Source organism: Amyelois transitella, chromosome 4, assembly GCF_032362555.1.
Source record: "Amyelois transitella isolate CPQ chromosome 4, ilAmyTran1.1, whole genome shotgun sequence".
Classification (NCBI taxonomy): domain Eukaryota; kingdom Metazoa; phylum Arthropoda; class Insecta; order Lepidoptera; family Pyralidae; genus Amyelois; species Amyelois transitella.
This window is the reverse complement of record NC_083507.1, coordinates 3873810-4014379: the sequence shown is the minus strand read 5'-3', so window position 1 is coordinate 4014379 and position 140570 is coordinate 3873810. Positions and strand designations below refer to the sequence as shown.

Genomic DNA, 140570 nt, shown 5'->3' with positions numbered 1-140570 from the left:
ATTTGCACAAGCTTAATTTATAACTTACTTGAGACTTACAATTAAAATAGTACGTTTTGCCTGTCTATTTCGAAGGTTTATGTACACACACAACATTCTTCTAATGACACCATGCAACTTACTACTAAATATATTTAACTGATATTGAATATTTTTTTTCCGGTGCCGATAATTTAAAATAATGTATCAATAAATCACTAAAACCTCCTTATTACCTAAACATAGCAAACGGGGTGGCTCTTCATTTGTTTAGAAATGTTTTCTTATTTAGATTGAATCCAAAAAAGTATATACAATTATACAACTAGTAGTAGTAACAAAGAATCAAATCGGATCGATATAATAATTCAAATTTCTTATCAGAAAAATTGATTTTTATCGGAACGATTGCGGGGGGGTTGATTTATATTTTATATTTAGATGGTAAATGGTAAATTTTGCCTGCTGATCTGTTCGCGTAAGTTTAACAATACTGTTTATTATTTACTATAGAATTTCCATAAATTTCTTTTTTGGTGCTCCAATACATTTCCTAAGAACCATAATATAAAATTTAAATTTTAGTGTTGTCAACTTAGAAAATTGATTGACGTATTTGAAACTAGTGGCCCTACGCCCTACGTATTTAAAACTATACCCTCTTGATTGAGCCTATATATTGAAATTAAATATTGTTTAACTGTGTTAAAAAGTTACTACACATATTTCTAGGTTCGTTACAGTCAAGAATACTGAAAAACTTTTCCTAACAAAATGAAAAGGTAGGTAAATCCCAATTAAAAATCAAAATTATACGTTACGCTACCATAAACCATGTTTTCACAAGGAATAAAAAATTCAATAATCCTTTTATTATAAGAATAGTAGAAATGCCATGTGTCACGATAAAAATATAGTCAGGGCGACAGCAATCGAACGGAGCGGAGTTCACGTTCGGGCGGCGACCTCCCGAATCTGGGGCGGCCTAAAGTCTGACGCCTTCCTTCGTCATTCTATTTCCACAATGAATTGGGTGTTTGGTCATTTCGCATCACTGGCTTGGAGCGAAAATTATAGGTAAATTGTTGGTTCGGAACTATGGTGTCAGGGAGACAGTCTCTTTCTTTTTGCAATACAAAATTAATTCATTTGTCTTCCTTTTATTACCTTCCCTCTAATAAAGAGGTGTTATGGGTTTTAAATGTGACACGACATTTCAAATTCAGTATACCTCTTTCCGTACCCATACCCCTATAAGTATCCGTATACCGTGTGCTGAAAGCACACAGTATTTAATCCAGTTTGTCTGTCTGTAACACTCACAGCTTATCGAATGAAATCAAACGCTAAACTGCGTGTAGCATATTTGTATGGTTATCAATCCTCTTCTGTCGAAATGCTTTTCATCATATCAACGTTTAATGCAAATCAGACCACCACACATAGCTCTCTTTTTTAGTCTACAAATAATCTTTATTCTAATAAGGAATCGGAAGGCGTCTTTGTTATTTTAACAAACCTAGTTTATTACATATAAAGTGTCACTACTTTTCACTTGAATAAACTTCATTTAGTTCTTATTTTGAATGATCTTGTGGTAAAACATAAAGATAGTGTTATTGGCGCATTTGATTTTGCAGCGGAAACATTGATTTATCCTTTTGTTCTTTCGTTATAGACAAAGGCGTTGACAATTTAGATGCTTTCTGTCTTGTTTGATATATTTTGCCTTTAAAATAAGCCTTCTTGATAAAAAGAAACATAGGTGTATTAATTCTTTAACTGTTAATATAATAGGTACTTATTTAATTCTGTGACATTTGTATTTCAATGTCTTCAAGTGTTAATTGTTGTTAAAGTATTTTCAATGCAATTCTGTTGGTGTTCTGATGAAAATTGCTCAACTCAGCAAAAATTCCTCGGGCTTACATCACGGGCGGGCCACCACACGAGTCTCCGCCATGGGGTCAATGTCCGACGATGGTATATAGGTCAAATGAAGGCGCCTTCTCGCCTGTATTATACCACCCTGATACTTGCTCCGGGAATTTGACTGAACGACTTTATAGATAAAAAAAAACTTGTTTTTCGCAAGAACTGGAATAAAAACAATTTAACTCTTTGTAACGCGATGAACTATTTATACTTCGTTTATCATAACCGGATTTTGCAATAACGAATACTTTATGAATTGCTGACGTATACGGAAAGGGTAAAACATGTCAAAAAAAATATATTTTCAACAGGACGTATCCAGTCAATCCAAATAAGTAAACTAGTTATTTCAATTCTCTGTAATTTCAGTCACCATTCATACTTTTGAATTTGAATAAACTACATTTAGTTCTTATTTGTGTCAATAGATGATTACAATTTATGATTTACATATTCAGCGGTCATAACCTTTACATGGATGCATTACTCCTAATTCAAATGCTTAGCAGCTGCCACGCATGGGAGAACAGTGAACACTTAACCTCATTTGTTGTTTAACTGCATTATAGGCCTACCAAGTGAGGAAGTCTGGTATTCCAACGCATCAGCTTAGTGTTAGATCTCTTTAGATCAGTCGGGTTATAGTGGTGCATAGTGTTCGGCTGCTGCGCTCGGGCAAAAGGGAAAGTGTAGCTTCCTGCTCACATACGGAAGTGTTGGCTACGTAACCACATTTTGTGACGAAGGGTGTAAAAATCTATTGATATACATATATTAGTTCGAAATGCCACATTATTCTTAAAGACCCAACAATTTCATTAAAACTAAAAAAATCTTGCCAAGACCAAGTACAGCGCAATTCATAAATAAACGGATTATATTACATTGTAATGCAAGTAATGGATAATTGGCTGGTATATTTTTACGTTTTGTTGCTTTATCTATTAAATTTAAAAAGAAAATAAAATCGTGTTCGCATCGGAAATATCCCGATACAAAATTTTCCATTTCTCTCGATCGCACTTTCTACGCAAGTAATAAATCTTTTCATACAGATCTATCAAAGCCTAGACCGCTTTCGAGGTACGGGCATGAAAAGCGAAGTCTCATGGTCGGAGGGTCATCGCGCTCATCATCGGCTTTACTTTCGACTTCGACGACGCGTCATGACTCTCACCGGCCGGAAACAAATCATCGCATCTATAACGGTCCTAGACAGCACTTACTGGACTATATTAAACGTTTGTTTTTATGGTATTACGTGACGTGACAAGATCATATTTTGGTAGGATAAATGAGCGTTTGTAAGTCCTTTATGAAATAGTTTCTACTCATGGTTGGGATAGACCTTGGATTGGCACGGTTTTTTAATAAGAGGGTAAAAACCTTATTTATTAACCTATTCATAAATTCCAAAAACTGTGTTACCTACTAAATTGCAATCATAAACAAAGAACCTTGCTCTCGATTTGTAAAATATGATCTTAAAGACAAATATACCCTGACCTATAAAGTCCAAGAGTTCAATTTATATACCGTTAGTAGCTGTACCTGCCCAGTGGGCAATAAATAACAAAGCCAGCTTAAGGCAGTACAATTAGTGCCCACGGAATGGGCAAATGCGCCAACCCAGCGACAATCACAACTGTGATATATGCCCTTTGGGTTGGTTACTGATTAATCCAGAAGTGGCATTTACATGTCTGTGGATCGTGATAAGAGCAACTGAAGGTCCGGATAAGGTTTTTTATTATTTTTATTAACAGCAACAGTAAGCTCCAGGTTTGCTTTGTGATTGGCTGTCAGATTTCTATAAGATTAGCATCAAACCAAAAATCTCTACAGCGACCAATCGGTGTTACACTGATAACCTATAAGGAAACTGGGGTGGTGGTGCTCTAAATTTTGATCCCGTGTTTTAAATTTGTTCAGAAGTTACAATAAAACAAATATAATGGTACACATAGAAGCTAACTAGTTATAGTTACCGGTGTAACAACACCGCTTTGTTGTGTGCGCGGGCGCAGCGCAGCGTGGCTCTTCCGCATTTGACTTGCACTTTCTCCCGCTGCACTCTGAATGCGCACTGCTGAATTATATTGCATTAGGAAATCTAAACTACGTAACGTTGCGGAGAGATCGGATGTTTTCACTCCGCGTTAGTATACAATAGGTTTAGGAACGATGACCTTTTTATTAAATAAAGAAGATCTATTTAAAAAAAATCAGCAAAATTCGTAAAAATCCTTCTTCATGCCTTCGTTATAATTATATCTATGACAAATCTTTATACTTATTGTCGACAGCAATTAACTATTATATTAATTACCCAAAACCTTCTAGTCAATGCTTGTGTATATGGATTTCTAAAAAGAAAATTTTATATATACCCTTACTAAATTTTTATTACTTAAGTACATTTCACAAAATACTAAAATATTAAAATTTCAGATTATAAAAAAACAAATGTCTATAAAACATTTTTGGTACTTATCTTTCTCTTGACGGTCATCACATTTGTATCTTTAGCTCTCAGCCGGGTGGGCGCTTTTGACCATGATCTCGGATTGGGTTAGTTGAGTTTTTTACTCAAAGGTACTCTGGTTTAACCTCTGCTGGATCATGGTTAAACCTGCACTAGATGAAAGTGCTTATTCCCTATTAAGAAATCTATGAGGAAATTGTGGAGTGGTCCTCTTTAAAAGTGCCGGGAACCACACGGCACAAAGACACTTTGTTGGTTTTTAATATTATGCTTAATTGTAATAATAACACTGCGAGAATTCATAGCAAATTATTTAGTTGTCCGTGAGACTAAAGTCATCCGGTAGAATGTTCAGCTGATAAGAAAGTTATTGTTAGTTTTGTATAGAAATTGCATTACCTTTCTCTGGACCGAAGAACAATTATGATCTTGTGTCGATGAGGGGAATGGAATGGATTGTACTAATACCACAAATGTATGAAAGTGAAGTCTGTTTGGCTTTCACAAGTGAATCATACATCGTTTCTCATCAGGAAAATTGATATACTAGTAAAATGCATTATTGTTATGCGTAAATTTAATTCCAAATTAACTATTTCTAATATATTTAATAACTTAATATTATGCTTAATATATCTAAACATAATCTTACTTTAACCAGTAAGACTTTTATGTTATCAATTTCCACAAGTTTTGATGGAAACATGAGAATACTTCTATAATAAGAAATGTCCATCGCATTTTAACAAAAGATAAAAATAGTTTGTAAAAGAAGATACCTAGTAGTAATTTGTAATAATTAATATTATTTTAAAACAAGGAGGCTTTTACTGAAATAAGCAGGACTATTATAACTAACTTCAGAATGTTATATAGATATCTACAATATGTCTTTATATATTTGCTTATATGAGCCTGATATTTTACTTTTTACTTTACTATACACGCTTACTTGATTCGCTTAAGCTGGGAGCTTAAGCGTGTAAACTTTAAGGAAAGATCACTTACCAAACAAATGGTAAAATAAAAAATAGATGACCAAAAGCCACTTTAGGTCATCTCATCCCTTTCTTTTTAGTGCCGTAAAAGGCGATTAAGGATGTAAGCACATGTACGTAGTGCAGCTTTTACCATGGGTTAGGTTCCCCTGCAAAATAAGCACATCTCATCTACGCGGTCAGAGTAATTATGGCTTACTTGTAATCTTTTACCAATTATTAAGTCACCCATTTTCTCTTTTGATTCATTTTTATATTTGTAATTCTTAAACATATTTCTTATTTATGGTTCTACGATTTAGGCCAATATCTTTACATAACTAAAATTAACATGATTGCTTGACACCATTAACTGAGAGAGCATCGTTTGACGTGGGATAAATCAGGACTCAAGTGCTCATTTACCTCTATCAGACTGGGATCCCGGGGATTTTCTCGATAGAAATGGGATGGGTTTAGTTTGAGCCGGCTTAGGTACTGTTAGTTTCGAATGCATTGCGGGTTGCAGAGGAGGGCATGTAATGCATCTCGGCTTTGTCTAATGTGTTATCAAACTCCCTTTTGAGTTTATATATAAAATGTAAATGCTGCGACTGATATTTTAATTCAATTTGACGTTTAGGAGAAAAGTGTTATATTTTTTGAGTTTCAACTTAAACATGCATACAATAATAGTAATAGTGGTATCACACATCACAAGATGTTGGAAGGTCTAAGATAAATGATCGGGGGTTACCCCGAGGTACCTGAGGTCACTCAGGATTCTCCCCGGGCAGAAACTCTGGGAGAATTAACGAATGACGGAAATCCCTATTTACGTTGTAAAGGAACGTAAACGTGTGGTCATGTTTTTTCAAAGCTACAATTCCATAATAACATATTTTAAGGCGGAATTATGCGTAAAAGGTTGTTTTTATCAATACCTCAATGGTCAGAGCAACTCTCGGAGTGAGTAGGTAAGAAACGAATGCAATAACTTAGTGCGTTTAATGTGTCATGGTGTTCCAAATAAAATTTCTAATTATCGACAAAAAGACGCACCAAAGGTCATTTCAATGATCGTCGATGCAACCTGTTGGAAGTATCGGAAATATGGAAAACAACCGCGCCGTGTGGTTTCCGGCACCAATACAAAAAAGAATAGGACCACTCCATCTCTTTCCCATGGATGTCGTAAAAGCCGACTAAGGAGTAGGCTTATAAACTTGGGATTCTGCTTTTAGGCGATGGGCTAGCAACCTGTCACTATTTGAATCTCAATCCTATCTTAAAGCCAAATGGCTGAACGTGGCCTATCAGTCTTTACAAGACTGTAGGCTCTGTCTACCCCGCAAGGGATATAGACGTGATTGTATGTATGTATGTATGTACCGCGTATAATCTGGGTGTTCTAAAAGTTGCCAAAAGATCTAAATATGGGTTCGAATAAAGGTCATTTCACACCTAATGGTTGGAGCAACCCGGAAGAAGCAACGTACGGGACGCGGAGCGATGACACGGCGGCGCAGACGCGCGCGAGACGGTGACGTCACGGGTGCGCCAGCCGCGGGTTCATCGCCACGCTGGCCGGCCAGGTGCGTTCACCGCTCTATTCAGTGTCATATTATTATTTCCCATTTCCCTGATTTTTCATTCTTAATTTTTCAATAAACTCACCACTCCATTAATTCCGTCAATTGATACTTTGGGAAACTCATGCAAGTAGGTATGTCGCAAGTGCATTATATAAGTCTAAGGCTCTATGACCAACACTATTCTACCATTGGTAAAAAGCTTCTGTTACATTCGTTTAAATTTTCACCACGCTTCCGCTATTTTCAGATTTGTACTTATTTCTTTAAAATGCAAAAGAGCGAGATCAATGCGTAATGTAATGCCTTATTTGTTCATTTGTCATCAGTTCTTGAGAAAAAATCTGAAAAAATGGTCCCGTTTACAACAGCTTTGAACCTTCTTTTCACATCTACGATGTACTCACCTACTAGTATATTTATAAAAATATAAATCTCATTATGCAAGCTCCACTCAAACGTAGCTGCATCAAAATAACAAATAAAAATGACGTGGAAAACGTTCAGTTCCAGCATAATAACACGCATTTATCAACGGTCGGTAATTGATTTGAATAATCGTATGGAAAACTGTGCGACACGTTATGTCCGCTAGAGTGAGATAACGCTATATCAGCGAGCTCCGCGCAGCTGTGCTAAGGACGGTCGTTGGCCCCACGATCGTCCGCAAGTGAACTCCGAATCTCGTGTGCGTTTATTTATCGTGCACCTACCTTCAGGCTAACCGCAGTACACGGTCTACATGATTGACTATTTCGTGAAGTGACATCGGCGGGGTTATGTAAATTTCGCAATCAGCAATCCATTTGCAGATGTTACCTTTCTTTCGTATGCTTATCGAGGTTACAAATATTTACTTCTCTCTGGCTAGCGTCTGGTGTTGCAAATGTTGCAGTTTCACCACTTCTTTACTGTGTAGGTAACTGATTTTTTACAGGATGATCTGATGCATATTGTGAAAAACTTAATACAAGTCACGATTTACCTAACTGAGAATATAGTATAAGAGCTACAAAATATCTTACATCAGCGCCTTGGCTCATAGATACCCTTTTCATCTACAAACTTAATCGTGTAGGAAATTTAAACAAATTATAAAATCTTCAAAGGCAGTGCAGCTGATGAGCCATGTGACCTTTCAGCGTTTTCGAGATAGAGACGTTACTATAAATTAGCTATGTGGTTTTTCTAGTGACCATTTGAATAATATTACCCTACCTATCGTAAGGACTATCAATAAGCATACAAAGGGCCATTATTGTTACTTTTATCATTTTATCGTACATGGTCCCCTGCATAATTTTTTATCTTTATTTGCATATGGGTTGATGGAAGAAAGCTATATTTACAGTGCTGCCAATAGTTTTGATTTCAGAATTCACGTGTTGAATGAATTCTTGTTTATTGTCACCTTTTCACTGATCCTAGTAAAGCCACTAACTTAACCTGATACATGTGAATGGAACGCAATAAATTAAAAATTAGGAAAAGTAAACTGTAAAACCTATAAGTTTGCGTGCTTCTGAGGATTCGGCAAAGTTAAGAATTTTACGTTTTCAGGGCAATCTAAATATAGGTATAAACTGTTGGTTTCTTACGCAATAAGAGATATCCTAAATTGGCCCTGGGAAAGGAAATAAATGAGGATTTTTTTTAGTCTGGCAAGAATATACCCTAAAAATTTTCCACCTAAGCGATACGAGCCATTGAGTTATCGAGCTCAGCAAACATAGCAAAATTATATTGTTGATAGAGACAGTCCATAATAATGTACAGAATATACCTATCTGTTCATGTTATGTCGAAATTTAAATACAAACATACACTCCTCAGTTCAATGCTCTACGATCAACTACGATTTAAAATATGCGTCGTCTACTTATGATTGTTGAGTTTATACAATAAAATTCATTGTTCATATGTTCTAAAAGAGAATTCAATAGAATGCTATTTTATTTACAAAGTTGCATATCGTAAATGAGTGTATTTGATCGAAATAGACACGAACCAGGGTTGAGAATATTATAATTTTTCTACAAATATATTTAAACGAAAAATATGTGATAGAAATAAATATTATTCAGCATTATTTATTTGGATAAATATATTTATACTTCGATTTCCTGCTTCTTTTAGTTAATGGTTTGTTGCCTTTTGCTATGTTAAATTTAATAGATCAAATAGAAATAGGTAATATTTCCATAATATAATTTGTATAAATATCATTGAATCATGCCAACCCTGAACTGTCATGGCCACAGGTCGTTGACTTGACATTGGTACCAGTGTGTTTATTAGGTTCGGAATTTAGGTAACGTCAGTGGTGATATCACCATGCCGATTGTTACCCCAGACGGCAACCGTCGCACGTGTTAGTTTTTAATTGAAATAGCACATAAATTTCATTTATTTCTGGGTAACCCACGTTTTATTTTGAAAAAAAGTTAAGAGGATTCAGTTTTGTCTACGGGGCTACTGATTTGGTGCATGCATCCATATAAAATCAACACTAAAAAAATTGTGTAATTAAACGTGATTTCGAATCATATTACCACGATTTGTGGTCACCGAGCAACTGCTGCTAATGCAACGCAAAAATTTTAAATCTGTTAAATATTTGTTTGTTTTTTTAATGGTGGAAACTGTGGCGATACCTCAAGGGCATATCCTCTACAGGCCTCCAGATAATGTTACAAAAAAGTTATGTATTTTTGTCATGATCATAATACCTCCTCAGTTGTCAACTGTGTACGCGCTATAAACATTTCATAACATCGTCGCATTTTCTCATTAGCGTGTAAACAATAAAGTGATTGGTCGTTTATCGCTACATGTGTAGATATGGATGAGGTCCAGGAGTCATTGTCACGTCGCTGTGTGTACAGCGCCCATTGTGCCGTTTGTGTTTACCGGTCTTATCAATAACACTCATTAGGTCGCATCACAGCAAAAGCGATGTAAGTGGCAGAAGAAGGTTGAGGTTGTCCTGTGATATTTAATTTTCACTAAGATCTAGCAAAAAGTTATCTGCGTTAAATGTGCCTTTTGTGTTTCCTATCTCAATAATAATAACACTTGTTAGGCCGCACTACAATAAAAACGAAGTTGTATTATGCACGCGAAGTTTACCTTAGATTTATTATGTCCTATTTATGTGCAAAAATTGGGATGTTTTGTGATGAAAGTGTGTGGTTGTGTTAGTGAAGTGCTACAAAACTTATTTTATGTAAGCAGAATTTTTTTTCACTTTGATTGAATTATAAACATTTTGGTTGACATTAAATAAACTCAGTTCTCAACATTCGGATTCTACGAGTACAAAAAATTACAGTCCCATTATTAAAGTACACCAACTACAAATTTTACCTTCAAAAGGAATAAGCTACAAATTAAATGAATTGTGTAACATAAGATAATGCTTAGATTCCATACAAATTGAAAAATCTCAATCATATAATATATTTAATTTTCTGTAGTCTTTTCATGTGTTTAAATAGATCGTAGTTTTATGATCAAGATATAGTTTGATCATTGTATCGCATATCTATCAGCGTGGCGCTACTTTACCTTGAGCGGGTTCAAGTTCGGACGGGCGACAATGAACTTGGCCGGCCATGACTCATGCATACCGAGCCATCAGTTACGAAACCATAAGCAGTGCATCTGTGCGAATGCAACATGCAACCAACACACCCGACATGATCATTGTACAGTTACTACTGCGACGTGATTTGCAGTTATTTTTCTTCGCCGCCCTTTCAAGTGTAAGAGATTTTCAGGTACGTTTTTAATTTTATGTTTGTTACTAATCTGTATTCTTTATAACTCTTAGCTTCAGAGGCCAGGTACTAAATTTTTCACACTTCTCTATTTTTCGTAAGCAAAGTTAGTTTCAATGGTATTAACAAATTCTAAACAATGAAAGGATATCTGCTTGTCTCTTATATTTAACCTTACACAATGTCTAAATTTATCAACACAGATTCATCTAAAATAACCCATTACATCATAATATATTGCAATAAATTTTTTGACTCGCTACATACCTATTCATATTTCTAATGTGAAATAAAAGACCATCATAAACAATTTATCGTACGATCTTACATATCTTCAACAGACTTAAAGTATGTGTGACTCTGAGGAAGCAGAGACATAATATTATTGTAGCAACAATAATATCTCAGATTATGTTATCAAACAACAGCTCTGCAAGTTCATTACGGCCATGACATTGGATACTCTGGTGACATCACCCTGTCCTGATTTAGTTCTACCAAGGTTTAAAACTATCTTCATGCAAAACTATCATTTAGTGTATTCACTTAGTAGATTCGTCATTACATTTCTGCCAAAATAGGTAGAGACTTCGGGAATCTCATATCGGTATGATTCATGATTTTTCGACAAACGCCTTTTTCCCTATTAATAATCCTTTATGAAAGTAACTCGTATACTTTCATACCTTCACTATTCCTACAGGGTAGCATATTCGCAGCTATGTGATGATCACTTCAGTTTATCTTAAACAAATAATTTTGAACAAATTTAATCTCCGACAAAAACTTTTTATTTTTTATGTCTGCTTTCGAGTACCACCCTATAACACAAGGTCGTAGAAAAAAACACGCTGCGCTTGCTACCATTTATATAAAGACTAGCTTTTACCCACAGCTTCGCCGGCGCGAATTTACCGCCACCTGCGAAGGCAGAACACAGGTTTATTTATTTATTTATTTAAACTATATGCACGTAAAATGTTCAACAGGTTTCTCGCAAATCCCGCGGAACTGTAGTTTTTAGCGGGATGAAGGGTACCCTATGTCCTACTCCGTACTCCACGCTTTTTGTACAAAATTTCATGCAGATGTTATACTGTGACAAGGTAACAACCAAACAAACTATTGATATTATAATTTTAGTATGGATTTATTTGAAGACCGCCTTATCAGTTTAAACAACCCTGATCCCTGCTACATTTTGAAGGCACTTTGATACGAGTATTAGTTTTGTTTTGTAAAAGCAACAGTTATTTTTATTAAGTTTGTTACATATATAAATTTTTTTGAATAGCAGGATTCCCCGAATTTTTTATAGTAATGGAACAACACATTAATATTCTATTATCAAAAAATTTATCCAAGCTTATACTGGAAAAGCCGACAGATACATTTATGAACATTTTAATATTGCATTATTCAAATAAAATCAGATGTTGTAGCCTTCCTTATAGAATACCTGGCGGCTCTATTCTGATCATCATAATTCGAGTTGTTTTGAATACGTTAGCGTAGGTTATAATTATTAAATAAAGAGGATAAAGTACTCTTAATAATTATTCAATTTGAAAATTAAATGAGAGCGTCGGTGTACATGAGAACGCCTATGATCGAACGGTTAAGGTGCCCGGCTAAAATGCGCAAACGTAATGCGTAAGGGATTCAGTTACCTGAATAGTTAGGATTTCTCACGATGTTTTTCCTCACCGTGAGAGCACTGGAACTGTTACCGGATGAAGATTTAGAAACAAGATTTAGAACCATTTTGATCACAAATGAGAATCATTGCCCTTGACTCATTATATGGTCATTATACTAGTTCCGGATATCGATAACATTGTTTAATGAACTGATAGCGAATGAGTACCAACTCATAAGTATCCGGTGTTCCGAGGCATGACCGAAGTTAAAATAAAAGCATTTAAAAAAACTAGCGTCATGTTCAATCACGAATATTTTTAAAAAAGTTAGTCCGCAAAAATGTTTTCTTATGTTATAATGGAACTTACAGATAGAACTTAAATTTTAACTTAAAGATACATAATATTAAATTAATAAAGTTTTTATTAGATACATAATATTAAATTAATAAAGTAAGTAAGATCTCAGCCAAAAGAAAATCAATTCAAAAAATCCTGGCCTAATCAAAAAATATAATTTTCCACCATGAAGTGGTCTGGAATCGAACGCGCAAAGAACTGTGTGGTGTCGTAAGTCAACTAACATGATTAGGTACTTAACTATATGTTTTTTTTTTCAAATAAAGTTCTTTATATACTCTTCTCTCAACTTCGTGTGTGTTTGAAATTATCGCACAGGCATTAGAATAATTTTCTTTAAGTAGTGCTGTAGGTATGCAATGCTATGCGTCTATTATCTGGGGATCGCACACAAAAATTCTACCCGAAGATTGCCGACTGTTCCCGAAGGAATGACAAGCGAACGCTTTCCAAAGGAACGCGGAAAACGCCAGGCACATGTTGAAAATACGAGTGGGCATTGACCCCGACCGCTTCGGCTGAATCCACAGCTGTTGCTGAATCTAGCCCGGTGCATCTCGCGATGCGCTTATTTACTATCGCCTCGTCTACTTTATGTTATGTATTTGACGTCAGACTAATCATATTGAAGATATCATCTTCGAGTGATACACGTCTTGTAGTTATATCAAACAATTTTTTTTAGGTGATGTGCATTTAAGTTACCCTCCCGGTTTATTCTTTGCAATATACTCATGAGTAGGATAGGAAGGACTTTTATGCATAGATTACCTATTTATTTTATCAAAACTGAAAATAATAAAGCAAATGTTGTAGCTTGAGTTAAAGCAAAAGGTTTTCACTTCAAAGGTTTCTAAAGGTTCAAATTTTGTATTCATAACCAGCGTTTTTATTCATTTTCATAGTTCAGAAGACAACATTACCATTGCCTTACATCGTGACTTTAACTGTACGATGCGAACTTATCTCTTGCGGGCTTTTCAGGAAGTCTTGTATGCAGACGGTAGATAATATCGGCAAGGCACTGCCTCTACGATGTTAACATAATACACGGACGCGGTAGCTACTAACTTATTACATAAAACATTTACTACTTATAGATGATGTCTCCGTTAACGTAAAAAACTTTTAGTCAAATCTGAAGTATTAATGGGCGAGATCAACTCAACTCATTTACGAATCCTCTGGATCTTAACAGTAAGACAGTTAGGCACGAAGTTAGTTTACAAACCTACTGGATGACCAGAAATCAAAATTAAACTAAAACAAGACCGTCGTCGGATCTGTCCATTTTCCGCCTGCTCGTCTCCGGGATGTGATTTATCGTACCAAATTTTAAGGCAATTAATTTTAAAATGGAGCGGCGGATGTGTCCCAAGTCTTGACAAATTTATTTTGACATATTTCGTAAAGAAACCGAGTTCTCAAAGTGAAATTGTATTTATCTCCTATCAGGACCTTGCTACTCTAGTAGTAATACGTTAATTTTAATTTATTTATCTTAGAAAACATTTTCAGTGACATTTCAGAACATCAACATCAACACAAGTGATCACGAAAGTAATTTTCAGATATTTTTATCATTATTCATTGTATAGTGTGGGTATAATAAATATTTAAGCTGTTATTGTTTCAAGATCAATTTTCCTTTCCCTTTTTGGCTGTTTCTCAAAATTTAGTTTGTATTTTGTAAAATTTTTGATCCATCATATTCTATCTTGAACATAAAAGGAGTTGCAGTTCTGAGATTGTCATATTTATAGTATTTTTTATTTACGGCTTTGAGATGCAATGGCCTGATGAAAGACCATATCCACTTTATATTAATCCCACTTTCGTCGAGTTGCATCAAAAATAATCTCAAATAAAAAGATACGTAAACATCCCGAATGTTCACTTAGTCACCATTTTAATTTCAGCGTTTCGGATTATACGAGTACTTCATGTGTTTTTCCAAAAACCATCCATGGTAAATATAATCTTATAAATAGGTATACCTGTACCAATGTATAAGATTCGCATTTATAATATTAGTTGGGGTGTTTGTACTACATGCTAGTTTGATCATAAATATGATTGTGGGAGAGCTAACTACTATGTTTTTTGTGAACCTAGTCGATGTTCAAACAAAAAACAAATCTGTGCACAGAATTTGATTTTACTTTTGTCTTACACTTCCGATTTTTTTTTGCCACTTTGACGTTGCACTATTTTAGGTCGTGAACATGTATATGTATATTATAAAAATAATTCTTATGAATAAGAAATCATATTCGTGCAAATTTAGTTAAGTGCAGTTTGGAGAGGTTTGTTTGTTTGTTTGTAATATCTTTATTGCATATAAATTTACACAGTAAATAGTAAAATAGTAAGTACATAGTTATAAAAGAAACAAATATATAATATTATAATTATCAAGTGTAGATTTTTCCTGTCGCTCCAAAGCGCCAATTCCTCTTACTCTTTTCAAATTAGCCAATGCTTTTAATCATTTGATTCCAGTAATGGCTTTACGCCTAATTCACATGAGTGCAGTGATTTGTGTCGCACTCTCATCTCGATTGCATTAGCGCCATATTTACTGCCCAGTGCCCACACGCACGCCCATTCATTCTCATTCATTCACCGTTCCGTTTTGGTTTGTTGATGTTTGATTTTATTAAGAGAAGTATGCTATGAATTTCATACTATAATATTTGAAATGGTAAAGGTGCTTGATTGCTTGTCTACTTTAACCATTGGGAAATAGCGTATTGGCATAAAGACTAAGCGTTTCATCCTGGAAAAAAGTATGATTTCAGTAGGATTTGAGGTAATAGACAAATCTTGAAATCGAAGAAAATCAATAACTATGTCGTAGTTGTGAAAATGTGATCCAAATGTTTGAAAATAAATCTTATTATCATTTTCAAATATTTGATTGTTTTACGACCGATTCTATTACATTATGATTTTATTTTTGTTGTTCTGTGATAACCAAAAGGGAAAATAAAGCTTACCTTATTTAAAGATACGCAATAGTTATAAAACTGAAGATTGTGAAAATCATAATACATTTAAATAAATAAATAAATATATACGGGACAAATTACACTGATTGAGTTAGCCTTGAAGTAAGTTCGAAACTTGTGTTACGAGATACTAACTCAACGATACTATATTTTATAATAAATACTTATATAGATAAACATCCAAGACCCAGGCCAATCAGAAAAAGTTCTTTTCTCATCATGCCCTGGCCGAGATTCGAACCCGGGACCTCTGTTGTCACAGACAAGCGTACTACCGCTGAGCCACAGAGGCCGACTGATTTAGTTCATTTCAGTTACATACCAGTCGAACTTATCACGAAAATAGGAAAAAGTGTGAATAATCCCTTAATCTTAGACGAGTTTCCTTCTAGCTCATTATAAGGTCCACTATGGTAAATTGGAAAAAATATATATCATTATGAAATTGAGTTATTCATGATGAACAATTTTAATTTTGAATACGGCATGCTACGGTGTGCCTGTTAATAAAATATACATGCGAGTCACTGATATATGCCTACTACATCGCATTACATACATACATACATACATCGCATTCATTGTAATTATCGTCAATATACATTCCGCACCACACATAGGGTTTGTTTTGAATATATATTGTGTAATTTCGGTAGTTATCTCATATTTTCTTTGCTCGTTGGTAAAGAGCAACTACACTTATTATCATCATTAAATTTATATTCGTAAATATTTATTAATATTGTTTTGCTATAAAGCTAGTTAACATCAATTTTCAGGAAATTTATAGCAAGTTTGCGATAAGAGCACTATGTTAGTATTTCGGTAGAGCGCACCGGAAAAGGAAGTGCTAAGGAAGGTCATTGAACCGCGCGTTGAGTCAATGTCAGCGGCGGCGAGGCGCGGGTCCAAGATTCGGCAAGAACAAGGGTGCGTTCACTGGTACGGGGTAGCAGGGTGCAACTGTCGCAGGGTAACGACCGCTCCGGGGTCGTCGGCCGGCGCCACGCGGCCGTGCGACCGGGCCATCCGATTGATTGGAGCGGGATGGCACTACCTCTTCGTGCCCTTACGCTTTAACTACCCCCGTTCTTAATAGGGGAAATAACACTTTGTACCGTAACAGATAAGGTGTGATTCAGTTTGAGTCCTTAATCTCGTATGAGGCTATTGGAGACTGGCAGGGTGGAGGTCGCTAACGCACACAGGCGCGTTAAGGGAAGTAGTTTTGCTCAAAATATTGATTTTTCCGCGGGCATTGCGGCCGCGTGGTGTGAAGCGTGCGTGTGTGCGTGCGTGCGTGCGCGCGTGTGCGTGTTCATCTATTTTGGGTAGAGCACGTGGTCGTGGTTGTTACTTGTTGACATGCGTTTTTATTTTTATAGCGGCTTCGCGGCTCGATCACTTAATTAAGTCACAGTTGCTGTTATTTACGAGTACGTTCTTACGCTTAAGTAGTACCGCTAAGAAAGCATTTTGTTTTTATTATAAAAACTGGTGTTACAGAACTTGTATATAAATGTACGGACATACCTAAGCCTATATCTATATTAAGTGTAAGTAGATTCTATGACGGGAAAACTTCGAGAGGAAACCTGCCCATTTAGGCAAATTAATCTCATTCCACAATTCATACTAAGTTAGGTACCTATTTGCTGTTACTAGAGCCGTGTAGTTAAGGGAGAGAAGTAAGAGTCGATTTGTAATATCTAACTCTTCTTGGTCATGATTTAGGTTCTTGAGAGGGCCCATAGGCTCCTATCAAGGAAATACGCAATTGAACAACCGTCAATAACATCATAAAATAACCATGTAGGTAGGTAGGTACGTACTTTACTATTACATGCTCAGGTTATTTAAAGGGTAGGGTTGATGCCGGGTTTCTAAAACACATATTTATTTTACTAAATAAAACGTCTCTTGATAAAAGATCTCACGATTCACCTTAAGAAGTCCTCCCACTTCCATACGTAATGCATGTAGATGCTTGCGTATTTCTATAAGAACGGGTTTTATTCGATAAACACACACTAAAATAATGGTAGCTATAGCTCCCGATGCACACAGGTACGCCTTCTACGCACACACGCGCACAACCTTACCCTTGATTTTGCCAGCTCAAGGTCTCTACCCTCTATCGGGACCTCTCACACCCCTGCAATTTTATATAAAGTTGTCCCACTCTTGTATGCGGACAAAGCCGAAATTGAACGACCGGGAGCCGGGGTCGATGACCTCCAGCAACATACGTATTGGTAAATAAACACTGATGTAAGACTTTATTATGGTATATCCAATTGCCTGATAATATCATAAATTCAATTCGTAATCCTAGGGACGTAATAAGACCACTCCAAGCCTTTTGGTGGAGGTTTTTGACTAAATTAAACAAAATACCAACATTTAAAATCCCTCTTAATGATCAGCGTCATGAGTGGAGTTAATCAGACCTTCTTACCGCTCTACAGCCGAGTAGAGCCCTAGCAGAAAGAGGTCTACCAAACGTAGCATTGTTAAATTTTGTTCATACGGACCTAGGAATCATTCGAGGTCGAGAGGAAAAGCACTAGATACCAAAAGTCACGGATTTTACATATAGAGAAAGACCGAAACAGAGGTGCATAGAAAGCGTAATGGAGTCAACGAGAAGAAAAATCTTTCCGACCCTTTAGTGCTTTTTCCTACGCCTTCCCTTACAATGACGTCGATTACTGTAGTTTATTCTGTATATTGTATGATTTTTTGTTTTCGTATATCTAGATCACCAAATAATTTTCAGACATACGAGTATATTTAACGGTTAATCACAATCGTGCAGATTCAAAGTAGATTTACATGTTAAGGGAGTAGTTCGATTTCACGGTTTTAAAAGAGGCGGGATATTTAACATTGTGATATACTTATTCATGACCTGGGCCTAATCAGAAAGAGATGCTTTTTATTGTGACCTGACAGGGTCCATATCTTGTGATTCAGAGGCCAGCATACTAACGCGGCGTCGCCGTCAATAATTAAGCATATAAGCAATATATCTGTCTTATATGGTCTATCTGTACAGTATCAATTCTATTTTAAATGTATTTTTTGGTAGGACCCTAATTTAAGTCGTTTAATAATTCTGTTTATGGAACTTATGGCGTTCTACTTTATTAATACTACCATCTCAAAGGGCTCAATTTTATCGGCGAGGACCTGTAAGTGGCTTTGTTTTAACTCCATTTATTTACTATTAAATATTTCCTGAAGCTGTTGATCTTCCTTTGTAAATAAAATAAAATATGAATCCTATACAACCTTTTTTAAAGATTAATTATAATGTCATTGACTGTATTTTAATATGTCTACACTTTGATGTATTGAGGAATCATTTATTTCTTTTAATAGTTTGAATGAACTAAGCAATTAAAGCTTATTCTTTCATTGCAAGCAAAGTAAGGCAAAATATACTAGTCTTTCCACCAAGAATATGCAAATTGGTTAGGGCTTAAGATGCAACACGTCGTCGTTTTAGTATTGATTAGGTATAAAATTTATTTTGTTCTCCTAAATGCCTGCTTTGAATAATGGACACATAACAATACATTTTAACACTAAATGAATTTCAAATTAATTGCAAATACGTCCACCTATAACTCGATACCCCAGTCTATTAATGGCAAATCTGTTTTGATAACAAAAACTAATTATAATACAAAACAAACAGCAGAACGGGTATTACGCTTCACAGAGCTTGATTGCATGCAAGCGGGGGGTGGGATGTGCCCGACCTACCCCCCAGGACCTACGGCAACACTGCATCGATGCACCTCCACATCTAGACATCTAGAATTTCAGCACGTCTAGATAGGACGCCCACTCACACTGACGTAACGTATAGACGACAGCCACAGTAAAATACATGTGTTAGTGCCACAGCACGCTCTACGTATAATATTATATTTTGCGATTGTCGGAATATTATTTATATGTTTGGGATGGATGCACCAATTTGTGTGCTGATGAGGGTGGAGGACACTTTGTTGTTCGTGACTCTTGTTGTATTATCTGATACATTGTCGAGTTAATAAATACATTGCAGGATAAAAAGGCTACAACATAACTCTATTGGTTTATGTGAATTATATACCTACACTTATATGCACTGTTTTGTGAAAATAATAAGTTCAATTTCTCCCTACCCACGGCCTACATCAGTAAATAAGTACTTTTTTCAATATTTAATTTTCTGCAAGTAATTTTAATAAATTCATTTGATAGAGGCGTAAATCTAAAGGCGTAGTCATGTGTACTTAATAAGCTATTAGAAAAATAATAAGTGTTATTGGAATTATTTATTTCCAAATTAATTCAAATAAACTAAATACAATTAATGCTATTCTAAAAAACGTATTTGCTTATTATTTTCAGTTTTTGATATGAAGAAGAAACTATCTCGAAATAATATGTTCTTCCTTTCTTATTTGACCTGCATGACGAGGAATGTTAATTGTTTTATTACTCTATTGATTTAAGATAAAGAAAAAAATACCATTCCATCTTTCTACCAACGTCTAATGACAAATGCACCAAACTGGCTGGTGACCTTTCTATGTATTTTATGGCACACATTAATTTAAATCTCAGTCAGTGATGGCAAAATTAGTTTTTACCTCTGTACAATTCTTAAGAATACGCATTCTACAGAACCGACACCAAAGTTGTTGCTTTCGATTAATCGATAAATCTGCTATCTACCATACCATAGATATCTACACATAATGGTGTATAGTCTAGACCTATCCCAACAAATCTGGTGCGGCCACACCGGCGCTAGTGTGCCTAGCTCTCTTGTATGCACTAACTGCACACAGATATAATATTTACGTGAACTTCAACTATGGTCTGGGGAAGAGGGTGGTATTTTATACTACGATATGTTTTGATTCGCGTTCGATGTTTTTTCTTTTTATAATCTTATTAATAAAACGGTGGAATGTAAGTGTTGAATGGAGCACCGAGTTCATCGAATAAGTTTTGTATAAGATTTGTAGTTTGATTAATTTTCTTTTTTATCTTAAACCAAATTTCGATTCACCGTGTCTTAAAAGCGTATTATGTGGATAAGTAGTTGATGGCATTCTTAACTGTGACTGAATAAAAATATATGACTCGACCAATTACAGAACTAATATTATTGAACCATTATTTTTTACTTTCTTATTAAAATATCAAAAAAGTATTGTAATTTGGGATTAAGTATAAAAATTTCTCAATTTGATAAATTGAAAGTAATTTAAGTGTCAATAATCTTTTAAAATAATACTAAAATGACATGTTACACTACATTATAATAATATTAATTAACATGTAATTATTGACATATTAGTGATTTTTTATTACAACTTAACTTAGCTTGCTTACTTACTTAAATGCTACAGCGTTTGAAGTGTCGGTATCTACGAATTTCGTAGCACTCTGCTACGAATACTAGTATTATGCTACGACGCTATTTAGTCTTTGCTACATGTTATTCATTTATTTTGATATTTTAGTCATTTTAATTCGACTTATAAAATATTTATTTCTTGTAAGTAAGTCATCGTACAAAAAAAAATTGTTTGATTAAATGGCAGAATTAAGCTTATGACTTTATTTAACATTCTACTATAAATAAGAGTTCTTGAATATTTATTTCACTGAATTTATTAGAAGTGTATTATTTTTACTAAATCATTTAAAAAATAATGATTTATTTAACATGGTGGATTATGATGAAATACTTCACGAAATAGGACAACGCCATCTGTCGTCGAGCGGCAATACTATGACTGTTTCGCGACAGCTTCGGTAGAGGGCACAAGTATGAATCGTGGATTTAATATACAGCAAAGTCGTTTTAAAAAAATAAAGAAATAATTGCATAGTACTAAGTGTAATTAAATTTTATCTAATAATATTTCCAAATTTAAGTATTTTATCAAAATTAAATTTTAACATTCATTCAATCAATGATTTATTGGTTCTATTTATTTGCACTTCATTAATTCATTAAAAAATGACTATTGTATTGTACCTTTCTGCTTTTGATAAAAGCATATCCTTATTTAACTTCCAACAATATTGAAACGGACCCTCATGCTTATATGTAAAGGTATTTAATAAGCACAGTTTATATAAGATAGTAAGCACAGTTCCGCTGCCATAATATTGTTTTCCGTTCTCCCGAGAATTTTGAAAAAAAATCTCTTATATTGCTTTTCTTTCTATATAGATATATATATTAATATATATTCTTATACTCCTAGGCTACTTATGGAAACTACATGCTAAATTAAATTCTAATCTTTTCTCTCGTTGATATGTCAGTCAGGTACATATGAAAGAGGACACCGATTATTCGACTGACTGACATATTAACCTTTCATATGTACAAATTACTTATTTTATGTTTTAATGTATTTGTCACATTTACGTGCTAGCTAAAAGTTACTCCGATATCTTTTTACAGGTAAACTCGTTTATTTTTACACTGCCAAACCTATATTTCGTTCTAAGAAAAAATGCGCTAGTTGAGTCGTAGGAGACCAAAGATTAGCGACGCACCGAAAGATGACTAATTATTTTTGGGCAGTTTGCCAGAACGCGGACCGAATATAGGGCGACGACTTTGCACCGTCCAAACAATCCTAAAGGTTAACTTGAAGAGCTAAGTTCATATCATATTGTCATAGTCGTTTTATTATAGTAAGATCATTTTATTTTTGCTTCCTTTATTTTTACTTTTACGTAGGTCTGGTACCAAAGAAAATATTACTATGTCATTATACCAGCTCATTCTCTTCCCGCTTATAGTTATAATTAATTATAACCCTAGTATATACTCTCAATTTTATCAATATTCAATGTATACTTTAGAAATAAAAGCTTATATTATTTTGAATATATTTGACTCCCGAGAATTTCAATATATATATACGTTCAGTTATGATTGTGGATGAAGTAAAACAAGTATGCAGGGATCGTGGCAATTCTCTACCTACCCCACTAGGAAAAAGGCGTGATTTTCTGTACATACTCGTATGACAAACATGACAAGTGTAAGTACTTTTAAAGTTTTCAAAAATTTAGTTCTTTACATTGATAAACTGCAGTTTTTGCATTGGCTTGTTTGTTCAATAATTTTCCCATTAACCAAGCAAGCATCAAGTCCTCGCAGTTACCTTGGTACGTTATGATGCTCAGATAAACTAGCAATGGGAGAAGAGAGACACTGCATGAACTCAGGTCGTGAACCTTAATATAAGTACATATCTCCTTTGTTCACGTTCTTAACCATGATTTATAATCATCTATGAATGTAAAAAACTCCTTCACCTCTCTTCATCGAAATTCATCAATCTTTTAACACAAGCTCAACATTTTAAAGCCTGACTTGGGTTGAAGGAAGGATCGGCACCTGCTATTTCCTCGCGGCACGTTATCAGCGGCCGGGATCGTGGACGTGAGGCAACCCGCGACGATCCATCAAGATAACCCAATTTCTATGGGAAGCGTGCGCAAGGGACGTGTGCGCTTGCACTAACGACAATGCAGAACTCACTCTTCATAAAGTCAGCTTAAGCTGTGTTTGCTGTTAAATTAAATTTTGATTGTTGTTGAAATTATTTGTTAATTACTTAGCACTTCGCTGATCTGAAACTCTGTAAGAAAAGACAGGACTTATTCCGTAACTATGGAGCAAATATAAACGGAGCCCATTTTCACTGGATGGCTGTATGATAGAATTGTGATTAAGATATAGTCTCATTTTGCTTATAGCCTAAAAGAATATACATGTTAACTAAAGAAACTGAGGAAAGTCATGATTTTCTTTAAGAAATTATTCTACCATATTATTTATGCGATGATTATTACTTGAAAACAAGACTTCGTACTCCCCGGACTGAAATTAAATTAAATCATGGTAGTGGATTTGACCTTCACAATACATACTGACCAGATTGGCATCAGGGTTGTGCCAAAGTTTTAAATGTAATTTTATTTTCTGAATTGTATCCATTACCTACACGATTTGACATAACTAGTAATATACATACTCTCATACTGCTTCTCCGGTAACTCAACTGTAACGCTTATATTTATTTTTTATTTCAAGTTACAGTAAGTACTACTACGTAAGCACACTATCAGGACCGTTATTGCTTTTTTGTGCAATTAATGTAATTATTCATAAAATTCAATTCGTAGAAACTTAATTAATTACATACTATATGGGAGGTGGATGTCACATCACAATGTGCATTATCTCTCTCTTTAATAAAATAAAACGATATTTTCTATTTTGTAGATATACACTTCATTTTATCAAGAGAATCATCTAAGGTGAATGAGTTTCAAAGGAAATCGATCGTTAGAACTAAATCTGTGTCTTTTTATTTTGTAGGTGGCGTTAAAGTAAATATTGCACACCATGGTGTTGTGCTGAACTTCTCGGCGCAATCAGATAACATTATGTAACTAACACTATCAGTTTCTATTCACACAAAGTTGTCATACACGAGGTAGTTACTGGTGGTATAAGTTGGATGTAATGTTTATAAATGTGCATACATCATGCTTCATTTTCGGAGAGATCAATAAATGAACATATACGGGACAAATTATACAAATTAAGGTAGCGTCGAAGCTTTTTCGAGACATCGTGTTGATCAACTCAGCCAGACGATATTTTATGATAAATGCTTATATAGACGTCTTTGTCTTTCTTTGATCGCATATATGCCCGTATGAGATTTGAAGCAAGTTTTCCGGTCGGCTATCTGCTTTTTTCATAATCAACTCACGCTATATTGACTGAAAAGGTGTAGCTGTCTAATTTTATTATATATTTCCTATAGTTAAGCTGGGCTGTTATGGTTCGTCATCAGCTTTTCCAGATTACAAAATAAATTATATCCTATGTTGGCGAGGCATTAGAGCTATAAAACAAAAAAGTTTCATTCAGATCCGTTCAGTAGTTTCAGAGATTAGAGTGTAAACAAACACACAAGCAGACAGCCTTTTTTTTTCAAATTCATACTCGGTTATTATTTCTTCATCGTAATCAATTGTTTATAATATACACAATGTACAGAATTTTCAATGTTTTTTTAATGTTTTATTATATGTATTGATTGATTTACCTAACCAATTTGGTAGGATAGCGTATCGTCACGATGACGATTTTTATTACACATAATGTGCCGCGTGGTTCCCAGTACTTTAGAATAGGACCACACTCTCTTTCCAATGGATGTCATTAAAGTCGACTAAGGCATAGGCTCATAAACTTGGAATCTTATTTTAGGCGATGCGCTACAACAACCTGTCTCTATTTGAATCTCAATTCTATCATAAAGCCGTATAGCTGAACGTGACATTTCAGGCTTTACGAGACTGTAGGCCCTGCCTACGCTGTAAGGGATAAAGACGTGATTATAGGTTTGTATGTATATAAACACAATTACCCATATCACGTCTTTATTCCATACAGGATAGACAGAGTCGATGGTCACTCTGAAGACCATACTTTTAGCTCGATGTCTTCATAATATAATTAGGATAATTTTTACATTGCAACAACAAACGTAAACGATTTTCTGTAATGCTTGTTAGGCATATTTATGCATTTTATTGATTTAAAAAAAAGAAACAACATAAATACAAACACTGATTCACATTATCGTATTGTCATTATAAAATCGTTTAATAAATTGCGCGCAGTATGCTGATACGTCGGCATCGAAATTTGGGGCTCGGCTATTGAGGCTACTCGAGTTCACGCCGGGTTCTAGGACACACTGTCGCAATGCAAACTGTTTTGGACGCCATTATCTGATATCGAGATACGCGTGTATCAGGTGCTCTGTGTACACTCGCGCGGATTATTGATTCGTCTCCTTTTTCAATATTTTAATTTTAAATAGTTTTCGCCGGCGAATTTTTTTAACGCAAATCCCATAAAAATAAGTTCTCAGTGTCAACCACAACTCTGTATGTACAAACTTTTCAATAAGATTGTTCAATAAGATAAAGCGTAAAGAGGAGACAAATAAAGACACTTTCACACTTAAAAATATTAGTATGAAAGTGTGGATTTATATGGATATATTTGCTTCCAAAAAAGGAAAGGAAAGGCGGCTGACTCATCAATCAACGCCCAACCGGAGCCACTGAACGAATTTGGAGAAATACTTAGGTCATACATCATTGATAATAACGTAAGCGTTGGTTAAGAAAGGAATTTGGGTCTTCACGATAGCAAAGTCCCAGATAAGAGCTATGCAACTAAGCACTTGCAAAAAGGCGATGTTGATGTTCTTATATTAATATACTTGTTTCAAAGAGTACTAATAATAATTACCAGAAAATGATTGAATAATAATAATCAAACCCAATTTTAGGCAGGCGTTGTTAGTAACAAATACTAGTTGTAACAAAAGGACCGTAACCTCATTGGAGAACATTGGCCTAGACAGTTCCTGAATTGGTAAATAACCATTATCAACGCCGATTAAATTATTAATTTCAAGATAAATTCGAACATATTTGGAGTAGGTTATGTATTATTATTTGAAATATGTTTTGTGCGATTGTGACTTGTGGATAATGTAATCACATGTTCTATATTGTTTATAAGATTATTTTCTCGTGTCCTCGTTATTGAATTTTAAGTATAGACAATCCCTTTAGATACTAAAATTAAAGAAAACAGTCTTGAATAGTCTTTTTGTTGAAACATTGAGTTTCAAAATGAATTGCTTCAGCTATTAAACATACATTATTATAAAGACTAAAGAAATGGACTTTTAGTAACCATTTCCTGATATATACATAGTTCGTTTTTTTATATCTTTAATCCGATACAAGCAACATTGTTTCAATGCAAGACGAGTACAGTTGGCATTATTCTCAAGGAGAATAGTGAAAAACTTTCCATTTCTAAGCAAAGACCTTGACTAGTCCACTTGGAGCGTACATTGGTCTAATAAAGAATATTTTGCACTGATATTATCATTTTAATGTAAGATTTTGTTTATAGAAATAAATTTTAATAAATAATTCGATTTAATAAATTAATGTATAACCAAAAGGTTATAAATTGTAGATATAAAGATTATACTCGTGTCGGATATTTAAATAAAATGATATTTCGTTGTGAAATAAATAGTTTAGTGATTGTACGCATTGATTATTACATAAATAAAGGAATAGAATAGTATTTTTCTGCGAATACATACATATGTATTCGCAGAAAAATACTATTCTTTTCCTGCTAAGCGTAACTTTTTGTAGCGAATACATAACATTTAGTGTAATTTCATACATTTTTCAGAACTAATAACACAGTAACGCCAGTACCTAATCCTATCGCGTCGAATAGAAATAGAAAACATATACATGTAGGCGTGAACTGCACTTGTAGTGTAGTTATGTGTGCAATAAATACTTTATGTAGCCCTCTCTTTCCTTCTCGACATTTCACTGATAGCTATGGCCTCGTCTAGTCGCATCTAATGCTGGCATTAGTCTGTTTAGAACACATTAGATCTGCAAGTTACTTGCACCATTATTGCAAAGGGAATTTTTTATGGGATTTCAAACAATTTGTTTTTTACATGTTCATCAACCTATTTTATAAACTTCATTTAATATAACGTCATTCTCACGTGGCTTTTAAGTCTTGTGACCATTTGCTCTGTCAACTCCAAAAGAAAAAAAAGTGATGTAGTTCATTTATTAAATAACATTTTATTCATTTTTTTAAATCTTATCAAAAAGCCGAGATATATAAATTATTATATAAATAATTGATGAACCCCAAAATTTATAGGTTAATTACACGAGATATTAATGTAAATGGTGTGTATAAACAGATGTTTCTTTTTAAATAAGATTTTTACGGTCATTGGCATGGTTAGAGTGCTGCGGAAAACATAAAACTTTATGTCCGCCGTTTAATTTATATTTGTTTTATTTGTTTCAGGTAAGTACCGAGTTTCTCAACGACGGCGCGGTTCGTAAACACATACGCTCCCAATTTTTTTATCCCGGGAAAAACATAATGGTCTTGCTCCAATGTCATCTTAAATTACAAATGCATCGGTTTTTTTTATTTAAATCTTTGCCCTGCTTATTTCAACTCAAATCAAAAGGGATTTCTTTAAAGTCTACGTATACGAATTCGTAGCGCCTCTACGATCGTAGCTTTTACGTGCTACGAATACTAAAGACCTCATTTTTGTCAGATTTGTGATAAAAATAATCATAATAATAGTCTACAATTCTACATACATCATTGTGCCATTACATTATTAAACAGCTTCAATCTAATGCACAACCTTTTGTACTTTAAATGTGAAATTCCTTTACCTAAATATCCTTCGTATTTACATAAATAACTATCAATCTGCAAGAACCTCCACAGTCATTCAACTAGATTTCATATAGCATTTCCCATCTAAAACTCTCATAAAAGGTTAAAGGCACAACCCTTCAAGATCTAATGTTTCTTCTTAAAATAGCCCATCTAATTCAGCGTCAAGTACTGGCTCAAGTGCGCTGGCACACCAAACGCTCCTAATGTCCCTGTAGCGAGTGTTGACTGAGGCGGAGTGTTGACCGGTATGTAGGTTACACTGCGCGAACCGACGATCCCCCCCCCCCCTCCCTCCGCACACCCCCCGCAAGCCCTGTTCAATCCGCACCACGCAAGTACCACGATCCGTGCACTTTTCAACAAGAAATGTCAAATGCACTCTTCATAGAAAAACTTCAGGACTTGACTCCTTTGTTCCTAGATGTTTTGTTGGACAGTGACCTAGTTAAACTCATGATGTTTGTTTCTTAGCTTGCTATCAAAAATTTCCTTTCTTGTTTACTTCTCTGTCTTCAAATACAATTGTATTTAAAATTTTAATCGACATAAGTAATGTGAAAATTAACGCTGTTTATATTTTGGGTCATATAGTGCCAGGAACACCCAAGATAATTTCTTGATATTAAGCCTGAAAAAACTTTAGCTTATGTTTTTGAAAAATTCTTATTTCAAGTGTGTTTTTAGCCTTATACATAAAAAGGTGTCATATTCTGCTGAAAAAATGACGATCAAATGTTATGACGAACATTTACGAGTAGGTACAGTCGTAGGGAGCACTTGTTCGCGCAAACCGCCACCCACCGGCGGACTATTATTGGTTAGGTCTCTGCATTATATTTATATCAGCTGCCCGTGGTCACTGGGGCAAGATCGCTCGCTTCTTTAAACTGGCAATAAAAATCGTCCAAGTTCGAGCACGAGACCGTGGCCTGAGAACGGGCGTTCTAAATTTTCGCGAAAAAGTTCCGCTTCAAGATCACAGCACAGCTATTTTGCGTGATTTATAAATCGATCTGTATATTTACTATGAAAAATTTGCTAAAATTTTCTTCCATATTTAAAAGGTGCTCAGTACTACTTCAAACTTATCATAGAACACTAATGACGGTTGTTACAAGAATACTACATAAAATATCCCAAGGAGTATTAGCGCCAGGCAGGCTTTTTGATTTTGTTTACTTTACACTCGGTATACTGACTCTAGTCAGCAAGCTACCTGACATGCTGTATATGACTTATATGGTGTATAATATCAGCGTTATAATATACATGCATTCATGATTATATCTGATAGATAAACTTTACAAAATAAACTATAGGTATAACTGATAATAAGAAAGGAAATATTTTTTTTGTCATATACTTCACCTCAATTAGGTCTTACTCATTATCGCTTTACCTTCAAAAGATAAGTGTAGACTAAAATAGAGATAAAGTTGTGACCATCAAATTAGGAGATCGTCGACCGACCCTGACTCTGTTTTCAGCACAATCGAACTACTGAAGGATTCTAGCGATAAGTTGACACAGATCTAAGGATATGCTTATTTTTATCATTACGAGGAAAATCCATGCAAATATTATAAAGAGAAAATTATTTCTATATTGCAATAAATAAATAAATATATACGGGACAAATTACACTGATTGAGTTAGCCTCGAAGTAAGTTCGAAACTTGTGTTACGAGATACTAACTCAACGATACTATATTTTATAATAAATACTTATATAGATAAACATCCAAGACCCAGGCCAATCAGAAAAAGTTATTTTTTCATCATGCCCTGACCGGGATTCGAACCCGGGACTTCCGGTGTCACAGACAAGCGTACTACCGCTGAGCCACAGAGGCCGTTAATGAATAAACTCAAGTAATTGCAATGAATAAACTCAAGTCAGTCTACGATGAAGTTTGGCACAAAAATTCTATCTTCAGGATTAACATGAATACTTTTTTAACGAAAATTCGTACAGGAATGAAGCCTAGGCAAAAGGCTTGAAAAAGTACTAGTATTCATATCACCACATTCAGCTGTAAAGCTTAATTTTGGAATTGAATAGGTAGTATACAGAATGAAGAAAAATACTTATCATAATTGACAATGATTCTTAAGACTGATAATTTGTTTTACTTGATAAAGTTTATTTTTAAAGTTTACTTTTGTAAGTAGTAAAAAGCAAGTACTAGATACCAATATGTGAAAACTTTGGTAATTGTGTTTTAGAAATGCATTTAGTATTAACTTTTTTAGTTATAAGCATTGTTAGTTTTCCAAATAATATTAAAAATAATAAATAAAATAAAAGCTCTTCAATTCACATTGTTGAACCTAAGCCTTTTAAGTGCATTTAAAGTTGTGTAGTAACTCTTTGAATGCGTTCCAGTGAAAGTGCGTTTGCGATAACCAAGGTTCCAGCGTTTGCATTGCGTTTCCATAGAACTCGCGGCGTGCGTACTTTCCATTTTAGCCGACTTTAATTAGGATGCCAATTGATAATTCTTGTTAAACTTGGAATTAGGCCAACAGAGTTTACTTATCAGTAGTACAATGATCTCTACTTAATTTAAGATTGCCGTTAACCAAGAACAAACAAAGGTTTACTTTCCGCTACGGGAAATGTTATTGGTATTTTCTAAATGAATCATCTACTTTCACACTTTAAACAAATTCTTCATATTTTTTTTATGACGTCTTGTTTTTCTTCTAATGTTTCTATTATATTTAATCCTTACACAATATAATTTTTAAAAATACTAATCATTTAATATATCTTGAATATTATACGTACAAACATTATAAATCAAATATTATAGTGTACCCGAAACCGACAAGCTTCTATAAAGAGATTTATGAATGTGGATGAAGTGAGGGAAGTATGCAGGGATCGTAGCAAATGAAAAGATGTAGTCTCTGCCTACCCCTCTGGAAAAGCGGCGTGATTTTATGTCTGTTCCAACATTTATTACTAGGTACCTTTGGATATTTTAGTTTTCTAAAATTTAGTTTGCTACATTGATAAACTAATGCCATTTTTGCATAAGCCTGTTTGTTCAAACATTTTTCCACTATTGACTAACACGCATCCAGTCGCTCCCGCGTCTCGTCTCTATTACCTAGAACATATCAGCTTTATTACGTTCCAAGGTCTGACACTGCATGAGGTCAGGTCGTGGACCTTAATGGAAGTTTCTCCTTTGGTCTACGTTCTTAATCATCTACGAAAGAAAATTTTCTTTTTACCTTTTCTTAAGAAATACCAGTTAGCTATATATAGTTATAAATAAACAATCAAAGGTATAAACTTTACCCATTTATAATACTACATATATAGTATATATAGTATAGAAGCACAGATTTATTCAAAGCAAGTAAAAAAAAATAAATATACCAAATACTACCAATACTTACTAGCAATTTGGATCATGACTTTTAAAATATCGTTGTTCTATTAAACAAGATACTGATATTTAAGTCATGTCATGCGACATAGATCTTGATTCTTGAACCCATGTTCTAAGAAACTTTTCATTTTTGTATTGGCATCATACGCGTCCGGAGTCAAAATTATAGTTTGGTCCAATGTAGAGAAGAACAGATAGTTGATGGTTCCAGCTTAATGTCTCCTTACTTTAAGTTTGAATTTGATTTTATTACATTATGTTGACCTGGATTCTGATCTTATTTTATTTTTCACATCATATAAGTCACATTCAAAAAGGTCCAGATCATCAAGAGTTCAGTGGCCGGATTTTTTCAATGAACCTGATGAATTGTTATTATTTTTCCAAAACGTTTTCTTTACATACATTTGCCACTACAATTATGTACCTGTCAAATTTCGTAAGACACACACATATCTTGTGTAGTTTCGGTTATTCGATCAATATTTTTGTACTTACATAGTATTCTTTTTCTATTTCAACATACAGAAGAACCACGTGTATGTTGTAAAGCTCGCTTTCCCACGTGACTTGCGCCAGAAGCCCGCGGTCGGCGGCCGGCCTAGTTTCGAGCTAGGAATAGGCGCCGCCCCCGCCGCGTGCCCCGTACTAGCCAAGTACTAGCTTCGTTAAAGGACACACACAGACGACCGCGCATATGTACGCACACATAAATGTAAACGTGATAATACAAAAAATATTTTGAACAGTTATCGAAATAATTTTGAATTTTCTACACCGGTTTTTTTGCCATTATTCTTAGTGTGTGGTTAATTAATATAAAAATACTTGTTTTTTTTTAATTACCACAATTATGAATAGGTTTTTATTGCTACATAATTGAAAAAGGCCATTAAACAATGTTAAAAAATATATTTTCTTAATTTTCTATAATTATAATTTTAGACGTACGAAATTTAGTCGTATTGAGTAACTCCGTTTCATTTATGACTCACCAAATTGCCATCAAGCGGGTGACCGCATGGACACTTTATAACGTAGCAGTGTAGCATCGGAAAACTGCGCAAGATTACCAAATAATACGCGTGCGGATAGTTAATTCACAGTATGTATATAAAAATGATGTTCAAAAGTCATAAACAAAAATTAAACTTAACGAAGCCGATATTTTCTTAAAGAGGACGTCTTGGTGGTGTGTTAAGTTCTAAAGTGAATCGTAAGAACTGAGATGAATTATTTCATTTCACTTGCCAATGAGTCTTTTAAGGGTTATGTATGCCTGTAAGGGGATAAATAAAGTGGACGATATATAGTGAGAAATATCAAAAACATATTGACTTTTTATAATTAACATTAAAATAGTAGTTCATTCAATCTATAATCTGTTCTGTATGAACATTGTTTTGCGGCAGCCACGATTCTGGATTCACTATATTTTATTTCTGGCGTTTCGTAACTCTATATTTGCGCCCCATGTGGTCTTTTGACTGCCTATGTTCGTTGTATATTTAGGTTAACAGGAGTTTCTGAAACATGCGGTCTGATGTTTATAATTATAGCGATATATTAACTTCTCTAATTAAGATTCTTTGTTTTTTCTTCCTGAGGATGTGGTATGATAACGATAAGGGAACCATCCCCGTTCACATTCTCACCAATCTAGAACTTGGATCGGGTAAGTCAGGTTTTTACTCGAAGCTACTCCCGTCTGATTGCCGCAACCTTTGAAGGAAACCCAACTTATATTGGAATGGTTTTACGATGGGGTAACAGTTACCTGAATGTGCAGTGCAGGTTTCGATATTTTGGCAGCTTATTTATTTTCTTAAACACTGGTTTAATCTATAAAAGTTTCAAAAATGTATTGAAAACCTTTACAAGATAAATAGAAGTAAATACCTAGCTCAAGTAATAAACCGTCAAAGGGTTGTTATCACTAGTTACATCGGAGCCTTTGGTAGGCCTTAAAGCAATAAACAGCGACGCTAACAGAATGAGCCCGTACTGAACTCAAAGAGAACTACATCAACTGTAGAGTTAGATGATTGTTTGATCAATAATTTTAATAAAATACATAGTATGGTTAATACTTTTTTGTAGTTATGATGGTACCATAACATTGGGCATGGGCATAATCAAACAAATATTATTTTAAATGTTTTTGAATATTTTTATTTGTAAGTAAAGTTTCACGCTGCACTAATTTGGAGGACGTCTTGGTGGTGTGTTAAGTTCTAAAGTGAATCGTAAGAACTGAGATGAATTATTTCATTTCACTTGCCAATGAGTCTTTTAAGGGTTATGTATGCCTGTAAGGGGATAAATAAAGTGGACGATATATAGTGAGAAATATCAAAAACATATTGACTTTTTATAATTAACATTAAAATAGTAGTTCATTCAATCTATAATCTGTTCTGTATGAACATTGTTTTGCGGCAGCCACGATTCTGGATTCACTATATTTTATGATGAACGCGTTGCATCACAAATACCTACACGTATAATGCGAGTATGAATTACGACTGCTGGTGCATTTAGGGCTGTCATCGTCATTTAAAAAGATAGATTTATAGTTTATTTTTAGTTTGAAGATAGATTTGATGAGATAGTAATTTTAATTTCGTTCGTATGGTCGAATTATTAACAATATTATTCTAAATGCAGTTGAAAATAATAAGTATATTGTCTTTTTATTTTATTTCTTCCTTAAAATAAAAATAAGTGTTTATTAAAATTTAAAAGATCATGTTAACCTTTAGGCAAGTCAGTTATGTTCCATTTTACTTTCTACCAAATTAATCTGTCAATCCAAAACTGAGATAACTTTCTCCGATTGTGAATAGTTATTGTGTCATGTGATTTATTGCTATATTATTTTTCTACACAAAATTTACATCTTAATGATCGACGTTCATTGGACCTATTATTGCATCTGATTACTATATCAGATGCAATAATAGGTCCACGAACACGAACGCACTAATATCATGAACACGCTTTACTTAATAAAATACAAAACCAACAAAATAATCGATCGTTGATTACCCACACTACTTATTTTTGTTGGAAAATAAGGTAATTTTTAACGCTCTATTTTTATAATTTTTTTTTGTTTCCTTAGGAAGTGTATAGGAGCACTAAGAGCGGATTTCCTGATTTTTTCACAGGAACGAACGTTAACGGATTCTTTTGTTTAACATTGGCAGATTGTCTCTAGTATAATAATATTTATGTCTGCTTATAATATACGGTATAGTATTTTTGTACATGGATTTAAAAATATACTTGTCACGAATTCAGAACTCATGCAAGGTTCAGAATGCGTCCAGCATTTAAAATAAACTTTTTACGTACTTGCTCGCAGAAAACTAAAAATATTATACCGTCTTAATGTTTTATTTATTCTTCATCTTTTAATAATATATATAATAATGTTTTCTAAATGTAGTTATGGGATAAAACTAATAGACCAAATAATTTTTTTTTCATATTTGCACACCCTAACGCACGTTAATGCAGTTCGGAGCAGTCCTTCGGCTCTAATCGTCTATGTGTGCGTTCTGTGACCATATATGCTTACCCTTTGCGTGTAGGAGCGTAGATTTTGTGTGTATATATAACACACACACAGATCGTGCAATGATATTTGCAATTTCCTTTCGACTACATATTGTATGCTTGTGTGCTATTAATTAGTTAGGCAGATGGATGATGAGTTGGGATAAACATTAAATTAGTAACTGGTTTCCGTGTGCAACATATAAAACAAAATCCTTGCCATTTCTCCATTAACTTATTAACCATTGAAAGGATTTTCATGCAATTTCCGCCAATAAAGCGAATTAAAGGCATAGGCGATTAACATATCCGCTCTTTTAATACTCATTTGAATCAGTACGTAATTTTTTTTATTTGGTATTTAGAATAAAGTCTTGTGGATATTTTGTATTTTTAAAATCCTGTTATTTCCCTTTCCGCGTTGAATTCTATGAAATCCCATTTCAGTACCTCTATATATAGGGAACCTACACGCAAAATTTCAAATCTATGGACCCAGCGGTTTTGGTTGTGCGTTAATGCAATTTATTAGTCAGTCAGTGTTCTCTGTAGGTATGTAGGAATAGGAAGAAGAAAATAGAAAATGTATCTTAAAGATCTTTCATTTCATGTTAGACTGCCACTAAATATGTATTTAGTTACTGTTATAGTGAAAAACAAATATTATACAAAAAGGTATAAGAAACCATTTTATTATGAAACGTGAAGCCGACCAAAGTGGAAATTTCCCATTAAATCCCATAAACTTTAAGGGGTTTTAAAATTAGAACAGTCGAAATATCCCGAATGATCCACGTGGTCCGAGATCGGCCCGCATAACCCAGATTTCTCCCATACAGCAGCAGCGATCAATACATGGTGTGACCCGTAAAAAGTCTATAGGGGTACATAGACGAGGTCCTATTCCTCGTGTAACGTGAACTTCGACCTGGGTTTTGGAGGTCATTAACATTTGTGCGGTCGGGTCGCGGATCTGGGTCGGTGCGTTGCCTGCAGCGTTGCTATGACTACGCGCCGCCGCGCCGCCGAAAACGATGCCGACGCCCAGACCCCGCCATTGTTTAGATAAAATTTGAGGTTATTTCTGGCGTTTCGTAACTCTATATTTGCGCCCCATGTGGTCTTTTGACTGCCTATGTTCGTTGTATATTTAGGTTAACAGGAGTTTCTGAAACATGCGGTCTGATGTTTATAATTATAGCGATATATTAACTTCTCTAATTAAGATTCTTTGTTTTTTCTTCCTGAGGATGTGGTATGATAACGATAAGGGAACCATCCCCGTTCACATTCTCACCAATCTAGAACTTGGATCGGGTAAGTCAGGTTTTTACTCGAAGCTACTCCCGTCTGATTGCCGCAACCTTTGAAGGAAACCCAACTTATATTGGAATGGTTTTACCATGGGGTAACAGTTACCTGAATGTGCAGTGCAGGTTTCGATATTTTGGCAGCTTATTTATTTTCTTAAACACTGGTTTAATCTATAAAAGTTTCAAAAATGTATTGAAAACCTTTACAAGATAAATAGAAGTAAATACCTAGCTCAAGTAATAAACCGTCAAAGGGTTGTTATCACTAGTTACATCGGAGCCTTTGGTAGGCCTTAAAGCAATAAACAGCGACGCTAACAGAATGAGCCCGTACTGAACTCAAAGAGAACTACATCAACTGTAGAGTTAGATGATTGTTTGATCAATAATTTTAATAAAATACATAGTATGGTTAATACTTTTTTGTAGTTATGATGGTACCATAACATTGGGCATGGGCATAATCAAACAAATATTATTTTAAATGTTTTTGAATATTTTTATTTGTAAGTAAAGTTTCACGCTGCACTAATTTGAATGAATCTTTAATTTGGGTTCGGTTCTCTTCGTCACTCTTCGCAATAAACGTCCAAAAATATTTATTTCTGACAACTCTATCCAATGCAGCATTGTCACTTGCATGTTTTTGAGATATTTTCTAGCAGAAAACCCTCTGTATAGAGAATGCTTTTAACATTACGTTTGAGTGCTTTTTCTTCAAGACTCAATAAAGTTTCGATTAAGTAAATGAATAATCATTATGTTGTGGCAACACCGCAGTTATCTGAATCTTACTGTACGTTCACGCGCGTGCTTGCGTCACCATCCCGCTGCTAGAGGGACCAGAAAATAGGTCAAATGGGGGCCGATGCCGAACCACTGTCACTGCCATGCTATAACTACAGTTATACAGTATCTTGTCCGTCTTGCCATTACGGAGTCCGGGCGGCACGTGTAAAATAAATGTAATGCGAGCGACCTTCGCCGGTTTTAGACACATTTTAGCAATGGACTATTTTCTTACCATTTTTTGTTTTATTTCCGACTTCATTTACTCAATCAAAAGTAAGAGTTTACATAACTTTGGGTTTATAATGAGTCAACTTTGTAAAACAAGTTTTCCGCGCGTACAAAGTCGCGGGCAACAGCTAGTCAAAAAAGAACTTAAATAAGTAATGTTAACTGCATCTCGTTCCCAGCTTGTCCCAGTTACTTCTATCCATACGTCTCATTTGCAATTTAAATAATTAGTTCCAAGCAAAATTCGTATAAATGGATTGCCTACAATGTATTCGTATCATGTATGTATAATAGAAAAATAATTAGTAATCTATTTTGAGTGCGCTAGAGCTGGCCTTAATTGCCATATGCTATCCCACGAAGCATGCTCTTCTCATGATTAGATTAAAAACCCATATTGGTTGCTCTTTTATTATAATGTTTGTTTAAAATACTATTTGGTTCTTTTTCTTAGTCTGTTATTTGTGTGGAATTATTAAAACCTTTTATTGATATTAAAGAATGAAGATATTGGACTTTTCATTGTTGGTTCAGTTTACAAATGTCAGCCGGATGCTTTATTTCGACATGACCTTAGACCTCTTCTTTGTATATGTGTGAAAAAGAAAGGTTTTTCTTATATTTATTATATCGAACTATTTAAATTTTATCACAAGAAGTGTGGAACAGGCGTGATGATAAACAGGCAACAGGACAAATTAAGTGTCAAATCCTATGCTCGCTCGTAAGTGATATATTAAATCACATCATTGTTCTTTCTACAGTGATTCTCTTCGAAGATGTGGCTAAATATGATTTTTAATGATAAAGCTATGGTAAATATAAACCTATTTCAAAAACATCATGACAATAATATGTTATATCGATGCCAAATAGGGGATACGTTATAAATAATTATTTATTTACCAGTATCGTATAAAAATGCAGTCGACGTAGAATTCTGAGGGCCCCTGACATTGGGCTCTGACCTCAAACCGCCTTTTGGCAGTCGCCTTGCCTTGGCATTGCAGGCCTGCGCTCAACTTGCTCAAAATTTATACAAGTAATTATTGAATGGTGGCCTTTGCCTTCGCTTCTCGTGTATTCTCCGTTCGCGCCGACTATGTATAACTTAAATTTAAATTAAACATTATATATATAGAATTGGCTCGCTGACTATGCTTTGTTTCCTGTTGTTTTTGTGACACGTGATCTCGCTGAAGGATGTAGGTGGAAAATTTTGATACGTATTTGTTCAATCGGTCTTGTGAATGTGACGAGACTCTAATAAAATTCGGAAAACTCAATGATTGGGAAAGGTTAATCATTGAAAGTAACTACCGAGACTTTATTGGGAAAAAATATGGTATTATGTATATTTTAAGGTAACTTTACATTGCCTCGTATTGAAAATGTCCTCTTTTAACTGAAATTTCAACTTTCTAATCCATTCGTTGAATGGTGAAAGTCGAACTAAGACAATGTAATCTGTAAAGACTTAGCCAGTGAACTATCTAATCTGTTTCTTCGAACATAAACGATAACATTGAAAGGGTATGGTAACATTCAAGAGCAAGGGAATATAAAGCATAATAGTTTTGTCTAAAATTTCACATTTAATAATGAAGGCTCGGTTGCATAATTAAAAAAATCTGAGAAGCTATTTAAATTTTACCAAAAAAATAACAGCACCACACCACATCTTACCCATGGATGTCGTAAATGGGAACTAAGAGAAAGGCTAATAAACTTGAGATTTTTCTTGTAAGCGATCGGCTAGCATCCTTTTTACTATTTGAATCACAATTTCATCATTAAACCATAAAGCTGAACCTGGCCTTTCAGTCTTTCTAAGGCTGTTGGATTTATCTACCGTGCAAGAGATAAAAGCGTGATTATATGGTATGTATTTTTATATGACTGTGTGTAATAATTACTGCGCCAATAAAATTCGGAGAGTCTACTTGACCTCTCATAATTCTGTCTATAATAATTTTGACCATAGGAATAACTTAAAATTGTATATAAAATAAAACAAAAATATATATCATCAATCAGGACACTTATTAATTGACTGACATAACAACGTTATATGCCTAGGGATGCACTAAGATAGGTTTTCTCAAAATTAAGATGAATTAATAGAATATTTGTGGCCGCCTTTGATTTCAATACAATTATATGGTTCATCCTGTAAGAGTGAAATTATTAATACGAGCATTAATCGCGCCAAGCACTAGTTATAATTTCTATGATCATTAATCTGAGCAGTTATTTTAATCTTTTTGATTTACATTAAATGAAAGTTCATAATGCTTTTAAATTTGAATATTTGCACACCAGTTACTTTCACGGTTACTAAATCTTGTACAATTTGAGAGCAAATATTAAAAGAGAAATCAATTCATACCAACTGTTGTTAATTTTATCACTACACTTGCGCCTTATCTTATATCTTAATTTTATTTTAATCTTTGGTTTTGCTTTGGCTTTAATTATATCAGTCATTTGGTTTTTTTTTTATATTGAAAATACATAAATATATCCCGGAGGGGTAGGTCTATATTTTACAAGTTTCCTCACGATGTTAACCCTCACTGTAAGAGCATTAGTTAGTATTGAGAATAATGATTTTAATATTTATCTTTACTATTTTGTAATATTTTTTTGAAACACGAGCCTGTCGTGTTCCGTCCCGCAAAAATTATTGTAAAAGAATATTTGCATTTTAAGTTTGATACCTGGATGTCCGAGCGGTATTTGGTGGATGTCAGAAAAACCATAAAAAGTAGTAAATTAAAAATAAACCATCAAAAAATCACCAAATATACTCAGAAAACCCACTGACCTAAAACTCACAAACCAAACTAGATCCATTTTTTACTCTCATATTTCAAATTTCAACGAAATCGTTTCGATATACATATATTAAGAATACCTTGATGTAGTCACTACCTCTCCGAAAAAGATTCGTAGTTTTATTAATGTGTCTTATAGAACCTTTTCCATTAGCTAGTGTGCATTCAAACCTGTAAACAAAAATGTCACTGTGTCATAAATACATAAACATATGTAAATATCGATATTTCATTCTGCAATAGTAAGAAAATGAAATACCTATTTCAGTAGATTAATCCACACCGCCGACTATTGATCACATTTAAATGTCAAACGAACAGGGATGGGAGTGGCTGATATCAGATAGTAGGTAGATACTTCAAATGTTACCTGGTGACAACTAACTACGTATCATTATGCGAAGATGCAAATTCAGAGAGAATGAAGGACCTTTGACGTTTTCAGCACAGAAAATTAGCAATTCTAAATGAAGCATTGGATGCACCCCATGGCTTAGCGGCGCGTGCGCGGTGCCCCAGTTACAACCTGGAGGTCAGGAGTTCGTTCCCCGACACGTATTGATCGGCCCCAACGCCGGAAATGGGACTCCAGTGCAGCGGGCATTGATGGTGTGGATAATACCTCCGGCGATAATTCCAGGGTTGCCATTTTACATTAATATATAATTGTGAGTTTATATTATTGAAGATTTGTTTATATTATTGAATTTGTTATCACACTTGAAAACCTTTTTTTAAACGTATCAACATAACAATAAATAAAAAAAATACATAGAAAAGAAATGAATGGAGGACGCTTCACTTAGCTTCACCAACGAGAGTTAGCTCTTAAATGTAAGGAGAAGTAGTAGAAAACCTGCTCCTAATGGAAACATTTGACAGTGCTTAAGCTCCTGTCAATCGATGGCCTTATTATATTAGAGTTATGGTCACTGACAGTATGTGTTGCTTCCTCGAGTCTTATCTTATAAATTATAAGACTCGAGGAAGCAACACATACACATGACTGACAAAACAAGCTACTATTGCACGTGCTTAAGGTGAGATATATTATAGTAATGACAAGATTTTCAACAAATTAAAACAAAACTAGAAAATACAGACCATGGTATTAGACTAGTAATCCGGTTACACTTGACACTGGCATAAAATAAGTAGGTAAGAAGGAAAAACACGGCAACGTGATTTCTTACAACTAAACGTAGGTAACTTGAAATATCGTTTTTTATGAGTCATTTTAAATTAATGAGGAGTTTATCAATATACACACCTACAAAGAGCTAATAAAATAAATCGCACTATTTATTCATTTAAAATTAATGAAAAAGGGTGATTACTATATCTTCTTTCCAATGGCGTGGCTGCGCACACATAGAAAGCTACATACCAAATGTCACATCTCTTGATCTGGTGGTTTTGCTTGTGCATTGATGAGTCATTCAGTCAGCAAATTCATTTATTTTTCTGAAATAATACTAAAATAATTTTAGAATCAAAATAGGACAAGAGTTAATGAATCTCCGATAGTTTGTTATTATAGTAGTATAAACAGTGTAAACACTGGTATATCGTTATCGGAGGGGTGTTATCATCGCTTTGTAAGTAGGCCTCCTAGGTGGGTCAATGACGGTCGTTCACCGCTGCACCCGCACGTGTTGGCCTCGCATCCCCCTCCTGCCCCTTCCAATCCTTACCCCCCAAATTAACGTAACATCTCGTGCCGTAAACAATTTTGTTGTTATATAATTGCGGTGTCTTGGGATTTTATTTATATAAAGGGTATGAGGGCAGGAAGTAAAATTACTAAGAAATGTAAATAGATTCATTCTATTTAAGCTAATAAAGAAAGAAATAAGATTTATATTTGGTTATCAAGATTCTTATTGTCTACTTACTATACTTATACTTAGTTATTATACAAGTGCTAAGAGCATGAGGTCTGTAATAATAGTTAATTGATAGAGTTGCAGTGGAATAGTTTTTGATATAGCTAGTTATATGGCAGGCACCAGAGAGTCAGTAGTCGTATGGTCTCCGGAAAAATGCGTGCGTGCACAGGTATAAAGTATATCGTGTCAAAATGGCTTTTTCCTGGGTTATGTACTTACATTAGTTTGATTGCTAACAGATACTCTTATGGCGAGGAAAACATTGTGAGGAACTGATGATTGTTGATTGTGGTAATTGTTGCATCTCGTGCTCCTCCCCAGAAAGATGAGGACGCAACCGGGACTATCAGCCGATAATAAAATATGCTCATGTGCGATTGAATAGCTTTTCGGTTAAATTACTAACGACCAAATAACTATATTTTTATCAAATGGGTATTATACATATCATTTTAGTTTATAGTATTTTTTATTATAGATCGTATTCTAGCAGGTTTATATATTTTTTTGCAAAGTAATTGACAGTTTTTTTAAAGTACTTTAATATCTTTTAGTTCTCCAACTCTCTCGAAAAATATCCAAAAATCCTTCTCAACTGAACTAATATGTATGTCAAATTTCAGCGACATCCGCCTAGTGGTTTATTATGACTTTGTAAAAACAGTAGAACCCTCTTACCCTAGTTTAATTACGATTTGAATTAAGGACCATTCTACTTTACTTAATAATGTATTGTTTCACCCAGTATTACAATCGATTTCTTTAAAAGCTTTTACCATATATTCCCTCTCCCTTCTGTATTCTGCCTTTCGCTCAGGACGGGGTTCATGGAAAGAAAGAAACATCTCTAAATGCGTAGGCGTTGCAATATTTAGAGAAAATCCATTTAAGTTAACTAACGAGATATAAATTGAGCGATATAAAAAAACTATACTAAAAGGCCTATTTTAAAGAACACAAAACAAAATATTCTTATTCCAGGAGTATACTTTGTATTGCTTTTAATTAAACGTTTGAAAGTCCACTGCCACGATATTTATCGACAAATATTTTTAGATCAAATACTCGTAATAGTTGTTGAGAGGCGTTCATGGGTTTTTTTGATTTGACATCTGATACGGTTTTTATTTGGCCGTAATATACACCAAAATACAAATCCTGACAAAAGATAAAAAACGTTCATCTGATATACCATAAGGCTCCGTCTTTTATTCTTTAGTCTAATGTACCATGGTTAATTAAGTAATCTACTTAAAAAACAAAAAACGTATATTTTTTCAATGTATTTGGCAACTAAAAGAAAAAAATAATAATAATATACTAACTGTTATACGCGACTTCGCCTGTGAACAATTTTGTCTTTTTATATCTACTTTTTGTGTGTTTTAGCAACACTCACTTGCTATATTCTGGAAGTAAATTTGTTAAAAAGAATTGTGTATTAAATGCTCTTCCAATAAATCGATTCGCCATTCAACGTATTTGTTTTGACGCACGTCGTACCTACGCATATATATACTGTGTGCTACACAGGCATGATATCTAACAGTTTCAATGCCATATTCCCGGAGTTCTCTATATTTATCAGTCTGGCGTCGGCGGCGCGGGGTGCGAGGGCGGGAGGGGCAACACTACCGCGCAGGTACTATAGGTAGGTCAATGACGTTCGTTCACCCAATGCAGGCTTCGCGCACCTAGAAACTAGGGCGGCTATATAACACCCTTGGACAACCATGTACTGCATTTAAACACCCCCTATGTATCGATGTCAGTACTTCTTTTCACGCTCGAGTGTCCACCTTTGATCCTTTTCACCCGTTTTAAGATGAAAGGGTGAGTTCATACGGGAACTTTTTTATGTTAATTTAAAAAGTGTGAAGTGTGAAGGTCAGGTTTTATATGTTGTTCATTTTATTTTACACGTAGGGTTTTCTCTACTACAGGTATTAGGTATACCGGCTTTAACTTTATTTACCTTTGAATGTCGTAGGCATCAACTATTAAAGGAGAAAAGCATTTACATCATATAATTTTTTTTAATGCGTTTTGTTATAAAAAGCCAATCATACAAATTTATCCAAACTTTACATGGTATGGTCTCCGTCTCTTGCCTTCCTCTATACCTTCATAACAAACCGGGACCAGAGTTTTGTAACATACAATTTGAACTGAGGCCTTTTAAAGAGATTCTTTTCTTAGTCCTCACACTATCAGATAAACTCTTTAAGTATTACTAGGTTCTATATATAGTTGTTTATATAAAAAATCAATATACCTATCGACATTCTATGAAAATGAATTAAGTTGCGTCCTAGGTTGTCAAGTTAAACTATGCTCTATGCAGATTTCTTGTCATGCTTATTTATTTTTTATGACTATATAATATACATACATACATACATAAACTCACGCCTCTTTCCCAGAGGGGTAGGCAGAGACTACCTCTTTTCACTTGCCACTATCTCTGCATATTTCCTTCGCTTCATCCACATTCATAACTCTCTTCATGCAAGCTAAATATAATATACTTACCAATATAAAAGCAAAAATGGCTGCTACAATGTATATCACGCAGCATAAATAATTTTGCTCAAATTTTGCATTAAGATTGATTTGATGTCGGCCACTAATATAGAATATACCATAGTCTCAAAAGCTAGTGGCGATATAAAAATGTCATAATTTTTTTTTATCTTGAAGAAATTCTTAATAAGCTGTTGTGCATTGGTGACTACTATAATAATACTCAGGTACGTACAAATGTCGTGAGTAGTTATCGTATCGTGTAACCTTCGCGTTAGTATTCAAACCCATTATTTACTAAAAATACCTAATTACAAATCAGCTTTATCACATAAACAGGTTTATTGTTGGACACCACCACCAGTGCTGACTTAGTGATAATTGCTTGGCCGTGAATGATCAGTTGAGAATGCAGACAAATATTTATCAAGTTATTGTAGTTGAAAAGGCTTGTATTTTATCTATATCATTACCATAAGTTACATAGCATTCACAGTAGTAAAATATCTTTATGTAAAGTTAATTTTTATTAACTTTACCTTATCAGTGATAAAATTTTGAAAATCAAATGAATTGGGATCACTTGCATTGTCGTAGAGCAACCTTAAACAAAGAGTAAAACAAAAAGATGTCGATAATGTTCAGGAAAACTCAAAGGAGCATCGCTTCCACGTCATGTACTTAAACAGTATGTCACATGTAGAATCTTAAATACTTCCTTTGTTATTAAATATTTAAATCAAATTAATTGATTAGATACGTTTTAGAACAACACAAGGTTAACCGCGGCATATGATTGAGAAGTTTGGTCGTGGTCTTAATGTAAATATTCTTATTTCGTGCTTCAATTTTGATAGGGAAACATAGCGATTTAAGTAAATATATTATATATGTATTTGTAATTGAAATTGATTTTATTCCAACATTAAAATACCGTAATCAGCTTTCGAAATGAGTATGTAATCTCAATATTTTTTTCTTTCAATTGTCCATAAAAAAGTATGATGTTCTTAATTATTTTAAATTTTCTACAGTCTAAAATTATGATGCACATTTTATTAGCCTTCGTATTAAGTTGCTACCTACCTACCTTATTCAATTATAAAAATACCATTGTCATTCACAACTACATGGATGCTCACAACTACATGGATGCGAAACAAATGAAGACAAATTGTCTCTCGAAAATCTCTATAATCAAAGATTGTAGAATTACTTAACTATTAATAATTATGAAGTAATAATAAACTTTGTCATTCACAGTAAATTATTTTATTTTGGCAGTGACATCCTAGGCATAAAAAAGTAGGGCTCTTGAAAAGATATTTTTTCTAGGTCTATTGATTTTCCTGTTTTAATTAATGACTAGTTTCATTCACTGAAGAAACATCTTTAGAAATGTACACTCTATGATTATTTATAATACCAACTAAACAGATGGTCTTTATATATATATAGGGTAGAGCCACATGCGCTTTATTGACCAACAAAACCGACGAACTGCGATAATTTGTTCAAAATAATCCAATGAAAGAACTTATCGAGAATTAGAACGTTACATAAGGTCGCATATAAGCTGACGATGGCGATAAACCTATTGCATCGACCGAGTACAAAGTGCAATAAGTACCAAAGAGTACTGGAGCCTTCGCCCATGTACTTGTAAAAGTAGATAGAATGTCTAAGTCAGCCAGGCCAGTGTGAGCCAAGGCTAGGTTGCACAACACCGTCGAACTATTATACACTCTATTCCCTTCACACTATGGTGGAGTGTAGAATGCAGATATATCTCAATGACGTTCGTTGACTCGAGCGTTCGATGTCGGCGCAGTGCTGTTTTCCTTCTCCGTTTTCATGCATTGATATTAGAAACTATTTAAGCTAATTCTGCTTTGAAAAACAAATAATATACCTAGTTTTTGTAACTGCGACCTAAACAGTCACAGGTATTTTACATTTGTTTACTCTTTTAGAAATATTTTTTTTTCAAAAATATTTGTTTAACTTTGTCACAATGTGTTCAACTGTGTTTGATAATAAGTTTATAATACATAATATTATTCTTTGAAAATAGTGCATTATAAGGCTTTGGTACGTCGTTAATCATAACAATCACTATGTCATACATAAACTACATCAATGTTTAAAAGAAATTATATTTCAAATGTTGTTTTTTCCTGAGTAGCCGTTTATAAATTTGAGGATTTAGGTTAGTTCACATACAGCGAGGTCATCTATGAGCGATTCCGTGTTCATGTCGAAACCCATATTTATTTTAAACGACCGAAGGTTCGTTTCAAGTGTCGTCCACAATACAGCTCCAGTCAATGTAGAGCCGTGGCGCCTTTCTGCGTTTTAACCTGCGGGAGATATTCCTCGAATTTGCGAGAAACGTCATAGGTCACCATTGATTGGTCGGAGGTAGCTTGCAGCTAGGGTTGCTGACTATCTGAATTTTAACGAAGTATCGGAGAACAGCATATTATTTCCTGATAATAAGGAATTTGTCTTGCTAGTGGCGATTGTTTGTCTCAGAAAACTCTTTTATTTCAGTAATATTTTAGGGACATCCGACAATAATGAGAATTTATGACATGCGACGTATCTTAAAATTTCTGACTATTTCTGCAAAATGTCTAAATCTATTGGGATCCAACACACGGGTCCTAGTGATGGCAACCCTAGTTCGGAGCTCGTGACCTAATTTCGCAGCTGCTGGTTTCAGCAGCGCGAGGGGCGCTGCGGGGGAAAGGGCGGCGGGCGGCGGGCGCGTGTCAATGCCGTTCGTTGACTTCAAGCAGCGGCACCGGCGCGGCCTCCGCCTTACATAACCATCGACAATGAGCGTTCGCCGAATGCGTGCGATGTACCATATACTCATGTCGTCCGCAGAGGATGTCGAACGTACTCGCTTTCACGAGAATTTTCCATTGTATTCTTAGTATTGCACAAACGTGTCTAGTGTTACTGAATTGCAATAACAGTGCACTATTAGTATGAATGCACCGTTACTAGAAACTCATTAGCTGTGTTTTCGAACAAATTCAGTGCGTAAGCACATATATTATACTACAGTACTTAAAAATCAAATCCTTAGGCAAACGATAAAACTAAACGAATCAAGATACCTACACTATTAAAGAACACCTAACATACGAATCTTAATAACGTAGCGAACATCCGGAGGGTGTAAACTTGAATGGAGGGGTGGTCATTATGAAAAGCATCGCTGTAGGACGACTTCAGCAGGGGCGCAACAATGGCCGCGTGAGGGCGGGCGGCGCGGCCCGAAAGTGAAAGATCAGCGATGCGCGGGCGCGGGGGAGAGCGCGGGCGCGCGCGGGGCGGGTCACGAGCGACGCCGCGCGCCGTCGCTAGCTCGCCGAGTGCAGCGCGCCGCAGCCTCACGCAAACAAAACTTTAGTTACTAACCTACTTCCGTGCGGGCGCCAACTGCGAACGCCACTCTCGTCGCCGCTGTGCGTTTAGCATTACCACTACTACGGTCCTGTATGACACGTTTCAGTGATGAACTGTTCTATGAAAACGATTGAGTAGACGTCGGCGTCAGTTTCTTTGAATGGACGCAAACACTTTAAGTCTGACCGGCCGGCAAGGGCTGAACAAAATGTTTTATGGTGAGATGACGATGTGTACGTCTTGTACAAGCTTTTCAATGTTTACTGTTTTTTCTTTCACGTTGGCATGCACTTCGCAGTCTCGTCGTTTTCATTCATTCGTTTATTTATTATTAGACGGACACGCACACACCGCACGTACACGCGTGTTTATCTAAAGATACTATTTTCCACAACATTATTTTTTAAGAGTTACAGAATGAGACAGACGGACATAAGATATATAACAATTAAACAGAATTTTAATGAAAGTACACAATTTTTAAAGCGAGATTAATCAGAAATGATTGCTATAATTTCATTATTCTCGGGAAAGTCAGAGTAAATCTATTTTATTTACAATACAATCTATTGACACAATTACGAGTATTATCAATATATGTATTAGATATTATTGGTCATTAAATATCGCTCAAATGAATTTTATTCCTATTTCTTAATATAGAATCCTTTATCTGATTTGGATGTTCTTATTTTAATGTAACATCATTTAGTGTAGTTTTATATTTTGGTAGCGCTAAATGTTTCAAATGAAATTGCACATTCTCTTTTATTTCATAAGCATTCTCTCTTGTTGGTGTCTTATTGTTGCTACAATTCTAAGCTGTTAATTACATACAAGTATGTTTATGTATAAAATCATAGTATTAAATAGTAGCTTATCATAATTTATTTAGCACCAGGCTTTCAATGGCGGCCATGTTGGCTTTATTTTTATCTAGCCAAAGCCGACTGCATACAGTGGCTCCCTCTACTGGAACTAGAGAAATTGTAGGGAACAACTTTTTTTACATGCATATATTTATAAATGAAATTTTACATAAATTAAGTTTCATTTAGAGCGGCGGTAGTCGAATCGGTAAGGTGCCCGGTTAAACCAGCGTGTGGCGCAAAAAGGCACAGGTTCGAATCCCACCCCGGCCATTTATAAATGACTGTTTTCGAAGTGATGATCTTACGGCGAAGGAAAACATCGTGGGGAAACCTGCAAATTCAGGCAACTGGATGTGTAACGCATGATCGATTCAATACGGGTCAGGTTCCCCTGCAAAGGTTGCGGAGGTCAAATGGGAGTCGCTTTTTATAAAAACCTGACTCACCCAATCCTGGATCCATGGTTAAAGGCATACCCCGGGCTCCTCTCCAGAGTGGTGAGGATGCAACCGGGTCTTAAGCCAGAAAGAAGAAGAAGTTTTTTTTTTCATTTTGATACAAACCTAAGTACCGTAGAACATGATGATTTTACTATTTCAAATGTCAGGTGTGTAAAAAATTAAGTAATGTTGAGATTAATTACTAACCAGTGAACCTATTTTAGTGCTTACTGAACTTAAATTTAAAAACAGAAAAGAGACAAACAAAATATTGTCCATTGTTATGCTTCGTAAATCTCATGAGAATTGGGTTATAGGTGGCTATTTTTTTCAATATGACTTTTCGCGGTACAAATTTATTTTTATTTATTTTTTTATAGGAAGGAACCGGGTGATATTTCCAGTTATATTTCATTCGTCGTGAAGTGTTCTTACGTAGTAGGTACTTACTCATAGTAATCGCCATACACTGTGACAGATATACCATGTGAACAGTTGTATTGATATTGTATAATGTTTACTAGGTGATTAATTTTTTTTACGTCACGTAAATAACGAACAACCGAGAATATATATACACATATATATATATATATACACATATATATATATAAATAATAATAATAATATAAATAGAACTGAGAAACAAGGAACCTATGTACATTCAGAAAATTTTAACCAACCATTTATCATGATATGAAAAAATAATATTTTTTTATACGTTCATCACGTCCTTATCCCTTACGGGATAGACAGCATCTATAGTCACGAAAAGGTGAAAAGATGAAACGAAAGTGTTTTATTTATGTTTTATGTTGTAATATAACCCATTACATCATCGAGAAAAGTATGAGTTCCCATGGTACTGTTGTCGTAGATAACTGAGAGCGTACAATATACATCACTCATGTGTGCGTTGATTGAAGCGCTGCGTTAGTGTGATTTTTTTACGAAAACTCGCACACTTGTTTACTGTATGGAGTCTCGGCTAAAACTAGGTCGGTTCAGTGACCTATATGTTTATCTAAGGATTGTGTGCGGCGCGAATACGCCCGTACTGTCTTATCACTCTCCTATCACTGCGTTCGAGTTTTCGTTTAGCTAGGTTATCTGACCGGCAACCTGTCTCTTGCACTATGTTTGTGCGTATTTATAATTATGTAGCACCATGTCGCAATCTGGCATTGATTTTCAAAATGTTTGCTGATGATATTAACGTATCTGTTGTGATTGAATAGGGCTTGTACCTTCTGTTTGCATCGGCATTTTAAGTGACCTTTCCATAGAATGAACAGCACCTTGACTAGGTAACTTGTAGAGTAAATATCAGATGAGTTACCTTGTTTCTTATCCGGAGTAGGCAGAAGATCATCGTAATCATATAAACATATGAGTAATAGGTTTACGAAGTGTTTCAACAGACAATAAGCAGGGAACAAGGCATTAAATCTATGAATTCGGAGAAACAACATTTGAAAAGTGCTTCATCTTATCACGTCGGTATTTTGAATATATGTATATGGTACAAAAATGTAGCACTTTCTCCTGATACAACTCTTGCAATATATGTTTTCGACGTGAGCTCTACCAATGATGTATCACGACAAGCTAAAAATCCCATGTCTTTAAAATTTGAGCTTTATTTGTTAACTACTAAGGTATATCTTAAGTTAACCATAATTTCAAAAGATTACTCCATATTTCGCTGTTAAACTTTCGAAGAAAGTTGTGCATACGCATTTGCGATGTAGCTCATTACCATAATCTTGTTGTTTTTCGTGGAAAGTTCATTAAGGATGGTGGAAATTGCAAAAGTATTAAAACTCCTTTTATTTTTAGTATTAAGTTTAAATAACCATTCATGAAAAAGCGTAGGCAATATTTATACCTTTCCCTAGAGAAACTTTGATCTTAAATATAAAATATCACTCAAATTATGATTTTTATAAATGCAGTTTATGCATATTGGTTTACCCAAGAATATTGTACTTGCAGTTGCAATCGACATAATTGTAATTTGTGACCACAATCATGCAAAATCTTGTGAAGCCTTACCGTAAACACAGTAGCTAGCAATTATACACAACAACCTAAGCTGGTTACCTTCAAACGCTTCGAGCTATCGCCCTTCATTTTCGTTAGCGGCGTCCACATCGCCTCAGCGAAGGTGAACGTCGATCTCAACTCAAATCATCATACCTTCATCTCATTCTCACCCATCAAATTCACATTCATCTGAACGAGACGTTCATTTATAGTTAGACATTGTAACTAGTAGTTAGACCAACACGTTGTGAGGTCGCTTTGACAAAACGTCTATGTGTCAATGAACGGTTGCAATGCAAGGTGACGCATTGTGGCTAGGAATTTATTAACGTAATAATGCACTGGAGCTACCCGCGTAATCACGTTGAAAAATTCATTTATACATGATCGTTACACTTACATAAGTATAACGGACTGTTGACGCTTTTGCAAGTATAAATAAAAGTAAAATATAATTTTAAATACAATACAAGACACGTTATTATAGTACATGAAAATATTAATCCAAACAATTGAACCGCTCCAAACCTACAAGAAATTAACGGAATGTAGGGATATTTTGTATATAATATGATATTGCACCAAAGTAAAATACCTGTCTCTTAGAGAGCAATATGGAAAATGTGGGGGTTTCTTGGCTACTTTCTGTATCTAAGGCCTGTCTTCTTTGTCAAGCTTCCAAAATATCTTCATCCAAAGATTTTTGGTCTTCTCTTCTCACCTAGGCTTTCAAATATTTATTTCGACATAATTTCAGTGCTGCAAAAAATTTCTGTTTGTATAACAAACAATATAACTAAACAACGTATAATTTCAACTCGAGTACATTAGAGATATTGCATTCTTATTTAGAATAATGAACTCACTTATTAAGAATTGTTATATATTTTGTTTTATTTATTTTTTGATTTTGTTGACTCTAAAGAAATTATAACAACAGTTATTTATGCTGTAGTAAATTGACCCCATATTTATTTCAAACTAGTAATGTTTACCAAAAAATTGAAAATTTTCAAACAGTGACTTTGAACTCTGGAACGAATTCTGAGTAAATAGAATCTCTTAAGAGATACGCACGAGAAAACGTAAAGATTATTTTTATACAACATGTTTTTAATTGAAATATCAGAGTACGATATAACTTTCTTATTTAAAATTTTGTCCTTTTTTACAGAGATTGTTGTAACTATACGACTATGTAGACCCGTCGTAGAGGTTGCTACGAAGTGTAGCTTTTCCTTACAAATCATTTTCATCACATTTCAATCTCCGGTTTCGTATTAATGATATACATACATATGTTTATAAGATTTTGGTTAATTGAACATTGAATTTATAATATTAAGTTTAAAATGTTGTATTTAACACGATACAAGATTTTGAGTTTTTTTTATGAAGTATTCTGCAAATATATATAATATTTAGTTAGCTCTCGTATTACACTTGAATGTCAAACATGGTTCAGTCGGGATATGGGTTCGGCTCGGCCTAGTTTCAATTTAAGAGCGACAGGAACAGCGGTTACGTAGGATTATGACTGTAATTTATGTACTAGCGCGCTATGCATTGCTATGGATGACTACATCGACACTAGATGGCGACACCGGCATTTTATCTTATACATATTTGGGCTCAGTTATTACCACTTTATTGTTACAGATGTTGTTAGATACCGACTAATAAGAATAATTATACTTTCAAAGACTATTTAGTACAAAATAATGATAAACATTAAGATTCATTTCGCAATATTTACTCAATTCGTTTTAGCTAATATGTGTGATTAAAACAATACCTATCTTCAAAGAATATCTATAAATATTTTATTAATATTGGTATTTAAAGAACCAAATTCTATGTATCTTCTTATTAATTATGTTTTACCTATATATAATACTAATTATGTCAAAAAGAAAAAAAAATATAACAATTGTCTGCTTAATTAGTCACAATTCAATTGCCTCTAAATATGTCCAATTAAGTAAAAATATCTCTTTGGGCTTCATTATAAACGTCGATGAATGGCGGCAATAAGTAATACAGTCACCGTTTGGAAATCAGAAATATCATCTTTTCCACGAAATCTAATTCCGTATTCCATGCATGTGGTCTGACATCAGATTTGAATTTTAATATCAAACTTAACATAAGTAATCCTTTTCTTATATTTTATAGATTTAGAACAAACATACCTACATAAAATACGTACATACATAAACATACATACATAAAATCCCACCACTCCGGGATAAAGGCCCGATATAATGAGACTAAATCTTTCCATTTGCCACGATCTCTGCAAACTTTTGCGCTTCATCCACATTTACTCTTTTTTGCATAAAAAGAGCTCGTCTCAATTTATAGCACTCAACCAACAAGAAATTATTAAGTTATCATGTCCAAAAATTCAACTGGAGACACTCAATGATGCGAGTGATTGGTTATACAATACTAAGCTGATGCATCTTTTTCGCTCTTGATTTTGGAGTTCAGTGGAGAATTCTCCATTCATTTATTTTCTGTTACCTATTTTTGCTGTTGATTTTTTTGGCATACTTGGCAAAGTTAAATAAGATACATTGAATATTAATGAGCCTATCTATGACATACTGAATGAATCACAACAATTGCCACACCTACACGTTTTAATATTGTTTGTGGGGTCTTAACCAGTCCCTCCGCCGTACTATGTTTAATACATGAAGTGGACACAAATATAATTTAAGCGTCTTAGAAGTCAGGTTTTCATCAATCAAGCCGACGGATACAGTAGGCGATCTGCGCCCACGCAACTGTTATTCGAAGAACTGGCAAGTTTAATGACTGATCTTACTTATTCTGTATACAACCATACTATGAAGACTAGGCTAACTTGTTGTGTATTACCGTCATAGCATCATGCTAGCACATATACAATGTTTATTCTAAATAAGAGAGAAAGTTGCAATAGATCATTCCATTTCAATACTATTTTATTAAAATTGCGAAGGATATTTATATTTTCAGCTGACTGTTATTGTTGTATTTATATTTTCCAAAAAATTACGTGATCGTTATATTTTTGGGTATACTTCGTTCTTGCTCGGACATTAAATAAATATTAAATTATGAGAACTTGACTGCAAAGTGGCTTTTTTGATCACATTTGTGTGTTTTTATTTTATTAAAGGGGTCATATGTTTTAACTTTTTATAATCATTTCACAATATAGGTTCGATTTATAACATATCATAAACAATACATTTTTATTGATTAGACTAACATATTAGTCATCTGAAACGATACATCGTCAGTTCCATACAAAGACACGGCTTATCGCATTAATTTAGAGGTGTTAATGAATAAATCACGAGTTTGAGAAGACAATAGCAATAAGTCTAATCTACAATCACAGCAGTTCCCACGCAGTGCCGGGTCGGACAGCCTTGTAGCCCGAACCTTCGTGACTGTTCAGGAGTCACGGACAATTTGCCTTTTAATCGTGGGCAGTATAAATGCACCTCATGGACCTGAAGTTATTTGTCTGATATAGAAATTTATTAATAATTACATACATACGGCACAAAATTCACAGATTGAGCTAGCCCCAAAGTACATACCTACACACCATGTTGTCAGGTTCTCCTAAATGTTGTCTAATACTGAAAAGCAGTTGTCTTATAGTTATGTGCGACTTGTAATGAGGATCCAATTTGTTAATTTTCTGCATTAATAGAACAAATATTTTTTTCTTATTACGCGTATCTAAGCTTTAAAAATAAACATACAGTTAATATCTTGTTCCGTCGTCAGTATGTGTACGTCAATATAAATCCAACTAATGGTTAATAGTATTCATTTAGCCTTGCAGTTGAACCTTTGTGACAATGTAACGCGAGTCATGGACTCAGCTTGCAATGAACGCCATAAATGTAGGTAATAGACAAAGAGTTTGTTCGCGCTTATACCGATATAAAACGAATGTCATTTGAACTTTAATAATTGAAATATTAAAATTAACAACGTGTTCTTTAAAAAGTAAATGTTAAAATTAAATTTGGTCTTGTTTCCTCTAAATAATCTCGTCAAAGGTGAATGCTCTCTTACCAATCTAAAACTAAATGAGATAGATACATTCTTAAGGAAAGTGAGCGCAACCGAACTATAAATAGATACCTGACCTTTCGCTCATTGTATGCGTCAGCCAAAGTTACATGATGTAACGTTACGTTACCCACACAACGATGAAGTAGTAGTGTGAGTGAACAAATGCAAGTGATCGTTCATCACCGAAAGAGAAAGTGGTTAAGGTCTCGATGATGCTCACCTGGTTCAAGTGCATACTCTTATATTTTCCTTATCGATAAACCCCGGAAAATTAAACACGCTTTTCAAACCACGACCGTGACTCTTACGACCCCAGTTTTTACTTTCACCAAGATTATCTCGTTGATGGACTCGCGTAGAAAGTATAAACTAATGAGGCATGCATATTATTGTTATGCAAGAACTCAAGTTACTTTGTATTTCGACTAAATGAAAGTTAATGGTCTTGTTTTTTCCTCTCTTTATGTGTGTTTTTTCAATAAAGCTGTTATATAAAGTTTACAAAAAATATAATAAATGATACACCCAAAAAGTCATTTATTCATTTTAAACATGATACACCTGCTGAAAACTACAAGCCCCAAGAATCGATTTATGAAATAATATACATATGTCTTTATGAACTTGTACGAGTACATTATACTATTTTCGTAGCTTCTACCTAATTGAAAAGAACAAAGCAGATCAAGAGTGGTTTGCTTGAAAAGTTGCAATTGAATGCGATATCGACAAATCAGATAAAATGTAACAACACTATAAAAGCTTACAACGTGCCTCTTACGGGAAGTACCGTAAGGCCGTACTGACTTACACAGGGTACCGTTGCGCCGGCGCAGCGGTGCGAGCGCCGGCCGCCGCATAGACAAACCACTCTCGGTTTCAATCGGGTTCTTTCATCTCGCTCTATCGATCGGGTATCGGCTGTTCATCTCAAAGACAATGAACTTTCTCACGATTTAGTCACGGTATTTCACTTTTATACTGGAGCAATATTAATATAACAATTTTTCAGTTGAGATAATTATTTAAAATGATCATGTGCTCGGATTTATAAGGTAACCAACTTTCTCAGAGAAAGGTAGCTTTCTTTTCTTAGTCATAAAATTGCTGACTTGACTGAAATCCGTATTACGTGGTTAACATCTTAACATATTATTTCGGCAACATAGGTTTAGAATAGCTGCACAATACTCGGAATCTACCTAACCTAAAAAGTTTATAACCAGCGCCCACGCGGTAATGACAATATGACATCATTGTTTAATATAAATAATTTTGACCTGATGGCGCTGGGAGCGTTAAAAATAAAGATAAAGTCGCGTGAAGCAAGCACTTTAAAGTTGGAACCTTGACCACGGGCGGCTGACATTAACGCACGCCTTTCACGGTTCGCTCAGGTGGACGTTGTATAACTGACTTTCCATTTCTTTGGTTACATTAAAACCTTGTCTGCATAAGAGCTACATAAGTGGTCGTTTTAGGAAGCAAATATGTTTTCAAGTAAAACATTTTTGTCATATTATTTTACTATTTACTTTTTTTATTACTTTCTGTTCATCAAATTCCAGAAAATAATGATTCAAGATTGTTCAGTTCAATAAAATATCCAATTTAAAGAAACAAGAATAAATTCGATTAAGCTACCAAAAATAAAAACAATTGCTTTGTGACAGAATTTTGTTCAAATAATTATTTGCCTTTAAACACTGTTGTCCATATTTAAGTATAAATTGACTAGGTATATATTCTAGATGAATTTTCTAACAAATGTATTTTGCCAGTAAAAAAATGTACCTGTTGAATTGCTCATTATCATTTCTCGAGACTAAACTCTAATCTTTGAGGCTCTAAAGACAAATGTGGCTTACATAGCGAAGGCGAAGTGTATTCGCCGCTTTACTCATGATGTCTTGCGAAACTCGCGGACTCGCCGAGTTAAGGTCGCTGATGTGTGGCAATTTTCCCATTTCGAAGAGAAGCTAAACCTTGACCTAGGAATTTATTTTATTTCGTCATCCAGTCAGTCATAGTATCTCTGCAAGTTGCAAGTTTAAGTTTTACTTATATGCACCTTTTTTAGTCGTATGGAAAAAATAAATATAAAACCTTTTTTAGTCGAATGGAAAAAATTAAGTCGTATAAAAATTGTCGTAATGTTGTTTTTATCACCTAATGGATAAATAGCAAAGTAGTTTTAAATTAATATGCTATTGCTCATTGCCTATATGATTTTCAAAGAGTAGTAACGATTTTCGAACTATTTAATGCAAACAAGAAAAGACCAATTTAAAATGACTGTTCAATTTTTTCTTTAACAAGATTTTCTTAATCTGTTTAAACAAAACTTAATTTGTCATATCATCATTCTAGTGTCATATTTGTCTTACGAAGGTTTATTCAATCACCGCATTTACCCGACAAGTTAGCATATTTCTATTGCCGTATCACATTTCCATGCTTCAGCGATGCCTCCGTTTCAAACCGCTAGATGGCGGTGTACGCATCTCGTCGGGAGGGGCGCACAAGCCGCCAGCGCTTGCGCCACATCGAAGCTTTACGCAACGCGGCCGTTCACCCCGGAAGGCATTTTCCAAGCAGTTTCTTTAGCAGCAGTGTGTTACTGTAGTCGCGTGACTCGCTCGCGTGTTGAATAACCCTACACCCTTTTGCTGTTCCCCACTGACACTGCAGAGACCTAATTATCTCAACATGTCTAATGTCAAGATGCACTTGCGCTTCTTCCATTTCCGGAAAAGCGTATGTACGCGACTCAGATTTTCTACAACATTAACACAGCTTAAATTCTAAGTGTCTTTGTTAATTTTTGTCAGCTTATATAATAAAAAGTTAAAGATTTCTTTACATATTTGAACCGTATAAAATCATCATATTATTATTTCATTAATGCGTGAGCGATTTACTTATGCTCATACGAGATCATAATCGCAGTGTTTAGTCGCAAATATATCCACATGAACATTTATTTTTGCGTCGTGTTTACAACCTTGCGTGCGTCGCGATGACTGAATGACCGACTTAGCGTTTCTTTGAAAAAAATATGTTACTGCAATTACTCAATTCATTACTTCGGAGAAATGGCAGTGATTTTGTCATGCGTTGAACGCTAAACAAAACGCATATACATGTATAGTTACAAAATAAAAATCATATCAAAGTTGATATATATATAAAGATGATATACGAGTAAACTCACCAAAAGATTGGAGTTCACAACACCAAAAATGACCAATTAACGGTGCAAACAGGAAATATTAATCTGCTAGTATGATATTACTAAAATCCCCATATGTTATATATTGTTACATGTATATAAAACGTAATGACCACTTTTAACTAATATTTAAATGACACAGAAATAAAAGTATTATTTTCGTAGAACAAAACGTTTTGCAACATCTGTGCTGGGCGTTTGATACTGCATTCCGTGTTGACTTACAACACACTGTCCGAAATAGATGACACGGATAAACAGGGAAACTGAGCATAACATTTTCGGTTCATTGTGACTGCACTATGTAGGGCTGACAGTGAGTAATTTCTATAAAGTTAATCAATATGAGTGTATATATAAAAATCACTCGTGTAGTGCTTGATAGATTATTATGCTTTCTACAAAAGGTAGTAAGAAGAGTAATGAACGGAATCTCTAAGTTTACTTATCATTTATTGTAAACTACGTTCGACAACCCTTCCTGCTAAAATATCTCAGTTCTAGTTTACGCGCGTTCCTATGAGGAAATTCGTTTTAGTGATTTGGTCCCGAAATATTTCGCAACAGCAATGAAATTATGACAGTGTACCGTTAAACAAAAGTATATGTTTAGTTGCAATGACAGAAGCTGGTTCAAATAAAATGATATCAAAATTAAATCTGATTGCCGTAAATAATGAAAGCTGAGAAGGTACTTATCTTATTCAATTTACATTCTTGCTTAACTTAGTATTGAACTAAAGACGGATTCGATGGAAAAACCTGAAATATATGTAAAAAAAAACTTACTCAAATAACAAAATAATATAAAGACATGAAACAAGAAAACTTTTTGCTTAGCATTTCGAGTTAAGAAAATAATGAAGCTATGGCAGTAACAATCAAATCGGCTCGTAAAATCTGAAAGTATGCAAGCATTACCTTGCAACAAAGGAAAGGTGTCGTGTGGTTTAACTGTCAAAGACCATTTACATAACTAACATTGCCGGTGGCTTCTTAGCGCTTACGCAAATGATGCATCTTCTTGCGACATCAATATCTTGCATGACATTAAGAACTACAAAAAAGTTCTAGCTAGATTTAATATCAGGTTCATGTAACTTAATATTTCTTTAGTTATATAGATTTTCAAAAATGTATCCCAATCCTATCAGATGCAATAAGAATGTGGTAAATGCAATACATATCGTAAATTTATTAGGTAAGAAGGATTTTTCAAAATTACTGAAGTGAAACCTTGACTATTTCTTGTTCTTGATCGTATCCTATATTACTGAAGGTCCTATTTGTCCTGAAAAGCTTTAACGGATTCGCTGACGAGCTGTTTCCTGACTTTTCTCTGTTCGGCTTTTCAGTATCAATGCTAGGTGCCAATTTTAAATCAAGGTTTTCTATCAAAAATTCGATCAACATACGAGTAGACTTTGACAACTTAATGGTTTCATATGTATCAGCATTATAACAAAGATTCATAAATTAGTTACGAACTGTGATTACTTAGAAAAAAAATAGTATCGATAAAGTTTTCAGCTGGAGATAACATTAAAAATCTCCACGCGAATCTTATATATACACTATAAATTCGAAAGCGTTTCAAGATTCCTCGAGCAACTTCGATTTCGTAATCAACAATTCAAAAACTGCTAAAAGCTCATTGCTCAAATCGAATCTAAAATCGAGATGGTCGCAGTCTACCGTATTGTTCGGTTGCATTACCCAACTAAACACAAGTGCTAATACCCGTAAATTAAAACATCTCTTTAATAATGCTGTCCCAAATAAACAAGGGTAAAGACCTTTTGCATAACCAACAGTTACGTGGGCCTCTCACTGGAGAAGCAATGTCAGCCATTGCAGTGCTATTATTTTGACAAGCTAAGTGCGGTGGGGAATGGAAGATACAACTTGCCTGATGCTTTTGACAAATTGGCCTATTGTTTTAGAGTATTGAAGAAAGATTTTTATCAGACGATGCTGGTTGGCAAAACAAACGTTTCGTTGGAAATTTTTGACAGATATATCAGATTGGAATCAGTTTCTAAATGGCACTTTTTTAACATACCTTAGTAGTTAGTTTTACAAAATTTGAAATTAGGACGGTGCATTCTTTTATTTTATTAATTTCATAAAGTTAAATAGTTAACAATTTTCTTTAAGTGAAATAGTTCGCATTCATGCAGTTTAAATTTTTTTATATCGATGCCAGAAAAGAAGTCCCTCGCGATTTTTTCATAGATTTCACAACACGATAATAAATTATATTATCAAGGTTCTTCTAATGTCTTTGGTTTAAATTCGTCTTTTGTTTTGCTAGTGTTATGTGCCTAAAAAGTTCAATGAACAGCCTCGACGTTTCTACTATTGCATTCTAAGTTTTACAACGTCATTAAACACACTTCTTAATTATCAAATTTAAATAGTATTGCCCTACGTTAAGGTTTAAAATTGTTTATACAAATAATGAATAGAAGACGTTTTGTATAGCCAGTTGAGCTATGATGTGGTTGTGAAGCCGGTCGTAGGTTAAGCAGTCAATGTGATGCAGTTTAAACCGAAACGCGTAGGGAATAGGTTTGAATTTTAATAGTTTACTGAAGGTTTTTTCGGCGTTTCGTTTGCAGGCTATGTTTTGGCAGTGACGGCCGAAATGTTAGTTTGTTTATCGGCAACGTGCGTTCTTGACAGCGAAAAAGTGAAAACGTTGTGGTTGGTGTTGTGAAACCGGCCGCCGAGGCCCCGATGGTGGCGCTCGGTCACGTGTTATGTAATAGGAAATGTGCTGTGCCGCACATTTTTATTATATTATAATATGCAACGTCACATACATAATAGAGAATAAATTTCATATACTAAGCAGCAATTAAAAAAATAAACATCAACATTACTTTCGAAGCGGCCTCAATGTTATTCATCACCCTCAATTTATTTAGTAAAGTACATTCATCCCCTCTTTTAACACATTGTCCCTCATTTTTCGTAAAGCAGCTTATGTTCTTCCTCAAGGTCAATCCTATCTCTTTACCAAATTTCATCAAAATCGGTTCAATGGTTTAGGCGTGAAAGCATAATAGACAGACAGAGTTGCATTCGCATGTATAATATTAAAACAAAAAGGGTAGAGTTATCACCACTATAATACCCTCTCAATTTAGTTTTTATTCAATGTAAAGCTATCATTTTATATAAAATCAAATTGTCAAGATAGCTGCCAAAAGCTATAAAGGTATATCATAATGGGCAGCAACACGAGTGCATGCCCTTTTGGCACAGCGTACAATAATTGTCATTCTTGCACACCAAAATTTATAGCACAATGACGACTGTGTCATTGACACGATACTATTGTTTATTGTTCATTTTGAGCAGTTTACGCACTTCCTAACCGTCAATGAATTATTTTTAATGTCATTCTCAAGGCGGCACATGTTGCTCTGTAACAAACATCCTTCTCATTTCGGTAATGCCAAGTACACGAGAACCATGTACGGATGTAATACAACGCGCACGATAGAAATTAAATTGTTTTTTTTTCTCTTGATTTCAAAATATAATTGTAGTGGTTTAAAAAATCACAACATTCTCCAGGTATTACACTTATAGTTTTAACACTATTTAGTATGACCCCAGTCTTTGTTTTGCAAGAAGGCGGTAAAAGTTTCGCGCTAGACAACGAAGACTCCGGGTGTAATGCCTCGCTGAAAACTTTCCTAATTTGCAAACTTAGAGCTTGCTCAACACTAACATAAGTACATACCTATTCTTTCTATAGAGTGGCAAAGAACCTCAAGTTTCACTTTTCACGGTCAAGAATTTGGTGTTAGTATTTTCTCGTTTTGTTTGCGGTAGGTTGTGAACATTTGAATCAAAATTTGAATTATGTGGTTAATGTATAAATAATGATTCCCAGAGTCTTACGTCTATGCTGGCCAGATTCTTGATTTGCGGATTTTTGGATTTATTTATGTATCAAAAAAATATAAAATCCCATTTTTATCATCTTATTTGTGTTTAAATCTCACTGAAAAAGAATACGTACTTTATTAATATCCAGAAGGAAAGACAATTCAGCAGGTTTACGTCATCTAATTATAGAGTACCTAAGATACATCAAAATGGTCATGAAGCCGTTGGCACCAGTCACCTTCTGGCGGTTGTGACATAAACCATGATAAAGAATGTATTGGTTTATATAAGCGATTCTGAAAATAGTGCGTGCATTGCCATATCGAGTGATGTGACCCATCGATAAAGACGGCAGCAAATAAAAACTCATTAGTCATTTGGTCATTGACACTTTTATCTTATGTACAAATTCCATATCCACTTATTCCATACCTAATTGCTAAAATACAAAATCATTTTTTTTTAATATTATCGCAATACCAATCTTATTAAAATAAATCTTATTTATTTCAGAATCGTTTGTAATATTACAACAAGCATTTTGGAAGATATCATTGTTAGCTGGGTTGGTCCCAGGTAACTTTGATAGAGATTTTTCGCATATATTTATAACTCATTTTACATTACTTTAATTACTAACCAGGACTTAAGCCAGATGAGTGATATTGATTTACCGAAACAGTTACACAGTTTAAAAGAGTTTATGCTGCAAAGGAGAAATTTAAGATGAGAAAATAATGAATATTGTCTAAATAATCGAGAAATAATTAGTATAATTAACAACGTCCGTAAGATCACAACGCTTTCCAACTCAGTTTAGTTGATTACTAAAAAAAGATTAACTAAAAATAATCCTTTGTCTAAATAGGTAAAATATAATTCGTGCTAGTTCGAATTACAATTCAGATTAGATCACTCGCTTATCAATCAATGCCTCATTCAATTCGGCATTAATCAATTTTTGTCAAATTGTGCAAGATAGTAAGGTAGGTTAGGTCGTTCAACTTCAACTAGATCACCCAGTCTGGAACCGTGTGAAAAACATCCGCATTATCGATACAATGAATTTCGTCGATATGGCCCAATAGTCAACAGATAAACGGCGATGGGAACTGTCGCCGAAACTCGCTATTATGCGATATGTTGCGAAACTTTTTGTGTACTATTCGATACAAATAGTACTGTATGTTTGTCCAAGATATATAGTTTCGACTTTAAACTATTATGACGGATAAGGATTACATGAAATAGGAGTTATTCCGTATAGACTTTTATCACTTAGATGAAAATCGATAAGAGGTTATGATGATTATAATTGTCATTGGGATAATACCATTTTTGTTAATTTATGCTTAAATTTAAATAAATGAAGCAAGTAGGTACAGCCTACTTTTAAATAATATCTTTATAGCTTATGCGGTTAATTTATTTGTATAAATTAAGATTAAGGCGTCGATCTTGTGATTATTTTTTATAAAATGGGCATACATAAACTAGTAATACATAAATTTATTTAGTCACGTCTATATCCCTTACGGGCTGGACAGAGCCAAATGTCTTAAAAATGCTGATTGACCGCGCTCGGTTTTTTGGCTTGATGATAGAATTGAGATTCAAATATTGACAGGTTGCTAGCCCATCGCCTAAAAGAAGAATCCCAAGTTTATAAGCCTATCTTTTAGCCCCCTAATACACTCGTAATAAGTTTAGAAAATTATTTTCAATTTGTCCACTGCGCATAATAACTTATGTTGTGATTTATTTAAGATAAAAAAGACTCTTTTACACTAAAAACAACCACTTCAAGGATAGATTTGGAAGAATAATGTCTCTTTGTGAAAATGTTTACTTGTCTATATTCGATCGATGTTTGCCAAACCTGTTGCTGTCGTGGCTTGTATCATTATATACACACGCTGCGGTGTTCGTGTTATCTTATGATTTTATCTTTTTTTTCCATAAGTTGACCATCATTTGGTATTATTTCATAATGGTAATACCTGATACATCACTAACATAATAACAAAGAAAAGTTGCACCAAAAACATATGCGTCTGCCACGCTTACACGGCTAAACCGTCTAGAGCTTTGAACGTGCACCGGAGTTAATTAAAAAATACTTAGTTCAAAAGTACCTTTTTCAATTTACCCTTTATCACAAATCAATGTACAATCAGTACACACTGAAACGATTTAAATATGAGATTGCCCGGAAAATTTTCCAAGAATTATATGTGATAGTGTTGCATAGACTTCCTGTTTTCAATACGGAATTAGGTCACGCGGTCCATCTCACTTTCACCCATACCGAGATAGGCCAACCATGCAACCATACATAGCTGGTTGCGTCAACATCTCGAGTGGCCGTGTTTCGGGAGCTAACCCAGTTTGTTGGCTTCTTGGCTAAATATATAAGCGCGCTACCTGACTACGAGCATACATAGCGCCCAGCGCCAGCGCATTCCTACGTGACAATGCGCTATAGACCGTTTTAATATATTGTGTGTGTAATACGCAAAGATGGTGTTTAAAAAGAAAATGCTTATTGACAAATATTATGATTCTGATTTACTGGAATAGTAACTGTAAACTTCCTCGATGAACTTTTGAAAGGATTTTTTTTTTCTTTAAATTCATTATGACAAATATTCAAGATCCGAGTCAACCTCTTCATTTGCCATCACAAGTTCTGATTACTCTTGAAAATAATATTTTTATTGTGAAAGTGTTTAAGGAAAAACTACATCAATAGTTCATTGTTTAAATTCAATGAATCAGGGGCATAATCTAGGGTACTTGTGAATAGCGGGCGATGCGAACGAACTCCCTTTTAATGTAATCCAACACCGAAGTGTGCCGTCGGCCTGACTAACCTTTCAGACCAATTGCCGCAAATGGTTTAATAGATTACGTGTTGTCATGATGACAAATTGACCGTAAAGCCCTTAAAAATCCAGTTTATCGTGAACTCTTTTGAACATAAATAAGGTTGGATTATGAATATTATAACAATATATTTTCATACTTCTGATCACTACTCCTTGTCTTGTTACTTTAATGTTATTTAAATTAATTTTAATCTAAAATTATTTTAGAATAGAAAAAAAACGTCAACATGTTTTTGTGTTTACGTCCCTTCTCGGGCTTCTCTTACGGTCCCGATTTAAGGGAAACACTAGACAAGTTGTTGCAAAAAAAAATGTTACATTATCATAACTCAGCAATGACTTTATTATATTACGAATAAATACAATCAGTCCTCGAATCAAATCTTTACATGAAGGCTAGATATCTTACATACAAATTTAATGTAACAGATTTTTGTGTACAAGTTTTACTGCTCACGAAATGACCATGCCTCGTTAAAAGAAAACTATGCGAGCAAAGTTAGGAGCATCTGCTGTGCGATCGTGGTACAAATTAAAGATAGCATAGAGGTGATTATTTCATCAAAGTGAACTGTTTATTAATCTGCGTTAATCCAGCCAGGAATAAACAGAGCCTGCAATTAAACATGCATCTCATCCTTTCGGTCTAAAGACATCTCTAAATAAGAGGTATCGTACAAGTTTCGACAACCACTTTACTCCTACACCGCATCATAGTAAACATGATTTATGAAACTGAAAAATACACATTATAGTTATCCTTTTATAACATCGTTGTTTCGTGATCAAGTGTGGTGTGTGCGCGTGCGGCTGACCTACTTACAGTTGGCGACGGCACCTACAGCCGACCACACACAGCACACATGACCATCGCCATTACCTGCCTGCACCCATCATAGTACTGAAACATCGCCGCTGATAACTAACGAAATCCCTTTCGGCAGTTCAACGACCCCGCTATCGAAATCCGCACACTCACACGCCCGTCCTCGACGAAACGAGCAGATAAAAAAAACGAAACAAAAGACATCTCGTGTAACGGTGAATGAACATCGGAGAGAGATAACGATATTTCGGCAGTGTACTCGTCAAATGTAAGGTCGGCTACGAAAAACACTGACGCAATTTTTACAGCGTACGTAATTGAGCACTGACGGTGCGGACGGTGTGTGCGTGAGCGCCGAGAGCGACGCCCGCGTCCGCCGAAACGGAGGCGGAATATTTAGGTGAAAGTGTTTCGAATTTCGACATGACGACATTCGCGCGCAGTCGTTATCGTGATTTTGCCGAATCTAGAGGTTCGAAGAGCGCGCAAACGACCGCGACGCGACTGCGATCCGCGCCCGCGCCACTTATGTGTTCGTTCCGCAGGAAGTGCACCCGTCGCATGCTGAAGTCGAGTGTTTGAAAAACTATGCTGAGAGTTGGTGTATCGAAAAATTTTCGGAGACGCAAATTAAAAAGGTGATCGGTGCATCTTAAACTGGATGGAACTTTGTGTGATGTGCTAGCTGTTTTGACAAGCTGTCAGCGGGCGCCAAGCTGGGGTCGGACGAGGCGCTGGACGCCTCCGCGCATGCGCAGCAACTGCAGACGATGACATCCACAATGGGTAAATATTTGATAAAATATCAAATCTAACATTTCCATTGAGTCGACTAACAATATCGCTGCCAATTAATATCCATATATTAATGAATTTAATTATGTAAATACATCAAAAGACAAATTCTTTGCACCAAATCATATATAGTACGAAACAAATGCAATCAAAAACAAATAATAGATAATCAAGCACCGACAATTCGTAGCTCTCGTAGACCGTAGTCACTGCTACGGCTGGAGTTACGACCGTAGCTTCATAATCCAAAAAATACCTCACTTAAATTATGACACTAAATATATATTTATAATTATAAGTACAATAAAAATGTTAAGTGGGAATTTTACTCAAATAGAGTAAGATTATAAAAGTTAGTCATAAAAAATATAATTGGGTAATTAGTATTTAATAGCAGAATTAAAAAACAACCAAAAACTATTACATATACTCTATCATGGTATATTTTATCATATTTAACAACCGAGTGCATCAATAAATAACTTTTATTATTTTTTAACGAAGAACGAATTATTTATTTATTAGGTTATATCATCAGTAATTTAACTAATGGCATGTCTATCTATTATATTAGTGTGCTTTTAAAACATTAGTCAATTATTTGAAATTCTAAGAACTAAAATCTGAAAAAACAAAACCTTATTTTTGTTCGCTCTAACTACTGTAGAGCATTCGTAGCAAGTATCTACGAGATTTCGTAGCCTTTGCTACGAGTGCGCTATGGCGTGTGGTGTAGTATGTGTGGTTCAGATCAATATTGGTATTTAAAAAAAACTGGTTATTATTATTACGAGTATTTTTTAAATTGTTACACAAACTTGTTATTTTATATGTCATAGAGACCCATATTTTCTCCACCCGATAGACTTCACACCAACAAATACTTAAATGTTTTTCAAATTACATATTTACTATATTATACAAGCTAGAGTTATTTATAACTTTGCTAATTTTTCTATCTATTTTATTTTTTTCAACTTTAACTTCGAAATGTATATACACAATGCCATCAATTTTTAATCGCGAATAAAAATTTTGGCTTAAACAATTCAAAAAGAAAAATTCAAATTTGTATTGTTTTTGCATATGGCATTGTGTCAATAGTTTGTAATGGAATGGGAGCATGTAACAGTGTCGCTTCCGGACTTGGCTTTATCAGTACACTCCCACAAAGTTAACAGTTTAGAATCAGGCTAATGAACTTGAAAGTAAACTAGAGCTTGTCTATATGTGGAACTTTGGCAATTAAATGTTTAGTGTAATTTTTATGTTGTATGTACTTAAAATGTAGCTTAAAACTTCTTTTGCGTTTTGTTTTGTTTTGGTGACATTTGTTTATTGTTGCTTTTAGTTATATTACAGATTTCATGTAGGTATAATTTTTAGTAAGGATTTTAGATTTATTTTTATAATTTTAATACATTTGCTCGGTGCATTTTTCTCTCAGTAAAGCCTTTATAACCAGCTAAAATAGTTAGCTGGTTGTAACTAAAAAAAAACTCAGTACTCTAAGCGACATAATTTTCAGTGGGACGTCAACTTGTATTGTAAGTAAAAAATAAACTTTTCTAACAGAGGTATTCAAGAGCATAGTATAAAGTGATCGATGAAATGATCATTATTTTTGACGTTCGCAATTGGTTAAATATCTTATTGTGAAAAATATATTACAGCGATTTCCGCATTGTATTTTATGTTCAATAATTGTTTAACAAAATGAAAATTTTGTAAAAAAAAACTAAGGAAAGGCAAAGCAGTCTTAAAATAATTATGAATCAATCTTATTAATATAGGAAGTAGAAGCCAATTCATCTTACCTTTCTCGAGTCAAATATGGCTCCTATAGAATCTTAACTACGAATTAGTTATAATTCCTTAATATATATGTATATCAAAATTGGTAATTTTGATATATTAAGAAAAAAACAAATTGAATTGAACAAATTATCTAAAAATAACTCGGTTAAACATATTTCGAAACAAAGCGGGTACTCGATAACCGTGACATTCGCAAATCATCTCATGGATCACAAACGTGACTGCATAACCGTTCTATTATGGCCGAACTTTTACTTTCGTCACAATATGGCCGCCCTTTGTCTATGGTCTACGACTCGCCGGGGTCGATGCTCCCGCGCCATTTTGCTGTTGCCGAAATACGTTTTTTACGCTCACTTTCCAATACGGTGAAAGCGAAAAGAGTACCTACCGAATGTCACTGCTTCCTTTCAAAGCATTGTGGTGGGTGGATGTCGGGTTCAAATGGTAATAGGCGTGTATGCCCGCTTGTTAGAAACTGCATTGTTCGCCGCTATGAATACATGAACTAGATTAACATTTTGTTTTTACCTCAGTTCCGTTAACAGGCCAAAATGACAATGATTTTTTATGATTTTAACGGATTATATTCCCCAGAGTACGAGTAGAACAAACAAAGACTATATCTTTCCACTTTTCAAGATCCCTATAACTTTGTTTCGCTTTATCCAAACTAATAGCCTCTTTATTGTTCATTGTTTTCCAGATGAAACTAATGAATACCCCAAAAGAACAATGTTTTATTAATTTTAATTGAAACATTTAAGTCGAATATGCGAAACTACGTTTATTTGAACACCAGGTTACAATGACAAACACGAGATTTGAACCCAACTCAGATTATAAGTTAACGCCTGACAACAGCAGCAATACAACAGATAATTACAACAATAGATGTAACAGATACAGTAGCAGTTCGCCGGCCAAGTAGCAATGCTTGCCACTTATACGTATTCCAATTAATATCTTCTAATTAGTTATACGAAATGTACTATGAATTGCAAACTCTACAAAACTTTGTGTAAAAAATCTGTGAAAACCTTCGATTAAAAGCAATCATAGCCGAGAAATGAGGATATTATTTCTAAAAATAGCATTGCTTGATTTACCTCTAAAAAGCATGCACAAGATATCCTCGTCTAAAAATACCTGTAGTTAGCGTAGGTATTTGCTATAGAGCACGCGCTAGTAGTGAATATAAAATTGTCTTCAAATTGGAGCAAAGTAAACCCTAATTTAATTTGACCAAAATAGAGATCAATCAAAGCCTGAAGGTAAGTCAAGATTAGTTTAAATATTGCATTGCAATTTTAAGTTTTAAATGTTCTTTTACAAAACTTAAAATCACTCATTCTCATTTCAAATAAATAAAGAATAATTAAAATTGTATATGTTATTCTTGACATCGAAATCCTGACTCAAATCCTAATCCTGGGACCGAGTTTTTGATATGGATAATATTCTACGCGAAATAGTTACCTACTATAAACCATCAATCGAATTCACTCTTTGCTGAGGCTGTGAACGCGCCTAATTACAGTGGTCCGTATAGCCAAAAACGTGAACGTGAACAAGATCCAAGTGGCCATCTCCATCGTCCGGGTAAAGGATAGGAAGTATTGTATACGTATGCCAATCAAATGCCAAAAAAATTTTTTTTATTCGATAGCATTCTACACAGAATACTTACTCCAAACCATCAATCGATTTTACCGTTTGCATAAAGTTGTGAACCCGCCAAATTAAAAACGTCCGTACTACCTAGAAGTAAACGAGTTCCAACTGGTCATCTCAATCGGTCGGGTAAAGGCCAGGAAGTGTTGTTGTTCCGGTGGCAATGTCAGTGGCGACGCGAGGCCGACTGCCCGATTCGGCGCAACGACCGACCGGAGCTGAGGCCTATCCGGGATTGTGCTCGATTGTTTACGTTAGACTAGGCTTTGCAAGCGGCTGTGCTTCTACGGGAATTTTAAAAAAAATCTGCAGACATCATCTGAATGAATGTGAAATTTCAACGAATATTATTTTTATATTCCATTTCAAAAGATCACTTCTTGGATTTTAAACATTCTGATTTCTTGTAATTCTTTGTGAGAGTCAGAGTTAATGAACTAACTAGTGTATTCTTCAAAATAATAAAATTTTCACAGCTCAGAATAAAAGACATCAACGCGTGACAAGGCTGTTTTAATTGAATATTTTACAAAAGTTACATCAATAATTGTTTTGCTTTATGAAATCCTGCAGTCGTATAGAAAACTGCACAGACAACTGTATTAACTCACTAAATACTGCGATCAAAATTTATCTCTGTCATGTTTTGTCCTCATTTTGAGCCAACAATATTCTAAACTTAATCGTGCGTGTCTTAGCCTCCTAGACATTAGATTCCAAAATTGAAATCCCGCAACGGCTCGTGTAGATTTCGGCCGTGGTGTTGGCAGCCTTGTCTGCGGCCTCCGCGCTTGCGCCTTGACATTCACAAGCATGTGCCTCGATAGTCCATTTCCAAATACTTCCGACTAAACACTTCCTACTTTGAACCGAAAATTTAATATTTATAACCTAAGACTACTTTGACAGACAGACAGTCGCAGCTTCCTTGTTTTGAATAAATATGGATGATCTAATAAGGTAGTCTGGTCAATATGGAGGGTCGCAAAAAATGACATTGAAAGTTTCCGCGGTGAATGAATGCAATGTCGCGGTTCAAAGATCATAGCGATAAAGGTTATGAAATATCAAAAGTTTTTGGAGTTAAATATAAATTTAATGTTCTGATATTTGTACGGAAAATCCATGATCCAAAAACAACTTTTTAGTTGCAGATGCCATTTAAAAATGTAAGATATAAACGTATGAATTTAAACAAAATATAATTCGGGATAATTTTAGGCAATGATAGTTTATTGCCTAAAATTATGCGAAATCTCTGAATTAAGCTATCCGGCTAAATATGGCCATCGACTCTGTGACTCTCTCTGTATTAGATGTGTAAAATAATGAAAATATCACAACGGTCAGGCTTGTCAGTGATCCGAACAAGGACACTTCTGCCCACTTGTAAAACTTCCGCACATGTCGTTTCCTAAAGAACATTTGTCAAAATTTAAATTCATATTTTTTAAGCATTATTAATACAATATTTAATATTAAGGCAAAATATTTGGTGTGTTTGTCTATAATAATGTCTGTTACCAGTTTAGGGCTTAACCGTCATGTATAAATATAGTTAAATATCCGAGATCATACATAAAACACAAATCGTTGTTTTCTAAAAAAATCAATGTAATGCCTTGTGGTTTCCGGCACTTTAGAATAGGACCACTCCATCATTGTCGGATCGTCGTGAAAGGTGACTAAGGGATAGGCTAATAGACTTTGGACTTAGGTTTTATTCTTCTTTTAGGCGATGGGCCAGCAACCTGTTACTATTTGAATTCTTATTCCATCTCTAAGCCACACAGTTGAACGTGACCTTTCAATCTTTTATGAAACTGTTGGCTCTGTCTAATCTTTGTCTAATAAAGACGTGGCTTAAAAAGAGTGTGTGGAAAGAGTGAGAAACTGTGGAAGACAACCTTTATGTTGTTTTCTACTTACCTTATTGACATCTTATTCAACCAATCTTACCTTACCCTGTAAACGTATGAAAAAAAAAATGACTTCAGGTAATAAACAAGTTCTTTTTTTTTATTTTTTTAAGATTCTTGCTTGATGCTTCTAATTTAAAGGTCTCAAAGGTTGGTTAAAGCAATCTCTCCTTTTCTGTCGAGTATAATTATTTGAAGTCTTAATTTTTGCTTATCTTAATAGATGCATATTGAATGGCCAAGATCAAGAAACTCAAATAATCAAAACAATGCCAAATGTTGGATTTAGGCTGTCGACCATCCAACGACCCTGAATGAGGACACCTCTGTTCATATGTGGAACTTCCGCGCGGATGTCTTAGACATACAAAAATAAAAAGAATAATTAAAAGCATTGACCTTATATGCTTCGATATTAAAGTAATTTTTTTACCCTGTTCTTGTCACCTTATTTGTTTCAAATTGTACTAAGTGTGCTAATACTGCGAGAAATATAGAATTGTATAAATAAAATTACATTTTTATTCTAGGGAGGTAGGCAGAGATAACAGGCTACATCTTTTCACTTGCCACAATCCCTTATTTTTTGCTTCGTGCACAATAGATTCCGAACCATTACGATTCAGCACAGCAAGTCAAGATAGCGTCTTTACACCAGGAACTACTTTTAAATAGTCAGTTTCCTTACTATTTCTTTAAAAACATTCATTCATTCATAAATCAAAGACTATATTTTGTATTAAAAATATATGACATAACCAAAATTTTACTGAATTATTTTTATAAACCTTATTTTAATGTTTAAAAAATATGGGAAATATTTATTTATATAACATATAACCTTATATGTAAACTTCATTTATTATATTACCTACGCCAAAATTATAATGCAAAAATATATTTTAAAACCATTTTATATAATAAAAATTATGACTTCGCAAATATTTGCGGAAATCAAATTAATTTGACCTTTAATTTTAAGAAGATATAAATAGTTTTTAGCCAAGTTCTTAAACATGAAATATTATTCACAAAATGTTAAGTTTCAATACATATGGTAACAAATATTGTTAACCTTATTTTCAGTGTAGGAAAACATGATTCTTCTTCCTTTATCTAAACTTTATACTTTTTTATTATTATTTATTTTTTATTTATACATTTATTCAATAAAATGCTAGTTTTTGAGGCTGTTGGATCCTCTGTAAGAGATAAAGACGTAAAGAGTAAAAAAATAACAAGTGGAATAAGGTAGCGAATATTGTGCAGAATACGTCTGAAAAACCGCGACCGCGAATGCTTCATTGCCTCGATATATACGCCATTATCAAGGTCTTTGACTCACCGTGTTTATTTTGGGTGACTCTAGAGTTCGTTTATCTTTGTTGATGAAATAGAATTCAAGATTATTGCACTCTTATTGGATTTACGCTCCAACTAAAATAATTTGCACGTGCGCTCCGTTTCGAAATAGAATTGTTTTGAACGAATAATAATTTTAAACTTCTTTTGTTCATACAACGTTTCTTAATCTATCATTTAGTCATCAGGCCCTAATAACTCCTATATTCATAAAATAAGGTGGTTTTTCTAAAATATGAAACCTTTTATATAAACACTAAACTAACTAAACTTATGTATCAATAAAAAAAGATAATTACAATTACAGAAATTAATACGGAACTATCTGGCGGAAAAATAAATGCAATCAAATTGAAAGATGTTAAAAATCTGTAAGTGCTTTGTCTGTCGATTCGACTATGAGCATTATTTCTTTATCTTATTTATCAATCTTTAGTACAAATCCATCTAGCACGGCCTTGCTCAATAAAGTACCTATAAATAATAGACGAGAAAATGGGTTATTTAAATGTTAAATGTTAACCTTGGCACTTGAACTCTTTCGGAACAAGATTGTAAAAAGATTTATATAAATCATTTTACATGAAGTCTAGTTTAAAATATAATGCATAATATACAAACAAATATCAAGTTAACGTGATCAAATATTTATGTATAATTCTGAACAGATAAGTGATGAAATTTTGTTTATGGATGATAATTTGAATGAAACTGTCAACCAAACTCTTGAATTATGGTCGTAGGAAGATCGTGACTCCTGCTGAAACCTGCTTTCCTGTTTGTACCTGGTAGAAAAAGTACTAATATAATGGTAATGACTAACACTACAGTCTTTATTACCTCTTGTTACTAAAATTACGCAATAAAATTTCGAACGTCACCATTTCCGCATATTTCAAGTGCACGGACACAAGTTGCATTGACGTGCATTGCATTGATATGACTCAATCTCTTATCAATGCAATGTGCGATTTTTCTTTTATTACCTACGTCTCCATTTTCACGGCCAATGTTAAGATTCTGACATTAATATACCTATTTAATTTTACACAAGAATAGGTTATAATAATTCCTTGCTTGGTTTAATCGTTTTGAAAGAAGAGAAGAAGTTTAGTTAAAATGCAGATAAGTAATATCAGAGATTAAAGTACGTGCAGTCATGTAAATTACCTAATCTTTCTGTGACTAAGTTTTTTTTTAAATGCAAATTTTAACAACAACAACAACACTATCGGGTGTTCAACTGCGATGCTCGATCTATTTGCAGGAGCAAAACCGAACGACCGCCGAGTTCAAGAACCCTCGTTGATTACGAGGGAATCGATATCGGTCATTATGACGAAATCCGTTTACGTGACTCGTGACGCGACTAATACCGTCAACAACACATTAAACTACCTAAGAATTATTTACTTAGAGTGCTAGGGGCATCGCTTGCATGGGTTTTCAAAAAGAAGTTTATGTTTCATGCATCTTCTGTCATGGAAAAAATATATATTAGAAGGTCAAAAATGAGTTGGCCTGGGACAGATTTGAGAAGATTGAAGGACCAAGCCTTAAGATGAAATAATATTAGAATAAAAGAATCCTACGGCCCTCTCCCGTGCCATCCTTTCCCACGGATGCTGTAAAAGGCTACTACGGGACAGGCTTTTTAACTTTCTTCTTTTAGGCGATGGGTTAGCGACCTGTCACTATTTGAATCTCAATTCTATCATTAAGCCAAACAGCTGTAAGTGGCCTACCGTCTATTCAAGACTTTTGGCTCTGTCTACCCAACAAGGGATAAAGACATGATTATATACATATATGTATGTATGAGTCTACGTTACTCCCGAAAGTCTACGCTGGGAATATGCAAACAAAATTAATCCGCTAGTTTTTTAGTTAGAATTAATGTAAATCTTTTTTTATCTACTGTATAGTATTAGTATGTATTTCAATGATATATTTGCCCATGCTTGTTTGAGTTTCTGTAAACTGTACATCCAATAGTCAGCTTCACTCGTGGTACTTGTTGACGTACTATCGCATATCGTTTGTATAATAGCTCTCTTATATCCAACTATAAGCTACAAATATACGGTATTCATAGATCTGCACGAGAGTAACATTGTTGTTTGTGCACAGTTAATAAAAGCGCAATATGTTAGAGATTTAAATAAGTCATTCTAACAGTATTATAACAATTAGTCTTGTAAATAACCAAGAAATTAGGGAATGTAGGTATGATATTTGCATGTCTATATTAACGTTGTAAGTATGCCATCCAACCTTAATTTTTTGTTTTCCATTTGCAGTTTATATTTATTACGTTCAGTAACTTTTTTGTTAAGATTTTTTTTTGTATTTTTGAACCCTACTTCCCTTAATAATATTTAATGGTTTTCTTCAAAGCTTAAGATAAACAAAACATTAAACATTATTAAGGTTATATCTTCATCCAAATATATAGTATCGGTTAAGTTTAAATATTTGGTTTTTGCATACGGAGTTTCCGTACAATGAAAAACGTAACTATTACGATAACACCGCTGTAAAAATAAACGTCACTCATGTTTATCCTGCGCATTTTTATTGACAATTTACTATTATTACGCCACCTTGACGTCAACTAAAAATCTCGTCCCACGTTATCGAAGCTATAAAACAGTCTATGTAGCACAATGAAAATGCTGAATTTAAATAAAACTTGCATGCGCCAGCGCAATATTGTAGTTACGCATTGAACTAGTGACCATTGGCATTGAAAACTGAAAATGATAAATTATGATCCAACAAAAAAATTATCATACATCAAATCTGTCGTTAGAGAACAGTTCTTGCCATATAATATATAACTTAATAATCTGGACCCAATCTTATTTAATGTGAAACGTTATTTAAAATGTATGACCGATACCCAAGAGTCTCCGGACCGTTCTACGCTGAACGACCTAAGTATACACCAGACTACAGTGAGTGAACCAAATTTATCTCAACTTTTTTTACCAAGGAATATATAATACTGCTGAACAAAAGTCTCCTTTCAGATATCGTGACAGACATATTAATTTTTCATCAAATGCCTTTAAATTATAGAACAACATGTTAACGTTCTCTACTGTTTTCTTAATTTAAATTTTTATTTATTCCAAGAACAATGTAATCAAATTGCAAGAAAATAGATACATGTAGTTCTATATATTTCAACACGAATACCAATTTGATTACAGGTACAATTTTGTGCAGAATCTGTAATATGCAAGTTCACCTTCAGATGTTTCCGTTAAATTCATTACCGTTTCCAGGAACTGAGCCCTTATTACATTGAATCGATACTCTGATGAGTTCATTGACCGATCATTATGGATTGAATTATTTACATACGTTTCTATTTTGGTATCGATAAAATGTAGCGTAATTAACATAGAAACATTTGAGTTTAATAACAGGTTTACTAATTTAGTGTAATTTGCGGTGTTTTATTTGTGTATCAGAAAATATATTGTTAATTTTGTTCTTTCAAAATCATTTCATTCTTTTAATTCTTCGCGTCACACTATATTTAACTTTGTGTACACTTGAACCTATAAGGGTAAGTTCTGCTAATTCCAAATAACCCCTTCAAGTCGACGCAAACTAGCCTTTCCATATCAGTTATTAATAATACTGGTATTCTTAGATGTTTATCTACTTGTTTTATGGATCGTTGAATAAGTATCCTCGAAAGTCTCGAAATGCACTATAGGGCTAGCTCAATTTGTGTTTGTTTCTGTTTTAATATAGGGAAATATCGGCTCCATGCGTTTTATCAAAAATATCCGATAATTTTGGATCGAGTACAAATAAAAAGATCGAAAAGTCTCTTTTAGTACACCTCTGCACTAGTACTTACAACACGTACTATATCAAATTTAAAACTAGACCTTGTATTTTATGCTTGTGCACAAGGTAGTCGATATGCCAATCGGTTTCCTCTTTTATATAAAATTTTATAACGATTGCTTTTATTTTGTCCACAGGAATAATGACACTCAGCCGCGGCCCGTGTGACCTCGACAATATGAGTCTGTTCCAAGACCTCAAACTAAAGAGGCGGAAAGTTGACTCTAGATGTAGTAGCGATGGTAAGTCCTTTTATTTTTTTAATCCATATACTATATACTTTATTTCCGTATCGTAATGTATGTCATTGATAAAATTTGAAAATATTGAACCGATTTTTGTCAAATATCCCGGGCATCTGTGAAAGAATATTAAATTTAGAATCTCCTAATTACTGACTCACACCAACGCAAGGCTGGTGCAATCAGTAAATTTACCTGTATATAAAAGTTAGATATTTAATTTACACGTCTTATAAATCTTAAAGAAGAACATTGCAGAGTTTTCAGAAGTCTATTTTTCTTTTCTGCGTATAAAATTTAGACAGTCGCAATCAATTCAACGCACGAACCACTGTCACTTTCAACTAGTGGTACTCATTGCCGAGCCATTTATTGTTATTTATTATTAACTAGCTTTGCCCTGGAGCTTTGCTGTTACGGGTAGCATTTATAAGAATAAACCTTTCTCAGAAAACCCTCTTAACGAGATTATCGCATATATACAGACAGTGAAAATATTTTTCTTTTAACTTTATAATATGACGTGATTACTCATAAACCTATAAATTGGTTCTTTAAAAAATGAATTAGTAATGCTTCCCGTTCCGTGGGTCCTTATTTAATTTTAAACTTATTGGAATTAGCGGTGAATAATAGTCGATGCAACATTAGATACCTAAAATATAAATAAATATTATATACTTAAAATTAGAATATCTCAATGAAATGACAAAAGACTGAAAACTTACAAGTTAACCAATAAACAATCAATAAATTAATCGATCGCAATGTCAAAAGGTTAAATTAGAATAAAAATTGATAAACCATATTACACAACACGAAATCGTAAACAAATTAGTGTTTGATAATCGTCGTCATCAGACGAAAGTTGAATAATCGGCATCACTGCGAGAGAGCCGGTTCCAATGCGAGAAATGGTGTAACTTTCACTCGCCGAAAAAATTAAAGTCCGGTTCTTCGACCCGCGCAATATCGTGCACGTTGAGAATAGCTACCTGAAATATTATTGGACCTATTGATATTGTTACGAAAAAGCACCTATTGATATAATCAAGAAAAGTAGATGGTAGTAGTAACTTTATTTCATAAAAAGAAAATATTGATATAATATTGATATTAATATACTCAAAATTATGATTTATGGCTACATCTCTACGCCACTTCTCACAACATCCAATCACACAGCAACTGTCAATCATCGCGGAAAAATTGACGCGCTCAACCAATAGCAGCGAGGAATCTAAATCGCGATTTCAAAGATGACATTGGATTGGAGCATAAATACTCGTACAACCTCCGACTCAACATCGTCGGAGCCGCGGTTCCCCAGGCATAACGCCTAGCCTGGCGGAAGATCTTCCCTTTGGTGGCGGTCGGGCCGAATCATCACTCCCGCTACAGATTAATTAAACTGCACAGATATACTCGTAGGAAGCTAATCTTCTATAAATTGATTTTCATTACATAACTATGACATAACTTAAAGTCACAGCGAAGAAAGTTTACGTAAACTTGTATAGAGGTGAAAGTAATAAATAACATTACCGTAATTATTACTATTGTGGCCTCATGAATAACCCATTGAGAGAAAGAAAGATTCACTGCCAACAACGTTACATTTGGCTCGAGGCGTGAAGTAGTTCCGTAGTCATGAATAGCCTTTTTTACGCCACAAAAACGAAAGATGCGAGGAGTAATCGAAAACATAAGGTGGTTTTGCAACGACTTTTAATGATTTTTTTTACACTAACGACGCAAAGTGAAAATTGTTAATTATAGGTAATTCACTATCATTCAATATGATTCCATAGCATGTCGAAGATAGTACAGAAATAACAGAGAACCAATAAGATAAATTTTGTCAATATTTATAAGTACATACAATAGAAATGGGGATACCTAACGTTAATATTACACTTACATGTTCAATGTAAAAAAATATCAAACGTATTTTTATAACCATTTTATTCGATGCTGTTTTTAGTATCGGGAATAGCAAATCATATTTTCACGCGAATTCATGCGAAGCTGGGGTGTGACGCGTTGAGGGCGTGAGCGTGACGTCAGTGACGTCACAGTGTCGCCCTGTATGAGAAGCATTGTTTGTGCGTGCGCTCCTTAGCGGTATAATCTAATAGACGGTTATTCGGACACTGGCCTAATGAACCGACTTCCCTACAGCTATTTTAGACCGTGCATGGCGGATTTGGTGACTTAAGCATAATTAAGCGGATTTCTGCAGAAACTGAATTTAGTGAACTTACTTTGTAGATGCTTTAAACTGCATAGTCGGTGTACGATTTTGGTGCTGGAATAAAAACTTGTGTTGCACGGTACCATAGCACACTTCGGACACTCTCTGGACAGGTGAGGACACAACCAATTATTACGCGAGAAGAAAGAAAATAAGTGACCAAGGAAGAAAGTAAATGACCATTAAGATCTCACATCCATCAAGACCAAAAAGCAAGAATGTTAAAAAGTGCTAGCGACGGCTGATAAAAGTGTGTTGTATTTATTAATCTTTACTAGTTATGAGGCACCCCTTTCTTGGTAATTTGTCAAATCAGATATTAGCTGATGTCTTTAACTTATTAATACAATCTTGATTATTATTTATTGTTAAGCTGTTGACTGAATGAGTAAAATACTGACATAGAAAATATATGAGCATTATCATTAACAGCGAAAACACGTGTTAATGGACGCAATGACGTAAACTTGATTAAGATATTTGAATTGAAAACAACATCGTTGCCCCTAATATGGTTTTATGTAGACAGCAACCAATATTGATTAATAACCAGTATCAAATATTTAAATGTTTTTTTAATATCACATGACTGCATTCATGAATCTTATCAAAATACTAAGACAATAGGAAAAGCTGTATAACGTTTGCTCGCAAATTATTCACAAAACATCATCGTTATCGTTTAAGTGAAGAAGTCTACAATTTTTTATTAACTTGTATGCATCGATGTGTTTACCGTTAATATAAGTATAATAACTATTACCTCACAGACTTTCTTAGTTTGACCGCTTTTGCAATTAAACTCGTCTAAACATTTATCCGAACAATAAATTTTCGAGTTTAATTATAAGGTAAAAAAATCATTGTAAATATTACAGCACACGTTAATAACCATAACTGTTTTTTTCCTGTGACAGTTTTACTCAGCTTTTTTCATTTTAAGAAACAACGATAATTCGTGAAGAAATGCCCCTCACCGCAACCGAAAGCAAGTTTAATTTCTTTTGTTTTTACTCTTTACTGATGTTAAACTGGAAACTAATTGAATGACATATCCACGCACAACCTAACCTGAGTTTTTTTTTTGTGTAGAAACTATATAAGGAATTTCCTGAAATATGAAGCTGAAATATATAGCTGAAGCTCAGAAAATATGGGATTTTTCGTTTTGCACTGACGCACTCTAGTTGAAAAATAAAGCAGAATGAATAAAGTATGTAGTATTACAATTCAATACCTTTGATTTCTCGATGAATGGTTTGTATAGGTATATAATGGTAAAACTCAGTTAGTCGATAAGGGAATTCCATTGCGAAAAATAGTAAGTTACAATAATTTTCGTGTCGTTGTTCTCGTAAACTGAAGGTCTACTGATAAGAATAGTTTGAATTGCCATAGTAGTGCGTCAGCGCACGCATAGTGAAAACCTCCCAACATTACGGTGACTGAATATTAAAGAAAATTCTGAAAATATAGTTAGTATCATAAACAAAAGTATTTTATAAGGTATCTTTTACGTAATTATTAATCTAATCAATGCAAATATTTGTATAATTTCTTGTTTTTATAATTAATGGTTTAGTTCTTAAAATACATTAATTATCTCGTATTTTTATATTTACGAAGTAAACGTTAATATTAAACACGTGTTTGGAAAAATATCCATGTCCATATAAAATTTCACAGTAAGAACCGGGCATAGCGACACGTGTCGGCCCACTCCACTGCGCCCTCGCCAGAAGAAAGGGTAGGGGCTGTGGTGTGAGTGTGACCTATTTTTCATCGTGTCGGTGACCGCACGCGACCTTCGGACTTGCAACGATCGAACGGACGCCTCGAGCAACCGTCTAAATAAAAGAGTTGCACATTACGCAACCACCGCGCCGTCATTGTTGTTCGCCTGTTGTGCTTTCATCATTTAAGAAGAATCCACTTAACGTTTGATAAGCGCCGAGCATATTTGAAACTTCAGCTTTTTACGCTAAGTATAATTTTAAGTAACCGATAGTCCCTTACGAAATAGACCTGAGAAATGGCCGCTTTCCACTCTAGTTTAGATAAGTACTCCTCGTTAGCATTGCCGACATAACAACTAGTAATCAAACCGGGACGTCTATCTAGGCGGCCTAGCCTACCTAGAGCCTATTGGATTGCATCACCTAGCTAGAAAGATCGGTCCCCACCAATGATGTGGTAAAGGACGCGAAGTGAAATAGAGATCGTCCTCGAAGCGAGAGCGGTGCACGCGTTGCACTAGTCATTGTGCGGTTGCACTTCGCACGCACGGCCGTCTGAGTGACCTAATAGTGGCTGGAGGGAGGGACCGGGAAGCACTGCGCGGGGAGCGGGGGGCGCAGCCGCTTGTGCGGTAGGTCGGGCTCACTGCGCGCGCCCGCCGCCCAACATCGCGCCGTCGCCACTGGAAAACTTTCTTCGCGACTTTTCCACCCGTAAACAAAACCGCGAAAAATTTTTGCGCTCGCGCCCCCGAGCGGGCCGCCCTAGCGGCTAAGACAGTGCAGTATGCCGCATCGCGACAATATCATCACATGATTCATAATTACTTTCCTACGGACAATTATGTGATAATTAACAGCATTAATTCTTGGAGTCAATGGACTGTCGAATGTGTTTGGCGATGTAAGCTGGGTCACGGGAGAGGGTAAAGACTTCGCCTATGGATTTAGTAATAAAAAGTCGGTAAAGTTTCTGATTTAATGATAAGTGAAATTCTAAGATTTATGTTATTGAAATAGTAGGTGTTCATTAAGATGCACTTCAATATTATCGATAGATATACTTTAAATTATTATCGATATATTTTTAGTGATGCCAAATTGCCAAGCACGTATTCGCTTCATAGAAATGTTGATATCATTTGTGTTAAAATATGTACCTAAGTAGATACGTTATTATAATACTGTCATTTACAAAAATACGCAATTGTTGTATGACGTAGAGCCCTTTGTGATGTTGGTGCGCAGGCGCAACGCTTCCGGGCGCCGCATCTGCTCGTGCGCCTCGCTGCTTTCACTTTCTCCCGCACGCTGCGCTGTATCTCGCGTTAGCAGCTAGAGCGGCATACAGAAACCGATTACATTTACCTTGTCTATTTTAAATAAATCTTAAATTTATAATTGTTATTAGTGAATGAATCCTTTATCGCCAGGTCTGTTAAATTTAATAAGTCTTAAAATTTCTTTACTCATAGACATGTTAAGGATTAATTTTCGGCGGCCGCGACCACCATCGGCAGGCACTTACTTGGTGACGCAACCGGCTAATCTAGTCGGCGGCGGCGTCGGGAAGTGCAGTGTCGCGTCCCCGCGTCGCGCCCCGCGCCTTCTAACTACGATCACGCCGCGCGGTCATTGACATTTCACCTAGTTTCTATTTGTCGCCTCTGAAAACTCTCCAGTGCTCTTTTTCATTCTTGCGGAGACGCGAGGCCATATGTTTCTCTTATTGACAAAATTGGTGTATTCGCAGGCGAGTCAGCCGCCGACACCAGCACGTCGTCGCCGGACCCGGGCCCGCCATCACCGCGCATGGCGGAGGCCGGCTGCAGTACGCCGCCGCATCCCCCGCCCGTGTTTGACGGCGGCGGTTCACCGTCGCCATCGCCAGCTTGCCATCCCACCGTTATTCGCTCGGCACCACCTTACTCGGTCATCAAATTTGAGGGAACACCATCCGCAGTAAAAGTTGAAAACTCACAATCCAGCGTTAAGCATGATGCACCTTCACCTTCTCAACTATCATCAGTGAAGTTAGAAACATGCCAACCGGAACAGCCGCAGCCATATAGACCGAGACCGCTTGCGCCTCCTCCACAGGGTTCACATTCATCACTCTCACCAGGGCCCTGGCCGCCTGCAGCCTGTTTAAATGGTGTTAAGCCAGAATTAATAGGAGGACATTTCCCAACGCAACAATTAGAACCTAAGACTGGGGCCCGAGGACCAGGACAATGGCGCGGAACACCTGCCGTAATTATGGGAGAATCTGGAGGTGTGAGAACGATGTTTTGGACACTACCAGCGCCCACAACGAGCGGGGAACCAGCAGCCAGTGCATCCCATACGCCTACCCCACCTACGCCAGATCCAGCAACCTGTAGTGAGGAGTCAGCCGCTAGGTTGTTGTTAAATCTTGGAGAATTGAGGCGGCCGCGAGGGCCTCCATTAAACATGGAATTACTGTGGGCTGGTGATGTTTCACAGCTACCAGCGCATCAACAGTTACATGCATTAAACTTAAGTGCGGCAGCAGGCGGTATGCCAGGTGCTTCACCAGTTGCAGGAGCCAGTACATTGGCTCTTCCGAGACCAGAATTACGGGCTTACGCTCCAGAAGCGGAGCGTGATGAAGACGAGCAACCTATGATCTGTATGATTTGTGAAGACAAAGCAACAGGACTACATTATGGCATAATTACATGTGAAGGGTGCAAAGGTTTCTTCAAAAGAACTGTGCAAAATCGACGTGTATATACCTGTGTCGCGGATGGTGGTTGTGAAATTACAAAAGCACAACGCAATAGATGTCAATATTGCCGGTTTAAAAAATGCATCGAGCAAGGAATGGTTTTACAAGGTTGGTATATTTTTATGAAATCCTCAAGTGCAATAGTTAATATGTATTTCATTTTTTTTTATTTAATCTTAATCGATTTGTTTGCTTGCAGCGGTACGTGAAGATAGAATGCCTGGTGGCCGAAATAGTGGTGCCGTCTACAACCTGTATAAAGTTAAATACAAAAAGCACAAGAAGGCAAATAAGTCAGCGACGACAACCAGTAGGGCATCACCTCCTGTGAAACCTAAGGAACCATTGCCTCCCCTCCCACCGCACCTCGTTAATGGTGAAATATTAAAGACTGCACTCACCAACCCTAGCGAGGTAAAACGATCCAAATGGAAAATATAAAATTTTTAATAAGAATAAAATATCTTTTGCCAACTAAAACTTTCATCTTTCAGGTGGTTCACCTAAGAGCACGACTGGAAAGCGCCGTATCCTCATCCCGAGATCGTGCTATACCTCTAGAGAGAGCGTTGCACATGATCAAAGCGTTGATAGACTGCGATGCCATGGAGGACATTGCGACCGTCCGGCATTTACCTGACTTACTCCATGACACCTCAGAGATTGGCGACAAGCTTTGCAAAATAGGTGACTCAATTGTACACAAAATGGTGGCGTGGACGAAGAAACTTCCATTTATAATGGAAATACCAATGGAAATCCATTCAAAATTACTTATGGAGAAATGGCACGAGATCTCAGTACTGACGACGGCGGCATACCAAGCGATGCACGGGAAGCATGCGCACGCGCCGCCTTCGTCGGACCATGAACATGATTTTATGCAAGAGGTGAGTAATTTCCTAATTTATCCAAATAGTTAGGTTTGTTTATTTTCGCGCATCGCGACCACTTGGCAGTACCAACCGCGGACATTTAAGTGCACTTCAGGTCACATTCGCTCCAGAGACTTCCGCCACATGCGCCAGAGTGCAGTTACGTGATCCGCATCGGTACTTGCGCAATCGCGGTAGAAAGTCGCCGCTGCTAGAGCTGCCTGCATTCGGACACGAGCACATTCGCTGCATAATCCGTGCTATTAGAATCCTAAAAGAATGCAGTGACTCGGACGTGTCTATTGTCAAAGTGGAGTATGCGATGCATAGAAATAGACTTCTTACGACATTGCTTTCCAAATTAAATGTCACTGAACCGATTTATTACATGTAAATGCTAGTGATTTTTATGGAATTTATATAAATTTTTCATAGTAAAATTATCATGTAGATCATGGCCTGCAAATTGCACATGGGTTACGTAAACTGCAGTGGTGCGGTAATACGGTAGTTACAGAAAGTAATTTTCATTGTCTAGAGCATTTCCTACTCGCTTACATACTCGGGCTTACGTAAATTGCTATCTATCTATGTAGTCGTGTTCAATTTATGGTTGAAACCCTTGATGGGCTTATTAACCAATTAAAGCCTTTTAATAAGTTGAGCTAGTTGTAATTAATTTCACGTTATATCATACTACTTTTGATGATGAGTAAATTTTTACAGTTAAATAATGTTACTAGAAACTTAAAATTTTAATAAAAATTATCGATAGCTACTTTTTGTTTAAAAAATTATTAGTCGGGCTTTTATTATCACAATTTTATTTGTTTTGAAATCTAACAACATTAAAATAAAAGGAGAGGTTTCCTTCGTTAATTAAAAGTAAGTATAATCTTTTTCTTTTGTTTAGGTAAACGCAAACCTGCGCACGTTGCAAAACTGCTTAACCTCTCTGATGGGTCGGCCCATAACCCTGGAACAGCTCCGGCTGGACGTGGGCCTCGTGGTGGAGAAGATGACGCAGATCACGTGTGTCTTTAGGCGGATCCAGCTGAGGATGGAGGAATATGTGTGTCTGAAGGTCTACATACTCTTGAATCAAGGTGAGTGATGTCAATTTCTTTTTAGTATAGAGATCTATAGGGTTAGGCGACAACAGATGATTCGGGCATATATAAGAGAAAGCGTCTCGTATGCAATTTCGATATTTGTTTTTCTTAATATTTTTTTTTAAATTCCCGTGCCAATATATGTATTACTCTCCAATACACAAGTTTCAGTATCACCTTAAAATAATAGGCAAAGTTTGCAATTGATCTCTTTAATTTATTTTCTACATATTTATTTTGTTTATGTATAGAACGTGACTGCGTAGGCATACATTCTTTTTCTCTATGCACACGAAATTACATGAAAACTTAGTGAAAAAAAGCGATCCTTTTTACACAAACCATCCTAGATTAAAGGCCAATTAGAGGAAACAGGGGACATATACCCGTTATTTAGTTAAAGCTCCTTGTGCGAGAACCGCAGGGGAGGCCTCGCTTCATTACTTTTGCATGTCAACGCACTGTTGGATGTAATCCAGTTATAGCCGGGGGTGCATCGGCCACTCCATGTAGGTCAGTTACAATTACGCATCCAATATTGCACGTATTATACCTTGCACTAGTGATAAATCACGTTGGATTAACTTGTAGTATTTACACTTTTCCTCATGTGTAGCAATGGGAACTACAACAGCTTCAAAATTTAAGCGAAACCATGGAGAAATTCTAGACTATTTTCAAGCAACGCGACTTTTTTTGAAGTTTGCTGAAATACTTGTTTTACGTCGGTTCTCAAACAAATTGGCTCCTCTACGGACAATAGAAATCTCAATAATAAATCGCGTTCCAATACGATACCGAGCTCGTTATTATTATTATGATTTATGTTTCATGTAACCTAGTTGAGAGACGACTGACAACTCGATTGCGAAATCGGCAAGGAACTTAGCGCAAGTGATAAAAAGTTCCGTTTCTTTGATTGAAATTACACCATCTCGTTTAGATTACCAAGTGATAAATGTAAATGTCACAAATAAACCGTATCACTGACTATACTCTGCAAATAAAAATAACACTAGCGATACATCAGCGATTCTGCATATGAAATGACTAATCCGTTCAACTTAGATGCGTCATTTATACACATACAAAAATAGTGCAGCTTCACACACATTGCGTACCATAGTTGTTACTGGGGAAACTATGACATCCTGCGTTATCGTGAACTACTGTAACTAGGTCGCAAGAACGCGCGCGCATGTTTGAAAATTATTTTCACTGCGCGCGCACATTTGTTTTGCTTTGTTTATCAATGTAAGAAAGGTTGCGGTGGCAAGGCGTTTGATACTTTGTTTTAATATTTTGCAACAACGCAATTTGTAAATTTCTAATAATTTGTGTTTCCTAGAGTTATGTTTAAATGCAAAAATCAATGAGGATGAAGTAAAGAATTGTAGTTATGCTTTAATTCAAAATCGACTGTCCGTTATTTGTTAAATACATACATAAAATCACATCTTTATCTCCCACGAAGTAGGCAAAGCCATCACTCCCGTAAAATCTGCATAACTTTTGGTTTAACTTGAAATTTACAACAATTAAGCTGCTACGCCACGCTAGAATTGATATAAAATATATAGAAATGGAAGAACTAGTAAAAGAGTTTGGTGACGTCGAAATTCTTTTATTATAACTGGATCTACATCAAATTGAGAAAACTAAGATATGGAGAAACCAAGGAGTAAAACGTAATATTATTGCCTGCTCATGAGCTCTAAATTTCGGTAAAATTTTTGATAGCGTCAAAAGACAATTATTTAATTATACAGCTAAAGCAGATCTTGATTGACTGGCAAAACGATTTAAGCACCACCTTATTGTTAAGTGGGTTAAAATTATTATCTACTATGTAGTAGGATCTACGGCTGTTTCATTAAGACAGGGCATTAGGCGCCAGTAAAATCAAGACTTACGACTGATATGATATGACAGATAACCTACTAATGAAGTCAATTGAACCACTGAACTATACAATAGAGCGATAGTTCCGTGCTATCTCCTATATTGTATCATACAACATACTCATTTCCAGTCACATCACGTCTTTATCTTTTACGATGATGACAGAACCAATAGTCACGAAACAAGGCATACTCGCCTAATATTGTAACAGGTTATGTTAAAAAGAAACCATATCTTATATATCATCATTTTTATTTAAAAAATATCAGGGACTAAATATGGTGCAAAACACACATATTGATCTAGCAATCCAAAATTTAACTCAGCAATACCATGTCTAATTTAGCAACTAGCTTCCGTTTCCGGCCTTGCTCGCGTTTATTTTACTGGCAAATTGTTTTATCCAATTCCGTCCAGTACATTTTCCGTCAAAGATTATATAATTAACATACATTCGCAGATAATATAAGTGAAATTGTTACTAGTTTTTTTCTTTGGAATTTGAACCCAACCGCCGAGTTCGCACCACCTAAACTATTGGCCCCAACCCAATACAAGAGCGCACGTTGGATTATACGGTGAAATGGAAAGCGTTTGCGCAATCGAAGCGTGGTACCGCGGTGAATGTGTGGATTAGATACACATACAATAAACATTGGGCAAGCTACGGCTAATCTTATTTGGTAATTAATAGTTATTAAAAAGATTCCGTTTTCATCTATGTCCGTTTAGTACTTAATTATAAATGCGAATAAAAATATTTGTAGTATAGTATAAACTTCGGATTCTTCTTTCAGGCGATGGAACACGTCAGTCAGTAACCCGTCGCTATTTGTCTCTTAATTTCTTCATTAAGCCGAACGTGGCCTTTCAGTCATTTCAAGACTCAAGACAAGAAATTTGAGCTTTTAAAAAAATGAATAACCATTGACAGTAAATTGCGAGGCATTACAACATAAAATAATTACGTAAATCTAGTGTGCGCATCAATTATACACCACTTGCATTTTGGAATTTTGTAGTAAAAAATATTTGTAGGTTCTTACATAGCAACGAAAATCTAAAATCTACTAGCGTCATTCTGAATATTTTATAGCGTGAGAAAAATAAAGCAGGCATCATCTAAACAAACGACGCATAACAACGTACTTTACAATGAGTATGAATAACGTGGAGTTGGTTACGTCAGTTGAAACGGGACAGCATTTCACTCTCGGAGCGGAAAGCGCGACGCGGAAGGCTAACTTTCTCTTTTGCGCGGCGCGGCGCGGCGAAAAACGCCAGATTGCGCCCGCGCCGGTGCGCCGTTTCTCGGTGAGTAGCTGCGTCTCGCGAACCGATTTTATGTAACGTACGTATACCCACAGCGGGTATTTATCTAATATACAGGATATTAAGAGTAGTTAAATTTAATATGCACAAATAGCTAGTTTTATAAAATGTGTAAGTGTACCTAAATAGCCCTTTAATGCTGTTATATATTCATAGTCTATTTAGAAGAAAATCTTTAATCCAGTCCGAGTAGTAGTAGCCTACGTTTCCTAAACATGACACATTTTTTCTTAACTCTCAGACCAGTATGCATCAGGAAACAACTTTTAACGCCCACTCGTTGTAAACTGTAAAAAATACATCATAATGTTTAATGGATTACATCACATAATGTAGTAACATCAACAAAATGCTATACCTACCCAACTGCATTAAAACGTACACATAAATTTTTTAAAAGATGCTGCATTAAAACTGCACATATAAAACAGGCGCGAACGAGTGAGACGGCGATAGTTTCTGAGGACGCGAGCGCGCTCGAGCGGAGGTCAACGGCTAGCCGCGGTCGTTGCCCCGCTATCGGAGTGACCTACTGAGCGCGTGACGTCATCACCGCACCGCGCACTCCATGCCATTGTGGTTTTGCGTCGTCGCGCCGCTGTCCCCTAGCGCCATCTAGAGGCGAATAGCGCGTATTACCTACTATTTTCCTGCAACTCCTATCCCAAACCTCATCAATAATAATAACTAGTAGGTATTAAATAGTATACAAATAAATTACTTATATTTCCGCGTTCTCTTGCAGAAGTGGAACTGGAGAGCATCCAAGATAGATACGTGCAGGTTCTACGTAGCTATTTGGAGCATATCACGCCCCACCATCCTGGAAGACTCCAGGAACTGTTCGCTAGGATACCAGAGGTTAGTAGCGCAAGCCCCCATGGAATATTTTATTAAGGAAATCTATTAGACCGCCCGCAATATAAAAGCTACCTTTTAGAAAAACTCTACATAACTGCTTACTAGTTGACAAAACAAATAGATAACGCTTTCAAAAAAATTATATTCCTAAAGTTGTACCTTCATAGACTTTTGCAGGTTACTGTAGGTATATGAAAGACATAAAACAGACAAAGGTTCAAAACTTAAAGCAACATTGTTATATTTAACCAGTTGCAAGTGATTATAGAAAGCTCCGAAGCGTAAATTTCACAATGCTCACCTCACTTTCAGATCCAAGCTGCGGCGAACTTGTTGCTCGAGAGCAAAATGTTCTATGTTCCCTTCGTGCTGAATTCTGCCGAAATTAGATAGTATATGGCTCAACAAGGGGTATAGTTCTCGATGTACGAGAGGCTCACCCCGCGCCCGAGCCCCCGCCGCACCCTCGTCTTATGATCGCCGCACATCACACCAGCCTGTGTTCAAAACTACGATCCAGCACAAGAGTTCGTACAAATAATACTCGGGCATAGACAAACGCCGTCCCCGCGGAAAATACCTGTTCCTAATTCAAAAATATAAATGTCACACAACGTGGGAGATGACAAAAAGAATACCAAAGCCGCTGTGTTAACATCGGATGGGAATTGGATGGAGTTCGAATGGGATTGGGTATGCAAAACAATAAAGGAATTTTCACCCGAGTGCATCTGATCTTCGCTATGTCAATACTGAGGAAGTGTGCAGACGGTCAATTTAATACAATGAATTGAGTTTACTTCTCCGGCGAGTGACAGTGTGAGGACAGTGCGGTACTTTATATATCGTTGTTGAGTCGATGTGTGTATTGGTTATATTGTTTAGTAGAGGAATTAAAACGTCCCAATTGACAGACTGATTTATTATAAAATACTTAGCAATTAGGTAAAAGGGACTTGAATGCGTGTTTTATATGGTAGTGTATACTACATAGTGTTAAATAGATTAAATATATAATAATGTTACTATTTAAATAATGTCAGACGAAGAATTGCATAATATATTATTTCTGTAAATATAGATTAATGTTAACATGTAAAGAAGTTGTTTTAGACAGATTTGTTTCTTGTAAATGAAATATTGCTGTTTTAATTTGCATTTTATATCGTGTAGGTTTAACCAGTAAACTAATTCGCTGGGTGTGTATCACGGAAAATTTTAATTTAATTTTTGTATGACCTGTTCTTAATAATAAGTAGCACTAAGTACCTACTCTCAGTGTTTACCAAGACTGCTTGTATACTGTTTATACACTAAAAATAGCGTGGATTCGCTCAGTTCTCATAGTCACAATTTATGCATTTTTGTGAATATTTTCGCATAACACTTGAGCATCATATATTTTTACGTTCTTAAATAATCACTTCAAACCTTATTCTGGTCTAACTAGATGTAAGTAACCGGCGGAACACGTACGTTTGTAAATATACGTGGTAGGTTTGCGGAGCAACAACCAAGTTACACTTTGCGTCTTTTTTTTTACTTATCTTGTACTTTGCTTCCTTAAATGTGTTCAGATGTAATTTGTGCTCAATGCGTCATTGTTTTCATGTCATATAATTATCATTTTGCATATTGTTATCACGTCGCCATCAACACATTTTCTAAGCATCCCTTCTGTATATAAGTATATAAATTGAAAATGAGCATCTCGTCTTCTTTCGAATTAAAAATTTGGCATTATCTTTATCATTACCAACAATTAATACTTCAACAATTTTGTCAATGCCGTAAAAAGTTATTTCAACATAATCATAGTCATTTTGATCATAATAATCATACTCATGGTATAGAGCGCACAACTAACCTTCATATTGCGATCAAAATTATATGTGTATAAAGTCATATACATACTTATAAATTTGTTTTCATACAATACGTAAATACGTTAAAAGTCAGTATAGAAATAGAAAAAAAGGATCAAAGAACTATCACCCAATATTCGAGACTTTTCTACTAATCTAACACTGTCTATGGTCACTGCCTTTTTTAAAGTTATTTGCCGTTATCGTTTATAACTTGTATTAATCGTTAATATTAAAATTGTAAAACATAAACGTTCCAACAACGGTGAACAGTTACCATTAGCTATAGGGAGGCGGTTACGCCCTGTTAAAATTAAGTAATTACAACCAAAAAGTTCGTTCTAAGGACTTAGGTTCTAGATAATTAAATATGCCTTAGCATTATTATGCCGATGTCGTCATGGAGACAATACTATGTCTACGACAATCATTACAGCACGTTTAATGCAGTATTAAGAATAAATATATTCTGATTAAAAACTTTTTAAGCAACATACTTCATTGCTGTAAACGTTTAGTTCATGAGATAGAGATGATTATGGTTCTCTGAGTAAAAAAAATATCTATTATCTCTCATACAGCAGATGCATACATTATAGCATACATTTCCTTTCTTATCCTCAACACGTGAACTATTAAAGTATATGCAGTATGCATAGTAATAACTCATGTAGTTTGAGTTATTTACAATACATTTAATTAATGTCAGATGACAGAAGTTGCAGTAACCATTATAAATGAGCACTAACTCGCTTATAATTGCCCTTCGATTGTTCGAAGCGGTAAAGACAGTCAACCTGGAAGATATTACCGTCCCTTCTACAAAAGGAATTTGTAGCTTAACCTTAATCTAACTATTTGAAACAGTTTATAATTGAAGGGTTAATACTTTTATAGAATCCTGTTACCTGAATGAGCGACACACGTCCGTTCCTCAACGTGTTACCATTAGTTAAGTGTTAGTGTTATTAAATGTGTTTTTTGTAAATTGTAATATTAGTTTGAATACAACCAGTTACAATACTGCCATCAAATGCCTAAATAGTTTTCAATTAATTTTGTTAAACTTTAAATAAGTACGTTTTAATTTAAGTTTATGAAGTTGGTGAAATTATTAGTTAAATGTGATAGCGGAATGGTGGCAGTCGGCGACTTGGTCACCCGAGCCGACTGCGCGCCGGTCTGCTCGGTCTCATACAACCGTGAGGGTTCGCCTTTAGCTTGGGTGCAATCCCCACGACAATTGGATATATTATATTTATTTATTATTTTTTCTAACTTAATTATAATTAATTAGTTCATAAAAACACCATCCGAACGACGGTGTTAAATCTAAAGTCTGAGGTAAAGATGCCTTTATAGATTTTTAAACATGTATCGACGGGAATCGTAAATAAATGTTAACGAGAATCGTGCATCGTTCTAATGTGTAAATGATAATGTAAGTAATATTGACACTTATTTTGTTAGTATCATAATCTTAAGGCGAAACTAACGGCAGTGTATCAAATTGGAAGTAGACGTATAAGGATGTTATTGGCGTTGTACAAAGGATAGTATTGTTAGTAAATAAAAACCAATTGGCGCATTACTGGCGAGTACCTAATTAGTTGATAGTACATGAAGAGCCCACAGAGGCTACGCATCCATTATGTAAATACAAATTAATGAATTATAAGATGGCCACTCGCGTTTTGTTACTCTTCTAATTGTTTCGCTACTGTATACAGCTTCTTTGCATTTTCAATCTGTTACAATGTTAAAATCTGTCAAATTATGCGCGATACTCTGCGGTTAGTACAATAGGTGAAGAAATATATCTTACTGACGGCTGGTTTACAAACCATGTACAATGTAATTTCATGTTTTCATAAGTCAAATCTTAAATCTCTTCTTCCAAAGGTTCCCGACTAAATAAATTTGTAGAGAAATATTTTCTCATATTCTTACTCATAACATGACTCCAGGGTATCGAGCACATAGTCGCCGGTACACAAAATTGACAGGTACCTATAGTAGTATAAAATTAATGATTTGCATCTGCTTGTTGTTTTGATTTGAACGTGTAGATAACGTCGTCCTAGCATATTTCGAATGATCACAGCAGGTTTTGATACACTTGTGCCTGATAACTAGTTAGATTTCTACGCACTGTACTAATTGCATCACAAAATCAGGGTTCGCCAAGAACAGGGTTTCAGCTTGAATAAACTATTTTGAAGAGGCTTACGTTATCACTGGTAGCTAGCATGGATTTGCAACGGACTGCCGTGACAAAACACATCACGTTTTGCAGAAAATCGCACATTATCTTATTGAATAACATTGTTATAGGCACAAGTTGTTTGACCGATTAGATAATACTGCGAAAATATTTTGACTGATAATAGTAATTAAACATAATAATGTTAATATATTGTAATGTAAGGATGTAACAAAAACTTAATGCATTTCACGGTTTCTTTACAGTCCATAAGAGAGTAATTAGTTACGTCTAAGATATCTTGACGAAATATTTTCACATTCATAGCGTAAGGTTTGTTGTGTATAAAAATAGCGATTCATGAGTATTTCGGGTAAAGGAAGGGTTAAAATTGTGTACATTAGACATTGTAATAAAATAGTTATGAGTGTAAATCCGTAAGAGAATATATATTTGGAAACGTTGACGAGTGATTGTTGTATGTAATTCGTGTCACAGATGGATATTTGGACTCTAAGTACATTTATTAGATTATCTATTCTACAAGTTATACTTCATGTTTTATTCAAATAACAGATAATTAAATGTTTACGTTTACATAAACAAACACGTTTAGCTTTTCATTCTAATTTATTGGACACGATTTTATGGCAATTGTCACTTTGGGGTAAACTATAGTTTTAGTTAGTTCGTTTTGCTTTAAAAGTGATTGTTTTCAAATGTATTTGTATGTAAAAACTGTACATTTTTAATCGATTTGACTCTTTTACGTCCCCCGAACGTCAGTGTTTTCTAAAATATTTGATAGTCGTCATAATCGATTGTAAACATAATATTATAATAATACAGGCTAAGAACAATTGCTGTTAAAGCAGAAGTAAAACAAGGATTAATCTAAATAAGTATAGGGAAACACATGTTACACGATATTTTTTTTACAAGCAGTATCACAAAAAGTGCCTCTGATAGACGCGCACGTTCTACATAGCGACAAACTTTTTTAAAGAGTTCAATATGAGTGTGCTATTTCATATGTTTAGTTGGACTCGCTCAATATCAAGACTTATCGCTTCAGAACTATCATATACTTTAAGTATTATTGATAACTTAGAGTTGTATGTTTACATGTAGCAAATCACATTAGTTGCTGATTGCAGTACTGTTCTCGATGGATCTAAGGCTGTTTATTATTCGACCAAGTTAAGATGACTGTTAGTGGGTACTGAATTGTATGTTCTCGTTCGAGTGGTGCGCCGGTCGTTAGTCAATCGAAAGTGTACGGTTTGCCAAGAGAAGTTACCTACAGTTGTGTTTAGTTAGCGATGCATAACGTGTTTGTACTTTAATTTGTTTTTTAGTTGTACTCTTGGAAATCAATGGTTAATAATTTAAGAAAATAAAATGTATGTGAAATATGAATTTGTTTTATTCTTTTTATTGAGTAACGATTTCCTACTGACCACCAAACCATATTTACTTTAATATTAGCTCAATCACCTACATTCTTTCTACTACCAAACCTTTATTAAAACAATATAGATTTTAATTTACATGGTACCTGCTAAGCATACGTATGACTGATTAACTGACATCAACGCTTGGTCTAAAGCGCTGCGTTAAGTGACTTTAAATTTGGTCTTTATGTGATCTAGGGTAGAATAAAAATTTGTCTCCTATTTGCCGATTTTCGTTATACGGGCAGAGCTGCGGGCGGACTCTGTCCATGCGGTTGGAGGCAGAGCCAGGATTTTCATTAAACTTTTAATAAGATCGAGCTAAGAACCGAGCACACCTACGAATTGAATGATACGCTGCTACGAAATGAAGCTAAGATCGTAGCAGTGCTACGACCGGCTAAGAGAATAATTATTTAGATATGAAAAAATTCTTAATTTTTTAGATACTTATATTTTACAAAATTTGATTAGTATATCGAAGAAAAGAAAAGAACCTGTAGTACTGCCATCTATTATCGAGTGGAAGAACTATTATATTTATTTACAGCCATCTCTGTATCAGTTCAAGAACTAATAAAATCTATTCGGTTGCCGGCTATTTTGTCATGCAGCATGCATGTGGTTCAATCTGTGCCGCGTGAGACAAACAAATAACGTCTGTCAAAGTCACGCCGTGAAATAAAATTAAAAACCTTTACGTCAAAAAATCTGCCGAATCTACGGCCAAACGCCACATGTCACGGTAGAAATATATTAAAATTTCGTTAAATTCTTTCTAATAACAAATAAATCATAAAAAAATGGTAAGTAATATTCAAAACTGACTGCAATTTTTAACCTTTTGAAGTATTTCAAGAAATAGATTTAACCCCCTAGTTGTGTTGCTTTATATTGTGTGCGTCATTTGCATCTCCTTTTTTGTTTTAGAAACCTCTTATGCTGCAAGGGCACGAGCGTGCTATTACTCAAATCAAATATAACCGTGAAGGAGATTTGCTGTTCTCAGCGGCGAAGGATTCCAAGCCCAATGTGTGGTGGTCATTGAATGGAGAACGTTTGGGCACGTTTAACGGCCATGGAGGTGTGGTATGGTGCCTTGACGTTGATTGGCAAACCATAAACTTGATAACTGGTGGAGGAGACAGTTCTTGCAGGTTAGTAGGTACTACTACATTAGAAATGTCTGCGTCAAGTGTAAAATGATTGAACATAGAAGTGCTAATTAGATACCTACAGTCCAATGTTTTTGTGCATATAACATCTTCCACTTCCACTATCAGGTAAGTAATTAAAAGAAGGTCTGTAGTGGACTACCAAAATTATGGCTTTATACTAATTAATTTGATTGATTGGTGTCTAAAGGAAATGCTACTGGAAAGTAATTTTTTTTTGTAAAGGTTTATAGTTACACATTGCATATCACTTAATATCTGGTTAATACAACAGTTGCCACTTGAACTCTTTATGAGCTTGATGTCTTACTTTTTAATACAATAAATAAATTAATTTCAAAAAAGGAAACCAGAATTCCAAACCAAAAATGTAGAAGAAGTGATAGAATTAAATATTGAGGATTCTAATAAGAATAACATTAGAAAGCAGTAGTTACAAACCATCCCACTGTTACTTGGATAAACATTACCTCCACAAATAATTGCTATTGTTATTTTTTAAAGTATAAAATTTGTTTTCCAGATTATGGGATTTGGAGACAGGAAAGAACATAGCCACAATAAAGACAAACTCCTCAGTGAGAACATGCAACTTCAGCTTCAGCGCATACCAGGCTGCATACACCACAGACAAAGCTATGGGACATCCCTGCGAGGTAATTAACAGTAAGCCTTGTTTAAGTGTTTGACTATACTATACTATGCAAAAAAATAAATTTTGATATAAATCTGTTTCTTATGAAAAAGTGAGTGCTTTATAAGGCACATTAAACTGTTGGTCAAACCTGGCCCAAAAGCACCTACTTGATTGGTATAGCAAAATATTTTGAACACAGTTTTTTAATACTGTCTGAAAAAATGAGTGCTTTGTAAGGCACATTAAACAATAAATGATAAAATATAAATATATACGGGACAAATTACACTGATTGAATTAGCCTCGAAGTAAACTCGAGACTTGTGTTACGAGATACTAAACTGAACATTACTATATTTTTTAATAAATACTTATATAGATAAACATTCAAGACCCAGGTCAATCAGGAAAAGTTCTTTTCTCATCATGCCCTGGCCGGGATTCAAACCCAGGACCTCCGATGTCACAGACAAGCGTACTACTGCTGCGCCACAGAGGCCATAAAACTGTTGGTTTAACCTGGCCCAAAAGCACCTAGTTGATTGGTATAACAAAATATTTTGAACACAGTTGTTTAATACTGTAAAACCATATGAAAGGAAGAAATTCTCCCAAAAACTGATTTTATCATAGCTTTTGCTGTAAACTTTATAACATAAAAAAATATTCACATAACATCAGCACAATGGTAATATAAGAATTAAAAAAAAAATATCCAGAAAATATCTTATTTTATAATTATCATTGGTTCATTTTTAATATTCCAGGTCTTCATCATTGACACCAGAACGATTGACGATTCCATTTCCACTCAGTCCCCAATCTTAAAATGGGAGATCACAGACTCAAAAGTCACCTCCATGGTCTGGGGAACTTTGGACGAGACCATCATCACTGGCCATGAAAGTGGAGATCTCAATCAGTGGGATCTTAGGGTAAGACCAATACAATTCATCATGATTGCTTGATTATATTCAAAGCTTTCCCCAAATCAGTTGTCTTACTGGCATTAATTGTCTTCACCTCTCCTGAGAGAAGACCCATGACTGCATGCCTGGTTTTATATGAAGCAACTCACGTCTGATCTCCACATCTTTTGCAGGGGTAATTTACCCATTTTGCTGAATTAGTAAGGTATTATTATGATCCATGTAAATAATCTGAATGTATTTTTATTTTGGTGTTGGTTTTTATTTAGTACTAGCATCCACATGGCCTTCTTCCCTTTTTTCGCAATAAAAAGTAGCCTTTGTATTTTATATAAACTAATTTTGATAAAATTTTATACCAAATTTTATCAAAATTAGTTTGGTGGTTTATGTGTGAAATTGTAACAGACAGACCAGAGTTACTTTCGCATTTATAAAAGTAGGGATTCAAAGTATTTATTATGGTATAAAAAATTGTATGCTGTTGCCTAATCTTATAAATTTTTCAGACTGGCAAGAAAGTCCACTCCATCAAAGAGCACACGCATCAAATCAATGACATGCAACTCTCAAGAGATGCGACTATGTTCATCACAGCTTCCAAAGACCAGACCGCTAAACTGTTTGACACCAGCTCTTTGGAATTATTGAAAGAATACAAGACCGAGCGTCCTGTGAACTCTGCCGCTCTCAGTCCTATCTTAGATCACGTGGTCCTCGGAGGTGGTCAAGATGCCATGGAAGTAACAACCACTTCAACTAGGCAAGGAAAGTTCGACGCGCGATTCTTCCACTTGGTATTTGAAGAGGAATTCGGAAGAGTCAAAGGTCACTTCGGACCAATCAACAGTTTGGCTTTCCACCCAGATGGAAAGAGCTATGCCTCCGGAGGCGAAGACGGTTACGTGCGTGTGCAGAGTTTCGACCAATCTTACTTTGATTACACTTTTGATTACAATCGTGATTAATTTTGTAACTGTTCCAACTGTCTATAATTTAGCAATAAACAAATATTTTTCATGATTCGTAAATCAATAAATTGTTTTATTTTTATCATGTCACTATTAAATAAATAATGTTGGTCTAGTAGCGTTAAAACATCCAGTGTGTTAGCTGCTTCCTTCCTTTTGCAAGTTGTAAGAGTCAATCAAGACCATTTTGAATGAGGTACTAGCAGCGAGTAGTCGTTATCTCTGAATGTCATAGCCATTATTAAGCCACCTAATGTGCCAAATGCCCAATTTGACCTTGATTCCTTGACTATAGGACTTACCCCTTACCCCATTAGGAATAATGACGTGATATATGTATGTTCTTTGGATCTAAATGAAACTTAAACAAATACAATATCCAACAATTTATTATACAAAATATTTACCTAATTACACTTGGGAATACTTGCTGTCTTATTGTTCTAAAGTTATCACTTTGCTTAACATACTCAAAGGAAGTATGGTGTGGTGTGTTGTGGAGGCACTTCTCTCTCGCTGTCGGGCACAGCTTGGAATAATTTTGGTGTTCTATCATTCACTGTTTTGAATTCCAGTATGGAAGCAACGTTGCCGCAACGATAACAATAGTTTGGCGCCGACCATACCGTTACCAATCTCTTGTCAAACATATATTTGTAACCTGGAACATGAAATGTTCTGTTTTATTACATTGGCATCAACAACATAAGCTGATCCAGAAAAAACTTGTTTAAAAAGCTTCTTTCAGATGTAGGTACAGTAATTTATTTTCATTTTTCTCTTTTTTTACATATGCGTGTATATTGACAGGCAACTGACTGGTGTGTCGATTATTTGCTTACCTTCATTTACAAGTTGATGTGCTCTACATATAAGATTTAAATTATTGTAGTTCATAAATAATTCTGTGACGTAACTGCCGAACAGCCATCCTGCGCCTCTGGGACTTACCGACCTGTAAAAAAAATTAAATGGTATTGTATTGTAAAGAAACATAATTATGTAGGTAAGTTACCTTCACTATAAATAAAATCATGGAGTTCAAGCAAAAATGCCCTACCAATTAATTTTGATAATATGCAAGTGAAGCAATGAATAAAGGTACTATCCTCACTTAACAGGGGCAGAATGTGTTGCGATCCCACTTGTCCCTTGTCTGGGTTGGCAATGGAACTTCAGTATTCAAACCATAGATCATAATTTTATTGGACTCTGAGAAATTAAACATGTTCGGCTACAACCTAGGTATGGCTCTCACAAGTGGCGATGAAGAGACCCTTAAAGCTATTATTTACATACCACATTTTAACTTCTGCTGGATCTGACCACAGCAAATCACAGAAGGCTCCTTTATGAGGTATCTGTTGGTTTCTATCAATACATCGGATTTGATCAAGCATCGATATTTCTGGTGATAATCCACCGTGAACACAAAGTACTGTTTCATCTATTAACTGAGAACAAAAAATAATCATTTTAAATAATCTTAGAAATTTTTAAAATATAATAAAAAGGGTGCCTTAGTACTCGTAGAACATATAGTAGGTTTCATTTATAAAAAACAATATAATATATTTCATATTATTTCAAATCTATGTATACTAATAGTAAAAATATTCAAAATACCAATTATACAAATTGGTTTGGCTATCTCTTAAAAGTTTCATCTTGGTTTAAAAGTGATCATAGAATTTAACTAATTATGATTAATTATGATGTCAATCAAACATAGGCTTTTCTGGATATTTTCACAGGTGCAAAGCACCAAAAAGAAACTCATTTATTCAAATCATACGCTATTTTGAATGATAAGACAATGGATTCCTTTGGTAACAATATATACAAGCAAAAATATGAAAATTTTATTATTATAAAATAACAAATACATACAGCTGCAACAGTAAGGAGATCAAAAACTCGGCAACAGTCTTTCCAGGCATTAGCATTTCCATATTTGTTGAGGCATTCATCATAGAAACCATAAACTTTTGTGATTTGACAAGTTTCATGATTTCCTCTTAGCAAGATTATCCTGAAAATATATAACATGTTCTTGAAAAAAAAAAATCTACATTATCATATTACTACATAAAGTTATGTAAGCACAAACAAATAAGTGAAAAAATAATAAATACATAGGTACAAACATATAATCACATATTTATCCCTTACGAGGAAGACAGAGACAACAAGTCTTAAAAAAATGTAATAATTTCAATGATTATTAGTTTTATTGGCAGAGCTTTAAAGTCACTTTCTTATCCCAAAAGACTATATCAAAATTATATACTGCTTACCTTCCAAACCATGCAGCTATAAGGGTAAAGGTCACTTTATAGAAGGTGCCATTTATTTCTCTCTTCTTTAGCTATCATTCTTTTTGATCTACTGTTCCCACCGAATTGTGCTGCATCTTCTTTAAAGTAAGCTTTACCCTTATTGCTGCAGTTTTTATGGTTGTATGCCTTCCCAACAATTATATTGGGAAGCTATACAACCATACTTATAAGACACTTGTTGACAATGACACATCCATTATACATACCTGTCTGGGTACCGAGCTTTAAGTGCCATCAATAGTGTTAACGTTTCTAAACTGTAGTAGCCTCGATCAACATAGTCTCCCATGAATATGTACTTTGTGTCTGGTACTTGTCCACCTTTGTTGAACAGTTCTTCCAAGTCATAAAACTGTAAATGATGGATATATTTAAATAAAAATTAAATATATTGCTAAGTACAACACATCTTTGGGCCCACGCTTACAGGATGTGTAAACATAATCCAAGCTAAGTGCATAATCCAAGAATGAAGATCTGAATATAACAGTTCTAATAACTATTCTTATTTTTGACTGACTTCTGGATTTCGATCCTAGACCTAGACCCTGGCTACCCAGAACGTTGATGAAAAAGTGTAAGACAAAGAGTTTGATGTAATGTCAAACGCCAATTAGATATAGAAAGATATAACGTGCTGCATGTAATTGATGCTTAGGTACAGAAAAATTTACTGATTTGAAACAATTGTGCTTTATATACCTGTCCGTGTATATCACCACAAACAGTTACTGGGGTCTGGACCGGTTGTACATTGGGCTCCTCCAACAATAGATCACAGACAATGTTACACAGTTCCCGTAAATCATCTTCCGGCAAATATTTACACCTTTTCGCAATTTCTATCCATTTATCCACGTCGCACATCTTCATTTATTTTAACAGAGGCGTTTCTAATCTAAAGTATTTCAACAAGAAAGCACTTGCGATTGCGACGAGTGACAAAATATTTAATTGACATTGTTCTTTTTTCCCAATCTGACAGTGGCAGATACATTTTTTTAGGACTCAGATTCATTCATAAATATAATGATTTTATATATTTATTTTATATGTATTAAGTGTATTTATTATAAAATACTAGCTGTCCCGGCAAATGTTGTTTTGCCATATAAATATTTTTAAGTGATTTAGGGGTATAAAAAATAGATGTTGGCCGATTCTCAGACCTACTCAATATGCTCACAAAGCTTCATGAGAATCGGTCAAGTCGTATCGGAGGTGTACGGGAACGAACATTGTGACGAGAATATTATATAGAAGATAGTATCGTTGGGTAAGTCTCAAACTGATTTCGAGCCTAACTCAACCTGTGTACCAATTATCATTATACTGCATGGTTCTATGATTCATCTTCATAGATAGCTACCATTAGTAATACCTACCCGATTAAATAAATTTGCTAACCCTAATATTTTAGTACATACTTTAGATTATTTTTGTTTATTGCAGTAAGTAGCTCTTTCTGTCTTGACTGAGGTGTTGAACCGCCGCCGTCTAAAATTAACAAGTACCTAACCTTAGTACATAATCTAAGGGCCGTCGTCATGGTCAAGCTATGAGGCGGGCAGATTGTGGGACAACTACAACGATAAAAAACACCACCGGTCAAATCAGGTTGTGGCTATATCACCATTGTACTAAATAAGCCCTGCAGTAAAACCAACATAGTCTTACATAAGGTAAAACAATGTGATTTGGAGAGATGCTTGATAAGGTGAATAGGTGTAAGTACCTATTTAATTATGTGTACACAACTAAATAAAAATAAATCTATAAATACTCAAAAGTTTATTTAACGTGAAAACAAACATGCAAGTACATTTTCTTAATGTTATTACATTTTGTTATTCATGTGGTGCTGTTGATATGCTGCTGTGAACAGGTTAATAAAAATATTATTATGCCTATCATAAACTTAATGCTAAAAGCATATTGTTTGAAATACAACAGATGAACTTCAATGGGACGGATCAATTTTACGTTTTTGAATGTATAATATACTGAAAGGCCAAATTGGGATACATCAAAATAGTTCATAATAAAATAAAAATATGTACTCATAGTTACATGTTGTTGCATTAGGTTTTTTTCTTTGTCTGTAATCATAACGTTACATAAGCAAACTCAGCCCCTTTAGCAGTAATATCACTAGGTTGAAGTTGCCAAGGCATCACTTAATCACAGAATGCTATTTTAGCTAAGAGTAATAAAATAACAACATTTCAACAACAAAAATATAAAAACCCATAATGGTACATACAATCAAGGAACAGTGAACACTGTAAACGTAATTCGTGACACGAGTTAAAATAAAAAATGTTTAAAATAAGAAATTCTTGTTAATAAAAGACAATTACTATATGAACTAGTCTTCAAATTTGATTCAACAAATCAACATCATACATATGAAACGCAAATTTTGAGGTTCATTCAATCTAACTCTTGAAAACTATCAAAATTTTCAGTTATAAAAAATACTTAAACCCGAGAGAGTACCAAGTGATCACAGATTCTGAAAGTCCGTTCATATTAGTACAAAAGTAACCAATATGTTGTAACGGTTTCACCTATTTCTACACAAATTATGAAAGCCGATTCATGCCCATTATTTACTTGCATAATGATTTTTCCCACTTTTAAGGTTGTAAACCATGTTGTTATTTAACCATGAGCATGTACCTGAATTCATTTTTTTTTTTCTAAAATACTTTAAACATCGAAGATATGCTACGATTTATTACTTTTGTTTTATAAGATTTGTTGGATGGCCAGTACTCTGTTAAAATACAAATGCATTTAAGCTTTGGCAAATGGAATAGTTAATTACACAACCACTGTATATTATAACCCTTCCTCCTTATTTAACGCATTACAACTAAAGTCAGAGTAATAAATAAAATTTGAGAATCAACAACTATGAGAGTACTGGCGATCAAACTAGGAAGGCGCGATGACGTTCGGGCTGTAAAATAAGTTCTTTTAAAGTTATTCCTGAAGAAGCAAACACCTATTTAATAACAAAGGTCAAAGCTGCCAATCAGTTACAAAGTAAAAACCTTTTAATTATCTTTTTTCCTAAATATATATGTCATGGTAAAAATAATAAAATGCAACAGTGCTAATGGCATAACCATTATGTTCTTTTAATATGATAGGGAATTTTAGTATTGATCAGCTCCTATATGAATTCGCAATAGTATTTTCCTTCTTCAGGAAGAATGTTACAAAAGAAATATCACCCCCTTTTGTCAAAATTATACCCCCTTTTAAATTTATTGTAATATTGAACACATAGGAGAGAATAGTGAGCGCCAGGTGCCAATTTTTGAAAGACCAAAAAGACCCTGTTATGAATGGTTCAAGCTACAAACACTTTGCTTAAAATTACGATACACACTTAATACTTACACAATAAAGAGTAAAGCTAACGCAAACAAATAATAAAAAATGACTTAAATACCGCTTACTTAAAGCACAATGCGAAAAACGATAATTAAATTTTACTTAATCTATTGTTTGAATCTATGGTAAAAAAATATTGGAAGTATAAATGTTGGCATAAGCGCGGTTATTCATAAAAATATCTTTAATTATATATGCGCAATTAAAGCGTTGTGTCACGTCAAATCGATTTCAAAAGATAAAAAGTGAACTGTAACACCTTTTTGCCAAATATTACTATTCATACAATTGAAAATTCAAGATTTTAATGAAACATTTTTAGCATTCAAAAACTATTTAATTATTTTGTAGAAGTATTCCGAAAAAATATATAGAATGCAAAAAGAGTTTAAATAACAATAAATATCGACATGAAGTGACACTGGTCATATTTTCAAAAAATCTAAAATATAATCTTTATCTAGGAGACTGGCCCCCGCGGTACGCCGTTTTTATGGCGCGAAATACATCACTGTTTCGCTTTTTATCATTTTACGTCAAAGTGAAACAGGAGAGCGATAGCTTTTTGCGTCGCGGCAGTTAGTCATAATTGTCTAAGTTCACAACTTCCTTGTTTTAAACAGAGATCGCTAGTCGAGACATAATATTTGAATTCTATGCCTAAATAAGTAAAATTTATGTGTTCTTATTCTAGTCACATATAGTTCGACTTATTTCACTGATTCCAGAACACAATTATAGTCATATTAAAAAAAAAGAAATACTGAGGTATTAGAAAGTCGTATGATAAAAAATTGCGATAGTTGCAACGCAGTGTAAAGAACACCCATTTATTTATTTTTGTTAATAACAATATTGCTTTATTGCTATTAACAAAAATAAATAAATTATTATTGCTAAAAATTTATTGTCCGCGTTATAATCATCTTAATGTTATGATTTACACAGTTGTTATGATGATTATAACGCGGACAATAAATGTTTAGCAATTAATAATTAGCGTGATTATTGGTCAGAGTAAGGTAAAATGGTTTGTTTGATTAAAATGCTTATCAAATTAAAACAAGACCACAATTTGAAAATTTATATCTAAAACTATATAATTTGGTGGACCAAGTTTGCAAAGAGTTTACATAAAACAAAGGGCTTGAAACATGTGATTCAAAATATGTACAAGTTTATCAGGATTATGAGATTCAACAAAATATCTAGATAATCTTTTAAAATCTAGATCAAGAAGCAAATAACTTAAAAAACCCATATACTAATAGAGTCAATCTACCAATTACTATGAACAACTTTCCCCCAGGGAATACAGGTTGTGCAAATAGACCCTTTTGCTACCGGATGTTCTATACACTGCGTTCTGAAATTGACAGTTGTGTGCATAGAATCAGAATAATATAAGACAATAGAAATTCTTTATTGTACTTGAAACTATAGTACTGTATAGTCGTTTTGCATCCCACGTAGTTTTCAGCGCAGTTGTGAAACCGTCAAATAAATCACAGAATTGAGGTGCAATATGCGCCACATCCATCAGTTGCGACGTCACATTAGTACGTACTACTTTTATGGTCTTATATTATTCCAGATACCATATAAGTGTGATAGATAAGCACGTCGGTCGTTTACTTGAACTGGCCCAATACGAAGGCGTCCATGAGCTTCGGCACGTATTCGTCGATGCCGACTATATCGAGCACCCCTTCGTGGGTGCCGTCCGTTGTGGCTACGCGGTGAGATGCTAGCGACATGACGATCAATCTGTTTAAGGAAAACAAAAATATAAACTAGTTACCAGCTCCAATGACAATTTGTGTTTATACAGGGCAGTGAACCACCAGTTTGATCTTTGGCGGCGGCGGAGGCCCGTTATGTCCTCTATACTCCTTTCCATAAACCAACTAGCTGTAGCCCGCGACTTCGTACGCGTGGAAGAGTCTGTCATTGTTATTCTCCGTTGTATGCTACACAAGGTGTTATCATAAATGTATTTTTGTACACACTATTTTTGACGTACTGTTTTTTTTTTTTTTATTCAATTCATAAAACACCCAATCAAATCTTTTCCAGACCTGTTGTTCTTAAAAACATAAGCAATTTAAGTTTTCCGATGCTTATAAGGTCATTAATTTTATATTGTTATGTCAGATAGTTAAATGAATAGATGGGTAATAACGCTTATCATAATACACTGATTACCTACAAAATATTATTGGTTTTTTTGCAAACCCCACTCTGCGGCATTTACCCGACGCCCTTCTCCAGATTCATCTTAGTCCACGCAGTCCACATAAAGAGAAAATATTTGTATTTTTGTATGTTTGTAACGAATATATACTCAAAAGCTTCTGGACTTATTGTCACGAAATTTGGCGCATATATAGAATAGACCTTCGGTAGTGACATAGGCATTTGTTCCAGAATTTTCACGGGAAGTAAGTCCCTCACTGAAGCAAGTTAGGTATACGCCAAATTTTAAGAATATTGGTTATTGGTTCGGACAACAAACAAACAAACTTTCGCATTTATAATATTAGTTATTAGTTATATATGCGAAATTATATATATTATAATATTATTACTTACTTACGTGCCGTGTGGTTCCCGGTACCAATAAAAAAAAGAATAGGACCACTCCATCTCGTTCCCATGGATGTCGTAAAAGGCGACTAAAGGAAAGGCTTATATAATTCCTTGGGATTCTTCTTTTAGGCGATAGGCTAGCAACCTGTCACTATTTGAATCTCAATTCCATCATAAAGCCAAACAGCTGAACGTGGCCTATCAGTCTTTTCAAGACTGTTGGCTCTGTCTACCCCGCAAGGGATATAGACGTGATTATATGTATGTATGTATTAACTTACGAATGTATATGAATCTCGACTCAAAACTGTCAAAATTTCTAATTGCTTTTGACTTTACTATTGCGTAAATATAAAAATGAAATAAATTTAATCAAATGGAAAAATTTCGGATAAATTTCACTGTACCCAAAATTTTAATTTTTTTCTTACACACTTTAACCCCCTTTTTGACCCCTCTAGGGGTTAAATTTCGAAAAATCCTTTCTTATCTGACCACTACGTGGGGACATCAAGTTTGTAGTTTTATGGTTTAGGCTGGGCGTTCATGAGTCATTCACCCTTGTTCCTTCATATAATAGAAGATATCAGATAGGAACTCACCTAACTTCCTAAACCCCGCACTGCTTCCTGTATCTCTCCAGAGCTCATACAGGGCAGTGATCCATTACCTTATTCTTTGAAGGTGGTGAAGGTCCATAATGCCCCATTCCACCGTCTAAAAATATCCTATAGGCAGGCAAATGATGGACACTCACTTTGCTTCCTCGACGCCAGAATTCTGCCTGTATCTCTCCAGCGCTCGTACGGGACAGTGGTCCACTAGTTTGCTCTCCGGGGAAGGCGGAGGTCCGTATCTTCCTCCCGGGCCGCGACCCCCGCGTTCGGTCCTGTCTAATTCCGTGAAGCGAGTGGGGCGGTCCACCATGTTGATGAAAACGTCAATAGGCACGTTGTTCTTAGAGGCCCACTCTATTGGAGCGTCGAGTTGAACGCGGCCCAGGTTGACTTTTTGCTAAAATTGGAGAAATAAAAATATTATTATATTTTTGCAGTCGCATATATTGATATAATATAACATAAAAAGTGGACCAGTGGCTAATTCCGCTGATGGGTAAGGATTCTACAATGGTAACCATGCCCCGACAACACCACCACTCTATTTCAATGGTCATGGTTGCGTGGTGATGGATTAAACTTCGGTGTTAATCTGTCAAAGTGCAAATGCAGTAGGCTTATGTAAGTGTAGTGATAGCAACCTAAGAATTACTCTTTAGCTCGAAGTTATTAATGAATAGCATAAGTACTTACTCTGAGCACAAACTCGGCCTCATCGATGGTGCTAAAGTTACGTTCGATTGAGACCAACTCAACACCTCCTTCAGTGAAAATCGCCAGCTTTACGTCTGTCTCACGTTTCAGTAATTGCAGGGCGATGATTATGGCTGCAAATAAATATCAGTAAAAATAAAAGTGTTAATGTATTGACAAAACGTTACTTTATCCTAGTGGCATTTGTCCCTAGTAAAATAAAGTGAAGTGCAGAGAAGTCTGTAATAACGTACTCCAGATTACAATAAATAATAAAAGGAAGAACGTAACCCAGGTTTTCCCATCGTAATCGCATTGAAATCAACGCAAAACCTGGATTTTTTCATATTCACTTTGCTAATTCGCTTTTTACTACATCTATTTAGTTATGCATGGTAGAAAAGATTAACCTGCATGGCCCGGAGTGACGTGCCTGTTGTAAAAGCATTCAGCATGCAGTTTCTTCTTGTTCTTCTTCTCCGTGTCAGCATCGCCGCCGCCGCCGCCGCCGCCACTGCCGCCTGGGGTAGACTGCGCAGTTGTCTTCTTGACCTTTTTGGGTACAGTGAAACTCTTGCAGAAATGACGACCTGAAAAGTAAAATCACTTTAGTTCACTCCTTGCTGTGATTTGTACAAAATTCTATATTTTACCATAAATAGCACAAAAAGATAAATAGATGGCAGGCTTATCACATTTGAATCTCAACAATATTGTAGTATATCAAATGCCATTTTGTAAACAACGAAGTATGCTTTTCCGACAAAATTAGACAATCACTGCCTCCCCAAATAGGCAAATAAGTAGTTCCAAAGAGTCCTAATTAAGGAGGTATCAAGACATTTTTTTTAATCAAACTTTGACCTACCCTTGAACATATGGTGTCTCATATCCATGGTGATCATATAACGAGCCTTAGTTGGTGGAGTCAGTAACCAGGTCATGTCAATCAGTTTGTTAAGAGCTGCAATCACAGCTGGGTTTGGTAGCTTGTCGATACCTGCAATTATAAATAAGTGAGTCACTGCCATCTTATTTGTATATCGTTATAGTGCCGTGTGGTTTCCAGCACTTAAAAATCGGACCATCTCTTACTGGTGGATGAGGTAAAATATGACTAAGAGAGTAATCAAAATCTTCTAGTTGGTGTTTATCCAGTAGTGAAGAAAAAATATAGTTAACTATTGCAGTTCTCCTTTTTATGCGCAAATTGTACTCAATCAAGAGTAAGACTTGAGTTAGGATATTTTCAGAAGATTGGCTAGCAAGTGCATTTCATAATGACTTGAATCTCAATTCCATCAATAAAGACATCCCAGTAAACATAACCCGAGTCTTGTATTATTTGCTCTTTCTACCTGCTAAGGAGGATGTAAGTGTGTATGTGATCGTCATCTTTTTCAAAGAAACTCATAAACGCTAATGAAATTAGAAAAATGTATGGAAGCTATGAATCATCTCTACTTAATCTATTTAGTTCTTTTTTTTTTGTAGAGGGAGAATTTGAATCCATACTTTAGACTCAATTTGAATTGATTCTCTTATAAAAACACAAAAGTGATAGTTTGTCTGTCTGTTACGCTTCGACTTGTATTGTAGCCTTTTGGTTTATTACCCAAGTTAAAACTACCTTTGTCTGAAAACTCCCAAAGGCGCGATGCCATTGGCTTCACAATAGCAAGATGATATAAAGTTATGTATGTCAGCATTAAAACTTGTATAAACTACAATTTATTAAATTTTACGTTAATATCTCACCCCAATGCTTCACCTCCTTGGGGTGTCGCTTGGTGACAGTCCACTCCCATGTGCCAGTTTTGCTATCATACATCTGGCGAGTACGGCGTCGAGATTCCTTTTCCGCTGAAACCTTTGCTTTTTCGTACTTCAGGGGCCTAAAATTGAAATGAAAAATGTTATTGAGAAGAAGAAACTCTTTGAGGGACTTTTTTACCAAAAATTGTAGGAAAATATTATAAATACATATATTAATTATACTTAATGAATTATCAGTTAGATAATGTGAAATTAAGATATTCAGCCAATTTAAAAGACATTTTCAATTGTTATAAACATTTTGAGAAATTTGCATAATGTTGCTTTCTTACATAACAGTTAACGGTCTAATAACTGTAGTTACCTGCTTTTCTGCTTGTAGTTACACAAAGCAATATAGACAGCCAATGCGGTTACTTTCGACTTTTTAATAACATCTGGGTGGTTCAACAGAGAAATGAGGATAGCATTGGTTGTTGACTCGTTAGTCAAGAAGCCCATATTGTGAATGCGCTGGATATTGTGCAGTAGCTCTTCAAGAGTCATCTGAGGCAGCACTGCATTCCAAACCTGATAAAAAAATTTTTTTATATGAGACTATTCTCAGACATATAATTTTTCGTCATTGAATGATTGGGGAAATTACTTTTCATCTTAGAATGATTTGTTGAGAGAAAAGTATTACCTACTCCAGTCTGTGGAAGATCCTGTTGACCATCAGAGAATAGTTACAGACACCGAAATGTCCTTGTTTATTTGTATTAAGTTCTTAAAGACTGGGTTATCATAGTAGTAGGCACTTACATCCTGAGAAGTAAGCAGATGTCCAGGCACATGGTCTAAAGTGAACTTGTATTGCGCAGCCATGGCGGCGGCCGCAACTGCATCTTCACAAACACGCATTTTCTCAACCCTTTGGATTATTTCGAAAATCTCCTTGGTGCCAGGTGAGTCACCAACCAACTGCTTAGCTTTTTTAAATCCGAAAATAGCATATTTTACGACAGCATCCCGAGCTGAAAAAGTTTAAATAATATTAAGTACATTATAAAAAAAAATGGCATGCAAAACTATATTATGCGATATCTTTTTCTCATAAAGGTAGTGTTGTACATACCATGATCTTCAGCAGGAATTTTCACATGTGATTTTCGTAGTAGTGTTTTATGAGAGCGGCCGTGACGACCACGCACTCGCGTTATTTCTCCGGCAAGTTCTATTGGCTCCTTTTTAAGATACCATTCTTGGACATTCTTGCACCATCCCCTACCATTACCTATATAAATAAAAAAAGGAATAAATAATGATCTAAAAAAATCAGCAATGATAGGTATCTGATTCCAAAGGCTGCAGCCATGTAGCAACTAGCAACAATTCTTTTTAGTGATATGCATAAATAAAAGTTTAAATGTTTAGATAATAATTTACAATGAGAAGGGATAAGGTATATGATTCAGGAGAAAAAATATTTGTTAAAAACATCTAATTCTGATGCCAGTTTGAACTAGAGTTGCCACGAATAGTGAATTGGCCGAATATATGGCAACGCGGTCGGCCGAAGCGCCGAATATTCGGCACGAAATACATCCCTAAAAAACTTTCCACTGCATTTATTTTGCTTTTTTTCGTGCTTCTTTTGCCATACCCAAATTTCACTCCCATCCATTAATGTCGGGACCAACACGCCCCTATGCACAGCCAGTCGAGCCTTTTTGGATAGTTTCTGACTGCTCATAAAGGCATGCAAAGCTCCATTCACCATGTTCCCCGCGTTCACTCTCCTTTCAATATCACTATTACACTTGTCATCTGATGTAAACTTTGATCCTAGATATACAAACTCTTTCACTTGCTCAACTTTTTTTTAATGAAGAAACAAATGAAAATGATAGGACTATTGTAATACATGACAGTTTCTGGAACTGCTTTGAGGAAGTCGCAACCGATAATATGCGAAATGCTAATGATGAGGTGGACGTGGAGAAGAGTGCTGTGGCAAACCAGTTGGATTTTTATTTGAAAACAGTTCACTTAGATCGGAAGGCCGACCCTTACAAGTGGTGGTTTGCAAACGAAAAACAATTCCCAATCCTATTGAAATTTGCTAAAGTTTATTTTTCTTCTCCTGGAAGTAGCGTGTATAGTGAAAGGTTATACATATTTTTCAAGGATAAAATGTATCCCATTTTATGCCCAGGATAATAAGGTATAATTATACCAAGTTTCATCAAAATCGAGCTGTTAGTTTTCACGTGATGCCTGAACATACAGCAAACAGATACAACAAATTTTTTTTTAATCACTTATTTGGGTTTGGTATCGATCCAGTAACACCCTCTGCTATTTATTTTTTCAATGGTCGGCCAAATAATAGGTACTATTCGGCTGAATACGAATAACATAAAAAGTGGCCGAATACTGAATAATTGCCGAATATTCGTGGCATCTCTAGTTTGAACACATTCAAATTAAAGTCATTTAGTTGCAATAGAGTATACTTTAATTTACATCTGTTCCTGTAGTTTCTAGAAATACTGTTGTTACAAGAAAGTAAATGAACGTTCATATTTGCAATAAAATTAAACAAAATATGAGCTAAGTTGAAAGGAGGTAGGACAAAGGCAAATTCAGTGTGTAATATTTGTTAATTAGTTATCCTAAACAATAAATAACTCTTTGTATACCCATGAAAACTTGTACTGTACCTGTTTTTAAGACCCTAGTGTATTTGTTGAAAAGCATCATCTGCTCTGGAGTAACGCATATAACAGCTGCAGCTTTATATGCCGCTTCTTTATGCTTCTGCTGACCAACATTAATAATTTTGACCAGACTGAAAGCTAGGGTGTCATAGCGAGTATACCAGTCGTCTGTGAATGCCTAAAATCAACAAATTATAAAACTTCACTCTACTATGTATCAAATCAAATAATGAATAAACTATTTTGTTACACTGTATTGCATTGGTTCTTAGTTCAGGGTCCATCAGGGATCATGTTATTCACAGGAACGCAACATACCTAATATACAACATACTAATAAAAGATAAAAGTTTTCCTAATCACCAATTCGAGTATAAGGTACTTGTACCTTTATTATTTTTACAAGTAGAAAATTCATAAAATGAACACAATCTAAATTGAGGGTACTAAAAAAATTACCTTTACAACGATCTCTGTAAGTTCAGACATATCATATTCTGGATCTGCATAGATATCTTCGACGACTGGCAACTTGGTTTTATCGAAGTAGTTGTGAGCCGTCCAACATCCAGGGTAATAAATGGGATTCTCAGTTCCAGTATGCAGAAACCGAGTAAACCGATTTCGTAGGGCTGGATCGAGTGGTTTCTTACTCATTTTTAATTAGTTTGCTAGGTTCGCCAAATTTAATTGCAAAATCTTGCGAGTAAGGCTGTCAACAAAACGGTATGGTAGGTACTTCCAGACGTAGTATACAGAATTTGCTGAAAACTGAAAAATATACAGTTAAAGGTAAATCAACTATACTAGAAAGCTATTAGTTTTTCATCGGTATTCGAGCGAAACATGTGCCACAATAAATTGAGGATGTGGCCATAAAAAAATGACAATGGAAGCCAACTAATAATTTTGTAAATTCAAAGCTTATTAGGCATTTGAACATCAAAATTTTGTATGGAATACAATTAGTGAGAACAGAACTATACCATAGAATTGATTAAAATTTTAAAAGATTCAAAGAATTTTCTCACCTTTCGACAATCGCCTTCTACTTACTAATGTATTGTACTATGTAGGTAATCTATTTTTTTTCATATTCTACACACGCATATGTTGCCAACTGTCCCAAAAGAAAAGACGCTGATCGGTCCCACAAATAAGAGCCAGATCAGTCGTCAGAGAAACGTCAGAAAAAGTCTATCATCAGACTATTCGTGTAATCACCATCATCCACCACCTCCATTTATGCAAATTTTTAAAATCTTTATCTTGTAATAAAATTATAATAACGCTACAGCCGCAGCGGAAATGCTGCATGAGCCTTTGAGCTACTGTACTATAAGTACATTACTGTACATATACTTATTTAATTAGTGCTTTTGTGTCAACATTTGTGAAGGTAGTTAAGATTAACTAAGAGTTTCAAATTTGGCACGCTAAGTATAACATCACATTTTTCAATACATTTAATTGTAAGATGTGGTGTGATATGCATCACCATCATCAAATGTGATGTGATTGTGATAGAAAGAGTTGAGACAATTTGGCATGGGAAGTGCTTGCAGGTGGGTAACACTGAGTCAAAACATCAAAACAAAAATTTTTAAATATCAGTGCTGCCAGCTAAGCGCTTTCTCAGCTAGAAATTGCGCCTTTTTTCCCTAATCAGCGCCAAGTGACAGCTGCGCCATGCTTGTCTATGCGCATTTTGTAGCGGGAGCGATGTTATGGCTCGACCGCCTCAAAGGGAAGATGAAGGGCCGGACTAGGTGTTATGCCTGAGAAACCGCAGCTTCGACGATGTTAAGTCGGAGGTTGTATTTGTGAAATCCTTGTAATAGCGATTAAGATTCTTCGTTGCTTTGGGCTGAGCGAGTAATTATTCGCTATGATTCACAGTTGTTGTGTAACTTTAGTGATGTCACCACAATTTGTTTTTTTTTTTATATATTATTAATTCGTTCATATGAACGCGTTTATATCCCTTGCGGGGTAGACAGAGCCAGCAGTCTTGAAAAACTTATAGGCCACGTTCAGCTGATAGACTCAATGACAGTTTTTTAGTTATAAATAAATATAGGTACCTATTTCTATTAACGTACTTACCTATCGTTTCTACGCCTCGTGGAATCTCATACATAGGAACACACTAGAAATGGGCCGAGTACTCGATTGATACTCGGTATTCGGCGGGATTTTTGATACTCATACTCGGCAGAATAACTCGGTTTGAATGAAATATATTTGAGTAGATATAATTAAGTATTACACTCAGCAAATCGTTAATAAAAAACTTTTCAATTACTATGACGCGCAACGTGAATTATTGTTTGCTAACGATCAAGCGACTGGTAGTTGAAGACGCCGGCGGAGTGAGGGGTGTATCAACGCGAGCCGACCTCTCGATCGGCGCGAACCTGTTTGACTTGTTTACGCACGCGAAATGGGTATTTGATAGAACAGAGTGACTAGGCCGAGTACTTGATTAAAAAAAATTGATCCGAGTAAAACTTGGTACTCGGTACGCGGCAAAAATGTTACTCGGTGCATCTCTAGTACATACATACACATTACCACCTCTACATCTCTTGAGGGGTAGACAGAGCCAACAGTCTTGAAAAGACTGAAGAGACACGTTTAGCTGAATGGCTTAATGACGGAATTTAGATTCAATTAGTGACAGGTTGCTAGAAATACGACAAACTGGGAAAGAGATGGAGTGGTCCTATTCTAAAGTGTCGGGAACCACACAATGTTAATAACAATCAGTCTTGGAAAAATCAGTATGTTCGCGTTTATTTCCGTTTGCATGTAGATTGGAATATATGGCAATAATTCCACCTATTACACTTATTTCAAGTACAATAAAATAAATAATTGGATTAAATAAATAATGGAAATTAATAATCATGCAGAGCGAAAGTTTTGAAAGTATTATTTCAAAAAGATTACTTTAATTCATAAATCATACTTGTTAATGTAAATAAACCACATACAACTGCTTCTTACGGTCGCGTCGCATTCTTCGCTTTTTTGACTAGCGCCAAACAAACGGAGAACTCAACGAGAAGAGAGAGAGATAGAGAAGGCGAGAAAAGTACTTAAATCGGTTCCACTCACTGTTATAGTTTTTCTTGCGTTCTCGCGTGTGTGGAGCGGCAATAACCAATTTAGCGCCTTCTCTTTGGCAAGAGTTGGCAATATTGATAACTATACCTAATGCAATAGTTTCTATACACAATAAATTAATATCTGACCCACAAAATTTGCCTGTGGTTTCTTTTTCCAAGCTATTTTCTTTGAGAGGAAAAGAAAGGAAACAAAATTACATAGAAAAATCAAAATAGTGTACATATGTGTGTATAACAGTTGTAGGTACCTATGTAATGTAAGTAATATGTAATAAGTTTATTTATGATACTATTTTATTAAAGCATCCCCTACATTCTTACGACACGTAAAGTTTTAAGGAAAACCAGTACATCCAATAAATTATAACGATACGATCTACATGAGTTTGGATATAGAAGAGGTTAACGAGACTCAACAATTAATGCAGAATGAGGGGGAAGAAGAAGAACCAAAAGCGTGTGACTCAGCAACTTCGCCTGTCACCAGCAATAAGATGTCTAGTGGGGCCGCCAGTCTTACTTCGGGGAAGCCCCAAGTGCAACCTAGCTCTGGAAATAACAGCCTGAATGAGTCAACAAAAGTGTCTTACATTAACGAAAGACGGCTACATCGAGATTTGATGAGGTCCAATTATAATAATAGGCCTAAGCATGTTCCAAAAGAATCTACTGATGTGAAGCATATGGAAAAGGCTTTGTTAGAGTTGTTAGAAGATTTTCACACAGGAAAATTAAGTGCATTTGGCACAGGATGCAGTATGGCACAAATGATTAATGTTCGGGACCAGCAGGAACATTTAGCTAGACTACACTTCCGCCTTTGTTCTGATGTTGAAAAACCTACAGATGATAGTTTTGAAAACTCAGGTGCAAGAGACAAGATGGCACAATTAGTACAAACTTTGGAACAACTGTCAGCTTCAATAGAACATTTGCATTCTGATGGAAATATAAATGTTGAAAAAAATATTTCACAATAAAAAAGCATGATTTCTTCTACGTTACATCTGTTCAAATGACCCATTTGAATTGGCAAAAATGACTTAGAAATATAAGTACAATAATGCATTTTCTTGTATATCCTTTATGAAAAATCTTCATATTTTTTATGGCATACTCTTTGTTGTAATAAGTTGCAGCAGTCGTTCTAGGCATCTGAAATTTCTCCTGTATGTTCATTTCTATGAGAACAGGAAGAACTGCATTTTTTATTCAAAGAGGCTAGATCTGAGCAGTCTAGTGCCAGAATAAAAATCAAGAGAGAAGACCAATGAAGTTTTATTATAAAAAGAAAAATTAAAAATGGCTAATATTAAATGCCTTCTTCGAAAATAATCTCAAGATTTGTCACACATAAGTTAGTTGTGGTTGGGTTGGCACTTAAAGTATATACCTATCTACTTAATTAATGGGTTGACATGACATGAATTTTTTTTTACAATTGTATCTACAAAGTTTTCTTGCAAAATATTTTGCAACAAATTATCTTGCCTGAAGTAGGTATACAATATTGTAAATTGATAAAACATCCAGAACAAATAGTAGAACTCAATTGATCACATCCATTAGGTATAGGCAATATTTTATTACTTAAATGGATACAAAGATTTATATGTTCTGGTTAAATACAGACTAACTTTTTTGGTTCTAATACAGCTGTGCACTCTAGGTTTGCTGGTGCACACTATGTGTCCCTATCCCTACTCCCCTTCATCAAACTTTGAACCTACAGGTTGCTTAAGTTAGAAGCTAGTTTCAATTTGAAATCTCAAAACATCTTGATACTTATAGCTAAACAGTAATTAATAGTGGTATGACTATTGTTCGTGTTGATATTGTGTCTTAAAAGCTAACTTTAACATAACACAAACAAAGTTATAATAAAATTTGTGAAAAATAAAATTGATTTTCTTTTCTTAAACTTAAATCTAATTCAAACTAAAGGGGAATGCTTTAATGCATACCTCTTTATGTTCTGTAATATAAAGATTATATACCTAGGTTGGAAAAAAACAACCAGTGACATTTATAGGTAGTTATAGGAAAGAAAAGATCCCTATAATTATGAATCTTATTTCTTGACCCTTATATTTGAGAATAAAGATGTAATTAAAACACACAGTGATACACTTACATATGTCTTCTGCTTTCTTTTAGGGTGTTCATTATCCAACAAGAACTAGATTATTTGTATAATAGTGATAAAGTGTATTTGTATAATAGTGAGATAGTCTTAGTTATACCTTTATGTATACACTAGCTGTCCCGGCAAAGTTGTTTTGCCACATAAATATTGCTGTCCCGGCAAATTTGTTTTGCCACATAGTACGAGATCCGGCTGCAAAATCACTACGTTCATCGCGTAGTTAATCAAACTCACATTTTAACATACATTTATGAATAGGATAATACATAGATAATAGGGTGCCAGTCAATAAGTGGCCGCAAGTAATTTTAATTAAATTAATGTTAATTAATTTTCCAAAAAAAATTTCGTTCACTTGTTTTTTAAATAAAATATCATCCACATCATAGAAATGTATGTAAAGAATTCGAAAATCAATGGGTGCCGTTACACACTCGGCCGCAACTACTACGCAGCCAGGTGTAAACAGGTAATATTTTGGTCTATTTATACGTTCATGTCGTACACGCATGTTTTTTATATCAAATTAAAGCTAATTTTTTTTTTAATATGATGATATATCGCTGCCTGTGAATAAATGGCCGCAAATTAGGGTTGCTAGCTGTTAAAAACTCGAGGTATCCGAGATAAAGTGAAAGAGAGTTAGCGCGTAACGCCACTTGTTAGACAAGGATGGCGAGTACCAGTTGTGCGAGTATTTGAAGCCATTGCGCACGCGTCAATAGATTGGGTTCTCAGCCAGCGATGCAAACAGTAATACGAACGACTTTACATTTACTCCAAAATTATAATTAAGTAATTAATATTCTGCAAAAAAAAAAAATGAAAATAAGAAAATATTTATTTCATAATAAAACATTGTTTATTGATCAAGAAAAAATGAAAAAAGCGTACTTATAAAGAATAGAATTTTGAGTATGTTTTATTTTTTTTACAAAAAAGATACTACGCATAGAACCAAGAAAAATTAACTCAGATCCAGAATAATTTCTTGGCTCAATAATTTATTCTCTTGACTCCAAACTGTTGAGAACCCTATCTATACGCGTGCGCAATGGCTTCAAATACTCGCACAGCTGGTACTCGCCATCCTTGTCTAACAAGTGGCGTTACGCGCTATCTCTCTTTCATTTTATCTCGGATACCTCGAGTTTTTAACAGCTAGCAACCCTAATTTGCGGCCATTTATTCACAGGCAGCGATATATCATCATATAATAAAAAAAATTAGCTTTAATTTGATATAAAAAACATGCGTGTACGACATGAACGTATAAATAGACCAAAATATTACCTGTTTACACCTGGCTGCGTAGTAGTTGCGGCCGAGTGTGTAACGGCACCCATTGATTTTCGAATTCTTTACATACATTTCTATGATGTGGATGATATTTTATTTAAAAAACAAGTGAACGAAATTTTTTTTGGAAAATTAATTAACATTAATTTAATTAAAATTACTTGCGGCCACTTATTGACTGGCACCCTATTATCTATGTATTATCCTATTCATAAATGTATGTTAAAATGTGAGTTTGATTAACTACGCGATGAACGTAGTGATTTTGCAGCCGGATCTTAGACTAACATAAATATATTTAAGTAATTTCTAGCTAAAAAAAAATGTTAGGCATGGACAACCCTTACCACAAAGAGGTATGAAAAATGGATGTTGGCCGATTCTCAGACCAACTCAATATGCTCACAAAATTTCATGAGAATTGGTCAAGCCATTTTTCAGGAATATGGGAACAAACATTGTGACATGAGTGTTTTATATATAAATGCATTGTGGTTTAGATTAGGGCCACTCAGTCTCGTTCCCATTAATGTTGTAAAAGGAGACTAAATAAATAGGCTCATTCTTCTAGTGCAGGTTTTACCATGATCCAATATGGCTTAGGTTTCCTTGAAAAGGTCAGATGAGTCACTTCATATAAAAACCAGACTCCTTCCAGAGGTGAGAATGTAACTGACCGACTTGACTGGCCATCCTAATCACTTAAGTTGAACTTTGTTGGTTGAGTTAGCTTTGTTTGATTTTATGTTTATGAAAGAACATATTATACTATAATATTGTAGCAGGAGCGATGTTTCGGGCTTGACCGTCACAAAGGGAAGAAGTTGTAAATATTTAGACTCTTCGCTGTTATTGGCATATAGCCTCGCGTGATTAGCTGTTGTGACTTGTGGCGTAGAGATGTCGCCACAATATGTTCTCTCTTTTACATAACATAAACCTAACATATAATCTTGTCTTTTCCCTGCAGGGTAGGCAGAGCCAACAGTCATCAAAAGACTGAAAGACCATGTTCAGCTGTTTGGCTTAATGATAGAATTGAGATTCAAATAGTGACAAGTTGCTAACTTGTCACTATTTGAATCTCATCAACTATCCCATCACCTAAAAGAGGAATCCCATGTATATAAGCCTATCCCTTAGTCTCTCTTTTACACCTTATATCTAAAATAAGAGAGGGGGAAGATAAGACATTATGTTCTATCATGAATAAAGACCCCAGGAATGTAAGAATGTTGCTTAAAACTTGTAAATGGAATAAAGAAGTATCTATAGTTAATAAATTGGATGGCAGAATAACAAATTATTAAATAATAAATGGTAACTTTACAAAAATAATTGGTGGTACCCACCTTTTTTCAAAACTTTTCTACAAGTAGGACACTTTCTTCCACCTGTTTTCAGTGCAGATTCTATACATTTTAAACAAAACACATGGCCACATATTGTAGATGCCATAGTTTTATTTGCCAAACTGTCCATGCAAATAGGACAGTCGCCATAATTTTTCACAGGCGTTCTATTAGGTGAGGCTGCAGCTGCTGTTCTAGTTTTTAGTCGTTTTGAAGCTGGTGATTTTCGTTCTTCATTTCTGCTATAATTTGACTGCTGAATACTTTTATGATTAGTGCTATTAGACCTTGAATTAGTTGGAAAATAAAAATGATGTTCACTGGTTGAATGATGTGCACTTATGCCATGCATGCATCTAGGGCAATCATAATCCTTGCTATTTGGATGCTGAAGATTTTCATTTGGAAATAAATTATGATGCTCACTGGTGGTATGATGGTGATGATTTTTATCACACATGTCTCTATTATGTTTACTTTTATCGTTTTTACAGCTAGTGGAATGTGTTTTCAGATTGCTAAAGAAGGGATGTGAAGTTCTTGTTACTGCTGGTCTACTACAAATATTTGTAGTGGATAATGGTAAATCATCAATTAAAATAAAATTTTCACCTGGAGAACTAGATAGATGACTATAACTCAAACTTTTCAACACATCAATACTTTCCTTCCATCTTAATTGTTCAGAACACTCAGGGTTTGTAACTTCAAATGATTCTAAATTAGGTCTTCTTTTAAAGAAATCGGCAACAATATCCCCAATTTTAAAAGATGAACCATTTTGTTCATTAGTTGTTTTAAATTTTTCTGTAATTCTAGGTACAGATGACTCATGTGCAGGTTCTGTACAAGTGGGATCATTATTTAAAAGAGAGATATTAGAAGAATCAACACAAGTAACAGTATTGATATAATTATCAGGTTCTTTTGAAAACTTTTCAATAATAGCTTTGTTCTGTGCTATTAAGTCCTCAACATCTATAACCTCTGTTATTTGTTCACTCTGGACTGGATTGTAATTAATTTTAGAAGAATCACCAATAATTATTTTTTCTCCATTTCTTATTTTAATACTTTCCCTGTTAACCCCAGAGTCAACTATTTCTATACACTCTATTATTTCACTTTCCTCATTTCTTTTTCTTTTTTGAACTGGCCTACTTGTTTCAATGTCATCCCCAATCACAATAACTTCACAAGGGTTTTCAATAATTTTGACATCATCATTTGTCTGATTGAGTATTGTGTTTTTTTTGTTAATATTTGATTGATTTCTGTTTGTACTAGTATCACTGAATAAACTGTCATTAAAAAGTTGATCGTTTATATTTATGGTATCACTATCCCTTGATGTGCTTGGCAAGGGCGAAAATAATTGTGGCCTGTCATAAGTTTTATTAAAATCATATTCAATGGTCTTATTGCTATCTAAACTGCCATCACTGAAATCAGATCTCTCATTGTCCTTTTCCCATATCTGAGGATCAGCTTTTTTTCTTGGTTTTTTTGATGATTTCTGTGTAGGCTCTTCACAATCAATAATTGAAGATATTTGAGATGATTTTAGTTTTTTACCCGGTTCATTCGGCGTCAAACCATTTTCAATATTAAAAGTAGAATGTGGTAGATTTGAAATCATGACCATCATTTTGTCAGCAATTTTTTTTATTGTCTTTGGCGATGTTAATTTTTTTGTAGTTATAATTGAAGAACTTACAGGTGATTGGCTTTTTTGGGGGGTAACAATTTTAGGTTGATCTTCATCATCAGAGTCTTCAAACATTTTTTCAAGATCTGATAAAGGAGGCATTGGCCTTCCATTTCCAGATAATCTTCCACTATTGTTATTTGACTGACTGGATGAATGAGGTTTATTACGCCGAGAAGTCTGTAATTTTGTCACAAGTTTCTTTGATTTTGAAATATCATCTTCGGGACGAGCCTTTTTAGGATGATACCCCATTTTACTTTTCTTTTGCAGCTGCTTGCCAGATTTCATCTTCTCCCTTGACATTTTTTAGGAAGTTGCTGAGTATATACCTGGAACCACAGATATTATGTATAATGTCAGAGACCTAAACCTGCAATGTTGTACCTGTATGTTATAGGTTTTTAACAAATTCACCAAATAAAGCTGGGTGCTTTAGTTCAGATAATTTTATTAAGCACTTTGGGTGCATATAGCTGGTTTTATTCAGTTAGAACAAGGGGAAATCAACTGATAGGAGAATTTGGGACAAAGGGGGGAGCCAATTTATCCTTGAATGCTGTATTCATGGAGAAAAATCATTAGATGTAAGATTGTTTCCACTTCTGCGAAAGGCTTTAATTTTTTTCTAAACTAAAGATTAAGGGAATCTGTGAGATAATGACTCACAGTAATGGTTCAATATAATCATGTCTTTTTCCATTGCAGTGTAGACAGAGCCAACAGCCTCGAAAAGACCAATTTAAGTTCTGCAATGTTTGATTAACACTGAGAGTGGGAGCAGGAAAGACGAATTTTTTGAGTCATGGAGTTATGAGCTCTGGCATACGCGCGCGCGCATGCTGCGAAAGAAAAGTCTAGAGTCTAGCGTCTGAAGGAGGAGAATTTGAGTATTGGTTTTAACCTGTTAGACTGTGGGTCATTGTCCTTATCTATATCGGGTAGGGTCCACCCCAAAAAAGATAAACTTACCAATCACCAATTTACCACCACCAGTACAACACAAACAAAAATGGTAAGTAAACACAAGGAGAATTTAGGAGGAAACGCGAACTTTACACAATTACGTGTTTTTGGTAACCCAGTTACGGGCAAAACACAAACTAAATAAAGATTTTACAAAATTATTGACCATTTATATAATACGTTCTTGGTTAAATTGTTTTGGACATGTCTGTTTACTGTTTGGATTTGTAATAGGGAATAGGGATGCCGATCTGAAATCGATGTATCGATTATTCAAGCAAAAACAAAACCGATTTTTTTAGATCGATAAGAATCTCCGATACACGAATCGATGTTTCACCCATGAAAAATTATTCGATTTTTATAAAAGCTTAGACATGAAGTATCAGGTTTAACTTTTTCATGTTATAAATACGAGATCCAAAATTCCAAATTAGGAATGGCTAATTTGGTATTTTAGATCGCGCCTCACGCTTGTCTCATTGACATTTTAATTGACAAGACAAGACGCCACCGCAAAGCATCATTGTTTATTTCATAGCGATTTAATTTTTAATTAGGTAGGTACTTACTTATTTTCAAATTGTCCCTTGTCGAAGCACCATGTTTTCTGTCTCATATATTCTTTAAGCCAATGGAAATACATAAAAAAGCTTTGGGAAATGAGTGAGGTACTTACCACAGATTACATATCACCATAGAGCTTCTGATATAAGGACGTAGCCGGCGTGCCAAAGTTAAGACTCGCATAAGTATAAGGGTCCGGACAGATGTGTGTATCTAATTAAACGGCACAGTGCGGCGTGCCACCGACCGACTAGCGGTTTTTATTACGATAATCCATCACAAAGATGGCGAAAAAAGGCGTACAAATATGTATGAACTTGGTCATTTCAAATGCGAAATTTCAGTTTCACTGCTCAATATCATAAGGGAAAAATTTGAGGTCGAAATTATGCATAAAACTTTATTTATATCAAATAATTCGTAGGTGGATTGATTACAAACACAATGATTCATAATTGGTTGAGTGGATAAAGTTTGAAGAAGTAATTAAAACCGCCCAAGTGCGAGTCGGACTCGTACCATCATTTATAACAAAATTGCGTTTGTTGTATGTATGTCTCCCTTTAATAGTTTCTAAATTTTTATTTCATTATTTATTTTAAAAAGTACTATACAATTCAATTTTCTGTGATTATTTTAACCCGTTGCCCTTTACCGATAATAATATCGAGCAAAAATACGAACAAAATACATTTATTGTATGGAGACTAGATATTGTTGTTTTTATTTTTAACGGAAATATAAACATTGTGAAAATAAAAGTTTTCTAGCTATCACGGTTTATAAGTTTTAACTTTTTACGCACAGAACCCTATAAACAAATGATTGTAAGATTAATACTATGACTAATTAACTAGAGGACGCCTGAAGTTCGAAAACAAAAAACAAACTCGTATATTCCCATTCCCACGAGAACTTTTCCGAGAAACCACATTTTAAGTTTCCAGACTTAATAGTTTGTCGTGTCAGTAAAATACAATAATTAAAAATTATTTGATATTATTAAAATAGTGTTTTGGGAAATGAAAGTATGTCAAACTAGCGACCCGCCCCGGCTTCGCACGGATGGACAGCCGATACTAAATATTATCTCTATTAGTTTATAACTAAAGGACCGCCCGCAAAGCGGCTAAGTCTTGCTCACTTCGCAACGGGCCGTGCAGCAGAAATCGTTATATTTTAATTTCACCACAACTTCAAAACCAAACGTCCAATTTTAGTCATTCAAAGACCAAATATTATCTACATAAACTGTTCTTATTGATGAAATTATTTATTTTTATAAGGATTAATAGCATGAGTAAAAAAAACGCGTTTAAATGTAGACCAAAAAAAATTCAAGATTTTTAAATAAAAATGTGGTTGTTGTGCCTCACTCGACATAGATAGGTATAGTGTGTGGCGGACTTTTTTGTAGATATTTATAAGATCTACAATTAATTAAAACATTTTATGGTTCTATCTTTTGTAGTTTAGGCAGCTTACGCAAAATAAGTAACTTTTTGGTTGTTTTTTTCAGTTTGTGTCCGAAAAATCCAAATATATTACGGAACCCTATTTTTATCCAAAATAAAATATAGTCTATGTTACTCGTGGATAATGTAGCTTTCGAATGGTGGAAGAATTTTTAAAATCGGTCCAGTAGTTTTTGAGCCTATTCATTACAACCAAACAAACAAAGTTTTCCTCTTTATAATATTAGTGTAGATGTAGATAAATTTTTATCACAATCTTGGACGTATTACTTAGTTTGTGACCGCAATACTCAAACTTCCTTACTTTCCCTTTTTTACCATTCCCTTTGATTGACTTTTATAATCTGCGCGGGAAGGGCAACAGCATATTACTTTTTCTTTGCTACCAAACTATCATACATAGAACACCCACTGATCACTCCCTCTCCGAGGCAACTGTCAACCTCATCAGGGGAACTATTCAGGAAGAAATCGGAAAGCCAAGGGCGGCTCAACTATCAACACCGATGAGCTATGCCGGCGCTGCGTCAATGGGTGTTTCTAGAGGAACCGCCCCCGCAGTCTCCACTTCTACCACTACCACTTCCACTCGTGTCGCAGCTGGCAAAAGCCACCCCCCCAATCACCATGATCATCTCTCCGATGCATAAATCTATATCCAGGCAGCAAACGATAGAGGCTCTCAGAGAGGGGATTAACTTCAGAAAGGCTAAATACGCCCCAACCAACATAAAGGCCGTTTCTAATAATAAATTCCGCGTCGAATTCGACTGTGATCGCGATAGGGACGACGCCATCCAGCGCCTGTCGACCTCGAACAAAATCGCAGCGGAGCCGGCGCGGAAACTATCACCGATGCTCATTTTAAAAGGTGTCCCCAAGGAAATTCCGTCTGAGCAATTAAGGGACATAATCGCCGAGCAAATCAGCGACCTCACTCCCCTCATTGAAAGCCCCCAGGATTTGCGCCTCCGCTTCCTGCGAAATAACCGCAATCCTAAGCTGTACAACGCAGTGTTCATGGCAAGCCCCAGGGTGTGGCGAGCGGCCACTGCAGCCGAAAGAGTCTGCATTGACTACCTTAGGGTTCATATTAGTGACTTCTCCCCGTTCTTGCAGTGCTTCAAGTGCCTGCAGTTTTGACACACCCAGGCGAAATGCACCGCAACCGAACCAGCCCCATGCGCCTATTGCGCCCTAAACGGTCACACGGCTAAGGACTGCCCCACGGCAGCTAAAAAAGGAGAACCCAGGTGTGCCAATTGCGTCTCACATAATAATAAAATTAAAACCAAGGGATCGGTAACACACCAAGCGATCTCGGCTGAATGCCCGAGACTGAGAGCCATGAGGGATAGAATCCTGGACCGCGTTGACTACGGGTAAAGCGGATCAATTTGGGGATATTATTAAATATAAATATGTGTAATAAATAAATAGTATATACATATATAATGAACCAGTTGTGACTGTTGTGTGACTTCGGAATAATATAAGGAAAGCATTGGCCAACTGGTTTGAAATGTATCAAATGGCAATCAAACCAGAAGGCTACCTCAATTATTTAAATAAATATGTGTCTTAAAATTCAATTTAATTTAATAATAATATAAATAATATAATAGAAATATGTATAAATATGAATATAGAATAAACCATTTGCGTCATCACATTGCATAAAACACTAGCAACCTGGCTTGAAGATGCATCAAATAGCACACAAACCAGGAAGCTGCTTTACACAAGTGACAAACATACAACAAATAAAGTAAATATTAAAAAAAAAACTATCATAGAAGCTTGCACTAATGTGCTTATTTGTCTAGATACCTATTACGATATTCCTGTTTATTGTGTAGCTATAAAAATCTGGCGACTTCCCTTTCTTACACCTTATTAAGTCTTACTTAGTGATCTATTAAGAGTCCAAAACATATTTAAAAGATAACAGCTAGAGCTGCAATGATTTATTTGTCACCAAACTAAAGACGACGACTTTATTTCATTCATTCATATAATCACGTCTATATCCCTTGCAGGATAGACAGGGTCAGAGTCTTGTAAGATTGATAAGGCCACATTCAGCACATTCGGCTGAATGATAAAATTTAATTCAAATAGTGACAGTTTGCTATAGCCCATCGCCTAAAAGAAGAATTCCAAGTTTATAATCTTATCCCTTAGTCGCCTTTTAGTTACGTCATTCATGGAAAAGTGATTGAGTGGTTCTCTCTTCTCTCTACTTCTCTCACCAATATAAATAAAAATAATTTCTCATCCTGATTCTTATTTATATTAGTGCCGGGAACCACACGGCACACTTGCTATACTTTATTACCATATGATGATGACCCAAATCAGCTTGCAATTAAATTTTTGTTTAATTTTTGATAAATTTTTATTTTATTTTTGAAACGTTGAATGAAAATAGACCATAGAAAATATGATATGGGAAAGTTGAAGGGCTAGACGAACGTACCTTGAGATCAGGTGAGAGAACCTTAAACTGGCGCGCTTTCATGAAAAGAGTCATGAATACAGGGATTGTGGCAAGTGAAAAGATGTCTACTTCTGGCTACCCTTCCGGTAAAGAGGCGTGATTTTATGTCAGTACTAACTTTCGCCGCTGTTCCGTCCGTATTAAAAGTACACTTTGTCCTTCTTCGCGCTCCACATTATATTATGTAGGTATGCATAATTTCATTGAGCAATATTGATTCAGTGGTTTTGACGTAAACGACGGGCAAACAAACACACAAACACACTTTAACATTTATGGATATGTATATGTTCATGAGTATAGATATGTTCATAACTATGGATATGTTCAATTTATACTAAATTAAAAATTCTTGCCTTAAGTTCATTCAATGATGACATATTTATAGGACCGATTTTGAAGAAACAAACTTTAAATTCTTCGTTAAGTTAAAACAACGCGATCTTTGAACGTTTTAAGTACCTAAATTGATTGAGCACTTTCTTAGATAACAGTGATCATACAGACATACAAAAATAAATATTGCTTTTTCTTATTCTTTTTAAAAGCATCCCTCTTTACATTTCTGTCGAAAATAAATTTACAGGCAAAATAATTTTCTTTTTTATTGTAGATGTAGTACTGTAGAGTGTTCACGCGAATGAAGCCACGGGGAACAGTTGGTAATAAAATGTCTTGGTTTGTTACTGAAAGTTTGATGACGGCAAGTCGATACCTCTAGGTTAGTAGCTTACATAAGAGGACACGCTTTCTGCTGTGTCTGTGACCAAGCCTACAGTCAACCGCACATCAAGTTACCCTACATGGAACTATGACGCCGCAATAGAGGCGAATTTGCACTGGATTTGGGTAGGTTGATGTGCAGTTGACTGTCCTTGTAGCGGCTCTATGGCCAGTCGCGAACTGCGTCGCTCTCCGCGTGAGCGTACCCACCGCGTTTGAACGCATTCCCCCCGTACAAAATTCGTAAATGGTACGAAAAAATTTCGAACCTTATTTTGTACAGAGAAACTCGAATTCTATTTTCAAAATCAGTTTCTTTTTTACACATAAATTATTGATGAAGTCCCATTTTGAATAGATCTTATTGGAAAAAAGTTTTGAATATTGCATGAAGCGCGAAAGCAACGGTCGTGGGAAAATCTACTTGTAAAATAGAAATTGTTCGGTTATATGGACAAATTGGACAAATACACGGTATTTATTTTATATTACAACTATGCTGTAATTTGTACGTTTGCAATAATTTTTTTTCTATAGATATAATAATTACTACGAGTATAACAAAGAGTATTTTTCGTATGAATTAATAATAAATGATTTTGTAAGCATTAATTTAATGAACATTTATGCTTTTATTTTTTTAAGTTCTTAATATATGTTACAGACAAAGTATAAAGAACAAGTATATTTTCATAAAATGATTTTTGATGATGAATGATGATCATTCGTCAGACACTTGGGGCTTCTTTTAAATATTTTATTTGCTCTTATTTATTGTCCTACCGGCGTTTGGAACACGTTATGTTAAAAGTTTTAAATTTATCAAATATTTATAACTTTCTTACAACTAGGGTACGCAACTATATATAAATATTATTCTATAAATAACTCTATAAATAAAATTCCATGCAGTATGCAAAAGTAAAGTAATGTCAAAAGGTTATTGATGAAAATTAACATTTTCTTTTTTTAACATTATCTTACATAAAGTAAGAATCCCACACCTTTTTTAACAGCTACTTTACTGATAGAGGATTTTTTGTTAGTTTTTCTACCAGCATATCGCGGATGTCAAGGTAATTTCAAGATAAACATTTAAAATTTGATTTAATCACAAGCATATCCTACTTTGCTTATTAAAAAAATGCGATAGAGCTAAAATCCGATAATTAAACGTTTCGTAGACCTTCTACGAGTCGTAGCCTTGTAGCAGTCTCCGCTACAATGTGTTACTAATGTCAACATTAACTTTAATTTATCAACTGAAGTGGGTACAAAAAGCTAGTTAATTTAAATTTTATTATAAATTTATCAATCTAAAGTCTGAAACGACAACGACAAAATAAATTTATTTGGGAGCGTTACATGATTAGAATTTTGTAGACAGCGTAGCAGCTCGCTGCTACAAGTCGTACCCGTCATCACATCGATTTCTTAGTATTGAGTACACAAAATAAATATACGTGGACTGTATAGTTTATTTGAAATGTAATTGTATTGTTTTTGTTGATGGTATTGTTTATTTTTTGTAAGTCCTCTTTATTTAACACAGATTGATGAATGACAGTATTGAGTTGATCATCGGGAGGCACGCTAATAAATGTGTTAAGGATAGTTTGTGAAAAAAATTTAGAACACAGTTTCATAGGATAGACGTGTCTTGTTTAAGATTTATTTAGTCATTATTATCTATGTAAACATACTAAATTATCATTTAGTAGTGAAGGAAGATGTATATAATATTTTGTTCTAAACACATTGAGGGTATAAAATTATTTATTTACAACACCCAAGCAACCGTTTCAAAAATGAATTGAAATATAATAGTTTCTATCTTAATAATTTCATTTTCTTAATTTCATTATTAAGCCGTACATCTAAAGGTTTTCGAAATTGTTGGCTCTGTTTATTAAGTATAGTTTCTAAAACATTTGAAAATTATTTAGGCCAAATTGAAAACTCCCTGGTGACAAATAAAAGGGGAAAGTTCGCGTCTCCTCGTCAAATAAAAGGGGAAAGTTCGCGTCTCCTCGTCTTTTGAATGGCGCTTGCTTTGTGCTGAGAGGGTCACATAATTTCAGTGGCAGAATGTCCTTAACTAGTTCACTCGCCGGTTTGGCGCAGTGGTAGTATTCCCGCCTCTGAACCTGGATGGAGATCTAATTTCACCTAATTGGCCTAGCTGTTGGATGTATCGAGTTTACATTAGGGCCCGCTCAATTCGTATAATTTGTCCAGTATATATTTCTATTTATAGGGTACATACAAATTCTTAGCCCAGTCTAGGATAACAAATTTATCCGAGATACCCGAATCTCCTGGACAATAAACAATGCATCCGAACTATTATTGTATTTTGCGGTCTATGTCCATCTAACAAGCTTCGTCCACCTCTTGTACAAGTCTATAGACAAAGCGACGACTTAGGAACACACAATAGAGTTAGGAGAACATACGTATATAAGATAAAACGCTTTAACCGAACAAAAAATATTTACAAATCCTTTGAAATTCAAATTCAGTAAAAGTATTTTCTGAAATATTTATTGTTAAACCACAATTCGTTTCTGATTAATTAAACGCTGTAGAATATGCGGCTTTGCATGTGTTGTTCTGTTCGGCGTTATAAGTTAAAATCACTACTTACGCAATAGCCACAGTGAATGAATACTGGCGTCCATAATACATCATAATTTTCGGAATCCATTAGATTTTGCCGGTAATTCGCTTTCGTTTTTCACTAGCTTTACTGAGGGTGTAATTTCCGAAATTATTTTTATTATAACATTGTTCGTTAGCTACTGCGTAGGTGGACGTGAAGCATCGGTGGTCGAGCAGATATAGAATCTGACTTAAACAGACCTACCACTTTTAAAGTGCCCAGGTTAGAATCCTAGCATGATTATGTAGGTACGACTATTGGTCTATGTGAGGTGACTCCTGACACGTGTGTACTAATGTTTCTTTTCTTACTTGTATACGTTGGTTTGATTGCTAACCTGCTCATTCAAGCCATACAAACAAACACGTTTTTAAACATGTGTAAAGCCGGGTCGGAAAGCTATTAAACAATAAAACTACGCGTGTTTTCACACGATAGAGTCATATAACCAAATTACTGGATATACGATCCAAGGGAAGGCTCGCTCAATTTTCTTCGCAGGTAGCTGAAAGAATCGTTAAATGGCTGATCAGTAAATACGTGACCTGAGTTCTTACCTTATATTCCTTTTTCTCAGTATTGACGTAACTAATTTAAAAATACATATTTGTATTGCACACGGTTAACAACTAAGTACAAAGCAATAAAAATGTTTATTCTTTTTATTTTTGTAGTTTCGCAGTTTTTGAAAAATTTTAACTACAATGGTTCCAACCAATTTAAGTCTTTGAAAAACATTATATTAATATAATTAGTTTTATTTAAAAATAAATGGATAGTTATAAACTTTCTCGTTCCATGATTGTTAATGTATGGATGTCGGAAAAAACTATGTTTGCGATAATTCCCGTTTACATTAATGTACCGTGTGGTTCCCGGCACTAATTAAAAAATAATAGGACCACTCCATCTCTTACCCATGGATGTCGTAAAAGGCGACTAAGGGATAGGCTTACAAACTTGGGATCCTTTTTTAGGCGATGGGCGAGCAACCTATCAGTATTTGAATCTCAATTCTATCATTAAGCCAAATAGCTGAACGTGGCCATTCAGTCTTTTCAAGCCTGTTGGCTCTGTCTACCCCGCAAGGGATATAGACGTGACCATATGTATGTACATTAATATATAATAAACTAGCTTTCCGCCCGCGGCTTCGCCCACGTGTAATTCGGTTAAATATAGCGTTTTTTTAATGATCTCGACAGGGCTTTTTCTTCCACAGGCTGAAATCTTGTTACAACTGGAATTAAATATAGCCTGTGTTACTCAGGGATGATGTAGCTTTCTAATGGTGAATGTTTGAAATCGATTCAGTAGTTTCGGAGTTTATCGATTACATGTGTAAACAAACAAACATATAAAAAAATAGATTGTTCCTCTTTATAATATTAGTATACATACAAATCTATATAGAAAAAGTAAAGCGAGACAAAATCATCGTCTCAAAAGAAAAAAAAAACAGGATTTATAGGACGAAGAGGCCTTACAGGATTTCCTTCTGTTTAAGTATTTGCGTCTGATAGTCATCATCCCATGTGAATGAGCTGATGATGGAAGGTACAACTCCTCAACGGTTAGGAGTTGAAAGAAAATTCTTACGAAGTTATACGTACATGTGAGGCTATTAGGTTGACCTGATAATAAAAAGTAAATCTCATTAACGTTAAGAATTTAGGTGAAAATGGATGCGGACAAATTTCGTCTCTTCGCTTGTTTCCTTTTAGCTGTTTGTATGGGTAGTGTTAACACAAAATAGGGATTTAAAGGCGTGATGTTATTAATGTTATGCATGTATGTACATAATTATGTATGTTATTATGTATGTTAAAGAGACGACTGAAAGTTGTCATACAAAGTCTTTTTTTTTAAGGATGGGAAATCATCAAATGACCTCTCCCGCTCTGGGTGGAACGGAAGGGAGTGTCAGACTTTTACTGACTAAAACCCACCTCGTTCCTTCAGTTGCCCTTTGCGTTCCGGGGCCACGGTATCTCGTTAGAACTTTCCCGCAGCCCCGGCTCAGTTTATCCCGTTTCCCCCCCTTGGGGGTTGACATTTCAAAAATCCCTTCTTAGTGCTCACTTATGTTACTAAAGGAACCTCTGTTCAAAATCTCAGACTCCTATACCGAGCGGTTTCGGCTGTGCGTTAATAAATCAGTCACCCAATCGCACCCCCTAAATCACGATTGGAGGGTAGTTTGAAAAAACTTATAATGTCAAACATATTTACTTGCCTATGTGCGTGTTCATGCCAAGTTTCAAGTTTATAAACCCAAGGAATAAGATTTTTCATAGAAACGTTTTTACCCCTTTTCCCCCCCTTGGGGGTTGAATTTCCAAAAATCCTTTCTTAGTGCTCCCCTACATATCCCAAGGAACCTACATTCCAAATTTCAGCTGTCTACGACCAGTAGTTTCGACTGTGCGTTGTCTGTCAGTCAGTCACTCAGTAACGGAAGAGTTTTATATATATAGATGGATAGTTTTTAAAACTATCCATTTATTATATGCCGTGTGGTTCCCGGCACCAATACAAAAAGAATGGGACCATTCCATCTCTTTCCCATGGATGTCGTAAAAGGCGACTAAGGGATAGGCTTACATACTTGGGATTCTTCTTTAGGCGATGGGCCAGCAACCTGTCACTATTTGAATCTCAATTCTATCTTAAAGCCAAATAGCTGAACGTGGTCTATCAGTCTTTGCAGGTCTGTTGGCTCTGTCTACCCCGCAAGGGATATAGACGTGATTATATGTATGTATGTATGTAGTTTTTAAAACAGACTGTTGCTATCGTATCTCTGTTGTGCACATTTCTAAATTCTGATTCAATATACAAAACAATGAGCACACGAAAAATCCATTTGTATTCAAAGTTACACTTTTTTTAACGAAATACTAGGCTAGGCTAGGCTAGTATAGGCTATTTGATAAACAAAGGAACTTTAGCAATTTATTGGAAGAGGACACATTATCCGAATCAAAAGAAAAAAACATTTGAGTGTACGCCCTTAGATGCTTTGCATTCTCTTAGCATTAATGAAGTTTTGTTTGTTGGTGGAATGTTTGTTTAGTTTTAAGTTCATCTGATATAGTTATATGGCTTAATTTTTTTTAAATAAATAAACGAACATCCCACTGTAGTTGAAACAGCATATGTATAAATTTTACCATTTCGCTCAATATTTTATTCCATCTCGACGGGAACCTTCTTTGTAGCCACATCATCCCGCATACATTTCTTACCATTTCTTTGACTTCGAATTCAATTTACATATGTATTTTATAGTTCGTAGTTTAGTGAAGAAACATATCTTATTCGTATAGATTTTTCAACAAAATCGGAGTAAAAATATATTTAAAAAGTAAGTATTCTTCTTTATTCTTATTCTAAAACAACACACAACTGCAATGCAAAAAACAATAGGTAGATACTTTTTGTCTGTATCCGAAATTCTAACCCATTTTAGTTGACAATAAACTCGCAAACGACTGTTTACTTCAGAATCGAGAAGAGTGTCCTTTCAGGGTCCATGTAACCGCTCAATACGGGGGTAAATGCGTAAATGTATTTCGTATTACATTTACAGTTGTTTTCACAGACGGTTGTTTTCGATCTTCGTGTGAAGGCTCCGTGAAGATGTAATGTGGATGTGAATCGATTAGTGAAATGGAGCGGCGCTCCGATGAAGGCAGGTTAAGAGCACCCCAGGAACAAGGCAAGTATTTGAATAATAACAAGTGCTTCACTGGTATTTGGAATTACACGAAATTCCAGGTATTAAATGTAAATTAACTGAAACTGTGCGCTTTCTGGAATCTTGTATTGTACAGTTAGATTACTTCCCGGCTTCACATTAATGTTATGATAATTACAATGAAACGATTTTAATGATAAGAGCACTTATGAGAGTTTATGAGGAAAAGATACCTAAACAAAACATTTAAACTAAAGTTTTTTACATCAAATATGATATTTTCAAGATAATAGATAAGATCTTTCAGCTCAGGTAACTGGTAACTAGAGTTTGCATCTAGGATGAGCTCTAATAACAATATTCCTGCAAGGTAAATTTTATTAAAAAAGAAATGTGTCATGTCCTTATCGATTTTCAATTAGTTACGAAGATAGCTTTCTTTTATCACGTCGCATCTCCTTTCCCTCCCTCTGATATTGCGGTTTTTTTTTTCAGAAGTGAGTTCAATTTCTTGAAAGATTAAACAAACAATATTTAAGTGATCCGTAGAGATCATTGATAATCAAAGTTTAGTGCATCGAATATGTATGTTCCGAATTAACTTCCGAAAATATGTATTTAACAAAACTGCATATTTAAAGTACTTACCTACTTGTTTGTAATATCTTTTTTGCATAGAAATTTACACAGTAACAAGAAAATATTACATAGTTATAAAATAATCAAATCACTTGCAATGGCGGACTTATCCCATGAAGGGATCTCTTCCAGTCAACCGGCAGTCAAACTTGTGTACACTACGCATTTTTGTTAAAAAGTTACTCATAAACTAAGTGAAAAGCTTATTTTTCACCGGAAAATTATTGATTTCTAGTGATATTTCATGATAGCGAACACCTTACCGGCAAATCATACAATGCCATTGCAACTAGTTTCGGTACAAATCTTATCTTCAATAATACGAAATTTTAGAAAATTATGGCTACACATTATAAAAATTTTAGTTATTAGTGAAATACACTGAGTCTCCTAATTCTTCATCTTCATTATTTTGTATGTCCTCTAACTTGCAAGAGAATTTACAACTCACAAAACTACAATTATATACCTTTAAAAAAATCGAATTGAGAACCTCCATTTTTGAACTCGGTTAATAATAATTTTATGAAATATAAGTGTGTATTTCTAATACTGAAGTTATATTAAGCTACAGCGAAGAGGCTTCCCTGTCTCATCTGATGACGGAAAGCCTTGTTTATGCGAGCTGCAAGAATTTTATATAAGCGGTTGTGGTATATATAAATGCTGATGGACCTATAATTTAGTTAAGCATTTTCCAAGAAACGGCTCTGAGTTTCAAAAATTACAAACCGGGAACGATAAAATACATATCTTTTAAACAAACGTTAAAAGATCAAATGAAATTACATTTAAACTAAAAGAAAGAAAATGTACGTAGGTGGGCAATACTGAGGCAATTGCGTACCCAATAATAGTTCTTAGTTGTGTGGCTTCGTATTTTCCTTGTTATATACTTATAAATGTGAGCCGTGACCGGGAACTTCCACTGCGACGAAATAAATTTGATAGACGAGTTTTGGCTGTCTGTTGGCGTTTGGGCAATACCGTAACAATAACTTTTATGTAGTGTATCCGCCCTTAACTTTGAAAGATGATGAATTTTAGTGTTATTACAGTTTGTGTTCTTGACAAAATATCTAACAATCCCTACTGGAAGAATATTCCATGGAAGTAGGTACCTATTATACAGGGTGACATTTAAAACAACTGCATCCTTTTAAACATAGACTATACCCATGCTTCTGAGCCGTTTGAGCCTATTTTTATTTAAATTAAACGTCATCATTTTCACATTTAAAAAACCCTCAATAACTACGTCACACGCTTTAATAAAGACCAATACTACAAAAAGAAATTAAAACTAAACATGTAATTATTTGTCTTTATTATGTCTGAAAAATAAATTATTTTTCTAGTATCAAGATCAAGTAAAGTACAGAGTTGTCGAGATCGCTCAGCTGAATGAATTGTGTCGTTGACCTCTGAATCTTACGCGTCGCTTTTCCGCCGGCCGGGGTGATAGGACGTATATAGGATCGTGAATTTTGATACTTTTAATTTTCTTCGTACTTTCTTAAACATGAACCGATATTTTTCTTTTATCGTTTTTATATATTCTTAAGATGAGTACACTTAACAGTTAAATTTATGCAGTTGAATTAAAAGTCACCCTGTATAAACATATTGTTGTGTTAGTGGGATAGTGTGATCTATCAGATACATATTATTAAGATGGGCGTAGGGTTCATCCCGAAAAACCAGTGTTCCTGTGCTAATTGTCATTGACGACAAAATACGTAGGCAGTATTTTATAATAACAATTTTACGAAAACGACGTCACAAATTCATTATGAGTTCAGAGAGATGACGTAAAAGAGCCATTAAATGTACCAAGTAAGTACTTATCTTTCAAAAAGGTGAGTAAGAGCACAGAGGAGTTAATGGCATAGTAAACCGACCTTATGTTACAACACAGCGGTATAGTAAACTTTTTTCTATAGTAGAACTTAAATACATACTCAAAGGAATTTTCGCAATGAAATGTCCCTTCTGAATGTCTATTCTGTGAATTTATTTCGTGAATATGAGTGACCTAAATATGATTTACTAATAATATTCGGATTCTTTGAGGATAATACACATTCCAAGCTAGGCAGTGACTATATTTTTACAACACCCTTTTCAAAATGAGTATCAGCAACATACGATGCTAAAATTCGTGTTATTTTCAACAGTCAATGAGTAAACGCCTGTTTTTGGAAATAATGGTGACATCGGGTCTCAGTGTTGTACTGTGTTGGGCGTGGATAGTTAGAAACATTTCACAACTTCAACGCAAAAAGCTTATGATTTGGCGCTTGGCCTTAAATATCTTATACAACATTAAAAAAAAATCCAATCTTACACTAATAATATGATGGCGACAGAATTTTATGACATCGTTATTCGAGTCGTAAACTGCAATGTTTGTTAACCGCCCTTATTCTCGATGTTCAAGTGCTCGGATATATGGCCGTAACTAAATAGGAATTTTGATTGCTTGTACAATAACCAAAATGGGTCACACTTGACCGCACGAAACATAACATATTTAACAAATTTATTATCAAAGTATCATCGTCGTTGTATCGTGATAGTATATTTTTTAATCATTTGTGTATACTTATTTATGAAAAAAAAACCTTACTATAAAGTTCCGTGAAACAATTAGTTTAATTAATCAACCTTGAATGAGAATTAGTCTTAACATGGGATAGAGTATTTACTTTAATGAAACGAATAAGATTTAGTTTTTCTATCGTCGTCTTTTTGATTACTGTAAGTGTTCCTTGGTTGTTTTTATTTAAGGAAATTCATAGGAACATTTTATACTAAGTAAGTGCGAATCGCAATATTACAGACTACATGAGCACTACATAGCATGAGTCTACAGAAATCTGAATTTCTATTTCTACATAAAGACGATCTCTACAATCACTATATGTATATCTCAAGTCATATGTGTAGCAGCTGCGGTATACAATAAAAACTTCAGGGTCTATAAACCTACAATGGAGGTCACATATACCTTCATATATATTATATATATGAAGAGTCAGATGTCGAGATAAAACTGTCGGATGCGGAGCGGGACTGTCTGCCCCGCACATTGTGGAAACTCTTCACTGTAGTGGCTAGATATACCTACCTACATATATGTATAACAATACGAGGTTCATTGGAGTATCTATGCCAGTATGTTTTGTGGTATGATGACCCATTTACTTAAATACCTATTAATGCTAACTAAATATTATTTAAAATTTTCATAGCAACATGTAAACGAAATTGTGGTTCAAATCAATCGACTAGTCTATTTTTTCTTTTAAGTACTATTTGACAAACCAAGATTACTAGTTGCAAACAACTGAATAGATTTTAAATAACAAAAAATACATTCGAAATAAAAAAATACTCCTTTCGCTTGATAAAAAAGAGAGTTTATTATT

The 140570-nt window shown here is 34.9% G+C and overlaps 6 protein-coding genes across 8 annotated transcripts; 3 read left to right on the top strand and 3 right to left on the bottom strand.

Annotated features, from left to right (window-relative positions):
- The first annotated feature begins 66816 nt into the window (after nucleotides 1-66816).
- On the top strand, nucleotides 66817-96381 carry LOC106129430 (hormone receptor 4). The gene is made up of 8 exons (XM_013327987.2): nucleotides 66817-67201; nucleotides 77988-78092; nucleotides 83836-84942; nucleotides 85034-85248; nucleotides 85329-85724; nucleotides 86623-86815; nucleotides 90801-90916; nucleotides 91229-96381. Exons 1-8 carry the CDS (start codon nucleotides 67186-67188, stop codon nucleotides 91307-91309), a joined length of 2229 nt encoding a protein of 742 aa, XP_013183441.1. The 5' UTR covers nucleotides 66817-67185; the 3' UTR covers nucleotides 91310-96381.
- Nucleotides 96382-97094: 713 nt separating this feature from the next.
- LOC106129349 (eukaryotic translation initiation factor 3 subunit I) lies at nucleotides 97095-100218 on the top strand. Its single transcript, XM_013327882.2, has 5 exons — nucleotides 97095-97244; nucleotides 97369-97595; nucleotides 98137-98269; nucleotides 99018-99185; nucleotides 99689-100218. Exons 1-5 carry the CDS (start codon nucleotides 97242-97244, stop codon nucleotides 100145-100147), a joined length of 990 nt encoding a protein of 329 aa, XP_013183336.1. The 5' UTR covers nucleotides 97095-97241; the 3' UTR covers nucleotides 100148-100218.
- Nucleotides 100219-100521: 303 nt separating this feature from the next.
- Nucleotides 100522-103447, bottom strand: LOC106129407 (serine/threonine-protein phosphatase 6 catalytic subunit). The gene is made up of 6 exons (XM_013327962.2): nucleotides 103192-103447; nucleotides 102696-102841; nucleotides 102041-102182; nucleotides 101450-101604; nucleotides 100993-101105; nucleotides 100522-100811 (listed from the first exon to the last, which is right to left on the bottom strand). Exons 1-6 carry the CDS (start codon nucleotides 103360-103362, stop codon nucleotides 100621-100623), a joined length of 918 nt encoding a protein of 305 aa, XP_013183416.1. The 5' UTR covers nucleotides 103363-103447; the 3' UTR covers nucleotides 100522-100620.
- Nucleotides 103448-104265: 818 nt separating this feature from the next.
- LOC106129406 (RNA-binding protein RO60) lies at nucleotides 104266-115392 on the bottom strand. The gene is made up of 12 exons (XM_013327961.2): nucleotides 115303-115392; nucleotides 114731-115042; nucleotides 114275-114449; nucleotides 112687-112845; nucleotides 112374-112585; nucleotides 111934-112139; nucleotides 111552-111688; nucleotides 110662-110793; nucleotides 110204-110383; nucleotides 109794-109927; nucleotides 109241-109497; nucleotides 104266-107661 (listed from the first exon to the last, which is right to left on the bottom strand). The coding sequence occupies exons 2-12, from the start codon at nucleotides 114926-114928 to the stop codon at nucleotides 107526-107528; spliced, it is 1926 nt and encodes a 641-aa protein (XP_013183415.1). The 5' UTR covers nucleotides 114929-115042; nucleotides 115303-115392; the 3' UTR covers nucleotides 104266-107525.
- A 2061-nt stretch (nucleotides 115393-117453) lies between these two features.
- On the top strand, nucleotides 117454-118401 carry LOC106129465 (uncharacterized). The gene has a single exon (XM_013328034.2). The coding sequence runs from the start codon at nucleotides 117783-117785 to the stop codon at nucleotides 118380-118382; it is 600 nt and encodes a 199-aa protein (XP_013183488.1). The 5' UTR covers nucleotides 117454-117782; the 3' UTR covers nucleotides 118383-118401.
- Nucleotides 118402-120791: 2390 nt separating this feature from the next.
- LOC106129338 (uncharacterized) lies at nucleotides 120792-125505 on the bottom strand. Of its 3 annotated transcripts, none has more exons than XM_013327869.2 (2): nucleotides 125446-125505; nucleotides 120792-124239 (listed from the first exon to the last, which is right to left on the bottom strand). In XM_013327869.2, exon 2 carries the CDS (start codon nucleotides 124211-124213, stop codon nucleotides 122174-122176), a length of 2040 nt encoding a protein of 679 aa, XP_013183323.1. In that variant the 5' UTR covers nucleotides 124214-124239; nucleotides 125446-125505; the 3' UTR covers nucleotides 120792-122173. The 3 variants fall into 3 exon arrangements, with proteins under 3 accessions (XP_013183323.1, XP_013183322.1, XP_060810512.1); XM_013327868.2 differs by lacking the exon at nucleotides 125446-125505 and adding an exon at nucleotides 125040-125182; XM_060954529.1 differs by lacking the exon at nucleotides 125446-125505 and adding an exon at nucleotides 124880-125181.
- Between the last annotated feature and the right edge of the window lie 15065 nt (nucleotides 125506-140570).

Bases quoted from the DNA above. Each gene is read 5' to 3' on its own strand.
- LOC106129430 (XM_013327987.2), top strand. The intron at 84,943-85,033 runs GTTGGTATATTT...GTTTGCTTGCAG, and splicing joins GCAAGGAATGGTTTTACAAG to CGGTACGTGAAGATAGAATG. The intron at 90,917-91,228 runs GTTAGTAGCGCA...CCTCACTTTCAG, and splicing joins TGTTCGCTAGGATACCAGAG to ATCCAAGCTGCGGCGAACTT.
- LOC106129349 (XM_013327882.2), top strand. The intron at 97,596-98,136 runs GTTAGTAGGTAC...TTTGTTTTCCAG, and splicing joins GGAGGAGACAGTTCTTGCAG to ATTATGGGATTTGGAGACAG. The intron at 99,186-99,688 runs GTAAGACCAATA...TAAATTTTTCAG, and splicing joins TCAATCAGTGGGATCTTAGG to ACTGGCAAGAAAGTCCACTC.
- LOC106129407 (XM_013327962.2), bottom strand. From the start codon at position 103,362: ATGAAGATGTGCGACGTGGATAAATGGATAGAAATTGCGAAAAGGTGT. The intron at 101,605-102,040 runs GTATGTATTTGT...TTTTGTTCTCAG, and splicing joins ATCTCCTTACTGTTGCAGCT to TTAATAGATGAAACAGTACT. The intron at 100,812-100,992 runs GTAAGCAAATAA...TTCATGTTCCAG, and splicing joins ACATCAACTTGTAAATGAAG to GTTACAAATATATGTTTGAC.
- LOC106129406 (XM_013327961.2), bottom strand. From the start codon at position 114,928: ATGAGTAAGAAACCACTCGATCCAGCCCTACGAAATCGGTTTACTCGG. The intron at 112,586-112,686 runs GTATGTACAACA...AAACTTTTTCAG, and splicing joins AATTCCTGCTGAAGATCATG to CTCGGGATGCTGTCGTAAAA. The intron at 109,928-110,203 runs GTTAATCTTTTC...ATTTATTTGCAG, and splicing joins CGTCACTCCGGGCCATGCAG to CCATAATCATCGCCCTGCAA.
- LOC106129465 (XM_013328034.2), top strand. From the start codon at position 117,783: ATGAGTTTGGATATAGAAGAGGTTAACGAGACTCAACAATTAATGCAG.
- LOC106129338 (XM_013327869.2), bottom strand. From the start codon at position 124,213: ATGTCAAGGGAGAAGATGAAATCTGGCAAGCAGCTGCAAAAGAAAAGT.